We start from the raw sequence: 131814 nt of genomic DNA, 5'->3' as shown, positions 1-131814 counted from the left end.
GCTAGTTTTTATAATAATGTTTATTTTACTTCTCATTATAAATGATTGATTTATTTAAACAGTAATTCAGGGAGATTTGACAGAAAATTGGCAATGTTTTGAAAGAAAGGGGATTTTTTTTGAGTAATATCATTCAACTAGTGGAGTACTAGGGCAAAGGGAAACTTTTGAGTAATATGACCCAAACATATCTCCAGAGAAAATTCAATTGAGCATCTTCACCTGTTAGTGGAGGGCAAGAGCAATAAAATTGTTCTTATTATTCACTCTAAATAGTAATTGTCTTTGTGTAAATACACCCGTTTGGAAGAAGAAAAGGCAACGGCAAGTACTATTCACAAATATTGTTTTTATGCTTTGTGATTTGTAATTGTGTACTTGGTATTTAACTCTGATAATTTTACTTTAAATACAAATCAAAACATAGCATTACAAACAAGCATAATTAAGTCAAAATAAAGGCAAATGAAGAAGATGGTTAAACTTCTTAAGTGTTTAATTTTAAGTGTGTTGTTAAAAAACACTTGTACTTTTTTTTAGAATTATTTGATATTTTTTTGCTTTTTTTTTTTTTTTAGTGAAAATCTAACGATTCAAATGAAAAGAACATTAAAAATCCAACGATCTGCTGATTAAGAAGACCGTGGGTGGGGTGGGCTGGGCACACTGTATGGGTGGGGCCCTACCTCACCGTACTGCTGATTGAAAGGGCGCAACCCGTGCAGTTGTTTCAAGGGTTGCCAAATTTTGCCCAACTGCCTCCCATTTTTGGGTCCAAAGGTAATTGAACCTAATTGCCCTTGCAATTGAAGACCCGCTGGAGATGTTAAACAGCGTTTTGTCATATGATGGAGATTTTCTTTAAGAAATTAAATACTTTTTTGTATCTTTGAGCAATTAACTTTAGATATTCTTAAACCATAGAAGAAGAAAATCTTGGGTGTACACTCTCGTGTGTCTGCATCTCTCATCAAGTGACCTACACAAAGCAAATATTGAAATATAAGATAAATAAAACTCATATTTGGACAAAATTGAAGATGATAACAATATCAACATATATCTCATTTGACAAAAAAACAAAACAAAACAAAACAAAATAACAAATAGCTTCTTATACAAAACATCTATCTTTTTCTTAATTGAATTTATTTCACTAAATTCTCTAAGTTTGTGGATGAAGAACCATGTGAACCAGTGGCTTCTTCTGCCAATGTCTTCCACTCCATGGCCTTATTCTTCATTTTCTTCCCCTTCTCTCCCTCCATTAATTCTCTAACAAGCTTCTCCAATTCATCTCTCTTCACTTTATTAACAATCTCCATACCAATGCCCCATTCTTTGCAACTATAGTGGCAGTTTGTTTGCAAAGAATGGCCAACATAACATAGGCATGCCTGCTGACACACTCTTTGTCGTTGAATTCCAACCGCTCTGTGTTAAAAATCCTCCAACTGATGCGTGGTTAAGCACTTGCTCTTGCGGGCACCAACCTCCTATTAGACTTCTTCCGTTGGTTTCATCCACAAACTCAGGTGGTAAAATTGCCGATTCACCGATGACCAAGTCAGGCCTAATTACTCAAAAGAAAGTAAGCTTGCCATTTGCAAGACCCCAACCGAACTCCACAAGTTGTTCCGGTGTCATTACCGTTATGCTGCCGAAATTCACATAAACAACTGAGTTTGGCGCCTTAACATTAAGCCACCTGAGGCACTCAGTTTCTTCTCTCCATAGACTGTATCCCAAGGACTTCAAAGGGTGTTGTGGTATCTGATTGAGAAGTAATTGGAGAGGGCAATTGGCGTATACAGGTGGAGACATAGACGAGAGCATCCAAAACATCTGGCTCCAATGCATCATAAGTATGTACAGTGACTGCTGAGGCTTCATGAACTTGACCAATTACTTCAAGGACTCCAGTGAAAATTTCATCATTGGGATCTGTTGTTAAAAAGTTACTTGGGAGATCCCTTAAACGGATAATTTTCATTCCTGGAATCCAATCTATAACCTGGTCTAAAAATCCATTTACGAAACAACTCTCATCTGCACAATTAGCACCCACATGATACTTAAACATTAATTAAGGTTCATTAATATGCCTTATACTACTACTACTAAGTACCCTATATACGATATATGTTTTATGAAAGGTTTTATGGCATGTTAGGGTGGAAAAAATCTATTACTTATTATGCTATACGAGTTTTCTAAACCTAGGGGTTAGTACGTTAAAGATTAACTATTTTATTACAACTTATATATCAACTTGGTTCACTCATGTTTTGTTTTGCACCCCTTTTGGAATTAGTTTCGAGGCGTACAATCCCGGCGTCAAGGCACTCTCGCATCGTCATCATCAAGTCCTCTCGGTGTAGGACCCATCTCTTTGTTCATTCAATTTTATATTATTCCTTTTTAGTGTCTCATTTTAGTTGTATGATATGAACACGATCCACAATTGCATATTCATTATAATTAATTTACAAGTTTTATTTATGTCGGTTATTTGTTTCTAGTTCTCAAGCATCCTAATATGGTTTCGTCACCTTTGAGTGTCGGTCAGCACGTGTCTATCCTGGTGTTTGGAGAATATCAGGGTCAGGCGTGTCAGTACACAAAAATAAGTTTGAGGATACAAACTTGAATAGAGTAGACGTTTGAGGATACAAACTTGAATAGAGTAGTTTGATCAAATTCACTATTCATATAACTCTCACAAAAGGTGAAAATGTGTTTCGGAAGTTATACCTACGTAAACTCAAATGATATTCAAATACAATAAGACTTGTTTCTTTTAAAACTGTAACTGACCATCCACCTAATCAAATTGTCATACTCAAATTTTTAACCTTTGAGACAAGTAGACGAAGAACGTCCAAATTGATAAGAATCGGTACCCAAATTTTACGAAGACTAAACTGTCATTACATACATGTCCAATATAAATGGAGTAGCAAGTAAAAACATGAAGAAAGAACGGGCATAAGCAATCAAAATTATTTTTAGAAAAAGAAGAAAAGAAAGCCTTGTAAACTAGAGTTTCTTTGCTAAAATTACATGACAAGATGACAAGGCCGGCTGGTTCGAATCTTCAAACAGAATTCGTGATTATCAAAAAGCTTGTTGAGAATATTAATAAGATACTTGATAATGAAAGTTCAAATTTATCTCTTATCAAGAAAAGATTAAAGTTCAATTCTATCCCGGACCTTAAAGTAAATTTCAGGCCGTTTGGAAAATGTGTTTTCAAAACTAAAAACGGCTTTAGATTATTAGAAGTGCTTCTGACAATATTTGGTTTAAAAAAAAAAATTAGGAACATAGAAAAGCTTTTGGGTTACCTAAAAAACACTTGCAATTTTGTTAAAATTATTGATACGTTAATAGAGAAAATGGTCCCTGAGATTTGCATAACTCATCACTTTGGTCCCTGAGATTGAAAATCAATAGAAATGGTCCTTGAAATTGGCCACCATCCATCATTTTGATCATTTGGTTAAAAACTTTTTGGCGAATTTTCAAAGCTTCATAACTCAATCATGTTTTAACCAAATTTGACCCATAATATATCAAAATGAAGATAGAAAAGTGTAGAACAAGACTATACCATTTGGAAGCTCAATGGTTGCTGGAGATGGCCAAAAAATAGCCTCAAAGGTGACTGGTCCGCGAGAAAACTGGAAAACTCATTGGAAACTCGGCAAATTTTAAACGTTCATAACTTCTTCAATACTCAACGAAATTGAGTGATTCAAAACCAAAAATCATATTTCTCGACGAGATGAAGAGAATGGTACCTTTCTTGACTGATAATTCACCGTGGTTTGGCCAGAAAACGGCTTGAAAGTGGGTAACCATTTTCGAGTTAGCCACTTTCAACCAGTTTTTAGGCCAAACCACGACAAGTTATCCATGGAAAAAGATACCATTCTCTTTTTATCATCAAGAAGTATGATTTTTATTTTTGAATCACTCGATTTCTGATAGGAGCATATTCATGCGACTTAAATGGCTTGTTCTCGTGCATTTACGTTATGTTTCTTTAGTTATTTTAGTCCTTTATGCTTCTTTTGTGTGTTTTCAGGTTCTAAGGGCAAAGTATGCAAAATGGTGCATTTTGGAGTAGTTTGGGGCGTTAAATGGATTGCATATACTTGAAGCCAAGTAGATGGACGAAATTGAAGACCAAAGGATGCCCTTTGTACCAGAAATTCACACCAACACATCCCATTTCAGATTGCATTCCAATCATTCCAGCCAAGCCACATGCACTCCCTTTAATTTATTCAACCTAGCTGTCAAAGCACATGCACATTCACCCTAATCATTCACATACACAATCTGCCATCATTCACACATTCATTCCACATGCATTCCCTTCACAAATCAGCCACATGCACTTTGCCTTTCATCATTGCACCATAAATCAGCCACATGCACCCATAATCATTCAACCAACTTTGCACATGCATTCATCATCATAACCTAGCTGTCATTACCCTTTAATCACATGCATAAATCAGCCACATGCATCTCCCATCACCATTCCAGATTTCCACCAAGTTCCTAGCTGTCATATTCCCTCCTTTTCACCTATAAATAAGCATCCATTGCAGCCACAATTCATTCATTCCCATTCATTCTCATACATTCTTCCATTTCAGAAATTCATTCATTCAAACACACATCCACACCATCAAACTATCCTTAGACCTTGTGCTACAACGAAGAGGAGGAAAAGAGTGCCTAAACGTTCATACAATTCAAGTTTGAGTTGTTGGAATGTTTACGTGTTTCTTTTCCTCGATTACAATGTTTAATTTCAATTCTCTTTGTTTTGTACGTATGAGGAACTAAACCCCCCTTTGGCTAGGGGGGGATTCGAAATATATGTTTATGCTTGCATTTTGATTTGATTACTTCTAATTGCGTTTCATAAGTTGTGAATTCAATTTGTTTAACTATTTGATTGATAACCTATTTATGTATGCTTATTGAGAGTTCACGCTTAATTTTCATGCATGAATTTGACGCTAGAATATAAGTGAGTTTCACGTAATAGTTATGAACTTATATTCACAAGTAGTGGAGGTTGCTTATAAACAATCGCGTTAAACATATTCTTGGCATAAGTTTCATGCAATCATAGTAACGAATGCCTCGTCAACACTTACAGTTTTCATGTTGCTTAATGATTCTTGCTTGTATCTCTATTATGCAATTCATGTAGGGAACTTGTGAGGAATGCTTTGGGTTGTCGTATGCAATCATCCAATTCATTAACTTAAGGAAAACTTGACGGTTAATTTAAGCGGACCTAATTAACCCGGGGCGTTGAGAATTCATGGTTTATTGAAATGCAATTGGAAATCTTTTTATTATGCAAGTGTAACATGTGTGGAGATGAACCCCTTAGCTAGTCATCCCATCCATTCAAATCCATCACATTCATATTTACATTCTGTTTTTAATTAGAATCTGTGCAATTAGTTTAATTTAGTCCAAAACTCAATCCCCCTTTACTTTAATGTCCAAATTAGTTAGAAATCAATTTAGTTTGTGTTTTTAAGAGTCTTGAGTCAAGTTACAACTTAATTTCGTCCAAATTTGGGTTTAAGGTCAGAAACTGCCTAGTTAGTGTTTTTAGGCAGTTTTGAGTCTTTTGAACTTGTTTTGAGTCCTTTGAGTCTTTGTATTGTTCAAATTAGTTAGAAAGTGTTTTGATTCAATTTGTTACCCAAATTCGTCCAAAGTACTCAAAGTGCTCAAAACTGCCCAGAAAGTGTTTTTAAGGCAGTTTTGAGTGTTTTGGTGCTGTTTTGAGTCTTTTGGTTTGTTTTAGTGTTTTAAAGTTTAGTTTTGCATTCTTTGAGTCGAGTTTAGTGTTTTAAACTTTGTTTTTGAGTTTTTAAGTCAGTTTCCAAGTGTTTAGCAATCCCTCCTAATCCCCAGTCTAGAACGATCCCTACTTACATCTTTACTACAATTTGACAAAAAGAGGGTTTAATTTGTGTGCGTATAATTCTCGTATCAATTTCGTTGATTATTGAAGAAGTTATGAACATTTAAAGTTTACCCAGTTTCTGGAGAGTTTTCCAGTTTTTTCGGTAGACCAGTCAACTTTGAGGTTATTTTCCGGCCATCTCCGGCAACCATTGGGCTTCCAAATAGGTATAATCTTATTCTACATTTTCCTGTCTTCATTTTGAGATATTATGGGTTGAATTTGGTTAAGAAATGATTGAGTTACGAAACTTTGAAAATTGCCCAAAGAATTTTTAACAGAATGACCAAAATGATGGATAGTGGACAACCTTAGAGACCATTTCTATTGATTTTCAATATCAGGGACCAAAGTTATGAGTTAAGCAAATCTTAGGGCCATTTTGGCTATTTAGCCCTAATAGAAGTGATTTTACTCAAAATATATTTGAGCATAAGTACTCTAAAAGAAGTATTTTGAAGCGGACTTTTATTTCTCCATCTTTTTATTTTTCATTATGATCATAGTCATCTAAATATATCAAATAAATTAACGGTGTAGTTATCGCATAGTATATTCATGATAAACCGTCCATGTATTTGATATATTTATGATAAACCGTCTATATATTTGATATATTTAGATGACTAAGCAAACTCTAATTCGAATAATTTTTGCAGAGATGATCTTCAAATGAATCTCAAGAACATAAATTGTTTCGTTTATAAAAATTTTATATATTTTTTTCAAAGTAGAAGACTGATTCATTCTCCTAAAGATGAACACAACTAGTATCCAAAATTAAAAACAGGCCCTCGCCCTGCCAATCAAACCCAACAATACCTCCAAGTAGGCCTGGCAAACGGGTCGTGTCTATCGTGTTCGTGTCATTTTCGTGTAACACCTGTTATCTTAACGGGTCGTGTCGTGTCACACCCGTTATCTTAATGGGTCCTTAACAGGTCGTGTCACTTTACCCAACGGGTAAAGTGACCCGACCCGTTATGACTCGTTAAGAAAAAAAAATATTTTTTTAAAATTTGCACATACCACACATTGCCACATAAATATTACTTCAAAACATTAAAACATTTCTCGTTCAAGTACTATATCTACACTCGAAAATAAAAGCCTAATAAAAAAAAAATAATACATACACTACTAATATATTACAAATATTAAATGTGCAAGGATAAAGAGTTTTTGTTTTTAAGATTGTAAGTCTTTCTCAAAAGTTTACACCTCCATTTACAAAATCTTCAATTTACATCGATCATCATGAAATTGTATTCAATTTACACCTACATCTATATAATTATTATAGTTTTTACTTTTTAGGGATATAAAATTATTAAATTAATGTATATAATTATTAATATTATAGTTGATTAATACTTTTATTAAGTATATAAATTATAACCGTTAAATCTTGATTTTTCGTTTATAACCGTCGAAAAGCTTTGTCCCGTTACTTGATCTCTGAATGTTTTTTTCTTGTGATTTTTTGCTGATGTGATCTCCAAGCATATACAAACAATTTTGACGGTTTGGATCGTTGAAATTAGTTTTGGAGAATTCGTAAAACTATAGATTGACGAACACTTAGAGTTTATTTATGCTTTCATTAAGTATAACGTAAGATTTTGTGGTATCCACTTGTGTAAATATTTTAAATTGAAGATCAAATTCATTCATTGTATTCATATAGGGTCAAGGAGTGTAGTTATAAAAAATCATCAAAATCGGAGTTAAAATAACCGTTAAATCGTGATTTTTCGTTTATAACCGTTGAAAAGCTTTGTCCCGTTACTTGATCTCTAAATGTTTTTTTTTTGTGATTTTTTGCAGATATGATCTCCAAGCATATACAAACAATTTTGACGGTTTGAATCGTTGAAATTAGTTTTGGAGAATTCGTAAAACGATAGATTGACTAACACTTAGAGTTTATTTATACTTTCATTAAGTATAACATAAGATTTTGTGGTATCCACTTGTGTAAATATTTTAAATTGAAGATCGAATTCATTCATTGTATTCATATAGGGTCAAGGAGTGTAGTTATAAAAAATCATCAAAATCGGAGTTAAAATAACCGTTAAATCGTGATTTTTCGTTTACAACCTTTGAAAAGCTTTGTCCCGTTACTTGATCTCTGAATGTTTTTTTTTTTTTGTGATTTTTTGCTGATGTGATCTCCAAGCATATACAAACAATTTTGACGGTTTGAATCGTTGAAATTAGTTTTGGAGAATTCGTATGCCATCAATCAAGTTCCGTGTGTGTGTGTGTATATATATATTTATTAAGTAGATTTAAATCTATTTATTTTGTACGTATAAATTATAATTGACTGGTACACGGAATAGTACATGCATCACGTGTCACGTGTGTCATTACAAAAATAGTGAGATATGTCATGACAGTCATGTGTGTGATAAAAAGTTAATAACTTAAAAAAAAAAAAAAAAAATTCTCACCACTTCTATTAATTTTCATTTTTCCCTCTTTTTTTTTTTCCTTTTCAATTTTTTCTTATCATTTTCACTTTTCCCTCCAACATCTTTCCCTAATTCCCTCACTTTTTTGTTTCATTTTCAACTTTTTTTAACATTTTCATTTTCCCTCCATTTTTTTTTTCAAAAAGGGCGGCAAGTTGGCAACGGCAAGAAATTGATTATTGAAATTTGAATGGAAAGAAATCACATCAAATTTCAATGGATGCAAAATCATGCAATGCATCATGCATATTAAATTATTAATTAATAATTATTATAGTTTTTATAAAATTTAATATATATATATATATATATATAATTATTATAGATGGACTTAATATTTTGGGGGTATAATTATTATAGTATATATAATTATTATAAATATTATAAATTTTATAGTTAATTTAATATATATATATATATATTTATTATAATTTTTAGGGTTATAAAATTGTAAAATTAATGTATATAATTATTATAGTATTTTTTTAGGGTTATAAAATTATAAAAATAATATTCTGCTTATCGTGTATCGTGTTACCCACGTGTATACCTGAACCAACCCGTTATCTTAACAGGTGCTTATCGGGTTACCCAATAACGACCCGATTCGTTATGGTGTCGACCCAAACACCTGTTAATTTCGTGTCGTGTCGTGTCGGGTTATCGGGTCGTGTCAGAAATTGCCAGGCCTACCTCCAAGGCTTCAACCAACAAGCTTTTTTTGACGGCTTCAACCAACAAGCTTTTCAACACAAGTAAAAGAGTGTCAACCGCATAATAGTCTTAGGTCTGGTTTGGTACTAAGGTGATTCTAAAAAAAATTGGTATAAAAAAAAGCTGGGAGCTGTTGTTGTGTTTGGTGAACATTCAGCTTCAGCTTTTTTTTTCACAGTTTTGGGTGAAAAAAAAAACTGTGAAAAAAAAAACCAAAAACAAGAAGTTGCAAAACCCAGCTTTGAAAAACCGGTTTTTTTTTCACATCTGTTTTACATAAAGGTTTACCAAACACTATAATATTGTTTTTTGTTTTTTGCTCAAAAGCACTTTTACAAAAAAGTTTACCAAACACTCTGCTGCTTTATTTCACAGCTGCTTATTCTCACAGCACAGCAGAATCAGCTTTTTTTCAAAGCACAACAATACCAAACCAGCCCTTAAGTCAATGCTATTTCGGCCTAGCAGTCTGCTAAAACATAAAACAAAAATTTTGACCAAGTCCCACTAACCCTACCCTAAGAAATTTTGCACTTCCCTTCATTTGTAGAGGCGCTCACTAGCTATATATTTCTCAATTCTTAGTGTGATTAGTGACCATGGGAACACAACAATTCGTATGTTACTCATAATTTTAAAGGCTTGAAAGCCTTCGCTCATGCCGCCCCTATTTTCTACGCATTTTAGCACAACATTTGTAATGTTTAGGAGACCAAATTTGTCAATCAAATGGTGTGCAGCAATAAGAAATAAGCACGTTAATCAACAATTAAGTAATAATTCAATCATCATTGTTCACAGCATTTCATTTACAAAATTTAATTTACAAATTTTGTCTCTATAACATTACCCTTGTAGATAACTCTGTGGGGGTGTTTGTTTCCCCTCACTAAAGTTCACTGGACTGGACTGGACTAAAGATTAGTCCAGTCCCGTGTTTGTTTCCTGGCTGGACTAGTTTTAATGGGATTAGCCAGGACTCGCTTTCACTAACAACCTCACTAGCTGTTCTTAGCGTGACCCCTCGAAAACCATTGGACTAGCTAAGAACTTCTTCGTCCTGCTTGACTCACCTCCCCGACCTCGATTTCGATGGCATAAGCTTGAGGCTTGGCTTCATCTTTGATGACGAACTCGTCGACGTCTTCATCTCCGACGAAGACCTCGTCGACTGGGTCATCTCCACCATCTTTTTCTCCTTCGCTGCTTCGCTATTGCCATGGTCGTGGGTTTGAAGCTACTGATTTTGGCTTTGCCTTCGGCTTGCCTCCTCATCGACCAGGTCGTCTCCGCCATGACTGCTTCGCAATCTCAGTAATTTTTTTTGTTTTGGGTTTTTGGGTTTTTTTTTTTCTGGGATTTGCAGGTTTAATTGGTTATTGGAAGGCTTGCCTTTCTTTTTGGAATCTCTTAAGGCTTGGCAAATGGTTAACCAACAAATTCTCTTAATTAAACAAGAAAATTAAGAGATTAATGCATAATTTGATAGAGAGAAAATGATGGAGAAGAGAAATGAGGAAGGCTAAAGGAAGGAAGGGGAAAGAAAATTTGCTTAGGTCCATTCATTTCCAGACTTCACTGTCCTTTAATTATTAATTTTTGTTTAATTTTTAATCCAAAAGTGATGCGAGATTTATACGCACACAAATTAAACCCTCTTTTTGTCAACTGTAGTATAAGTATAAGTAGGGATCGTTCTGGACCGGGGATTAGGAGGGATTGCTAAAACCTTGGAAATTGACTCAAAAACGTAAAAACAAGATAAAACACTAAACTAGACTCAAAGAATGTGAAACTAAACGTTAAAACATTAAGACAAACCAAAAGACTCAAAACTAATTTTGGATGAATTTAAGATTATGGCTTGATTCAAAAAACCTTAAAACATAAACTAAACAGATTCTAAGCACTAAAGAACAAGAAAGTAAAGGGGGGGGAAAAAGTTTTGATTTGACGAAAATTGAAATAACAAAACAAGTTAATAAACTGAGCGGAATGTAAATATGAAATTGTGATGGAATGAATGGAATGAAGGCTAGCTAAGGGGTTCTTCTCCACACATGTTATACTTGCATACAAGATTGATTCTCAGTTGGTCTTTCGATAAATTATGAAACTCAACACTCCGGATTAATTAGGTCCGCTTAAATTAACCGTCAAGTTTTCCTTAAGTTAATGAATTGGATGGGTTTGCGCAACGCAATTCACAACATTCTCCAAAAGTCCTTTACGTGAACAGCACAATAAAGATACAATCAAAGATCATTAAGCATTATGAAAACTATAAGTGTTGATGAGGCATTCGTTACTATGATGAGCATGAAACTCGTGCCAAGAATTCATTTAACGCGATTGTTTAGAAGCAACCTCCACTACTTGTGAATATAAGTTCATAACAATTAGGTGAAATTCACTTATATTCTAGCGTCATATTTATGCATGAAAATTAAGCGCGCATTCTTAATAAACATTCATAAATAAGCTATCAATCAAACGGTTAAACAAATTGAATCCACAACTTATGAAATTCCAACGAAAGTTAATCAATTCATATTGCAAATATAAACATAGTTTCGAATCACCCCCTACCTAAAGGGGGTTTAGTTCCTCATAACTTTGAAATCAAAGAAACACCTAAACATTCCAACAACTCAAACTTGAATTGTATGAACGTTTAAGCACTCTTCTCTTCCATACATACAAAACAAAGAGAATTAAAATGAAACTTTGAAATCAAAGAAACACCTAAACATTCCAACAACTCAAACTTGAATTGTATGAACGTTTAGGCACTCTTCTCTTCCTCGTTGTTGTAGCACAAGGTTTAAGGATAGGTTGTGTGATGGTATGAAGTGTTTTGGAGGGATGGGAAGTGGTTGGATAGTGGCTGCAATGGAGGAGAAAAACTGCACAGAAATGGAAGGATATGCACGGCAAAGGTTTGGGAAATGGTGTGTTTGTGGTGTGTTTGTGTATGAAAAATGAGGAATGAATGAATGAATGAATGCAAGGGTATTTATAGGAGTAATGGAGGTGTAAATGGCTGTTTGTTTAAGGTGTTTGTGTGGAGGAAATGATGGAAAAACATGGTGGGAAAGTGGGTGGAAAGCTGGAATTGCACAAGGGGGCCAAAGGGAACCCACGGCAAAGGAGTTTTTGGTGCATGTGTTGGCTGTTTTGTGTGTTGGTTAAAGCTTGTGAAAGCATGTGCAATGTATGGTGGATGAATGAGATTGCATGTGGCTTTATGGTGGAATGTTTAAAGGGTGCATGTGAGTGGATAAGTGGCTGAAAATGCATGTGCAACAACAAATAAGAAAGCTGAAAATGCATAAGGTGTACACGGCAAGACTTGTTGTTTGTGTTGGAATTGCATGTGTTTGGGAAGCTTTCTTGCTCATTTTCTGGATGCAATGATGAAGAGTTTAATAATTAATGTATGTAGGTGGCTGAAATGATGAAGAATGAGTGGTGGAAATGAAAGGGAAAGCTAGAAAGACATGTGAAGATGTTGGAATGTCAATAAGTGCACTGCATTGATTTTCAGGATGGGTCTTTATGTTGTGTAGTGTGTTGTTGTGCATGTGTTTGCATGTGTTGATGAATGGGATTGTGGAAAGGCAAGGGTGAATGATTATGTGGCTGAATTAAAGAATGCAAAGTGAATGAATAATGAAATAGGAAAGCATGAACAAGGTGGAAATGCATGTGAAATGTAAAGGGAAAGCTGATATTGTGATGGAGAGCCACGGCATTGATTGGATTTGTGGTGGGTGGATGAAAGAATAATGTCAAGGTGTGGGATTGTTAAAGGGGTTAGTGCATGTGAGTGGCTGATTTGAGTGTTGGGAAATCATGTGAATTAAAGGGATGAAGGTGGCTACAATGATGAAGTGTGATGGTTGAAAATGTGTAAGGGAAGTAGCTAAGGGGATTCACGGCAAAGGAGATGTTAAAGGGGTTGAGTGTGTTGGAAATGCATGTGATGCATGGCAAGGTTGGAGAAAAGGTGTGATAAGTGATAAGTGATAAGTGATAAGTGAATGGTATGTGGTGAGTGATAAATGAATGATATGCTAAGTGATAAATGAATGATATGTTGAGTGATAAATGAATGATATGTGGTGAGTGATAAGTAAATGGTAGTGATAAGTGAGTGGTTTGATAAGTGAATGGTTATGATAAGTGAATGGTTATGATAAGTGAATGAGTGTATGGTTTAAAATAGGAAACAAGGCCCTTCCTTGCATGGCAAGGAAGGGAAAAACCAAGGGACACACGGCAAGGGTAACAATGTTGGAAGGGACATTGTTTTGTGACCTAGAATAGGTAGGATTCCTTGATATTGCTCAAACAAAAGGTCTTTAGGTCTTCAATTTCGTCCATTCCTTTTGCTCCGAGCATATGCTATCCATTCCAAGCCCAATTTTGCTCCAAAATGCTCCAAAATGCATCTTTTTGCTTCCTTAGCCATATGAACCTAAAAACACACGAAAATGGCTTAAACTACTAAAACAAATATGAATTAACAACATAGATGCACGAAAACAAGCTAAGTAAGTCGCCTAAATATGCTCCTATCAAATACCCCCACACTTATCTTTTGCTAGTCCTCGAGCAAAACAGAAAGAAAAACAAAACAAAACGAAACGAAACAAAACAAGTAAAACACAACCTAAACCTTCCAACAACTGTCTTAGGGATTTCCAATGCACATGACACGTTAAAAATCATCATTCCCACAGATTTTAGTCATCTTCACACTTAAGTACATTCTTAATCATAGTCACCATATACTAGTTCACAATTAAGCGTTTAAAACCATGTTTTGAATGTAGTAACATGCCTTAGAGAATTTTCTCAATTCCTTACAAGATATGCACTCGATTTTCACACAGATTTTCTGACTACACACCCTACACTAGTTATATGTGAGAGATTGATGTAAACATGAAAACGAACACTCACATATATGTATCACAAAGAACGCAATTTCTGGAGTTAATAAGCATGTTTAGATATGATCTCATGAATGGAATGCTACTACTTAGATGCGAGAACCAGTGACACCATATGCTCATACCAAGTTCAAACTCCACAAATTGAAACACATAACACTCAAGATTGAAGTCACGGGTTGTAATGGGGCTTGGGGCGTGTGGATAACAAAGAAGGGATATGGAAAACAAAGGTTCTTAAAGAAATAGTGAGCAAGGCAATTTAATCAACTTAGAATTCACTTTTGAATGAAAACTCAACTTTGGAACAAAAAAAGAGACAATTTAGGGCCAGAATTGGTGTTTTGAGCCCTTACTTCAATCACTCATTCTTTCATTTTTTTTTCAAGCTCTTTTTTCTTTCTTTCTTTTCTTTTCTGTTTTTCTTTTCTTTTGAAACTCAAAACATACTTAAGAACAAGCATTCCTTCTCCCACACTCATTTTCTTGCATAATGTAACTCAAAAGGAATTTATTTAAGTCATGCTCACTATCTTCTAAGAACAAAGGTGTGGATTGTCCTAAACTAGGCTAGGTGAAGATAATGTGGGTTGACAAAGAATAAAGGCTAAACAAAGCTCAACGGGGGTAAAACTTACAACATATACGAAATATGGGAAGTGAGGTTATTTGGCTATGGTGGCAACTACACAACTTCATCTTGATATATGTTATGCAAATCAATAACATGCTTTGAATGAAATGGGCATGAGTTCTAGCATTTGGAACTATATGATGAAACGCCTTCTAAGTAGTAACCAAGCAAAGAATAATGAGATCATGCAACAACTTTGGAAAACAAGAAATCACAGATTATACTCTCCAAAGAACGTTATAGGCTCAAGTTTCTCAGGGTTGTAGCGTTTGTTTGAGTTCCTTCCTTCAAGCATGTTACATAACTAATTTTTTCTTTTATGATTGCATGTGAAGTCATACATTATAACGATAACCAAGCATATACCAAGAGTAAATCAAACTTTTCTCCATGTTTCTAACTCTTTTTAACAGTCATGCAATTAGAAACCAAATCCTTATCATTGTGTTGGAAGGTGACCTACGACACAAAAACGACTCAAAACACTCTTTTTAGGCTTTTCAAAACATATTTTTCAAATTTTTATGTGATTTTCGAATTTTTAAGTCAAAACACACTAAACACACTTAAAAACAGCAAGAAACAACATTTGAAGTTATGGTGGATAAAACCCTACGAATTTGCATCAAAACACTTTAGTAACTCCCCCACACTTAAATCAAACATTGTCCTCAATGTTAAAAACCACACTAAACACAAACAAACAAATAAACAGCAATTAAACATACTAAACATGGCAAAATGTATCTAACAAAGTGAAGAGTTTAGAGATGCAAATCTGGTTATGGAGTGTTCGTTCCATCTTCTCCTTGGTGATTGCAGTGAGGCTTGGATCTTTGTGATTCCACAGGCTTACTCTTGAACTACGCTGCTCCCATCGTTGATTTTCCTTTGTGCTACTCTTGAACTGGGTAGCAGGCTTCCTTTGGTCTCCCCCGAAGGTCTGAGCTTCCTCCTTTTATCTGTTTCTTTGTTCAATCCCTCCAATTCGTATTGAAGAGGGTTAGAGGATAGCTCAGCAAAGCTAGGTAAGCAACCAGGGAATAGAGTCCAGATAGACTCCAAGTGCCGGCTGATTGCTTCTTTCACTTTGCCATGCAAGTAATATCAAGGACAAAGGAAAAGACAGGGAAAGAGCATGATATGAGATACCTTTGCTTTTGCCCTTGATGATATGAGATACCTTTGCTTTTGAAGAAGCGGTGAATGAATCAGCACATGTATTTGTTGTGCTGTTTCCTCCTGGATCATCTGTACTCCAGGCATCTGGTATCATCTTTGGGGAAGAAGAAAGAATGGAGTATCTCGAAAGGCTTTGCTGGGAGTGCACCCTCGAAGGTGAGAAAGAGTTGGGCATTTTCTTCAGTTCTGTCTTGCCAAAAAAAAAATGAAGGTCGACATATATAGAGAATTCAATAGCAAGTGGTGATACTGTGCTTTTACCGTTGTCGACAAACATTTTGATCCCGCAAATCCGGCTTTTTGGAATAGTGACGACTCTTCGATCTTTGAAGACGCCTCTTCGATAAAGCTGCACGCGTTTTCTGAAAAGTAGATAAAGCGTCGCCGAACTTTGCGCTTGTCGGCTAAAGACGTGTAGTTGCGATGATGGCCTCCACGTGTTGAACGCGTTTTCTGAAAAGCCAAGGCTTTTTGAATCGGTGGACGCGTTGCCTTGGCTTTTTATAGAGCTATCGATCACCGCCAACTCACACACTCTGAAGATTTTCCATTCTTGAAACTTGTCTCCGGCCCTTTGAAAATCTACTCCGTCCACCCCTTCTCTTTTAACTTCGTGAACAATGGCTAGCTCATCCAACCCATCGAACCTTTGCTTATATTTGAGTCTAAGCAGTGATCCGGTCACGTCTCATCAGGGTAAGGTATGGTGCCCGTCTTTCTTATCTTCTCATGGCCCTCTTACAGATGAGGACTCTGTGATGACGGATCCCACAACGGCTACGATAGTGGCTCGGAACCTCCTCACTCCCAAAGACAGTCAGCTGCTTTCAGGACGGTCCGATGAGTTGGCCGTTCAAGAATCCCTGGCTCTGAGTGTTCAGTGCGCTGGCTCTGTGTCCAACATGGGCCAACGCCTTCTTGCTCGCTCCCGACAGGTTGAATCCTTGATGGCGGAGGTGGAGAGTCTTAAGCAGGAGATCAAACAGCTTAAGTACGAAAACCGAAGTTTGCACGTGCTTGCCAACAATTATTCAACAGGCATGAAGAGGAAGCTTGATGAGCTTGATGACCGTCAACGGTTTGCAGCTTTCTTCCAGAGGCACCTCTTTCCTGGGTCATCCAGCGTTCCACCAAGGTTTGGGGCCTTGAATGATCTATCTTCGGTGCCTCCCGCTCCGATGCCTTCCGCTCCGATGCCTCTTGTTCCGATACCTCCTGTTCCGAGAGTGTTGCCACGTAGTGGGGCCTCAAGTACACAACCTTTGTGAAGACTCCATCTTTCTACCATGTTTTTTTTTTTTTTTTTTTTTTTTGTAATCACTCGGAAATCAATAAACAAGTTGTATTCACTGTATTGGGTTGCCTCCCAAGTAGCGCTTTCTTTTACGTCTTGCAGCCGGACGGTACCTCCGTTTAAGCTTGACTAGGTTCCACGGCATGGAGGGGTACCTCCTCCACGACATGCTCCTCAAACGTCTCGTAATAGGGCTTCAATCGATGCCCATTCACTTTGAATTCTTGCTGCGTCCTTGAACTTTTGATTTGTACTGCACCATGAGAGAAAACATTAGTGACAATAAAAGGGCCAACCCACTTTGAACGTAACTTACCGGGGAATAATCGAAGACGAGAATTGAATAACAACACTTTCTGCCCAATTGAGAAGGTTTTGCCTCTAATCATCTTGTCATGGACGGCCTTGGTCTTCTCCTTGTAAATCCGGGCATTCTCATACGCTTCATGCCTAATCTCTTCAAGCTCGCTCAATTGTAACTTCCTATGGTTTCCAGCCGCGTCCACATCGATATTGAAGGTCTTGACCGCCCAATGTGCCTTGTGCTCAAGCTCTACGGGTAGATGGCACGGCTTGCCATAGACTAGCCGAAATGGGGACATACCAATGGGCGTTTTGTACGCCGTTCGATAGGCCCATAGTGCATCCTCCAAGCGCAAGCTCCAATCTTTTCTATTCGGCCCAACGGTCTTTTCCAGGATTTGCTTGATTTCTCGATTTGAAACTTCGGCTTGGCCACTGGTTTGGGGGTGATAAGGTGTGGAAATCTTATGTATCACGTTGTACTTCTTGAGCAATGCTATAATGGTGCGGTTGCAAAAATGAGTCCCACCATCGCTTATGAACACTCGAGGCATCCCAAATCTAGAGAAAATGTTAGATTTTACAAAATCTGCAACAACTCTAGAATCGTTAGTTCGGGTGGCTTTAGCTTCCACCCACTTTGACACATAATCGACGGCAAGTAAAATGTATGTAAAACCAAAAGACATAGGGAATGGACCCATAAAATCAATACCCCAAACATCAAAGATTTCAACAACAAGGATTGGGGTTTGCGGCATTTGGTCTCTTTGGCCTATACTTCCGGTCTTTTGACATCTATCACATGTTAAGCAAAAAGCCCTAGCATCTCTAAACAATGTAGGCCAATAAAAACCACTCTCAAGAACCTTAAACGCGGTGCGTTGTGTGCCAAAGTGTCCACCACATGCATATGTATGGCAAAAACTCAAAATGGAATTAAATTCAGATTCATGAACACAACGACGCACAATCTGATCAGGGCATATTTTCCACAAATAAGGGTCATCCCAAACATAAAAACGTGCATCCTTTTTTAATTTATCACGTTGAGCCTTGCTTAAGGTGTTAGGAACTTGCTTAGACACCAAAAAATTAACCAAATCAGCATACCAAGGCTCACTTACCTGGATAGACATTAATTGCTCATCGGGAAAGGTTTCAGAAATTGGCGCTACTTCCTCATGTACCATTCGATTTAGGTGGTCAGCCACCACATTCTCCACGCCTTTCTTATCCCGAATCTCAATGTCAAACTCTTGTAGAAGCAACATCCATCGAATCAATCTAGGCTTGGCCTCCTTTTTCGTGAGAAAATATTTGAGAGCTGCATGATCAGTAAAAATAACAACTTTAGTACCAAGTAAGTAAGATCGGAACTTATCTAATGCAAAAACCACAGCAAGTAATTCTTTCTCAGTGGTTGAATAATTTAATTGAGCATCATTTAGTGTCCTAGAAGCATAATAGATAACGTGGGGTTGCTTGTTCTTTCGCTGTCCCAAAACAGCACCAATGGCATAGTCTGACGCATCACACATTAACTCGAATGGAAGGCTCCAATCTGGAGGTGTGATAATAGGAGCCGAAGTGAGAGCTTCCTTCAAGTGCTTGAATGCCGTGGAGCATGCTTCATCAAACTCGAAAACCACCTCTTTTTGAAGCAACCGGCATAGTGGCTGTGCAATCTTGGAGAAATCCTTAATGAAACGCCTATAAAAACCTGCGTGGCCAAGAAACGAACGAACCTCTCTAACCGAAGTTGGAGAGGGTAAGTGGCGAACAAGGTCTACCTTAGATTTATCTACTTCAATGCCTTTTTCAGAAATGATATGGCCTAGAACAATACCTTGCTTAACCATGAAGTGGCATTTTTCCCAATTAAGTACAAGATTCGTTTCAACACAACGTTTCAAGATTAAAGTCAGATTATTCAAGCAATGATCAAATGAATTGCCAAACACGCTAAAATCATCCATGAATATCTCAATAATCTTCTCCACATAATCAGAGAATATACTCACCATGCATCGTTGAAACGTCGCCGGAGCATTGCACAAGCCAAATGGCATGCGTCTATATGCAAAAGTGCCAAAGGGGCACGTAAATGTTGTCTTCTCTTGGTCCTCCGGAGCGATCACAATCTGGTTATATCCGGAATATCCATCAAGAAAGCAATAAAATTCATAATCGGCTAACCTTTCCAACATTTGGTCGAGGAATGGTAATGGAAAGTGATCCTTCCTTGTCATGGCATTTAACTTCCTGTAATCAATGCAAACACGCCAACCAGTCACAACACGAGTGGGGACAAGCTCTTGTTCTTCATTCTTCACCACTGTGACGCCAGACTTCTTTGGAACAACCTGCACAGGTGACACCCAACGACTATCAGAAATAGGATATATAACACCACAATCAAGTAATTTTATAACCTCCTTTTTCACTACTTCCATCATAGGTGGATTAAGGCGACATTGAGCTTCACGAGATGGCTTGGCTTCCTCCTCCAAAAGGATGCGATGCATGCACGTGGTGGGACTAATGCCTTTGATATCCGCCAAAGTCCATCCAATGGCAGATTTGTGTTCTTTTAACACCCTTATCAACTTGTCTTCTTCTTGAGCCGTGATTAAGTTTGAAATGATGACGGGTAGCGTTTGATCTTGGCCTAAGAACACATACTTCAAGTGACTAGGTAATGGCTTTAACTCAAGTGTAGGTGGCTGCACATTTGATGGAAGTAACTTGTTAGTCAAAACCGAATCTAAAAGTGAGATTGGAGACTTACCAGAGTGGAAGGGCAATGACTCGAGGGCAGCGACCATTTCAAGTACTTCATCACAAGGGGGCACGACAATATGGTCAGATTGCATGCCGTGGGTTGCCAAGACTCCCTCACACTTATTTCTTGTTCCTATGCCATGGACTAAGGCTACCTCAAGTGCATCTTCGTTCATTTGATCCAAATGCACCTGTGCCAAAAAATCAACAATATCAATAGCAAAACAAGAATGGTCCTCAATTGGATGTTTAATGGTTTCAGAAAGATTAAAATGAATAATGTCCCCATCAAACTCCATGGTCAATGTTCCCGTATACACATCAATCTTTGTTCTTGCTGTTTTCATGAAGGGACGACCTAGCAAGATTGGCAATGATGGAGCATGGCTTGAATCCTCCATGTCTAAAACATAGAAATCTGCGGGGAAAATAAGGTGATTGACCTGCACTAAAACATCCTCAAGGACTCCCTTGGGATAAGCGTTAGAACGATCGGCCAATTGAATTATAACGCCATCTTGTTTTAACTCACCAAGGTTCATTGATGCATAAATGGAATAAGGCATGACATTTATGGATGCACCTAAATCAAGCATGGCATGTTCAAAACGATTATGTCCAATCAAACAAGGAATCGTGAAACTACCGGGGTCTTTGCACTTGGTAGGTAGTTTACGTTGCAAAACAGCGGACACATTCTCGCTTACCTTCACTACCTCTTTGTTTGCCCTTCTTCTCTTTGTATTGCATAGGTCCTTGAGGAATTTAGCATACTTTGGAACCTGTTTGATTGCATCGAGAAGCGGTATGTTCACTTGCACCTTCCGGAACGTTTCAAGAATGTCCTTCTCGCTTTCTTCCTTTTTTTCTTGCATGAACCTGCGAGGAAAAGGTACATTGGGCAGATTAGGACGTGAAGTACATGAATTTGAACTTAAATTACCTGATTTGGCCGAGTTAGGGTGATTGGGGGCCTGCGGCATTGGGTTTTTCACTCTTTCCGTGGGTGAGCTAGACACTTCCTTAGGTTGTGTCGTCTCTTCATCTACTTCCTGGGCAGATTTGGGATTGTTTGGCTCGGTCCCAACTTCTTTTCCACCCCTTAGGGTGATGGCCTTGGCGGATTCGAATCCTCCCTTTGGATTGACTGTGGTTGAGCTAGGAAGCTTTCCTTTATCTCTAATTTGTCCAAGGACTTCAGAAATCTGCCCTATTTGTTTCTTCATATCCATCATCTCCTTCTCGTTATTTTCTATCCGGTTGTTTTGATTTTGCAACCCCTGCGAAATAGAGGTTAGTAATTGCATAGCTTGATTACTTTCCAAGGACGTACCTGAATGAGATGATGTCGAAGGTTGTTGGGATTGTTGGGGTGCATACGGCTTGGAATAAAAACCAGGGGGGTTTGGCCTAAATCCTCCTTGTTGGGCAGCTTGTTGTGGCTCCCTCCATTTGAAGTTTGGATGGTCCCTCCATCCGGCATTGTAAGTGTTCGAGTATGGGTTGTGTTGATTTTGTCCTTGGAAACCAATTGCATTGGCAGATTCCCACCCACCATTCTCGATTAGTTGAGGGCACTTGTCGGATGGATGCCCTTGAATTGAGCACACGCCACAAACTTGGTGTTCTTGTGCTTTTGGACCAATCACAACCTGAGAAACAAGAGAAGTAAGATTAGCAAGTTGTGATTGAATTTCAGAAATAGCACTCACCTCATTTACACTTTGTTGCCGTGGGGCTTCCCTTTGGCCCACTCCTTCATATTGTTGAGCGTTGAGCGCTCGGTTGGCTATGAGAATCTTTGCATCCCTTGGTGTTTTGTCCACCAATGCTCCTCCCGCTGATGCATCAAGCATTTGACGTTCGATAGGAAGGAGGCCCTCAGAGAAATATTGAAGGAGAAGTTCCTCCTTCATTTAATGTTGAGGACATGAAGCTACAAGGCCCTTGAAGCGCTCATGATAAGCCGGGAATGTCTCACCATGATTCTATTGAATACCACTAATTTTCTTCCGTAGGAGAATCATTCTCGAAGTAGGGAAGAATTTTTCCAAGAAAGCACGCTTCATACTCTCCCACGAAGTCACAGTTCCCGGGGCTAGTTCATAGAGCCAATCTTTGGCCTTGTCCATAAGTGAAAAGGGAAAGGCCTTCATCTTCAATATACTCCCATCCACAGTGATGGGGGTCATGCTCGAACAAACCACCTCGAACTCCTTCAAGTGTTTGTTGGGGTCTTCCATAGACAAGCCATGGAACTTTGGAATATGGTGTAACAAACTGGATTTGAGTTCAAACACCTTAGTCGTCCCCTCTGCAGCCGTGGGGTATTGGATACAAAGAGGCAATGCATTATCCAAACCCGAGGCCGAAAGCTCCTTGATGGTTCTATTATCTGCTGCCATGGCTTGTTCTTCTTCAAAAATCTGATCAGTGGGCTTTCCTTCTACACCTACTTCGTCTTCTTCAAGCCCAGGTTGTGGTGGAGGTTGTGGTGGCTCTTGTTGACTCCTCGTTCTCCTCAAAGTGCGTTCAAAATCACCGTCAAAGTCGGAGATGTTCTCTATAATAGGCCGAGAGCTACGAGTCATACACAGTACCTGAAAAACAAGAAAACAAACAAACTAAGAATCTGAAATAAGAATGCACGAAAAACAAAAAATAATAAAATAATAAAAAAAAATAAAAATAAAGACAAGGGACTAGCAAAGTTGCTAATCCCCGGCAACGGCGCCAAAATTTGATGCGAGATTTATACGCACACAAATTAAACCCTCTTTTTGTCAATTGTAGTATAAGTATAAGTAGGGATCGTTCTGGACCGGGGATTAGGAGGGATTGCTAAAACCTTGGAAATTGACTCAAAAACGTAAAAACAAGATAAAACACTAAACTAGACTCAAAGAATGTGAAACTAAACGTTAAAACATTAAGACAAACCAAAAGACTCAAAACTAATTTTGGATGAATTTAAGATTATGGCTTGATTCAAAAAACCTTAAAACATAAACTAAACAGATTCTAAGCACTAAAGAACAAGAAAGTAAAGGGGGGGGGGAAAAAGTTTTGATTTGACGAAAATTGAAATAACAAAACAAGTTAATAAACTGAGCGGAATGTAAATATGAAATTGTGATGGAATGAATGGAATGAAGGCTAGCTAAGGGGTTCTTCTCCACACATGTTATACTTGCATACAAAATTGATTCTCAGTTGGTCTTTCGATAAATTATGAAACTCAACACTCCGGATTAATTAGGTCCGCTTAAATTAACCGTCAAGTTTTCCTTAAGTTAATGAATTGGATGGGTTTGCGCAACGCAATTCACAACATTCTCCAAAAGTCCTTTACGTGAACAGCACAATAAAGATACAATCAAAGATCATTAAGCATTATGAAAACTATAAGTGTTGACGAGGCATTCGTTACTATGATGAGCATGAAACTCGTGCCAAGAATTCATTTAACGCGATTGTTTAGAAGCAACCTCCACTACTTGTGAATATAAGTTCATAACGATTAGGTGAAATTCACTTATATTCTAGCGTCATATTTATGCATGAAAATTAAGCGCGCATTCTTAATAAACATTCATAAATAAGCTATCAATCAAACGGTTAAACAAATTGAATCCACAACTTATGAAATTCCAACGAAAGTTAATCAATTCATATTGCAAATATAAACATAGTTTCGAATCACCCCCTACCTAAAGGGGGTTTAGTTCCTCATAACTTTGAAATCAAAGAAACACCTAAACATTCCAACAACTCAAACTTGAATTGTATGAACGTTCAAACTTGAATTGTATGAACGTGTAAATGGCTGTTTGTTTAAGGTGTTTGTGTGGAGGAAATGATGGAAAAACACGGTGGGAAAGTGGGTGGAAAGCTGGAATTGCACAAGGGGGCCAAAGGGAACCCACGGCAAAGGAGTTTTTGGTGCATGTGTTGGCTGTTTTGTGTGTTGGTTAAAGCTTGTGAAAGCATGTGCAATGTATGGTGGATGAATGAGATTGCATGTGGCTTTATGGTGGAATGTTTAAAGGGTGCATGTGAGTGGATAAGTGGCTGAAAATGCATGTGCAACAACAAATAAGAAAGCTGAAAATGCATAAGGTGTACACGGCAAGACTTGTTGTTTGTGTTGGAATTGCATGTGTTTGGGAAGCTTTCTTGCTCATTTTCTGGATGCAATGATGAAGAGTTTAATAATTAATGTATGTAGGTGGCTGAAATGATGAAGAATGAGTGGTGGAAATTAAAGGGAAAGCTAGAAAGACATGTGAAGATGTTGGAATGTCAATAAGTGCACTGCATTGATTTTCAGGATGGGTCTTTATGTTGTGTAGTGTGTTGTTGTGCATGTGTTTGCATGTGTTGATGAATGGGATTGTGGAAAGGCAAGGGTGAATGATTATGTGGCTGAATTAAAGAATGCAAAGTGAATGAATAATGAAATAGGAAAGCATGAACAAGGTGGAAATGCATGTGAAATGTAAAGGGAAAGCTGATATTGTGATGGAGAGCCACGGCATTGATTGGATTTGTGGTGGGTGGATGAAAGAATAATGTCAAGGTGTGGGATTGTTAAAGGGGTTAGTGCATGTGAGTGGCTGATTTGAGTGTTGGGAAATCATGTGAATTAAAGGGATGAAGGTGGCTGCAATGATGAAGTGTGATGGTTGAAAATGTGTAAGGGAAGTAGCTAAGGGGATTCACGGCAAAGGAGATGTTAAAGGGGTTGAGTGTGTTGGAAATGCATGTGATGCATGGCAAGGTTGGAGAAAAGGTGTGATAAGTGATAAGTGATAAGTGATAAGTGAATGGTATGTGGTGAGTGATAAATGAATGATATGCTAAGTGATAAATGAATGATATGTTGAGTGATAAATGAATGATATGTGGTGAGTGATAAGTAAATGGTAGTGATAAGTGAGTGGTTTGATAAGTGAATGGTTATGATAAGTGAATGAGTGTATGGTTTAAAATAGGAAACAAGGCCCTTCCTTGCATGGCAAGGAAGGGAAAAACCAAGGGACACACGGCAAGGGTAACAATGTTGGAAGGGACATTGTTTTGTGACCTAGAATAGGTAGGATTCCTTGATATTGCTCAAACAAAAGGTCTTTAGGTCTTCAATTTCGTCCATTCCTTTTGCTCCGAGCATATGCTATCCATTCCAAGCCCAATTTTGCTCCAAAATGCTCCAAAATGCATCTTTTTGCTTCCTTAGCCATATGAACCTAAAAACACACGAAAATGGCTTAAACTACTAAAACAAATATGAATTAACAACATAGATGCACGAAAACAAGCTAAGTAAGTCGCCTAAATATGCTCCTATCAAAAAGTGAATTAAAAATGGCAAAAAAAATATAGTATGTGACTTAGTCCGACACTGCACCAAACGCTTCACTAAGCTAGTCCAGCTTAGTCTAGTCTAAGTCAATCCTGAAGGAAAAATTTTGTCCTAGCTAAGAACATGTAAGAACATTTGAATACATATGCAAACTAATAACACTTTAAAGTAGGCATGCATTCAAAAACAATTCATAAAACCCATGACTTTCAAAGCCTAGTATATGGTGAACCATAAGACTCTTTAACAAAATTAAAGAGAATAAGAATTTAGAGATTCTTTACCCTTGAAGCTCATCCTTGATTGCACAAGGGATTCACCCAAGTGGAGGGCCTTCAAGTCACCTCCTTGCTCCTTGAATCTTCCTTGTGATTTCCTCCCTTTTAGTGCTCCTTTTCTTCTTTGAGGATTTGAGGATTTGTTCTCCAAAACACCAAAAGTTTGGTGTCTCTAAGTCTCCACACCAAAGATGTTGTGTGAAGATGAAATGGATGACTTAGGGAAGAAAGATTGCTAGATGTTCCTCCCCTAAGGTGAAATGAGAGAATAGGTTTCACCCAAATTCAATTAGAAAACCCCTAGGGTGAAATGGCTATAAAGATGTCTTTATACCACCTCACAATGGAGTGGCAAACTTGCAATTAAGCCAAGTTCACTACCCTTGAAGCTTATGGCCGGCCATATGTTGTATTTGGGCTTAATTGCCCATTTTGTTTTAGTTGTCATACAACTTAAACATAATGGGCCTTGTGGACCAAAACGTTTTTGTGCCCCGAAGCCCAAAACTAACTTAAACGCCCAATACGAACGTTTCGTATAATTAATTAACTATTTAATTAATCTTGACCATTCTTCAATTAAACCATTTAATTGCTTATCCATTTCATATAATTTCTTCACTTATATCTTTACTTGGTGTACGATCCATTAGGTTCCAATTAGCGAGGTAGTGGGCGATGTTACTCTTAACGATCGATTGTGAATTGAAACCACATTTCAATTCTCCCTTAAATTAGTGTTTGCTAATCTTTAGGGCTTCCACAAACCATGGGTGACGCCTAGCAGCATGTCATGGTTACCCAAGCTAAGTAGAAGTGGTTGGAGAACCTATCCAGTTACAACTACAATGCAATACGGTCGTTCTCTAATACAATACTCTTAATCACATTGTTTAAGTGATAGTTTGTTTCATGTCTACTATCCAATGTGATACTTCTCTATATGATTCAATTGAATAAGATTTGGAACATCTTCCTTAGTCATATTCATATGCTTTGGCCAAAGACTCTCGAATCATATCTTAGAGTATTCTCCTTCCATCATGGAAGGTTAGAGATCCCTTGTTGTACATTCATATGCCTACATGACTAGATAACTTGACCCCAACAATGCCGTGGACACTCCAATGGAATGCCGTTGACATAATCAAAGATCAAAGACCTAACCATTAGACATCAATGATGCCTCAGGTCAAAGGACTACTTTGCATATTGCAACTATTGAGTTCTCACATGACATGTATGTTCGAACTCTTGTTTGATCGTTGTTCAGTGTACTCGATTACTCTTTCGAGCACCTATGTGTTTGCCTTAGTGTCCAACACCAAATGACTTGAGACTAGTTCATACTCACGCTTGAGTCGACATAACACATACTAACCTTAGCGGATTGTCAATGCCCAATTGGCAATCCTATGGCTAGGAACGTTTTAGGAATGAACATAAGAGAAAGGTCTCGTTAATTTAACTAACTTAAATCACTTGTCTCTTAGATCAAATACATTCCTTGGATTCCTTTATTGGTTAAACACAAGATACTATAAATAGTGATTAACAATAAGCTTTGCCCTTCTATTAAACATATAAAAGTTTAACACAATAAGTATTCCAAAAAGCTATTACATCAAATGAGTGGCTTTGTGGGCTTGAGCTATCGCCCCATTATTATCACAGTACAAAGTTACTGGTGACGTAATGGTTGGAACCACTCCAAGTTCAGTGATGAACTTCTGCATCCAGAACGCTTCTTTGCCGGCTTCAGTTGCAGCGACATATTCAGCCTCTGTCGTGGAATCAGCAATTACACTTTGTTTCTTGCTTTTCCAGCTGACAGCCCTACCATTCAGAGTGAATACATATCCGGAGTTGGAACTTCTATCATCGACGTCAGATTGGAAATCTGCGTCTGTATAGCCTTCCACTCGCAACTCTGATGCTCCTCCATAAACGAGGAACACGTCCTTAGTTCTTCTTAAGTACTTAAGGACCGTCTTGACAGCTGCCCAGTGTTCTGATCCTGGGTTAGATTGATATCGACTAGTAATGCTCACAGCATATGTGATATCAGGCCTTGTGCATATCATGGCATACATGAGACTTCCTATGGCGGAAGCATAAGGAATAGTATTCATTTGCCGTATCTCTTCAGGAGTCTTAGGTCCCATGGACTTAGAAAGGTGAATTCCATGTCTCACAGGAAGAAAACCTTTCTTAGATTATTCCATCTGGAACCTACTTAGCACCTTATCAATGTACATAGATTGGGATAATCCAATTAATTTTCTGGATCTATCACGATAGAGCTTTATCCCAAGTACATAAGATGCATCTCCTAAATCTTTCATGTGGAAGGTTTTGGACAACCACACTTTTACAGAAGAAAGTACTGCAGTGTCATTCCCGAATAGTAATATGTCATCTACATATAACACTAGGAATACAACTGCTTCCCCAACGACTTTTTGATAAACACAATTGTCGTCTTCGTTTTGAGTAAAACCAAACGATTTGATTTCAGTATCAAAACGAATGTTCCAGCTCCTGGAGGCTTGCTTAAGTCCATAAATGGACCTCTGAAGTTTGCATACCTTAGTCTTTTCAGACTTGGACACGAAACCTTCGAGTTGAGCCATATAAAGCTCTTCCTCTAGGTAGCCGTTCAGAAAGGCTGTCTTCACGTCCATTTGCCAGATTTCATAATCATGGTACGCAGCTATAGCAAGCAAAATCCGAATGGACTTAATCATGGCTATAGGAGAGAAAGTTTCTTCATAGTCAATCCCTTCTCGTTGCCTGTAACCCTTGGCTACTAGTCTAGCCTTATAAGTCTCCACGTTCCCATCAACGCCTATCTTCCTCTTGAATGCCCATTTATTTCCCCAAATCTTAAGATGTTTAAGACTTGGCTTCTTTCCATACCATATCTCATATGGTGTTTGTGGAACAGATTTAGAAGGCACTGCATTTAGCAAATAAGCTGCTGTGTGTAGTGCATATCCCCAGAATGATATTGGTAGATCAGCGGAACTCATCATAAAACGAACCATGTTCATCAAGGTTCAGTTTCTCCTCTCAGAAACTCCGTTATGTTGAGGAATTCCTGGTGGAGTCCACTGTGATACAATTCCACTCTTTGAGATAATCTAGAAACTCGTCACTCAGATATTCACCCCCTCGATCCGATCTTAGGGTCTTTATCTGTTTCCCAGTTTGCTTCTCAACTTCATTCTTGAATTCTTTGAACCTTTCAAAGGACTCTGACTTGTACTTCATAAGATACAAATAGCCAAACCGAGAGTGATCGTCGGTGAATGTGATATAGTAGGAGAAGCCTCCTCTCGACGTAGTAGACATAGGTCCACATACGTCAGTGTGGATTAACCCTAGAATTTCAGTGGCACGCTCTCCTTTCCCAGTGAATGGAGATTTGGTCATCTTCCCCAGTAGACAAGGTTCACAAGTTCCCATGAGGTCATTACCTAATGGGCTAAGATATCCATCTTTCGACATCTTGCGAATCTTATCCTGGTTTACATGTCCAAGTTTAAGATGCCAAAGTCTAACTTGGTTAACTTCTTCTCTAGCCCTTTTGGGTTTTGAGGTATTCCCGCTTTCAATACAGTGCATCCCACTATTCGTCTCTAGGTGAAAAAGTCCCTCTATCATATTACCATGAGAGATAATACGACCGTTCAAGTATAAAGTGCAACTCATTTTGTCAAACAATACTGAGTGCCCATCTCGTAAAAGCTTAGAGATAGAAATCAAATTCTTTATACATGAAGGAAAATATAAACAATTTTTAAGTTCCAGGACTTCCCCAGAGGGTAGGTTAAGCATGTAGGTGCCTATTGCTTTTGCAGAGATTTTGGCGCCGTTCCCAACTCGCACAACCATCTCCCCATTGCGCAGTGTCTTGCTCCCTACTAGTCCCTGCATCGTATTACATATATGTTGACTAGCGCTTGAATCAAATATCCAAGAATTAGAGCTCACTGTAAAAGCACTTTCTATGACCGAAATAGTCTCTTCAAAAGTTCGTGTCATAAGGCTCGCAATGCGCACCCTGTATTTCTTCTTCCAACGTTCATCCCTTCCACAATGAAAGCATGTTCCTTTGGATTTCTTTGCCTTCTTCTTAAGAAACCTTTTCCTTGTTTTTGCATTCTCACTCCCACTGTCCCTTTTGAAACCTTTTTCAAATTTACAGCACATGTCAATCATCTCGTTAAAAGTATGATCGAATCTATTCACTTTATAGTTTACAATAAACTTAGTGAAATCATCCGAGAGATATGCAAGGAAAAAGTCTTGGGCCATTTTGTCAAGTATAATGGTGGGTAGTATTTTAGGCATGTCGTTAACTACATAACATAACAGAAATCGTATTAGATTGTTGATTAACTACTTGATTGGGTCTTGAATCAAATAGTACCACCCACTATTTTTGGCAAACTCCACATCCCTCAATGGAATTCGAGAGTTATATTGAACTCTTAGCGGGGTATGGGATACTCACCATTACCAAGCCCACCTCAAAATTATATCATGTTGGTTAGCAAAAATAATGATGAGAGAATAACACTTTAGTCATTTACAACGTTTGTAATTACCCATCTAGTTTGGCCTCTAGAGAATGAATGCCTCAGAATTATATCATGTTGGCACCATTGCACTTAGTTAAGTTATTCCCACCATGCTTAGTTTATGTAGAGGTTCAAGCACAACCTCAGAATTATATCATGTTGGTCATACTCGTTGTCTACACTCACCTCATCATATGTTTATGGACTCCTCCTGAATGTAAGCCCATACTTTGTACTTCCCCATTATAGGGTGAAGCCGGTGCATGAGTCACAAACGATTGGAGCCCACCACGGTGGAAGGCCTACGAAGAAATGTTCAAAACATCTCTCGTTTATCAACTTAATATTCGTTTGAGGGAGTAGTTTTGGGCTACATCAAAACATTTTAATCATATTAAAAGAACATGGCCCTATCATAACTATTGGTCCAAGTTAATATGATTTAGTAGCATATAATACTCCCACTGTTTCGTTGAAACAAGCGAGACTATATGGAACTACTAACGAACGCATTGCATCCTCATATGGACTATATAGTCATATTAGGTTTTAGGATGATTATGAACCGTTTGATTTGATCCAACATGAGCCTTGTGTTGGACCTTGGGTTTAAGGTAGATAGTTGTTGATTTTAGTTACGCGTTTAATCCAATTAAACCGTTATTTCCTATTGGGCGTTGGACCCAACTATTCCAATTTGCATACATATAAACAAAGAGGAATACATGAAATAATAAGAAGGGCTTATGCCCTTTTACAACACAAATAATGGGCTTATGCCCTTTACAACAACTTGAACTAATCAAATTACATTCAAATCTACATTACTTAAAACCCAAGCATTCATAATGTAAATCGGCCAATCACATAGCTCAATTATCGAGGCCTTTGGTTCATAATCACCCTTTTCTCAATTAACTAAATTAACTAAGAAAGCAACTTTAAACAATTGGTTTTTGGATCCATAGAATTGATTTAAATGGAACTAAATATAATGAAAATCCAATTCTCATTAAAGAGACAAAACAATTTTTGTTCTCATTTTATTTGGGCCATTTTGCAAAAAACACAAACTTTTGGGCCAAAATGCAAATACACAAAAGTATCAAAACTTTATTTAATTGCACAAAAGCACCCCACTAGAGGGGTGGCCGGCCATAGGATAGTAACATAGAGATTTTTGATAAAAAGAATTTTGTAAGTGGATTTTGGTGGGTGAGATTAAAGATGGTGGGGATGGTTTGAAAAGAAAATATACCTTTGATATAATTAAAACTATTTAATCATTTCTTACCAACAAACATCATCCATCAACTAATATTCAAAATTATATCTTTGACATAATCATCACCCATCAACTAATAATCAAAACTTTATGTAAAACATAAAACTTTTGAATCAAAACTTCAAAACTTTTTGTTCTTGATAAGAACTTCAAGAAATATGAAGAACATACATGAAAACTCATAATAGCTCCATGGATGTTTTCTTTCATCAAAAACTCAAATTTTCACAACTCAAAAGAGGGTTAATATCCTAGGGTACTTAGGGGTTCCAAAAAGCACTTTAAAACCATTTTAACAAGCCTAACATGAACCCAAAAAATCACCCTTTGGATTTGGCCAAAAATCCCAAAACACTTGGCACCAACTTTTAGTTCCATTATTCATGCTTTAATGAAACACATCTACAACATTTGAGATGCTAAATTTTCAAGTAAAATTTATATTCAAAGCAAGAACAAAGCTTGTAACATTTACAACACTTAAATCACAAAATATGAAAAATCACAAAACCCAAAAGGATCCACCATAAACTAGGCCTAGGCTCTTGATACCACTTGAAGGAAAAATTTTGTCCTAGCTAAGAACATGTAAGAACATTTGAATACATATGCAAACTAATAACACTTTAAAGTAGGCATGCATTCAAAAACAATTCATAAAACCCATGACTTTCAAAGCCTTGTATATGGTGAACCATAAGACTCTTTAACAAAATTAAAGAGAATAAGAATTTAGAGATTCTTTACCCTTGAAGCTCATCCTTGATTGCACAAGGGATTCACCCAAGTGGAGGGCCTTCAAGTCACCTCCTTGCTCCTTGAATCTTCCTTGTGATTTCCTCCCTTTTAGTGCTCCTTTTCTTCTTTGAGGATTTGAGGATTTGTTCTCCAAAACACCAAAAGTTTGGTGTCTCTAAGTCTTCACACCAAAGATGTTGTGTGAAGATGAAATGGATGACTTAGGGAAGAAAGATTGCTAGATGTTCCTCCCCTAAGGTGAAATGAGAGAATAGGTTTCACCCAAATTCAATTAGAAAACCCCTAGGGTGAAATGGCTATAAAGATGTCTTTATACTACCTCACAATGGAGTGGCAAACTTGCAATTAAGCCAAGTTCACTACCCTTGAAGCTTATGGCCGGCCATATGTTGTATTTGGGCTTAATTGCCCATTTTGTTTTAGTTGTCATACAACTTAAACATAATGGGCCTTGTGGACCAAAACGTTTTTGTGCCCCGAAGCCCAAAACTAACTTAAACGCCCAATACGAACGTTTCGTATAATTAATTAACTATTTAATTAATCTTGACCATTCTTCAATTAAACCATTTAATTGCTTATCCATTTCATATAATTTCTTCACTTATATCTTTACTCGGTGTACGATCCATTAGGTTCCAATTAGCGAGGTAGTGGGCAATGTTACTCTTAACGATCGATTGTGAATTGAAACCACATTTCAATTCTCCCTTAAATTAGTGTTTGCTAATCTTTAGGGCTTCCACAAACCATGGGTGACGCCTAGCAGCATGTCATGGTTACCCAAGCTAAGTAGAAGTGGTTGGATAACCTATCCAATTACAACTACAATGCAATACGGTCCTTCTCTAATACAATACTCTTAATCACATTGTTTAAGTGATAGTTTGTTTCATGTCTACTATCCAATGTGATACTTCTCTATATGATTCAATTGAATAAGATTTGGAACATCTTCCTTAGTCATATTCATATGCTTTGGCCAAAGACTCTCGAATCATATCTTAGAGTATTCTCCTTCCATCATGGAAGGTTAGAGATCCCTTGTTGTACATTCATATGCCTACATGACTAGATAGCTTGACCCCAACAATGCCGTGGACACTCCAATGGAATGCCGTTGACATAATCAAAGATCAAGGACCTAACCATTAGACATCAATGATGCCTCAGGTCAAAGGACTACTTTCCATATTGCAACTATTGAGTTCTCACATGACATGTATGTTCGAACTCTTGTTTGATCGTTGTTCAGTGTACTCGATTACTTTTTCGAGCACCTATGTGTTTGCCTTAGTGTCCAACACCAAATGACTTGAGACTAGTTCATACTCACACTTGAGTCGACATAACACATACTAACCTTAGCGGATTGTCAATGCCCAATTGGCAATCCTATGGCTAGGAACGTTTTAGGAATGAACATAAGAGAAAGGTCTCGTTAATTTAACTAACTTAAATCACTTGTCTCTTAGATCAAATACATTCCTTGGATTCCCTTATTGGTTAAACACAAGATACTATAAATAGTGATTAACAATAAGCTTTGCCCTTCTATTAAACATATAAAAGTTTAACACAATAAGTATTCCAAAAAGCTATTACATCAAATGAGTGGCTTTGTGGGCATACTTCCAACAAATCTAGCTTAGTCCTTGAAGCTAGTCCAGTCCAAAACAGTCCGGTGTAACAAACGCACCCTGTATGTTATCATTGCACAAGCCAAAAAAGCGAGGGTAGGTATTGAGTCATAATTAAGCTGTTGCTTGGGTTAGCTCAAATGGCGAAGTTGAGTGAGACTTGAACCTATGGCTAATTAATCACATTGGACTTCGACAATATTGTGCAAATAAAGTATTTTCCATCATTTCATTATTTTTGTCACAAAACCTGGTGATCGACATAAAGTCACATGTCTAATCACATAGCTAGGTTAGATGTCAGCATATGACTTAAACAACCTCAAGTTAGATCCTTAAGATCAGGGGTGGGCATTTGTGCGGGTCAACCGACCAACCCGACCAACCCATCCAACATTAATTGGGTTGGGTCGGTCAAAAGCCCAAAAAAATAATTTCTGGGTTTAAATTCGGCCACCCGATCCATAGCTAGCATGGGCTGCAATATTACAAACCCGTCGAAACTTGGGCACCTGAATATAGATATATGGTAGCTAATTTATGCGATTTCCTCTCAATTCTGAAATATCCTCCTTTCGTCAAACCCTCATACCCAATTTCACTCCTCCTTCCCTCAAACCCTCGGACTAACTCCAACCTTTGGCGTAATCTCAAAATTTGGCTTCTAAACCCACCACATTTCACTCTAACCTTTGGCCTAAAATTTGATTTTGGATTAAAACTCAAAATTGGGCCAAATACTAGGTTTTAACCCCACTGGTGCAACTAAACGCGCCTAGTAGAGGCCACCTACATGGGATTTGACGTGCCTATTTGAATCTCACACCTCCAACTTTTCCAAACCAGACATGCTGGGTCCCATGCACAACGGCATGTCTACAAAATAGAAAGGCTTGTGAACGAGAATTGAGAGCCTAACAACTCTTTGATTTAATCCAACAGTTTGGATCTTTGGACCGTTGACTAATCCAATTGCCCAAATTCAACTTTAATTTTTTTAGTTTTATATTTATAAATTTATTGAATCCAATGGTTGAGATTTAATATGATCAAATCCAATATTAGAAAAAGATTTAAAGACTCCAATTTAAATCCAACGGCTAAAATAATTTTAAAAAAAAAATATTTAACTCAAACTTTACTAAAAAAAACTCTACAAATACCTACGTATTTGCTCAAACATCCACACAAAATTCACTTTTCTCCTACAATTCTTCCAATTTTTCTCTCTACCATCTTTCAAAAACATTTGTATCATGCGTTTCATATTCTTTCATGCATTTCATGTTCTTTCATAGTGTTTAATGAGTTTCATAGTGTCGGTTTAATGGTTTTTCAATATTTATCGGAATTTAAATATTTTTAAGTTAAAATGTTCATAAAATTAATTTAGCATAGTCTACGTAATTTTTTTAAAGTTAATTAAAAATTAACCTAAATTCATTCCTTAATAATCTGAGGCTAAAATTTTAGGTTAGAAGGGTTGGAGCAGAAAAGTTGTTTATGGGTAAAAACCTAAATTTTCTAGGCTAAAAATTTTAGGTTTTCTTCCAAGGGTTGGAGGTGGTCTCAGACAATTTCAGAAATCAAGAAATTAGAAATCTGCAATAATCAATTTTACCCCTGATTATTCTCTATGGCCTCTTTGAGATCGATTTCTCCTCTTCTCTCAGTCTATAAAAACCTTATAATTTCATTGTTGTTATCTGCACCGCTGCATCCCAAATCCCTAATATCTCAGTTCTTGTCATTCTTGATCAAGTGGCTATTGCTTTTAGGTGATGATTTTAGTCTTTCACTCAAATTTTGTTCAAATTATTTTCATGTCCAACTATATTGAAATTCTAACACGATTCTCTTTTTGGTGCAGTTTTCTGGGGCTTTGTATTCCTGGGTGGTTAAGCTTTGGGAACTTGTGGTGAAAGCTGCTACTTAACTTTTGGTGAGTTTTAATTTGTATTAGACTATGCCTTTCTATGTTGCTATCTATTTAAGTAGTTAGGATTGTAAATTTTCTTAGTCAGCAAAAAGAAAAAGCAATTCAAGCTCTTTATGTCCTCCTAATTTGTGCTTTTGAAATCTTTTTCACATAGGAAGCAGTATTGGCTGCTTCTCTTTGTGTTCTTATTACGCTTGTTTTTCTCTTGCCCCCTTTTTGGGATCCTATGGATGCATATTTCAGAACGGAAAGAAGGCTTTGTTTTTTTTTCTTTCTTTTTTTTTTTGTTGATTTTATCTAATTATAATGACGCTTTGTTAAATTTAAATTAACAGTATATTGATTACTATTAAATGAAATTTCAAACGTGAAATTTGCAGAAAGTTTGTAAGTGTAAATTCATGTATAGTTGTGAATTCATGTATTACATATCGCTTTTGGTAATTTCCAAATTTTTTTGATATCTAATAGACTAATACTAATGTACTGAATCAATACTACACATTCAGATTATATGCATGTTAGAGTGTTTTTATTCTTTGTTTTTTTTCATTTGTTTTCTATTTATTTATTTGACATTCATATTGTATTTTCTTTTGTTGGATTGAGTGAGCTTTTTGGAATACAATGGCTGCGAGAGATATGTCTGTTGAAGCTACTGGAAAAGTAAGTTCTCAAACTTTGACCAACACTGATGCTTCGTCAGTGCCACCTCCTCCACTTGTGGATAATGGTAAGAAGAAAAAAGCAAGTAGGAAAATGTCCACTGTGTGAGATCACTTCACCAAAGTTGATGGTGGTGAATCTTTTGATTCCAATGATCCTAGAGCTGCTTGCAACAACTGTAAGAAGAATTATGCTTGTGATACGAAGAAGTGTGGGACCTCTAGTTTGTGGAACCATTTGTCTAATTAGTGTAAAAGGTATCCTCATGGGTTGAGGACAGAAAACAAAAAATCCTTAGCTTTGGGAGGAAAGATGGTAATAGGAGCCTTATAGCAATTGGCTTTAGTAAGGAAGCTTGTAGGGTTGGGTTAACCAAGATGATAGTTCTTGACGAGCTACCCTTTAGCTTTGTTGAGAAGGAAGGGTTTAAGCTTTTCTATGGTATTAGTTCCCCAAAATTTACTCCACTCTCACGCAGAATTATTGCAAGAGATGTGTTTCAATTGTATTTGGATGAGAGGAGGCTTTTGAAAAATGTGTTGACCACAAATGCACAAAGAGTTTGCCTTACCACTGATTGCTGGACATCTACACAAAACATTAGTTATATGGTTTTAACTGCTTTTTTTGTTGATTGTGATTGGAAATTAATTGGGAAACTAATTGAATGGGGAATAGAAAATGTGTTCACTGTCACTGTTGATAATGCTTTAGTAAATGATCAGGCTGTTAATTATGCGAAAAGGAAACTGAGAAATTGGAAAACTGATGTGCTTGTTCTTGATGGTGTGTACATGCATTTACGATGTAGTGCTCATATTGTGATTTTGATTGTGTCTGAGGGGTTAAAAGAATTGAATGAGTCTATATTAAGAATTCGATCTGCTGTCAGGTATGTGAGGTCCTCGCCCTCAAGGCTAAAAAAAATTAAGGAGCGTGTGGATCGTGTGAAAATAGAGTCTAAGGGTCTTGTGGTTTTAGATGTATCAACAAGGTGGAATTCCACCTATTTAATGTTGGTTGATACCCTTAAGTTCCAAAAAGCATTTGAAAGGTTGGAGGAAGATGATGGACATTTTATTACTTACTTTATAGATGGTGATTAAAAAAAAGGGTTGATTCCTCCTACAACTGATGATTGGGATAATGCATCAGTTTTTGTTAGGTTTCTAAAAAAATTTTATGATGTGACACTCAAGTTCAATGGATCTTTAACTATGACTTTTAATACTGCATTTCATGAGATGTGTTCAATACAACAAGAACTAACAGTTCTTGGTAGCAGTGGAGATCATTTGTTGCAAAAAATGGCTAATAGTATGAAACTCAAGTATGAAAAATATTGGGGTTTTATGGGAAAGGTTAATAACTGCTAATTATTTCAATGGTGTTTGATCCAAGATTTAAATTGGATTATGTTTCATTTTGCTTCAGTTTTATATATAGTGCAGATAAAGCGATTAAGTTGACCAAAGGTGTTAAAGATGTGTTACGCTTTATGACTTTTATTTGAAGTCTAATGAACAAGCTCCCCAAGCTCCGAATATTGGTTCATCTAGTAGTAGTGCACCAACGCAAATTGTTGATGGTAGTTCTATTGAAGATGCAAGATTGTCTCAGTTTTTGAAGATAAGAAAACAGAGAAATAGTGGTGAGTTAAGAAGTGAGGTGGATAGGTTCTTATTGGAACCTCCCAAGAATCCAATGCATAAGCAATTTAATTGCTTGAAATGGTGGAAGGTCCACTGGGAAAAATATCCAATTTTAGCTAAGATTGCAAGGGATGTGTTTGTAATACCAATTTCCATAGTGGCATATGAATCTACCTTTAGCACTGGAGGGCATGATTATAGGAGTTCCCTGACTCCTAAGATGGTAGAGGCGTTGATTTTCACACAAAACTAATTAAAGTCATCTCCTATCTCTTCAGAAGTTGAATCATCATCCATTGATGAGATGGAACTCCATGAGCAGATCATATCAGGTAATAAACTATTTGTACTTGTATTTGGTTTTCATTTTTCAAGTAAATACTTTCTGACCTGTTTTATTTTCATTTGTATATATTTTGTAGAGCTTTTAGTTGCTTCCACATCTAAAATGGATACCATTGATTAATACGTGGTTGAGTTAAAGTACTTTGCAATTTCTATGAACTAATCAAATCTAATCTTCTATTTAAATGCCAATGCTTTTGTGTTATCAATTTACTGATTTAATGAATGTTTTTAATCCATTGTAGGCTTGCAACTCCTCTTGAATGCTTTGGACCTTGACTTTGGGAATAAATTAGTAGATGTCATCTCATGGTGCTTAGGGTTATCAAAATTTGCTGCTCAAAGCTCATGGACACTGCCACTATCTAAAGTTTTGAATTTTATTATAATTTTGGGCTTGATAAGTTAATTCATGTTTAACTTTTGAATTTTATTAGTATGGAATTGTTAAGTTGATTTTCTTTTATGGTTGAAGTTTGGAACATGGATTTTAAGTATAATATTTAAGTATTTGAGATTTCAAGTTTCAAGTTCATTTTTTGTTAAGGAAATTCGGATTCAAGAGTTCTGATTACTCGGTTGAATCTTTTTAATGTTTGTTTAAGAAGAATAATAAAATTGTTATTAAAAAATAGCATGCAGCCTAAACCGAAAAACCTACCCAACCCAACCCACATAACAATGGGTTGGGTGGATTGGGTTACATGTATAAGCAACTGGAAATTATACATATACTAAAACCCAGTTTGCAGGCACTGTTTTGCACTGTTAATGAATAGTAAAATGTCGAAAATGCCATTATTTTCTTCTCTGTTCTCCGTTGTTTTTCCTCCTTGGCACAATAAATTTACTTATTTGTCCACGCTGCCCACACGTCGATCATCGTCGACTGCTTTGCTTCCACTACATCTCGAATTTTCCTCTTTTCCACTTCTCTCTCTCTCTCTCTTTCTCTTTCTCTCTTTCTCTCTCTCTCTCTCTCTCTCTCTCACAAAGCTAGGATTTTCATTTACTTCCAGTGGTCCTCCATTTGCTACACAAGTGTGTTCCATTTGCTTTTGGAATCTCTCTATTTCTCTCTCTCTCTTTCTCACAAACCAATAACCTAAACATCTCTTATCACAAAATGGACGAACCACAACACGATCTCACTCAAAACCTGCGAACCACAACAGGAATCCAACTACCTCTTCTTTCCCTTCCACTTCCACCCCAACATTTTTGGTAAGCTCTAAAACATTTTAATGAGTGTTAATTTCCGAATGCATGTCTAAACTTCATTTGGAATTTGGTTGTTTCCTCAATTTCATCATCAAACCCTTCTCATAAATTCATCTAAAATGTTCTACATGTATAATTTCATGTTCGTGTAGGTCATTTCAAATGGATTTCAAGTTGGCCTGCGGAGATTTAATTCAAATTTGTGGATTTGGGTAAGAAATTAAGAACCTGTGGGAGGATAAAATCTGGTTTCGACTCATGGGTCATTACCAATCATCCAAGGGGAAAGTGTTGTGCAAGGTAAAAAGCCCACAAGAAATATACGGACGCAAGGGACCGTGCTTAGATAACTACCCTACTATGGAGGAGAAGTGAGAGAGGGCGACAGGTTGTGGCACTTGTTCCTAAAGCATGCAGTCATATGACAGATGACCACTAAAGAAGTGGGAAATGAGGATTGGTTGTGGTGCTTGATCCTCAAGCATGCAATCCTATAAATAGGGAGAGCAGCCAAAGAACAAGGTACGTAATGAGAACCTGAGAAAATTCAGAGAATAGAAAATCAATCGACTGACTTGAGCGTCGAAGTATCTCTTGTGGGTACCACCCGGGCAAGTTATAGAAGAAGACTATTCAGGGGCATCTCTAGCGAAGGATTTGGCGAACGTGAGGATTGTGGTCAACGAATCTGTGGAGGCATTTCTTCTTGTGAGGGATCTCGCTCCAACAGTTGGCGCCGTCTATGGGAAAAAAAACAAAATCAAGCTACAAACATGACTGCATCCGCACAAGAGGTTCTGAATCCCTCTAGAGATGCAAAGACTCGATTGGTGCATGCGAGGTCTCATTCCTAAAATATTGAACCCAGTCTCGCCTTGGAACAATTTAGAAGGCTAACAAAGGAATTGTGAGAAACAAAAAAGACAGCCGATGAGGCATTGAAGAAGGCTGAGGCAAGAAACGCAGTGGAAAATGTAGCCGGCACCATGAGACAGCGTACAGAAGAGGAAGATAAGAAGGGGAGCTTTAGTAGTACGCCATTCAGCAACCGTGTTAAGGTGACAAAAAATCATGGCGAAGAGGATCACAAGGGAAAAGGATCGAAAAAAGTAAAAGATGTTGATTTGCGAGAACAAATTGAGAAGATTGTGAAGGGATACAAGCTACAAACCCCGGCGGAACTTACTTTAGAAGCGGCCAGAGGGATTCATAAATCACCATTCATGAAGGACATCCTGAAAGCTAAAAAACCCGCCAAGTTCACCCAAGCAAAGTTCAAGTTGTTTAAAGGCACAATTGATCTCGTTGAGCATATTTACCACTTCCAATAGCAGATCGCGCTCGAAGGAGACGACGAGGCCCTTATGTGCAAGTTGTTCCCCTCAAGTCTTTCGGGATCATCTTTAACTTGGTTCAGACAACTAAAACTGAGGTCTATCGGAAGTTTTACGGAGCTATGTGAGGCATTCATATCTCAATATGTTTGCAAACGAAGGCCAAGAAAAGATGTTATGATCTTGTTCAGCACCAAACAAAATGTTAGCAAAAGCCTTAAAAGCTATGTGACTAGGTTCAGGGAAGAGATGTCCACCCTAGAAGAATGTAATTCTCACACTGCGTCTTTGGCATTCCGAGAAAGGGTGTTGCCCGGAACAAAGATGCGTAGGTCATTAATCGAAATTTCACTATTAGACATGAGGGAGGTGATGGCTCGGGCTGATGGAATTATCAGACTAGAGGAAGAAGAACTTATCCAATCAAAGCAGGCCACAACCACTATTGCTGCATCTTCAGCGGGCACTACTGTGCCTACCTTGAAACCCACAACTTAGTCGAGGAACAAAGAGAAATTGCCGCACTATGACTTGCGAACTACCAGAACCAAGTTGCTGCTTACTTCAATAAACGGGTCAAGTTGAAAAGATTCAGGGTTGGAGAATGGTTATTGAGAAAGGTCATGGAAAACACAAAAGATTTGAATGCAGGGAAACTTGGACGCATATGGGAAGGACTATACGAGGTGACCGAAGCCTTCGGAAAATGAGCTTATAAACTCAGGCACGTTGAAACAGGTCAGTATGTGCCGCACCCATAGAACGCAATTCATTTGAGAAAGTACCACATTTAGCTTTTTGTGTTTATGTTTTCTGTATTTAAATTTCTGTTTCCAGCAATGTTGAAAGGTAAATCCCATTTTATCTTCCTTGCATGTCAAAGGTTGTATCCTTGGATGTTTGTTGACATCTCCCTATTGTTTGATAAATAAAGTTGCATTTCATTCAAATCTTAAACCAAGGGATGAGGATCGAATCAAGATCGAAAACACAAGATCGAGTGGGAAAAGAAAACCCAAGATCGGATGGGCAGAGACCCAATCAAGATTGAGAATCTAAGATCAAGTGGGAAAAGAAAACCCAAGATCAGATGGGCAGAGACCCAATCAAGATCGAGAATCTAAGATCGAGTGGGAAAAGAAAACCCAAGATCGGATGGGCAGAGACCCAACCAAGATTAGAAGTCTAAGATCAAGTGGGAAAAGAAAACCCAAGATCGAATGGGCAAAGACCCATCCAAGATCGAAAATCTGGGAAAAGAAAACCCAAGATCGGATGGGCAAAGACCCATCCAAGATCGAAAATCTGAGATCGAATAGGTAAAAAAAAAAAAAACGATGAAGACAAATATGGTCTCTCTAATGCACGGCTACTAGTGGTACCGACTAAACTCTCTTTTTATAAATATGTTTATAAAGAGAGAGAGAGAGAGAGAGAGAGAGAGAGAGAGAGAGTGAAAGAAGCAAGTGTGTCGGGGTGTGTGTGTGTGTGTGTGTGTGTGTGTGTAATATATGTATATATAGGTGTGCAGATTAGATATGCTGACTAGGTGTGCAGTCTAGCATTGTGGATTATATGTGTAAGCAGGAAATATACATGGTAAATAAGTATACGTGTGTGTGTGTGTGTGTGTACATCAGGTAAAAGTGTATGTAGGTGTGCAGACAAGATGGGACAGAGATCTATATAATAAATACGATATAGGTGTCAGTCCACTTTCGTAACGTGCCCATCCTGGTATTCAGGGAATATCGGGGTCGGGGCGTGTCAATATGATTCTCCCTGTGGCCTTATCCTGAATCCAAAAACAAAATGCATCAAATATGAACCAACAATTATTGTCCAAGAAAATTCTGTGAACTGACAGCAAGTTAAGAGTTATTCTAGGAATATAAAGAACAAAATTTAATTTGATAGACTACATAGGAATTTTGAAAGTGGAATGGCCAAAATGAGTGATTGATAAACCTTCACCATTTGCTGTTTGTAGTGTGTCATTATGAGGATATGGATAAGCCAATGAAAAATTGTGCAAATCATTAGTCAAATGATTGGTAGCACCAGAATTTGTCAACGATAGTTATGGTGATGCTGAATTTGATGAAGAAGATGGCATAGATAGCATATTATAAGAAGATGACGCATTTATATAAATTGGCAACTGAGAAGATTGCATATTCATCAAGAAGACATATTATTCATCACATGAGGCATAGTATTAAAAAAATGAGGATATTGCATTCATGGCAGTCATCTGTGATCCAGAAATCTTGGCTTTGTTTCTATAGAAACATGTCTTGGCAGCGTGATTGGTTGTATCACAAATCTAATAGGACTCAGAAGATTCAGCATCTCTATATAAGCACAATTGACAGACGAATAACCTTGTTGGGAACACAATTGACAAACAACATTAGTAGATAAGGCAACACAATTGAACTGAGAAGAATTTCCAAGAATACCAGGAGCATAATCATGAACAATAGGTTTGGAACTACAGTACCTCTAGCCTTGATTATTGTAATGTATGTTCCCCTGATTATTCGATTTCCCTTTGCTTTTGTATTTGGAACGATTGCCACGATTGAAAAAAGTTGGACTGCCCAGAATTCCCACTGTGATTTCCATTGTTAAAACCATTACTGCCATTTTGGAACCCAAAAGTACCATTAGAATTCCAATAGGAAAACCTAGAACCACCATTGTGACTTTGATTTTGAGCCAGCAAAGTAGTGGGAAAATAGACAGAAGAGTTACTCTCAATAATTGCTTCCTCAGCAAGCAACAGAGCAGGGCATGAAACTCCTCAAGTGAAATCACACTTTCATGAACACGAATAACACACTGGAACATGTTATATTTAGCTGGAATACCATTTAAAGCCAAGATAACAATGTCCTCATCAACAAAAGTAACCCCTGCTGCAGAGAGATAATCTCTAGCCTCCTTGATGCACTGAAGATATTGACTTACAGAATCAGCCCCTTTCTTGATAATTTGTAAGTCAGACTGAAAATGGAAGTCTTTGTAATTGTGGAAATTAGTCTTGAAGACCCACCCATAAATCTCTTACATTGGTGCTCCCAATTGCACAAGAAATTGCAATCGAAGACAAATTAGCAGTGATAAGTTGCATTAGTGCTCTATCATGCATCTTCAAAACCTTAAACTCATCAGATTCAACTCTGAAATTGGAACTAGTGGATACAACCTCTGAATCAGCAGAACTTGAAGAAGAAAACTGAGAGGGACAAGGATTTGATCCATCCACAAAATCCATAATGCCATACCCTTCGAGCATCAATTTCATCTAAAAATGCCATTGAAGATAGTAGGTATCATCCAACTTAGCAGCAACAGATGAAAAAAATATTATGAAAATTATGAATATTATGCTTTGGTTGATTTGCTATTTTACGCATGTCCTAGGGAGATCGTGAAAGAAAATAGGCAAGGTTTTGAAGAAATCGTTTTACGCATGACTTATTAGTTGATTTGCCTATTGCTTAGGCCACCCCCTTGATCATGAATTTCAAAAAGTAATTCATTGATTAGTAGATTTGCAAATGAAAAATCAGTTGAGCAAGGCAGAAAGACAGCACTTGATCACTAGTTCACGACTGTCCCCTTATTTAATAGAGAAAGAGAACTGCTTTACAATAATGTAAGAATTAAAACTGGGTAGGAAACATATATGCTTTACAATAATTCTGTTTGTCATTTACCTTCAAAACCAAAGCCGACTGATAATTACGAAATATGCTTGACAGAATCACTTTTGTTTTACGTTGCCGAAATATTACTTTACCATCTAAATTGTCATTGGTTACATGCACTTGTTCTTCTATTCCTGTTAATAGTGCTGGAGTATTTATCCAAATTTCGATAAGAAATCGATGTTATCTTGTATCTTTGGCAGGAGAAAATCTAATGTGCCACAATGTATGATCCCAGTGACAGGGTAGAATCGCATACATAGAAAATAATGTATAACATTAAAATGTTCAACCCGAAATTAATATCTAGACAAAATTGAAGATGGTGGCAGGCTAAACATGTTGCCAATTCATCGAACCAATAACATCTAGGAATGCAGTGCATGTTTCTTTGTTGTTCTTGTGCAGAACATCTAGACTTTTCTTACAATTGAAATTGATTCACTAATTTTTCCAAGTTTGCAGATGAAGAACCGTGTTGACCATTGGCTTCCTCTGCCAATTTCTTCCACTCCATGGCCTCATGCTTCATTCTCTTACCCTTCTCTCCTTGCATCAGCTCTCTAACAAGCTTCTCCACTTCATCTCTCTTCACATTTTTATCAATCTCCATACCAATGCCCTATTCTTTACAAGTACAGTGACAGTTTGTTTGCTGATCAGCAAAGAAAGGCCAACACAACATGGGCACTCCTGCAGACACACTTTCCATTGTCGAATTCCAACCGCTGTGTGTCAAAAATCCTCCAACTGATGGGTGGTTAAGGACTTGCTCTTGAGGGCACCAACTCGCTATTAGACTTCTTCCTTTAGTTTCATCCACAAACTGAGATGGAAAAATTGCTGATTTACCAATTACCAAGTCAGGCCTAATTACCCAGAAGAGAGTAAGCTTGCTCTTTGCAAGTCCCCAGCCAAACTCCACAAGTTGTTCCGGTGTCATGACCGTTATGCTGCCGAAATTCACATAAACAACCGAGTTTGGCTTCTTATCGTCCAGCCAGGGAAGACACTCAGCTTCTTCTCTCCACAGACTGTATCCCAAGGACTTCAAAGGATGTTGTGGCATCTAATTCAGAAGTAACGGGAGAGGGCCAATCGCGTAAATGGGTGGATACATACTTGAGAGGCCATCCAAAACATCTTGCTCCAGTGCATCAAAGGTATGTACAATAATTGCTGAAGCTTCATGAACTCTACTCATTACTTCAAGGATGTTGTTAAAAATTTTGTCATTGGGATTTGTTGTCACAAAGTCGTTGGGGAGATCCCTCAAACGGATATGTTTCATTCCTGGAATCCAATCTATTATCTGGTCTAAAAAGCCATTCGTGAAACTGCTCTCATCTACAAACACCCAAGCAATACTTAATTAATAAAATTAAAAATAAAATCACAGGCATGTTTACGAAATTAAAGAGCAACTCTCTTGAGAATTTTTTTATTTACCAATGCCACAACTATCATCCATGGACTTTAGATCAATTGGTCACTGGCGGTGGTATATTGATTAAAAAAGAAATATCAAATAATAACGAAATTATACACTGCTAATTCTTTACCTTTAAGCGGTGCAAGTCCTCTTTCCACCAAAGCAGGATATTTCATATAGCCCATAGAGCTGCTTGCTGAAAAAGTAAAGAAGAGTGTAATGGGAATGCCAAGTTGTTGAGCTGCAGTGGTTGTGAAAGCCATGAAACCATCTGAAACAATGAGAGTAACTGGAGGAGTAGTACGGTTGAGTTTCTTTATGAGATCAAGAAAAGGTGCCAAGAAATTGTTTTTGACGGAATCTGCAAGCAAATTGAAGTCTTGGGTGGAATCGTCATCTCTATCCGGAAGGCCATCTGGGATTGTTTCAAACTGAAAATCATCAGGCAAGCCGTCAAGGGAGTCGGGTCCTAGAGATTTAAGAAAGCGACTGTGATTGAACTCGGTGTTGACATAGGTTATACGAAAACCTTTATGGTGGAGAAGTTTAGATAATTGAAGCATTGCCTTTATGTGACCTTTTGCCGGAACCGGAATACAAACAGCATGAGGCTGATTAGCTTCTCCTACAGAAACCATCTTAGATTTTGTGTTTGCCTATTTGTTTGCTTTGCAGTGCTTGCACAAATTTCGACTATTTATAGTGCTTGTGATCTACTTTTCAAATGATCTTGTTTGAATTAAGAAACATAAGTAATCTAAGCTGAATAAGTTATCAATTGTGTTTTGATTTGTATAAGAATTTTATAGGTCAAAAAAGAGAAGCGTAGCTGAAGGAGATGAAGAAGCAAAGTTGAACTGGGGTCTTCGGAGAGTCCTTCTACCTGTTTTTCTTTCTTTCTTGTCTAACTCGGCTCGCTTGAATGTGTTTTTGAAAAAGCCAAAAACACTTCCAAAAATGGTCATTTGGCAAATATTTCAACAGTTCGGATCGTTGAAATACATTACAAAATGGATCTCACACTGTATGTAAAAAATGTGTTAAAAAAAGATCGGGTCATGGTTCCGTCCCTAAAAAATGTGAAACAAATAGATGATATTCAAAGAAAACACCTTATGGTCATTTTCAATTAGTTTAGTTCGGCCCACATAACAGAAAATTTCCGGGCCACACTCCTGCTAGCCATGAATAATAGTCGATCAATATGTGGATTACAGGGATGGTCAACTGGTACATCTTTATCTTTATCTGTATATATATATAAAGCCAGCAGTCCTATTTTGAGGTCACGGTTTATCAAAAATATTTGGATAAAAATGCCTTCAAACAAAAAAAATTCAAAAACAGCCTAAAATAATATAAGGGTATTTTCATCATATAAACAGTATTTTTTATAATTAATTATTGAGTGCTGATAAACCCATTCTGCTGTCTTATTTCTCCACCCATCTTTCATTAATTTTTTTAATGTCAATTTTAACCTCTTGTAAAATGACATATAAGGACAAAGCAAAAAAACTAGTTGCTTCCAATGATCTGCAAGCACACCCTAAATTCACACCCAAATTAACAATTCATGGACTCACAAAAAAGCTACATTCTTGTTCGGATTTTATCATTCTACATTGCTTTTGGGTGTCTCAATCACTCCCTCAAATTTTCAAAAATGTTGAAGACACAAGTACTATTGCAAGGAACCATATGATCAAGGGCCACGCTCGGAGCAAAACTTCATAGAAGTTGGTTGAATTGTATAAATGGCTGGTGGGTTTGGAGGCAGAGGCTAATGGGTTTTCCTATTTGTATGTTTTAGTGCTCGGGGTTGGTGATAAAAGGGGAATCTGACACACCCCGACCCCGATATTTCCCGAATTCCAGGATAAATACTTGCTGACCGACACCCGAAGGTGAGGAAAGCCGTTTATTGAGTGCAAATGTTGAAAACAAAAGGTAAATAAGGCTTATAAATATAAAAGAATAATTAATTTGCAAATAAGGACTGTGTTCAGAGCACACCTCTAATCTAGAACACTAAAAGAAAATAATATAAAATTGAATGAAACAAAGGAATGGGTCCTACACCACGAGGACTCGAAGATGCCGATGCGGAAGTGCATGGACGTCGGGATTGTATGCCTCCATTCTAAGTCCTGAAGGGGGTGCAAAACAAACATGAGTGGACCAAGTTGATATATATACACGTAGTAAAACAGTTATCAACGTACTAACCCCCAGGTTTTATGAAAACACTATTATAATGCTAAACATAGGTTTTTCTGAAATCTAACATGCCATGTAATGTCTCAAAACGTATTTTGCATAAATAATAAACACTAGTGAAGGTCCGATAACTCTTCAGGCCCTATGCCGGCTCCCCGTCTTTGAGCAGACAGTCAGAGGAAAATACACTTCAGGCTCCATGCCGGCTTCCCGTCCCTGTGCTAAATAGCCAGAGGAAACACACTCCAAGCCCTATGCCAACCCCAAACTGTCGCCCGGGACGGACCTGATGGTATCCCTGCTAGATTCTATCAAAAATTTTGGCATCTTTGTGGCAAGGATGTTTGTGATATGGTTAAGGTTTGTTTCAATACAACTCAACTCCCTGACAACATTAATAACACCTTCATCTCGTTAATTCCTAAGGTTGATAAGCCTACAAGCATGACACAGTTGAGGCCTATCAGTCTGTGTTCTACGCTCTACAAGGTCATCTCTAAAATTTTGGTGGGTAAATTGAGACCGCTTCTCCATAAACTTGTTAGCCCTACTCAAGTGAGCTTCGTCCCGGGTAGGCAAATTATTGATAATGTCATTGTTGCTCAAGAAATCCTCCATAAGTACAGAAGCACCAAAGGTAAAAAAGGGTACATTGCTTGGAAAATTGACCTTTCCAAAGCTTATGATCGTCTTCAGTGGAGTTTTATTAGAGAAGTTCTATGGGAGATTGGGCTAAGAGGGAAAATTTTGGAACTCACCATGCAATGCGTTACCACAGTCAATTACCAAGCCATTGTTAATGGTGAGCTCACTGATTCTTTCTCCCCTCAATGTGGAATCAGACAGGGAGATCCCCTTTCTCCCTATTTATTTGTGCTTTACATGGAAAAACTATTTCATATCATTAATGGTTGCATCACCACTAAGAAATGGAAGCCAGTTAAGCTATCTAGCAATGGGCCTCCTGTCTCTCATCTCTTTTTTGCAGATGATCTTATTTTGTTTGCGGAAGCCTCCTCAACTCAAGCCAGATTACTGAAGGATTGTCTTGATATTTTTTGTGCCGTGTCTGGTCAGCAGGTGAATTTTGATAAATCATGTATCTACTGCTCTCCTAATATCTCTCGAAGTAAGGCTATTGAAATTGCCAACATCTGTGGTTCTCCTCTCACTTCTGATCTAGGACACTACTTGGGTGTTCCGTTACTGCATTCTAGAGTCAATAAAGAGACGTATGAAAACATTGTGGAAAAAGTTCAACGACGACTCTCTGCGTGGAAGAACAATACTCTCTCTATGGCAGGTAGGCTTGTCTACCTAGAATCAGTTGCCTCAGCTATTCCAATCTACTCAATGCAATCTACTCGCCTCCCAGTTTCCATATGTGATAAAATTGATAAGTTGAACAGGAATTTCTTATGGGGTCACACTGAGGATAATTCCAAGGTTCACCTTGTTAAGTGGGAGACAGTACCCACGCCTAAATTTATGGGTGGTTTAGGCTTGAAAGATACTCATTTTATGAACCAAGGCCTCCTTGCTAAAACTGGTTGGAAACTTATGCAAAGAGACCCGGGCCTCTGGGCACAAGTTTTGAAGGGAAAATATCTCAAACACTACGACATGGTGGGTGCTTGCTCTGCTAAGTTCACTAATTGTTCTCATACTTGGCGTGGAATCCTCTTTGGTGCCCAAATCCTCCCTAATGGTATGAGATGGAGAGTCGGAACTGGAAGCCAAATTCATTTTTGGAAAGACAACTGGCTTGAGAGTGGCGTTCTCGAAAATTTTGCTACCATCCCTCTTTCAGCTGACATGCTTGAATGGACTGTTGAGGACTTCCTTACTGATGATGGTTGGAATGTAGACTTGTTATATTCCTGCCTTCCTCCTGATATTGTGGAACATATTTTCAGTTTACATGTTGGAATTGCGAATCATAGGGATGATAAGGTAATTTGGAGCCTCACCAATTCTGGAACCTTCTCCGTGAAAACTGCTTATCTCTCTCTCTTTGGCGATGATGATATCATTCCTTGGAAATGGAATTTCATTTGGAAACTCAAGCTCCCACCCAAATTAGTGACTTTTCGTTGGACTATTGGTCATGGGAAAATTCTCACCAATGTGCAGAGAGCTAGAAGAGGTTTAACTAATAACCCGTGTTGTTCAATCTGCCCTAATATTGAGGAATCAATGGATCATATTTTCAGGTCTTGTAGGCATTCCCCTTCCTTTTGGAATGGTGTTGGAATCCCTTCTGAAGTTGCCCATTCCTTTGCTCTTGATTTCCAGAGTTGGATGGCCATAAACCTTAGGACACACTGTTCTACCATTCATGGTTTACCCTGGAATCTAATCTTTGCTTCAACTCTCTGGTATTGCTGGAAAGGGAGGAACAATCTTGTCTTCAATGATGGTCAACAACCGCCTGTCTCACCCCAGAAGTTCATTTTTCAATTTGCAAGGGATTGGTATAATGCCAACAAGTGTTCTTCTAGTAAGCCTCATAGACAAATCATCTCAATCCATTGGATCCACCCGCGAATTGGTAGATATAAAATCAATACAGATGGGAGTTGTAAGGACCCATTTAGGCACATAAGTGCTGGAGGTTTGATTCGCAATTCTGAAGGGGATTGGATTAAGGGATTTGCTGCTAATTTGAGCAGAGGAACCATCATGGAAGCTGAGCTTTGGGGTGTTTTCATGGGCCTTTCTATAGCTTGGGATGAGGGATGCAGGGATGTAATCCTTGAATGTGATTCCTGGGATGCTGTTATTTTGATCCAAAAACCTATTCTAGATTCGCACCCGCTCTACAACCTCATTATTGTCTGCAAAAAAGCCATCGGAAAAAATTGGAGATGTGAAGTCACTCATATCTATAGAGAAATGAATGCCTCAGCTGATCACATGGCTGACTTGGGTCATGGGCTATCTCTTGGCCTTCATGTTTTTGTTTCTCCTCCTACCACTGCTAGTAATTGTCTAGTTTCTGACTCTATTGGCAGGGCCCTCCCTAGGGCTGTTCTTGCCTGATTTTTTTCTGTTTTGCTTGCCGGGCTTTGCCCTCCCTTGTACCAAAAAAAAAAAATCAACTTCATAGTATAAATTCATCCATCATCTATACTATAAAGAGGTGTTCTAAACATGTTCTAAATATCATATCGTCATCCATCAGATATTCTATAAGAACATGGGTTATAAGAAAAATAGTAATAATTCAAACTAGCCTCAGTAAGCATCTTATCTCGTAAAACGTTCGTAAAACATAATCATCAAATCATGCTTTTCATGTATGCATTTATACTATCAAAACATGCATTTTTAGAAGGGGTCCACTAACAGTACTTCGCCGTCGAAAAGTCACGCTATCTAGCGAAGAAGGAAACGCCACAGATAAACGCCCTTAAGCACATAAATGGTACATTTATTCAAACTCTACTCAAACGACAGACTTTGGAAAAACGAACATCGGAAACGGGTTCAGAACGTCGAAATTAGCCTAGGAGAGGTCCCGCACGAAAACCCAAAAAGTCAACGGTCAAAGTCAACGTTGATCGTTGACCAGTCAAAGTCAACGCTGACCGTTGACTGAGTCCGGGTCAGCAGGTCAAACGGGTCTGGGCTTGGATCCGAATTGGGTTAAAGGGTTTGGACTTGGGTTGGATCCGAGTTTGGGCCTAAAGGGTTTGGGTCTAATGGGTTTAGGGTTAACAGGCCGAAGGCCCTAAAGGAAATGGCCCAAAGGCCTTTAAATTAACAAAACCAAAATAAAAATAATAAAAAGGTTGGGTTGGGCTGCCCAAGGTTTTGGGCTTGGCAGGAAAGGCCCAAAGGCCTTGGGTTTGGCGGTTCGCCGGATTCCAAGGTTTTGGGCTTGGCAGGAAAGGCCCAAAGGCCTTACTTTACAAAGGACGTATTGTAAAGTAAAAACAAACTCAAGTTTAGTTTGTTTTTGTTAATTGCTCTGGAGTTATTCGTTTATTTATTTTTATTTTGTCACATCTTAATTATGAAATTTCATATTCTATTTTTGAGATGTGATTCGCACCTTAATTTGAGACTTGTCTATATTTTTTTAATTAGAGCATGACAATCCATGGGCACCATTGACTATCCCTAGTGGACTATAGTACAGGGCATTATTTTTTCCTCTCTTTTGGTTTTTTTAACAAACAATAGAATAATCTACATTAAACGACGGAAAGGGGGATTCATACATAAAATTTCAAATGCAAAGACGAATGTTTTTAACAAACTGAGTTACAGCCACTTACTAGTACATGATATTATTTGACAGAATTTAAGATGGTGGTCGCAGGCTAAACATATTACTAGTTATTGAACCAAAAAACATTTAGGAATGCAGTACATGCTTCCTCACATCTTGCTAGCCAGATAATTATCATTTGAGGCTATGGCCAACAATGAAAAAACATCAAAAGCTTAACAATATTGTTAAAGCTGACCTCTAGCTTTTCCTTAATAGCACACGATTTACTAAATTGTCGAAGTTCTTGGATGAAGAACCGTGAGGACTAGTAGATTCTTCTGCAAGTTTCTTCAACTCCATGACCTTATTTTTCATCTTCTTAGCCTTCTTCCCCTCCATTAACTCTCTAACAAGCTTCTCTACTTCATCCCTCTTCACGTCATTATTGATTTCCATGCCAATGCCCCATTCATTGCAAGTATAGCGGCAGTCCATTTGCTGGTCGCCAAAGAATGGCCAACAGAGCATAGGCACTCCTGCAGTCAGGCTCTCAATGGTTGAATTCCAACCGCTGTGTGTTAAAAATCCTCCAACTGATGGATGGTTCAGCACATGCTCTTGTGGGCACCAACTTGCAAATAAACTTCTTTCTTTTGTTTCAGCCACAATCTCTGATGGCAAAATCGCTGATCCGCCAATTACCAAATCGGGTCTAATTACCCAGAAGAAAGGCAGCTTGCTGTTTGCTAGTCCCCATCCAAACTCAGCTAGATGTTCGGGTGTCATAACAGCTATACTGCCAAAATTCACGTACACAACTGAATTTGGCGCCTTACTATTTAGCCACTCGAGGCATTGAGTCTCTTCTTTCCATAGACTGTATCCAATATTCAAGGGATGTTCTGGTATCTGGTTGAGAAGTAATTGAAGAGGGCCAATGGAATAAACAAGCGGAAGCATAGATGCCAGAGCATCCAAAACATCTCGCTCCAAGGCATCAAAAGTATGAAGAATAATTGCTGAAGCTTCATGAGCTCTATCTGTTGATTCCATCACGAAGTTTAAAAATAAGTCATTAGGATTTGTGGTTCGAAGGAAGGTTGGGAGATCCTTCAAACGGATACCCTTCATTCCTGGAATCCAATCTATAACCTTGTCCAAATAGCCATTTGTCAAACAACTCTCATCTACAACACACAAAAATTTACACACAAAGTTACGATTAAGCAATTAAAAGAGTTAATCATAAATATCAGTTTGTCCAATAGTTGTAAATATTTAACCTTTAAGTGGTGCAAGTCCTTTTTCGACCAAAGCACGAAGTTGTATAAAGCCCATGAAGCTGCATGCAGCAATAGTGTAGAACAGTACTATAGGGACTCCAATTTCTTCAGCAGCTGTGATTGTGAATGTGGACATGAAACCGTCTGAAATTATGCAAGTCACCCTTGGATTGTTGGAAGTGGATAAGGCGTCGTTGTTGAGTTTATTGAGGAGGGCACGAAAGGGAGCCAAGAAATTCTGTTTTCTGACAGAGTCAGCAAGCAAAGCGAGATCTTGGGTGGCATTTTCATCTGAATCAGGAAGGCCATCTGGGATGGCTTCGAACCGAAAATCAGGCAAGCCGTCAAGGGAGTTGGGGCCGAGAGATCTAAGAAAGCGCTTGTGGTTGAACACTGTGTTGACAAAGGTGATATGAAAACCTCTATGGTGGAGAAGCTTTGCAAATTGAAGCATGGCCTTGATGTGGCTCTGAGCTGCAGCTGGAATACAAACAGCATGAGGCTTATTAGGTACCTCTCTGGTATCCATCCTTTATTTTCTGTATGCCTTTTTTTTTTTTATTGTAGGCTCAGCGTTTGCAGAATGCACACTACTAATATTTATAGTGAGCACTTTTCAATATGTTTGCGTGAGGAATCTAGGAGCCTGTTTCATATGCAATTTAAATCCAATTTTTTTTTTTTTATCTTAAATACAGTTTGTGAGTTTCAAGTCAATAATTCTTATTTGATAGGACTACTTTTTTAAAAAGTAAACTCAAAATCAACTTAAAAAATTAGTTATTTGTGAAAAATACAAAAAAACAAAAATAGTTTTTAAAGTTTTTAATCTGATCTTCTTCTTTCCTCTCTCCTCTTCTTCTCTCTCCTCTCTCATCCAGTCATTTCCTTTTCTCTCCTCTTTTCCAATCTGTTATAATTTTCTCTCCCCTCTCTCATCTTCCTTTCTCTCCTCTCTCTCTTCAGATCATTTCCTTTAGTTTTCTCTGTCTCTCACTACAAATTCTCTCTCTCCGTTCCCTCTCCTCTCTCTTCCTTTCTTTCGAATTTCTCTCTCCCTTTCTTATTTATTTAATTGTTAAGATTTAAAAATAATTCGTACCAAAAGAAATGGTTTTAAGAAATAGTTTTGAAAATGATAAAAAAAAATTAATAGTATACCAAAAGGGCCTAAGTTTTTGCAATTAAATTAATTTGCAAGATATAGAGTAACCAAAATTCTTTATGAGTACATGCATGGTTCGGTAAATTTCTAATGTGGGATATTTCTTGGTTTTCTCACACGTTTCCTTATGTGTGGAGAATTTTCAAGTTCAATACGTGAATAACCGAGTGACACGAAATACGTATAATGGTTAGGCTTCACATGTAAGCCAATTTTCTCTGATTCCTTGTATCACATACAAAATTTGTTGAAATTCCGATAAGGAACACTTCTTCACATCCTTTCATTCCTATTCTTATCTTCACACTAGCTCAGGCTGTTAAATAATTTTATTTGCAGAATCTTGAATGGTGTAAATAAGGAACACTTCTTCACATCCTCATAATGGGTTAGGCTTAGCCCACTCCCCGCTCTATTAGTGTAAATAATATCGTTTGTTTATAAATAAATAAATAATAAAAAATAAATGTTAAAATGAGCGGGAGATCTAGTTCGATTCTTGCCAAGACGAATCTAAATCACATTGCTACTAGCCTATTATGAGACATAGTTCACTCTCCTACACTCTTACTGTAGATAATATCGTTTGCTAAAAAAATTGAGTGACATAAATGAAACAAATCCAACACAAGCTCCACTAATCCAAAGCAATCTTTATAATTAGTCCAGATGAAGTCAACCTGATGGATCAACTTTGACAAAGGTAATATGAAAACCTCTAGTGTGCAGGAGTTTTGCAAATTTAAGCGTTGCCTTGATATGGCTTCACGTCGGAACTGGAATGCAAACAGCGTGAGGCTTAGTAGCTACTGTTGTGGTTGTTGAGAATGAATCTTACATTGATGAGAAGAGGGATCTTACATGTACTTATAAGTAGTTAGGCCACTCTTTATATTGTCAATTGGTTTTGTGGTGAACCTCAAATTTTCATGGTATCAGAGCATGTTGGCCCACGTGTGAAGCCTAATAGTAACACGTACTCCACGTCATCCAATTCATGTTGTCCACGTGCTTGGCTTGAAAATTCGTCATACATGAGGGGCCTTGTGAAAAATGTGAAAGTAAAAGAGTCTCACATTGGTGAAAGGAGAAATCTTGCAAGGACTTATAAGAGGTTCGGCTACTCTCTACATTTACAATTGGTTTTATAGTGGAACCTCAACTTTCTTTAGAGTGTCAGAGCGGGTTGTCTCATGTGTGAAGCTCAACGGCCACACATGTTCCACGTCACCGAGTTGTGTTGTCCACGTGTTAGGCTTGAAAATTTGCCACACATGAGCGGTCAGGTTGAGAATGAATCTCATATTGATGAGAAGAGAGACCTTGCATGTGCCTATAAGTAGTTAGACTACTCATATTACCAATTGATTTTATGATGAAACCTCAATTTTCTTCAGTGCTTTCACGTCTTATGTGCTTGCATTGCAGTGCTGATTGTTTATAGTGCTAGTAGTGAGCTACTTTTCAACATATATGTGGTTTAAGTTGAATGGTAATCCATTTTCTTGTATTTGAATTTAGAGAGATCAAGTAAATTCAGGGAGATGTGAAAGAAAGTAGGCATTCTTTGAAAATAGAAGCCAGCAAAAGAAATATGTACTATAATGTAAGGGTTAAAAATCTGTACTTGATCACGAGTTCTCGACTTTTCCCCTAGAAAAAGAGAAATATGTACTATAATGTAAGGGTTAAAAATTTGTAGGCAAGATGCTTTAAGATAATCTGGTTAGTGATTTACCTCTAAAATCAAAGCCGACTGGCAATTAGTGGAACTGGACTTAGTGGACCTTCAGTTCTTGCGTCATTTCTCATTACAGAATCACGTTTTAATTTTTTTTTATATCACTAAGGGAAATGATAAACGCACACTATCTTTCTTCTTCAACACATATTTTTGTTTAATTTTATCTGTTATTTCTATTTTGATTACACAATCTGATGACCAAAAATATGAAGGGGTGGGTGAGAAGTTGAAAATTGGGTGTGAAAAATCAGCTCCCATTGCTAAAATATTCTGTAATCATCTCAATTTTCATAAGTAATATGTGGATTAGTTCTTCAAGTACTGCTCTCCTGAGGAACAAAGGTGCGCTAAATCCCAGCTATAGTGCAGGTTATTTTATTTTATTTTTTTTCGAAGATGGTGCAGGTTATTTATTCTTAGACAACAGTTGTTGCTATGTAGAGAGCTTGTCAACATTCTATTCCACTGCCCGCGGTAAACCTATTTCTTCTTCTCCTAGCCAAAAACCCCTTTCTAAGTATGGCCTGTTTTCATGGTTTCTTGGCTTTTTATTATTTTTCGTTCTTCTAAGTTTAAGCGTTGCCTTGATATGGCTTTGAGTCGGAACTGGAATGCAAACAGCGTGAGGCTTAGTAGCTACCGTTGTGGCATCCATTTTGGATTATGTTTGCATCGCGGTGCAGCTTGTTTATAGTGCTTGTAGTGAGCTACTGTTCAACATATATGTGGTTTAAGTTGAATGGTAGTCCAGTTTCTCGTATTTGAATTTAGAGCGATCAAGTAAATTCAGGGAGAGATGTGAAAGAAAGTAGGCATTCGTTAAAAAATAGAAGACAGCAAGACAGCTACTTGATCGCGACTTCACGACTTTTCTACTAGAAACAGAGAAATGTGTACAATAATGTTAGCGTCAAGAATCTGTAGGGAAAAGTCTTTAAGATAATCTTGTCAGAGATTTGCTTTTAAAATCAAAGTCGCCATGCAACTAGCGGACCTTCTATTCTTGTGTCATTTTGCGTTATAGAATATCACTTTTAGCTTTTTTGTACATTGCTAAAGGGAAATGATAAGTGCACACTTTTTTTTTTCTTCTAAACATGGATAACTATTTGATCTTGTCCGTTGTTTCTATTTTTGATTATTCAATCTGATGTCCAGACATATAAAAGGGTGAGTGAAAGGCTAAAAATAATGTGTGAAAATTAGCTCCCATGGCTAAAATATTCCGTAATCATTTCAATTTTCATAGGTTATACTAGTAAATATGTCCGCGCGTTGCTGCGGAACTTGAATGCACCAACTTTAACTACATGAATAAGGCACATTTAACTTGAAAAAAATTCAACGTAATCATGAACGAATAAAAGGGATAGATGAGTGAACAGTGTCGGTAAGATAAGCAGCTTGGCTTTTATATACATTCAACCGAGCTGATTACAAAAGATGTGGTTATAAAAAAAAAAGCTCTGTTTCCTTGAGAAAAAGAAGCAACAGCCCCGTATGCTTGACCAATGGTTCCATACTCGTTTTCAATCTGGTATAATTGAAACAACAATTAACCCATAGAAAGGTTGTGTTAAGTGCTTCTGGAAAAAGGGTTTGCTGGACAAAATGTTAAGCCTGCTCTCTTTCATCCAAATAAATGATCCTTTAAAATTAGTTAAAACCACTACTAATGCTCCCGACCATAAATTAGAACATACTCTTAGTCTTAAAAAAGTGTATCACATGTCTACTGGCAAGGCAAGATGTAACCCACTGAGTTTTCTGGTGACAAAATCACCAGCAACTAACTATATGTATAGGAGCCGGAATATGTATCACATCATTCTTTAGTGCTTATCAAGAGTATTTTCTATTAGCATGTTTACGAATTCTCTAGTATGTTGATCAAAAAGTAAACAAATTCTCTTATGTTTTCAGTAATCGTACTTGGCGGTGAAAAAAACAATGTTTACTGATGCATTCTAATTAAGGACAAATAATAATCCGCCAATGGAATTAGATCTACACAGTCAATTGAACATGTCAAGTAAAATCATATGGCAAGGTGGACTTCCTCTTCTGCATTTAATGGTGAATTGAAGACCAATGCCAGAGGTAAAACAAGAGTAAGTACAACCCGACTGCAGCAACAAAAACACAACTGACTTTCACACTATAAAAATAAACACATACTTGCACCCAATGCATTTTTTTTTTTTTGTGTTGTATAAGAATAAAGAAGGATAACATTCCCGTGAAACCAAATTCATCCCCCAATTTCTTGCAATAAAGAGGGAGACCAACCTTGTGTTCTCGGAGAACAGTAGAACAATTAGACACAACCAGACTGATCCAACTTCCCACTATGATAATGAAAAACTAAAATTAATAAAATAGCTCAAATCATATCACAGTATGTCACAAAGTACACCATTTGATAATCAATAAATTTAACAAAAATGGATTCAACTCACTCCAAGGTAAGCAAGCTTATTAATCATCTTGTCATAGTAGTAAGTGAACTTGAAATTCCCCTCTAACGTGATCAACCCTTTTTTATCCATAGTTAAAGACCCTAAAAATGTAAACGCCTTATCCATACTCTAAATTTACACCCTTACACCCCCATTTTCCTAGACTTTCTCAGGAACAAAACAAAACATATAACACTCAAAATCCAAATCAAACAAACTAAAATAACCGAGGGGGAGACCCCCATCATGCTCTCTAAGGACATTGCAATGATTTGAGACAACCAGAGTGATCCAAGTCCTTACTGTGATCATGAAAAATTATAATTAATAAAATCACTCAAATCATATACAGCATATCACAAACTATGCCATCTGATAATCAATGAATTTAACAAAATTTAAAATGAATTGGAGTCGCTCCAAACAGTGATATTATACATATACATTTACAACAACAAAAAATTCAGTTTTTAGCAACTGGGATCAAAATAAAAATTCAAAACACTAATTTAAGTACCCCACACACAAAAACATCGCACAAAGATCATTAAAAAAACCACCCAAAACAACAACAGAGATAACCAATATGAAAAAAAAAAACTCTAAAAATTTAAATTAACAGTTTAAAATTTTAATTCAGAAGAAACGATATTAGTTAAATAACCTAGAATGTAAAATTAATACAGAATAACAGAGAAAAACACATTCTCAATTCTCTTTTGCATGCAAAAAGACAGAAACTGTTTAAAACAAAAATAGTTGAAGAGTTTAAAAATTTAACTCAGAAGAAACCATATTAGTTGAGTCAACCTAGAATGTAAAACTAATACAAAATAACAGAGAAAAACACATTCTCAGTTCTCTTTTATGGGCAAGAAGACAGACACCGTTAAAAAAAAAAAGTCAAAACTTCACTCTGTATCAATTAATCAATAGTCTAAAGTATGAAAAAAATTTGATTTCAAAGCCTTCCTTAGGAACTATAAAACGTATCAATGCATACATTATGATAGCGATGATGGTATCCATGAAACCTCAAGCTGCAAGGAAATACTGCTTTTGGAAATTTTCAATATAAATGGTTTTGCAAACCAGCCACTAACGAAACATCTAATTTCAAACAAATAATAAAAGCTTTCTTTAACTGACACATTATCCTTCTTCTTTCCTCCCATTAACTTCCCACCCTCCCTATTAATCCTTCCATTTTGAAACTCCTCCTTAATTCTTGCTATTCTGCACAAAACCTGCCAAATCTTCCCCTCACTTCTCAAAACCCAAATAATCACTTCAAATGCACAAAATTACAATTAAATCAATATTACATTACACAAAATGACATTCAAAACCATAATACACTAAAACCAAGGGTGAATTCAACACCCTAAATAAGTGGAAGTATTCGTACCTCAAATGAATTTGCAGCTTAATTTTCTTGCTGACAAACCATGACCTACAAAACCAAATTACATATATCAACATAAAGGAATCAATGTAAGAAACCAAAGTACCATTTGAAATACCAGTGGCATAGCCTCTTGAGCTTCGAAGCATGAAAATTCCAAAAAATACGCAATCTTTGAAATACTCATTTCAATTAAACATCAGAAGAATTTTCCCTTCCAATTCAAAGCTTTCAAAAAAATTGAAAACTTCAAATTCTCAGTGACCAAGCAGGACATTAACCAATCAAGATCCTAAACCCACAAAATCAATCCTAAAACGAAACCTGATTAAGTACTATGTACATATATAACATGTTAGCTTTCTACTTTAAGAAAATTTATTAAATTGGGGAAGTGATCAAATGGGATGGGTCTTCCCTATTAAGCAGCAGGATTAATTCCAACAAAAGAAAACAATGATCAAGATCAAGAACAATGCATGCAACAAAGAGACAGAGAGAGGGTGTGTGGAAATCAGCAGGGTGGTAGAATTCCATACAGAGAGATCCTGAGTGATGTTGGAGATCTCTTCCTTAGCTTTCTTAGAAAGATTTCAGCATACGAACTCCTACCCAGTCAACCTCACACAAAATTAGTTCAAAATTAAACATCTAGTCCCTAAATTAACAAACAAGAAAAAAAAAAAAAAAAAAAAAAAAAAAAGACAAAATCTAGCGAGAGATCCAGCCATCCGTACAATAATCGGATAAACAAACACCCAAAAAAAGAGGAAAGGAAGAGATTCTGACAACATTCAGAGTTTGTAAGTTATTATTTCAATTATTAAAATTGCACGAGAATTTAAATGATTAAAATAGGAAAATGTATCTTAAAATGTACCTATTATGATGTTTAATTGTCAGAAAATGAAAATTATTTTTTTTGTAATTTTCAAGTTGTTAAAGAAAAACATGTATACCGGTTAAAAAAGGGGTAAATGGGTAAAAAAAAGATAAACGGGTAAATGATTATGGTTAAATGGGTAAACGGTTATGGTTAAATGGGTGCACGATTATGAGTATGGTTAACCGTTTATAAACTTTTATGGGTATGGGTATAACCGTTTATGCAATTACCCAACGGTTAAATGGTTATGCGGATATAAACATAAACGGTTATGGATAAATAATTGTGGTTACCCGCCCGTCATAACCATTGCTCATTCCTACTCACATCCCCGAAACCCTCACCGAATGAAGAACGAAGAGGCGGTGGTTATTTTGTAAATCAAACAACAATAAGTTCTAAATAATGAATTTAAAACAGTGCATTACCTGCTAAATGAGACGAAAAAACTAAAAACCCATACCTCTCTCTGTCATTCTCTCCTCACCGATCATGTGCGGTAACACATTAACCCCAAAAAATGCACACAACCATGCTTTCTCCCCCCCCCCCTCTCTCTCTCTCTAAAATCGGAGAAAATCCCATAGGTCCTGACCTAGCTAAATCTCTCTCACTCAGTCGAAACTCGTAGCTCCCATCTCCCTCTAATCTGTCAGTCCCTCTGTCCCCCTCCTCACCTCCCCCTCCCCCAACAACCCTTTGACCGATGCATCAGCCACAGGACACCCACCCGCACGTCCCTATTGAAAATCCTCTCCCCCGATGAAAATCTCCCTCTAATCCATCAACCCTTCTATCCCCCTTCCCTCTCTCTCCTCGAGTCAAAAGCCCAAATCCAGCCGAAAGACACAAAACCCGCTCTTAAGCCCGTGGCAATGTTGTAAATAAAGCGAAATTTGAGCTGATCAAATCAGCCCAGCGGCAAACTCGTAAATGGAGTGAAATGTGTCCAAAATTGGACAGTGCCACTTCTCCCCTTACTTTAGAAATCAGTCCAGTTGCAAGCTCGTAAAATTGTGCCACTTCTCCCCCCTTGACTAAAGTAATGTGGATTAGTTCTTCAAGTACTGCTCTACTGAGGAACAAAGGTGAGCTAAATCGGGCTATAGTCCAGGTGATTTATTCTTAGAGAACAGTTGCTACGTAGAGAGCCAGCCAACATTCTATTAATCTATTTCGCTGCCAGCAGTAAACCTATTTCTTCTTCACCTAGCCAAACCCTTATCTAAGGCAAGTGGTTCTTTACAACAATGATAGAAAAGTATTGAGATCTTACATGACAATGTGGTTTTAAACTTCGTCGGTGACTAATCTAACATTTCATTTAACAAAATCTATTGATTGACCCAAAAAAAAAAAAAAAAAAAAAAAAAAAAAAAAAAAGTAAACAACAACCCTTCTCTAAGCACTAGTGACTAGGCCATTTGGTCAAATTTCCTCAAATAGTTGGCCTGTTTTCATGGTTTCTTGGCTTTTTATTTTTTACATTCTTCAAAATTTTATTGTTTTTTAGTTTATTCTACTACTAGTTTGCTTCATCTTCTAATTTCTTCTTACACTTTTCTTCAAGCTCCAAAACCACGAAGTGGCATATAATAGCGTTGCTTCTTCATTTTCATATTCAAGAACTTCATTCAAATTCTTTTGCTAGACGTTGTGTTGTTATATTAAACTATTTGAAATGTTTTGATAGGTTATAAATGAGAACGTCATTACAATAATGACAAGGTATCGAAGTTTGCAGAAATCATTTTATTATGGATGGAAAAGGTAAATTAATTAGCCTAAAGCTTCAGCTTACCCGACTAAAAGTTCATGGCTCCGTCCCTGACAAGCACCTACTCAATTCAGTAAGGAGCAACAATGCCCTTGGTCTTCTATTCGTGTTGATATTGTTGGACTTTCAATCAAAAAAATTTCGAAGACAAATAGGTTCAATTTATTAAAAACAATGACTAAACAAAACTTAAGATGTAGTAGCAGGATAAACATGTTGCTAATTCTTTGCACCGATAACATTTAGGAATGCAATACATGATTCTTCTTAGTCGTTAAATATGAAGAGCATCTAGATCTTTCTAAACTGAATTTGATTCACTAATTTTTCTAAGTTTGCAGATGAAGAACCGTGTGGACCAGTGGCTTCCTCTGCCAGTTTTTTCCACCTTCTCTCCCTCCATTAACTCTTCAGCAAGCTTCTCAAGTCTCAGCATAGGCACTCCTGTAGGCACACTTTCCACCGTCGAATTCCAACCACTGTGTGTCAGAAATCCTCCAACTGATGGATGGTTAAGGACTTGCTCTTGAGGGCACCAACTTGCTATTAGACTTCTTCCCTTAGTTTCATCCACAAACTCGGGTGGCAAAATGCTGATTTACCAACCACCAAGTCAGGCCTAATTACTCAGAAGAAAGAAACCTTGCTATTTGCAAGTCCCCAACCAATTCTTTATCTTTGAGTGGAGCAAGTCCTCTTTCCACCAAAGCAGGATATTTCATAGAGTCCATAGAGCTGCTTGCTGAGAAAGTAAGAAGAGTGATGGGAATGCCAAGTTGTTGAGCTGCAGTGGTTTGTGAATGCCAAACCATCTGAAACAATAAAAGTCACTGGTGGAGTACTATTGTTGACGAGGTCAAGCAAGTGTTTTTTATGGAACCAGCAAGCAATTGAAGTCTAGGGTGCAAAGTGCAAACTTACAAAAAGTAACGGCCGGATGTACAATAACTTTGGTAGTGCCAATTAAATTAAAGGAACTTTAACGAGCTTCTGGTACATATTTATGTTAACGAAAAATCGTATTTTTAAACTAAAAAGTAAACTCTTGTATTTTTCATTTTACCATTTATTTTGTCCTTATCATTAAAACTCAAAGTTTTCAAGCTTTTTTCATTAGTTTTGCTTTAAATTAATAGGGTGAAGACAAAGCCAAATTAAAAGAACAAATAAAAAAGGGTTAAACTCTGTTTACTACCCTCATGTTTCATGGTTTTCAACATTTAGTACATCAAGCTTTTTTCATCCCAAAGTCAATACCTAAAGTGTTAATTTTGGAACAGTCTCATACATCCGTTAGTCAAACTGTTAGTTCTCCCGTTAAGTGATGACGTGGCGCCTATGTGGACATTGACTAAGAGCCATGTGTCATTAAAAATATTAAAATAATTAATTAAAAAAAAAAAAAAAAGCCATCCCTTCTCCCCCCCCCCCCCCCGCCGCCCTAACACAGAAGAAGAAGAAGAAAAAAAACCGAATCTGCAATCCAGAAGAAGAAGAAGAAAAGAAAAGAAGAAAAAGCAGCCCAAACCCAATTTGTCCCCCACCCCCTCGCCCCACATTCCGAATATGCAACCCAGAAGAAGAAGAAGAAGAAGAAGAAGAAGAAGAAGAAGAAAAAATAAGCGAATCTGCAATCTGGAAGAAAAAGGGAAAAAAAAAAAACCGAATCTGCAACCCAGAAGAAGAAGAAGAAAAAAACCAAATCTGCCAAGAAGAAGAAGAAGAAGAAGAAGAAGAAGAAAGAAAAGAAAAAAAAAACAGCAACCCAAACCCAATTCGTCCCCCCTCCCCGACGCCCCGCGACTGCGAACGCGAACCCAGACCATGAACTGGGTTTTTTTTTTTTTTTTTTTTTTTTTTTGCCTTCTTCTTCTTCTTCTGGGTTGGAGGCGCAGGGGAAGAAGGGATGGGATTTTTTTTTAATTTAATTAATTATTTTAATATTTTTTAATGACATGTGGCGTTCGGTCATTGTCTACATTAACACCACGTCATCATTTAACGGGAGAACTAACAGTTTGACTAATGGATGTATGAGACTGTCCCAAAATTAACACTTTAAGTATGATTCTGGAATGAAAAAAGTTTGATGTACTAAATGTTGAAAACCATAAAACATAAAAGTAGTAAATAGAGTTTAATCCAATACAAAATGTGAAGAATAACTAAAGCTAGCTCCCCGCGGGTCTTTTTCTCTGATCTTTTTAAGATAACATTTAAGTGGCTAAGATTATCACGAAACGAGTACTCTATGGTATCGTTTGGTATGCAGACGGGACGGAACGGAATGAGACGGGACGGGACGGGACGGGACGGAACGGAATGAAGCGGGAGCAAAGATGCCCTCAGATGGAAACAAGAAGGAAGAAGAAGGAGATGGAGAGGTTATAATTTTGTGTTCCACGGATGTGGAACGAGTCGTTCCAGGAGGGTGAGGTGGAACGAAAATTCACCCAAAACTCGTCCTGTGGAATAGCTCGTTCCACCCGTTTTAGGCGCACCAAACGTGGGATGGAACGACTTATTCCACTCTGTTCCGTCCCGTCCCACGTACCAAACGGTACCCATAGGTACAAAAAGACACATTCCCAATGATAAAAAAAACATATTTCAAGTCACATTCTGAGCTCGGTTTTTTATGTATGAGTCGTATGGAGGTACCAAGTAAAAACAAAAACAAAGATAGAGGCTAGTTTTTATAATAATGTTTATTTTACTGCTCATTATAAATGATTTATTTATTTAAACAGTAATTCAGGGAGATTTGACAGAAAATAGGTAATGTTTTGAAAGAAAGGGGATTATTTTTAGTAATATCATTCAACTAGTGGACTAGTGCAAGGGGAAACTTTTGAGTAATATGACCCAAATATCTCTCCAAAGAAAATTCAATTGAGCAAGAGAGACATGCTTCACAATAAGAGCATTTTTACCTGTTAGTGGAGGGCAAGGGCAATAAAATTGTTCTTATTATTCACTCTACAAAGTAATTGTCTTTGTATATAAGTGGACCAAGTTTATATATAAGGAATACTAAAACAGTTATTCTTCAACGTACTAACCCCCAAAGTTTATGAAAACTCATCTAGCATAATATGAATAGGTTTTCCAAACACCCTAGCATGCCATAAAAACTTCATAAAACATATATTATATATAGTTTGCTTAGTAGCATCATAAAGGCATATACATATATATATATATATATATATATATATATATAAATCTTCATTCACCCGAAGACACTTCATCACCTGCCCGTAGGCATATGTATATCTTCATTCTTCAATCACCCGAAGGCATTCATTCGCCTACAGACCCTACATCACCCAACCGAAGCCATATATAAATCTTCATTCGCCCATAGGCCCCTACATCACTTGACTGAAGCCATATATAGGTATCATTTGCCTATAGGCTCCTACATCACCCAACCGAAGCCATTTAATGATATCATTCGCCCGTAGGCATATATATAAGCACATAAATCATAAACATAATATTTCTAAAATATGTCTCATCAGAGCTCAATAGCTCAAACATCATATCATAAATCATGTTCATGGTATATAATCATAAATCTTTCAAAGAACATAAATCTGATAAAGCATGATATTTCATAAAGCGTAAATCCATTTTACTCATAAACGTTTTGTAAAATGTAGTCATAAAATCATGCTTTTCATGTACGGATTTCTTGTAATTAAATGATGCATTTTGGAAGGGGTCCACTCATAGATACTCCGTTGCTGAAGAGCCGTTCGAACTAGGAAGGACGAAAACACCACTAACAAACACACCTAAGCACATAAAAGGACCAATTAATAAAACTTTACTCAAACGATTGAATTTGGGAAGATGGAGTGCGGATTTGGAATCAGAACATCGAAATTAGTTTAGCAGGGGTCCCGGCTGAAACCCCAAAAAAGTCAACCCAAAATCAACGTTGACTGGTCAATGGTCAACGCTGACCAGAAGTCAACGGCTGACTCAGCCGAGCCAAGTCGGTCGAAGTGCCGAGCTAGCCGGAGCTCACCGGAATCTAGGATTTTTGGTCGGATGTTTGGACAATTTTCAAAGCTTCGTAACTTACTCGTTTCTTAACCAAAATCGACCCATAATATATCAAACGAAGCTAGGAAAGTGAAGAATAAGATTATACCTATTTGGAAGCCCAATGGTTGCCAGAGATGGCCGGAAAATTGCTTGAAAGGTGACTGGTACGCAGGCAAATTGGAAAACTCACCGGAAACTAGGTAAACTTTAAACGTTCATAACGTCTTCCATACTCAACGAAATCTAGTGATTCAAGAAAAAAAAATTATACTTCTTGACGAGATGAAGAGAATGGTACCTCGTAAGACAGCTAACTTGACATGGTTTGATCGAAAAACGACTTGAAAGTGGTAATGCTCGCTGATATCTCTTGCTTTCCCTCTTATCTTTGTTAGGGGTGAGTCAACTCGGAGCAAAGAACAAATTACGATTTTCTATAATGGACAAGTTTTTGTTTGCGACGTGACGGAACTTCAGATACTTCGTGTATTGTCAGAAATAGGTTTGTATTTTTAGGGGAAAAAAACTGTAGGTTCTCTGCAATGTGTATGAATATGATCCGTTTCTTTATATCTCATTCGTTTATTTCATGTTGCATTCAATGTAATGTGGTACTGTAGATTTTCCAGTAAATATATGAGAGTCAATGCTATACGACAACATTGTATCAAACAAAAAACAAAAGAGGAAACTAAGAAATGAAAGGAACAGAACAATTAGAGTTGTGCCATAAAGTATGGTTTCAAAACTCAAAAAGTTCTAGGTAGAAAAGAGGATGTGCAACAGAAGTATTAGTCAACAAGTAGCTTGAGCCCAACCCTGTGAACCCAACATAAATGTTATTAATCAGTAGTCAATTATTATTGGTTTTAATTTTTTTCATGTTTTGGGTACATCTGGAGAGAATGATTTCGATCTTGATTTTGTTTTGGAAGGATAATTAGGATATCAATCTAAAATATGCTTTTGACCTTTATTTTTCAAATTAATGAAAACTTTATCTTTTACAACAGTAACATTGGATTTACCAAGCATAAGAGATACTATAGGGTTAGAAGGATGACCTACATGACTGTGCCACAATGTAGTCTTGACAGTGTGTCCAAGGCATGAAATTCCTGGACAAGGTTGTTTCTGAGATGCAGGGGAAGAACAGGAAGGAATGATATAAGGTATAGTCCATTGTTGCATAGTCCTTTATATATGATTCTCCCCGTGGCCTTGTCCTGAATCCAAAAACAAAATGCATCAAATATGAACCAACAATTATTGTCCAAGAAAATTCTCTGAACTGACAACAAGTTAAGAGTTATTCTAGGAACATAAATAACATAATTTAATTTGATAGACTGCATAGGAATTTTGAAAGTGGAATGGCCAAAATGAGTGATTGATAAACCTTCACCATTTGCTGTTTGTAGTGTGTCATTATGAGGATATGGATAAGCCAAGGACAAATTGTGAAAATCATTAGTCTTATGATTGGTAGCACCAGAATTTGTCAACCATACTTATGGTGAAGCTGAATTTGATGAAGAAGATGGCACAGATGGCATATTATAAGAAGATGATGCATTTATATAAATTGGCAACTGAGAAGATTGCATATTCATCAAGAAGACATATTATTCATCACATGAGGCATAATATTTAAAAACTGAGGATATTGCATTCATGGCAGTCATCTGTGATCCAGAAATCTTGGCTTTGTTTCTATAGAAACATGTCTTGGCAGTGTGATTGGTTGTATCACAAATCTAATGGGACTCAAAAGATTCAGCATCTCTATATAAGCACAATTGACATACGAATAACCTTGTTGAGAACACAATTGACAAACAACATTGGTAGATGAGGCAACACAATTGAACTGAGAAGGATTTCCAAGAATACCAGGAGCATAATCATGAACAATAGGTTTGGAACTATAGTACCTCTAGCCTTGATTATTGTAATGTATATTCCCCTGATTATTCGATTTCCCTTTGCTTTTGTATTTGGAATGATTGCCACGATTGAAAAAAGTTGGACTGCCCAGAATTCCCATTGTGATTTCCATTGTTAAAACCATTACTGCCACTTTGGATCCCAAAACTACCATTAGAATTCCCATAGGAAAACCTAGAACTACCATTGTGACTTTGATTTTGAGCCAGCAAAGTAGTGGGAAAATTGACAGAAGAGTTACTCTCAATAATTGCTTCCTCAGCAAGCAACTGAGCAGGGCATGAAACTCCTCGAGTGAAATCACACTTTCATGAACACGAATAACACACTGGAACATGTTATATTTAGCTGGAATACCATTTAAAGCCAAGATAACAATGTCCTCATCAACAAAAGTAACCCCTGCTGCAGAGAGATAATCTCTAACCTCCTTGATGCACTGAAGATATTGACTTACAGAATCAGCCCCTTTCTTGATAATTTGAAAGTCAGACTGAAAATGGAAGTCTTTGTAATTGTGGAAAATTAGTCTTGAAGACCCACCCATAAATCTCTTACATTGGTGCTCCTAATTGCACAAGAAATTGCAATCGAAGACAAATTAGCAGTGATAAGTTGCATTAGTGCTCTATCATGCATCTTCAAAACCTTAAACTCATCAGATTCAACTTTGAAATTGGAACAAGTGGATACAACCTCTGAATTAGCAGAACTTGAAGAAGAAAACTGAGAGGGACAACGATTTGATCCATCCACAAAATCCATAATGCCATACCCTTCGAGCATCAATTTCATCTGAAAATGCCATTGAAGATAGTTGGTATCATCCAACTTAGCAGCAACAGATGAAAAAAATATTATGAAAATTATGAATATTATGCTTTGGTTGATTTGCTATTTTACGCATGTCCTAGGGAGATTGTGAAAGAAAATAGGCAAGGTTTTGAAGAAATCGTTTTACGCATGACTTATTAGTTGATTTGCCTACTGCCTAGGCCACCCCCTTGATCATGAATTTCAAAAAGTAATTCATTGATTAGTAGATTTGCAAATGAAAAATCAGTTGAGCAAGGCAGAAAGACAGCAACTTGATCACTAGTTCACGACTGTCCCCTTATTTAATAGAGAAAGAGAACTGCTTTACAATAATGTAAGAATTAAAACTGGGTAGGAAACATATATGCTTTACAATAATTCGGTTTGTCATTTACCTTCAAAACCAAAACCGATTGATAATTACGAAAGATGCTTTACAGAATCACTTTTGTTTTACGTTGCCGAAATATTACTTTACCATCTAAATTGTCATTGGTTACATGCACTTGTTCTTCTATTCCTGTTAATAGTGCTGGAGTATTTATCCAAATTTCAATAAAAAATCGATGTTATCTTGTATCTTTGGCAGGAGAAAATCTAATGTGCCACAATGTATGATCCCAGTGACAAGGTAGAATCGCATACATAGCAAATAATGTATAACATTAAAATGTTCAACTTGAAATTAATATCTAGACAAAATTGAAGATGGTGGCAGGCTAAACATGTTGCCAATTCATCGAACCAATAACATCTAGGAATGCAGTGCATGTTTCTTGGTTGTTCTTGTGCAGAACATCTGGACTTTTCTTACAATTGAAATTGATTCACTAATTTTTCCAAGTTTGAGAAATGAAAGGAACAGAACAATTAGAGTTGTGCCATAAAGTATGGTTTCAAAACTCAAAGAGTTCTGGGTAGAAAAGAGGATGTGCAACAGAAGTATTTGTCAACAAGTAGCTGAGCCCAACCCTGTGAACCCAACATAAATGTTATTAATCAGTAGTCAATTATTATTGGTTTTAATTTTTTCATGTTTTGGAGAGAATGATTTCGATCTTGATTATGTTTTGGAAGGATAATTAGGATTTCAATCTAAAATACGCTTTGACCTTTATTTTTCAAATTAATGAAAACTTTATCTTTTACAACAGTAACATTGGATTTACTAAGCATAAGAGATACTATAGGGTTGGAAGGACGACCTACACGACTGTGCTACAATGTAGTCTTAACAGTGTGTCCAAGGCATGAAATTGCTGGATAAGGTTGTTTCTAAGATGCAGGGGAAGAACAGGAAGGAATGGTATGAGGTATACTCCATTGTTGCATAGTCCTTTATATATGATTCTCCATGTGGCCTTGTTCTGAATCCAAAAACAAAATGCATCAAATATGCACCAACAATTATTGTCCAAGAAAATTCTGTGAACTGATAGCAAGTTATGAGTTATTCTAGGAACATAAAGAACAAAATTTAATTTGATAGACTGCATAGGAATTTTGAAAGTGGAATGGCCAAAATGAGTGATTGATAAACCTTCACCATTTGCTGTTTGTAGTGTGTCATTATGAGGATATGGATAAGCCAAGGATAAATTGTGCAAATCATTAGTCAAATGATTGGTAGCACCATAATTTGTCAACCATACTTATGGTGAAGCTGAATTTGATGAAGAAGATGGCATAGATGGCATATTATAAGAAGACGATGCATTTATATAAATTGGCAACTGAGAAGATTGCATATTCATCTAGAAGACATATTATTCATCACATGAGGCATAGTATTAAAAAAACTAAGAATATTGCATTCATGGCAGTCATCTGTTATCCAGAAGTCTTGGCTTTATTTCTATAGAAACATGTCTTGGCAGTGTGATTGGTTGTATCGCAAATCTAATCGGACTCAGAAGATTCAACATCTCTATATAAGCACAATTGACAGACGAATAACCTTGTTGAGAACATAATTGACAAACAACATTGGTAGATGAGGCAACACAATTAAACTGAGAAGGATTTCCAAGAATACCAAGAGCATAATCATGAACAATATGTTTGGAACTATAGTACCTCTAGCCTTGATTATTGTAATGTATGTTCCCCTGATTATTCGATTTCCCTTTGCTTTTGTATTTGGAACGATTGCCACGATTGAAAAAAGTTGGACTGCCTAGAATTCCCACTGTGACTTCCATTGTTAAAACCATTACTGCCATTTTGGAACCCAAAAGTACCATTAGAATTCCCATAGGAAAACCTAGAACTACCATTGTGACTTTGATTTTGAGCCAGCAAAGTAGTGGGAAAATTGACATAAGGTTACTTTCAATAATTGCTTCCTCAGCAAGCAACAGAGCAGAGCATGAAACTCCTCGAGTGAAATCACACTTTCATGACCACGAATAACACACTAGAACATGTTATATTTAGCTGGAATACCATTTAAAGCCAAGATAACAATGTCTTCATCAACAAAAGTAACCCCTGCTGCAAAGAGATAATCTCTAGCCTCCTTGATGCGCTGAAGATATTGACTTATAGAATCAGCCCCTTTCTTGATAATTTGTAAGTCAGACCGAAAATGGAAGTCTTTGTAACTATGGAAAATTAGTCTTGAAGACCCACCTATAAATCTCTTACATTGGTGCTCCCAATTGCACAAGAAATTGCAATCGAAGACAAATTAGCAGTGATAAGTTGCATTAGTGCTCTATCATGCATCTTCAAAACCTTAAACTCATCAGATTCAACTCTAAAATTGGAACTAGCGGATACAACCTCTAAATCAGCAGAACTTGAAGAAGAAAACTGAGAGGGACAACGATTTGATCCATCCACAAAATCCATAATGCCATACCCTTCGAGCATCAATTTCATCTGAAAATGCCATTGAAGACAGTTGGTATCATCCAACTTAGAAGCAACAGATGAAAAAAATATTATGAAAATTATGAATACTATGCTTTGGTTGATTTGCTATTTTACGCATGTCCTAGGGAGATCGTGAAAGAAAATAGGCAAGGTTTTGAAGAAATTGTTTTACGCATGACTTATTAGTTGATTTGCCTACTGCCTAGGCCACCCCCTTGATCATGAATTTCAAAAAGTAATTCATTGATTAGTAGATTTGCAAATGAAAAATCAGTTCAGCAAGGCAGAAAGACAGCACTTGATCACTAGTTCACGACTGTCCCCTTATTTAATAGAGAAAGAGAACTACTTTACAATAATGTAAGAATTAAAACTGGGTAGGAAACATATAAGCTTTACAATAATTCGGTTTGTCATTTACCTTCAAAACCAAAGCCGACTGATAATTACGAAAGATGCTTTACAGAATCACTTTTGTTTTACGTTGCCGAAATATTACTTTACCATCTAAATTGTCATTGGTTACACACACTTGTTCTTCTATTCCTGTTAATAGTGCTAGAGTATTTATCCAAATTTCGATAAGAAATCGATGTTATCTTGTATCTTTGGCAGGAGAAAATCTTATGTGCCACAATGTATGATCCCAGTGACAGGGTATAAGGAATCACCTTAGCTTGCCCTACTTATAAGTTCTAAGGATAAGGGAAGGGTTTTTCTATTCTATCTAGACAAAATTGAAGATGGTGGCAGGCTAAACATGTTGCCAAATTCATCGAACCAATAACATCTAGGAATGCAGTGCATGTTTCTTGGTTGTTCTTGTGCAGAACATCTAGACTTTTCTTACAATTGAAATTGATTCACTAATTTTTCCAAGTTTGCAGATGAAGAACCGTGTGGACCATTGGCTTCCTCTGCCAATTTCTTCCACTTCATGGCCTCATGCTTCATTCTCTTACCCTTCTCTCCTTGCATCAGCTCTCCAACAAGCTTCTCCACTTCATCTCTCTTCACATTTTTATCAATCTCTATACCAATGCCCCATTCTTTGCAAGTACAGTGACAGTTTGTTTGCTGATCAGAAAAGAAAGGCCAACACAACATGGGCACTCCTGCAGACACACTTTCCATTGTCGAATTCCAACCGCTGTGTGTCAAAAATCCTCCGACTGATGGGTGGTTAAGGACTTGCTCTTGAGGGCACCAACTCGCTATTAGACTTCTTCCTTTAGTTTCATCCACAAACACAGATGGAAAAATTGCTGATTTACCAATTACCAAGTCAGGCCTAATTACCCAGAAGAAAGTAAGCTTGCTCTTTGCAAGTCCCCAGCCAAACTCTGATGCGAGATTTATACGCACACAAATTAAACCCTCTTTTTGACAATTGTAGTGAAGAATGTAAGTAGGAATCGTTCTGGACCGGGGATTAGGAGGGATTGTTAATCACTTGGATTTGACTCAAAAACGTAAAAACAAGTTTAAAACACTAAACTAAACTTGAAGAATGCAAAACTAAACTTTAAAACACCAAAACAAACCAAAAGACTCAAAATACATAAAAACACAAAATAAGATAGATTAAGACTAAGACTAAACAAAGTATGGGGGGGAGGATTGAGGTTTGGACGAATTTAAACTAAAATGGATAGAATGTAAAGAAAACAAATTGTAAATATGAATTTGACGGAAATGAATGGATAAGAAGCTAGCTAAGGGGTTCATCTCCACACATGTTATACTTGCATACAAAATGATTTCCAATTGCGTTTCAATAAACCATTAATTCTCAACACCCCAAGTTAACCGTGATGCACTAATTAACCTTCAAATCTTCCTAACGTTATTGAATTGGATGATTGCATACGACAACCCAAAACATTCCCCACAAGTCCCCTACATGATTGCATAATAGAGATACAAGCAAGAATCATTACGCTCTATGAAAATTATAAGTGTTGACGAGGCATTCGTTACTATGATTGCATGAAACTTATGCCAAGAATTCGTTTAACGCGATTGTTTATAAGCAACCTCCACTACTTGTGAATATAAGTTCGTAACTATTAGGTGAAACTCACTTATATTCTAGCGTCATATTCATGCATGAAAATTAAGTGTGCACTCTCAATAAACATACATAAATAAGTTATCAATCAAATAGTTAAACAAATTGAATCCGCAACTTATGAAACGCAATTAGAAGTAATCAAATGAAAATGCAAGCATAAACATATATTTCGAATCACCCCCTAGCTAAGGGGGGTTTAGTTCCTCATACGTGCAAAACAAAGAGAATTGAAATTAAACATTGAAATCAAAGAAACACCTAAACATTCCAACAACTCAAACTTGAATTGTATGAACGTTTAGGCCCTCTTCTCTTCCTCTTCGTTGTAGCATAAGGTCTAAGGATGGTTTGATGGTGTGGATGGTTTGGGGAGTGGTGGAAATGGAAGCAATGGAGGAGAAGTGGAAGGGAACCCACGGCAAGCTTGGAAGCATGCTGTTTTTGTGTTGTGTTGTGGTGTTGTGTATGAAATGAGATGTACAGCTCACGGCAACAAGGAGGGAATTGGTGTTTGTGTTATGGTATGTACAATGGAATGGAGTGGGGAGTGAATTGAATCCAAATGAATGAAGTGTGTGTGGTTTATATAGGGAGAGAATGGGTGAGAATGTGGCTGCAATGCATGTGAAAAACAGCTAGGAAAGTGGGTGGAAAGCTGGAATTGCACAAGAGGAATGCTGGAAAGGCAAGGGAAGTGCACGGCATTGAGTGTGTTTGTGTGTTGTGGCTGATTTGTTTGTTGGTTAAAGCTTATGAAAGCATGTGAATGTTGTTTGTGTGAAGTGTGTGTGAATGCATGTGGATTAAAGAGTGAATGGTGGTTGAAATAATGATGGAAAACAGCTAGGAGAAGTATGGAATGCATGTGAAATGTAAAGGGAAAAGCTGGAAATGCTAGTGTGTGCTGGAAATGGGAATGAAAGCCATGGCAAAGGCTTGTGGATGAGTTGGAAAAGCATGTGAATGATGGAAATGAGAGTGAATGGATGGGAGAGCATGTGAATAATAGCTAGGAGAATGATTAAAGGGGTGTTGCTAGGTTGGAAATGCATGTGGAATTGCAAGGAGGAAAGCTGGAAATGTGAGTGAAGGCCACGGCAAGGGGAAGTGTTGGGTGATGGGTGCATGTGTTGGCTCAATTATATTGTTGGGAAAGCATGTGGATTAGGTGGAATGTAGGGGGAATAATGATGAAGAAAAGCTGGAAATGTTAGGGGGGGAAAGCTGGAAATGAATATAATGCACGACAATGGGATTTTTGGTGGTGTAAATGCATGTGTTTGCATGTGAATTGAAGTTAGGGTGAATGATGATGAATGCATGTGGATTAAAGAATGAATGGTGGTGTAATGATGAAGTGGGAAGTGGAAGAATGTGGCTGGAAAGTGGAAGGGAAGGCACGGCACAAAGGGGAAGTGTTGGAAATGCATGTGATGCATGGCAAGACTTGTGTGATGGTGTTGGTATGGGAATTTCTGGTTCTAAGGCTTTGTTTGATTGGGCTAGGCCCTTTGTTTTATGTTCTAAAGTGCATACAAGGCTTCAATTTTTGTCCAACACTTTGGCTCCAAGCATAAGCTATCCATTCTTGGCCCAAAAGTGCTCCAAAAGGCTCCAAAATGCACTTCTTTGCTCTTTTAGCCCTTAGAACCTGAAAACATACGAAAATGACTTAAAACACTTAAAGAACTAAGAAATAACAACGTAAATGCACAAGAACAAGCCAACTAAGTTGCCTAAATATGCTCCTATCAAACTCCATAAGTTGTTCCGGTGTCATGACCGTTATGCTGCCGAAATTCACATAAACAACCGAGTTTGGCTTCTTATCGTCCAGCCAGAGGAGACACTCAGCTTCTTCTCTCCACAGACTGTATCCCAAGGACTTCAAAGGATGTTGTGGCATCTGATTGAGAAGTAACGAGAGAGGGCCAATGGCGTAAATGGGTGGATACATACTTGAGAGGCCATCCAAAACATCTTGCTCTAGTGCATCAAAGGTATGTACAATAATTGCTGAAGCTTCATGAACTCTACTCATTACTTCAAGGATGTTGTTAAAAATTTTGTCATTGGGATTTGTTGTCACAAAGTCGTTGGGGAGATCCCTCAAACGGATATGCTTCATTCCTGGAATCCAATCTATTATCTGGTCTAAAAAGCATTCGTGAAACTGCTCTCATCTACAAACACCCAAGCAATACTTAATTAATAAAATTAAAAATAAAATCATAGGCATGTTTACGAAATTAAAGAGCAACTCTCTTGAGATTTTTTTTATTTACCAATGCCACAACTATCGTCCATGAACTTTAGATCAATTGGTAACTGGCGGTGGTATATTGATTAAAAAAGAAATATCAAATAATAACGAAATTATACACTGCTAATTCTTTACCTTTAAGCGGTGCAAGTCCTCTTTCCACCAAAGCAGGATATTTCATATAGCCCATAGAGCTGCTTGCTGAAAAAGTAAAGAAGAGTGTAATGGGAATGCCAAGTTGTTGAGCTGCAGGGGTTGTGAAAGCCATGAAACCATCTGAAACAATGAGAGTAACTGGAGGAGTAGTACGGTTGAGTTTCTTTATGAGGTCAAGAAAAGGTGCCAAGAAATTGGTTTTGACGGAATCTGCAAGCAAATTGAAGTCTTGGGTGGAATCGTCATCTCTATCCGGAAGGCCATCTGGGATTGTTTCAAACTGAAAATCATCAGGCAAGCCGTCAAGGGAGTCGGGTCATAGAGATTTAAGAAAGCGCCTGTGATTGAACTCGGTGTTGACATAGATTATACGAAAACCTTTATGGTGGAGAAGTTTTGATAATTGAAGCATTGCCTTTATGTGACCTTGTGCCGGAACCGGGATACAAACAGCATGAGGCTGATTAGCTTCTCCTACAGAAACCATCTTGGATTTTGTGTTTGCCTCTTTGTTTGCTTTGCAGTGCTTGCACAAATTTCGACTATTTATAGTGCTTGTGATCTACTTTTCAAATGATCTTGTTTGAATAAAGAAAAATAAGTAATCTAAGCTGAATAAGTTGTCAATTGTGTTTTGATTTGTATAAGAATTTTATAGGTCAAAAAAGAGAAGCGTAGCTGAAGGAGATGAAGAAGCAAAGTTGAACTGGGGTCTTCGGATGGTCCTTCTACCTGTTTTTCTTTCTTTCTTGTCTAACTCAGGCTCGTTTGGATGTGCTTTTGAAAAAGCCAAAAACACTTCCAGCGTGAGGCATCCATCTTGGATTATGTTTGCATCGCGGTGTAGCTTGTTTATAGTGCTTGTAGTGAGCTACCGTTCAACATATATGTGGTTTAAGTTGAATGGTAGTCTAGTTTCTTGTATTTGAATTTAGAGAGATCAAGTAAATTCAGGGAGAGATGTGAAAGAAAGTATGCATTCGTTAAAAAATAGAAGACAGCAAGACAGCCACTTGATCACGACTTCACGACTTTTCTACTAGAAACAGAGAAATGTCTACAATAATGTTAGTGTCAAGAATCTGTAGGGAAAAGTCTTTAAGATAATCTTGTTAGAGACTTACTTTTAAAATCAAAGTCGCCATGCAACTAGCGGACCTTCTACTCTTGTGTCATTTTGCGTTCTAGAATATCACTTTTAGCTTTTTTGTACATTGCTAAAGGGAAATGATCTTGTCCGTTGTTTCTATTTTTGATTATTCAATCTGATGTCCAGAAATATAAAAGGGTGAGTGAAAGGCTAAAAATAATGTGTGAAAATCAGCTCCCATGGCTAAAATATTCCGTAATCATTTCAACTTTCATAGGTTATACTAGTAAATATGTTCGCGCGTTGCTGCGGAACTTGAATGCACCAACTTTAACTACATGAATAAGACACATTTAACTTGAAAAAAATTCAACGTAATCATGAACGAATAAAAGGGATAGATGAGTGAACAGTGTCGGTAAGATAAGCAGCTTGGCTTTTATATACATTCAACCGAGCTGATTACAAAAGATGTGGTTATAAAAAAAAAAGCTCTGTTTCCTTGAGAAAAAGAAGCAACAGCCCCGTATGCTTGACCAATGGTTCCATACTCGTTTTCAATCTGGTATAATTGAAACAACAATTAACCCATAGAAAGGTTGTGTTAAGTGCTCCTGGAAAAAGGGTTTGCTGGACAAAATGTTAAGCCTGCTCTCTTTCATCCAAACAAATGATCCTTTAAAATTAGATAAAACCACTACTAATGCTCCCGACCATAAATTAGAACATACTCTTAGTCTTAAAAAAGTGTATCACATGTCTACTGGCAAGGCAAGATGTAACCCACTGAGTTTTCTGGTGACAAAATCACCAGCAACTAACTATATGTATAGGAGCCGGAATATGTATCACATCATTCTTTAGTGCTTATCAAGAGTATTTTCTATTAGCATGTTTACGAATTCTCTAGTATGTTGATCAAAAAGTAAACAAATTCTCTTATGTTTTCAGTAATCGTACTTGGCGGTGAAACAAACAATGTTTACTGATGCATTCTAACTAAGGACAAATAATAATCCGCCAATGGAATTAGATCTACACAGTCAATTGAACATGTCAAGTAAAATCATATGGCAAGGTGGACTTCCTCTTGTGCATTTAATGGTGAATTGAAGACCAATGCCAGAGGTAAAACAAGAGTAAGTACAACCCGACTGCAGCAACCCAATGCATTTTTTTTTTTCTGTGTTGTATAAGAATAAAGAAGGATAACATTCCCCTGAAACCAAATTCATCCCCCAATTTCTTGCAATAAAGAGGGAGACCGACCTTGTGTTCTCGAAGAACAGTAGAACAATTAGACACAACCAGACTGATCCAACTTCCCACTATGATAATGAAAAACTAAAATATTAATTAGCCTAAAGCTTCAGCTTACCCGACTAAAAGTTCATGGCTCCGTCCCTGACAAGCACCTACTCAATTCAGTAATGAGCGACAATGCCCTAGGTCTTCTATTCGTGTTGATATTGTTGGACTTTCAATCAAAAAAATTTCTAAGACAAATAGGATCAATTTAATTAAAAACAATGACTAAACAAAACTTAAGATGTAGTAGCAGGATCAACAAATTGCTAATTCTTTGCACCGATAACATTTAGGAATGCAATACATGATTCTTCTTAGTCCTTAAATATGAAGAGCATCTAGATCTTTCTAAACTGAATTTGATTCACTAATTTTTCTAAGTTTGCAGATGAAGAACCGTGTGGACCAGTGGCTTCCTCTGCCAGTTTTTTCCACCTTCTCTTCCTCCATTAACTCTTTAACAAGCTTCTCAAGTCTCAGCATAGGCACTCCTGTAGACACACTTTCCATCGTCGAATTCCAACCACTGTGTGTCAGAAATCCTCCAACTGATGGATGGTTAAGGACTTGCTCTTGAGGGCACCAACTTGCTATTAGACTTCTTCCCTTAGTTTCATCCACAAACTCGGGTGGCAAAATGCTGATTTACCAACCACCAAGTCAGGCCTAATTACCCAGAAGAAAGAAACCTTGCTATTTGCAAGTCCCCGACCAATTCTTTATCTTTGAGTGGTGCAAGTCCTCTTTCCACCAAAGCAGGATATTTCATAGAGTCCATAGAGCTGCTTGCTGAAAAAGTAAGAAGAGTGATGGGAATGCCAAGTTGTTGAGCTGCAGTGGTTTGTGAATGCCAAACCATCTGAAACAATAAAAGTCACTGGTGGAGTACTATTGTTGACGAGGTCAAGCAAGTGTTTTTTATGGAACCGGCAAGCAACTGAAGTCTAGGGTGCAAACTTACAAAAAGTAACGGCCGGATGTACAATAACTTTGGTAGTGCCAATTAAATTAAGGGAACTTTAACGAGCTTCCGATACATGTTTAGGTTAACGAAAAATCATATTTTTAAACCAAAAAGTCAATTCTTGTACTATTCATTTTAACCTTTATTTTGTCTTTATCATTAAAACTCAAAGTTTTCAAACTCTTTTCATTAGTTTTCCTTTAAATTAACAAGATTAAGACAAAGCCAAATTAAAAGAACAAATAAAAAAGGGTTAAACTCTGTTTACTACCCTCATGTTTCATGGTTTTCAATATTTAGTACATCAAGTTTTTTTCATCCTAGAGTCATACCTAAATTGTTAATTTTGGGACAGTCTCATACAACCGTTAGTCAAACTGTTAGTTCTCCCGTTAAGTGATGGCGTGGCGCCCACGTGGACAATGACTGGAAGCCATGTGTCATTAAAAAATATTAAAATAATTAATTTAAAAATAAAAAAAAATAACCATCAGAAGAAGAACAAAAAAAAAAAAAAAAAAAACCAAATCTACCATGGGTTCAATTTCTTTTAACTTTGGAAATCTAATTGTTCAAATGAAAAGATCATTGAAAATCCAACGATCTGCTGATTAAGAGGACCATGGGTGGGCTGGGCTGACTATCACATGGGTGGGGCCCTCCCTCACCCTACTGCTGATTGAAAGGGCGCAACCCGTGCAATTGTTGCGAGGGCTGCTAATTTTTGCCCAACTGCCTCCCATTTTTGGATCCAAAGGTAATTGAACCTAATTGCCCTTGCAATTGAAGGCCCGCTAGAGATGTTATAAGTGGTTTGTCATATGATCGAGATTTTCTTTGATAAATAAAATACTTCCTTGTATCTTTTAGTAGTTAACCTTAGACATTCTTCAACCATAGAAGAAACAAATTTTGGGTGTACATTTTCGTGTATCTACATCTCTTGTCAAGTGACCCACACAAAACAAATATTGGTACATAAGATAAATAAAACTTGTATCTGGACAAAATTGAAGATGGTAGCAAGATAAACATATATCTCCTTTGACAAAAAAAAAAAAAAAAAAAACAAACAAACAAATAGCTTCTTACAAAACGTCTAGCTTTTTCTTAATTGAATTTGATTCACTAAATTCTCTAAGTTTGTGGATGAAGAACCATGTGAACCAGTGGCTTCTTCTGCCAATCTCTTCCACTGCATGGCCTTATTCTTCATTTTCTTCCCCCTTCTCTCCCTCCATTAGTTATCTAACAAGCTTCTCCAGTTCATCTCTCTTCACTTTATTATCAATCTCCATACCAATGCCCCATTCTTTGCAACTATAGTGGTAGTTTGTTTGCTAATCAGCACAGAATGGCCAACATAACATAGGCATGCCTGTTTGACACACTCTCTATCATTGAATTCCAACAGCTATGCGTTAAAAATCCTCCAACTGATGGGTGGTTAAGCACTTGCTCTTGTGGGCACCAACCTGCTATTAGACTTCTTCCCTTGGTTTCATCCACAAACTCAAGTGGTAAAATTGCCGATTCACCGATGACCAAGTCAGGCCTAATTACCCAAAAGAAAGTAAGCTTGCTATTTGCAAGACCCCAACCGAACTCCACAAGTTGTTCTGGTGTCATTACCGTTATGCTGCTGAAATTCACATAAACAACTGAGTTTGGCGCCTTATCATTAAGCCACCTGAGGCACTCAGTTTCTTCTCTCCATAGACTGTATCCCAAGGACTTCAAGTGGGTGTTGTGGTATCTGATTGAGAAGTAATTGGAGAGGGCAAATGGCGTATACAGACGGAGACATAGACGAGAGCATCCAAAACATCTGGCTCCAATGCATCAAAAGTATGCATGTGCAATGACTGCTGAGGCTTCATGAACTTGACCAATTACTTCAAGGACGCCAGTCAAAATTTCATCATTGGGATCTGTTGTTAAAAAGTTATTTGGGAGATCCCTTAAACGGATCATTCCTGGAATCCAATCTATAACCTGGTCTAAAAATTCATTTATGAAACAACTCTCATCTGCACAATTAGCACCCACATGGTACTTAATTAGCACCCACATGATACTTAAACATTAATGAAGGTTCATTAATATGCCTTATACTACTACTACTAAGTACCCTATATACGATATATGTTTTATGAAAGGTTTTATGACATGTTAGGGTGGAAAAAATCTATTACTTATTATGTTATATGAGTTTTCTAAACCTAGGGGTTAGTACGTTAAAGATTAACTGTTTTATTACTACTTATTTATCAACTTGGTCCACTCATGTTTTGTTTTGTGCCCCCTCAAGAATAGATTCGAGACGTACAATCCCGGCGTCAAGACACTCTCGCATCGGCATCTTCAAGTCCTCTTGGTGTAGGACCCATCTCTTTGTTCATTAATTTTATATTATTCCTTTTTAGTGTCTCATTTTAGTTGTATAATCTGAACACGATCCACAATTGCATATTCATTATAATTAACTTACGAGTTTTATTTATGTCGGTTATTTGTTTCTAGTTCTCAAGCATCCTAATATGGCTTCGTCACCTTCGGGTGTCGGTCAGCACGTGCCTATTCTGGTGTTTGGAGAATATCAGGGTCAGGCATGTCTGAACAGAAAAATAAGTTATCAACCAACAATTTGAAAGAGTCGACGTTTGAGGATACAAACTTGAATAGAGTAGTTTGATCAAATTCACTATTCATACAACTCTCACAAAAGATGAAAATGTGTTTCGGAAGTTATACTTACGTAGACACAAATGATATTCAAATACAATAAGACTTGTTTCTTTTAAAACTGCAACTGACCATCCACCTAATCGAACTGTCATACTCAAATTTTTAACCTTTGAGACAAGTAGACGAAGAACGTCCAAATTGATGAGAATCGGTACCCAAATTTTATGAAGACTAAACTGTCATTACATACATGTCCAATATAAATGGAGTAGCAAGTAAAAACATGAAGAAAGAACGGGCATAAGCAATCAAATTATTTTTAGAAAAAGAAGAAAAAAAAGCCTTGTAAACTAGAGTTTCTTTGCTAAAATTACATGACAAGATGACAAGGCCAGCTGGTTCGAATCTTCAAACAGAATTCGTGATTATCAAAAAGCTTGTTGAGAATATTAATAAGATACTTGATAATGAAAGTTCAAATTTATCTCTTATCAAGAAAAGATTAAAGTTCAATTCTATCCCGGACCTTACAGTAAATTTCAGGCCGTTTGGAAAATGTGTTTTCAAAACTAAAAATGGCTTTAGATTATTAGAAGTGATTCTGACAATATTTGGTAAAAAAAAAAAAATTAGGAACATAGAAAAGTTTTGGGTTACCTAAAAAACACTTACAATTTTGTTAAAATTATTGATACATTAATAGCGAAAATGGTCCCTGACATTTGCATAACTCATTACTTTGGTCTCTGAGATTGAAAATCAATAGAAATGGTCCATGAGATTGGCCACCATCTATCATTTTGGTCATTTGGTTAAAAACTTTTTGGACAATTTTCAAAGCTTCATAACTCAATCATTTCTTAACCAAATTCGACCCATAATATATCAAAATGAAGATAGAAAAGTGTAGAACAAGATTATACCATTTGGAAGTTCAATGGTTGCTGAAGATGGCTGGAAAAAAGTCTCAAAGGTGACTAATCCGCGAAAAAAACTGGAAAACTTGTTGGAAACTGGGTAAACTTTAAACGTTCATAACTTCTTCAATACTCAACGAAATTGAGTGATTCAAAAATAAAAATCATATTTCTCGACGAGATGAAGAGAATGATACCTTTCTTGACTGATAATTCCCCGTGGTTTGGCCAAAAAAGGGCTCAAAGTGGCTAACCATTTTCGAGTTAGCCACTTTTAAGCCATTTTCAGGCCCACGAAAAGTTAGCCATCGAAAAAAATACCATTCTCTTTGTATCATTGAGAAGTATGATTTTCGTTTTTGAATCACTTGATTTCGTTAATTATTGAAGAAGTTATGAACATTTAAAGTTTACCTAATTTCCCGCGAGTTTTCCAGTTTTTTCGGCGGACCAGTCACCTTTGAGGCTATTTTCCGGCCATCTCTGGCAACCATTGGGCTTCCAAATAGGTATAATCTTGTTCTACACTTTTCTGTCTTCATTTTGAGATATTATGGGTTGAATTTGGTTAAGAAACGATTGAGTTACGAAGCTTTGAAAATTGCCCAAAGAGTTTTTAACAGAATGACCAAAATGATGGATGGTGGACAACCTCAGGTACCATTTCTATTGATTTTCAATCTCAAGGACCAAAGTGATGAGTTATGCAAATCTCAAGGATCATTTTGGCTATTTAGCCCTAATAGAAGTGATTTTACTCAATAGAAGTGATTTTACTCAAAATACATTTGAGCATAAGTACTCTAAAAGAAGTATTTTGAAGCGGACTTTTATTTCTCCATCTTTTTATTTTTCATTATAATCATAGTCATCTAAATGTATCAAATAAATTAACGGTGTAGATATCAAGTAGTATATTCATGATAAACCGTCCATGTATTTGATATATTTAGAGGACTAAACAAACTCTAATTCGAATAATTTTTGCAAAGATGATCTTTAAATGAATCTCAAGAACATAAATTGTTTCGTTTATAAAAAATTATACATTTTTTTCAAAGTAGAAGACTGGTTCATTCTCCTGAAGATGCACACAACTATCCAAAATGAAAAGCAGGCCCTTGGCCTGCCAATCCAACCCAACAATACCTTCAAGGCTTCAACCAACAAGCTTTTTTTTACGGCTTCAACCAACAAGCTTTTCAACACAAGTAAAAGAGTGTGAACCGCAGAACATTCTTAAGTCAATGCTATTTCCGCCTAGCAGTCCGCTAAAACATAAAACAAACCTTTTGACCAAGTCCCACTAACCCTACCCTAAGAAATTTTGCACTTCCCTTGTTTGTAGAGGCGCTCACTAGCTATATATGTCTCAATTCTTAGTGTGATTAGTGACCATGGGAACACAACAATTCGTATGTTACTCATAATTTTAAAGGCTTGAAAGCTTTCGCTCATGCCGCCCCTATTTTCTACGCATTTTAGCACAACATTTGTAGATAGAGTAATGTTTAAGAGACAAAATTTTTGAACCAAAATTTTCAACTAAATGATGCACACCAATAAGAAATAAGCATGTTAATCAACAATTAAGTAATAATTCAATCATCACTATTCACAACATTTGATTTACAAAATTTAATTTACAAATTTTATCTCTATAACATTACCCTTATAGATAACTCTGTATATTATCATTGCACAAGCCAAAAGAGCGAGGGTAGGCATTGAGTCATAATTAAGTTGTCGCTTGGGTTAGCTCAAATGGCGAAGTTGAGTGAGACTTGAACCTTTGGCTAATTAATCACATTGGACTTCGACAATATTGTGCAAATTAAGTATTTTTCATCATTTCATTATTTTTGTCACAAAACCTAGTGATCGACATAAAGTCACATGTCTAATCACATAGCTAGGTTAGATGTCATCATATGACTAAAACATCCACAAGTTAGATCCTTAAGATTAGGGGTGGGCGTTTGTGCGGGTCAACCGATCAACCCGACCAACCCAACAAACATTAATTGGGTTGGGTCGGTTAAAAGCCCAAAAAAAATAATTTCTGGGTTTAAACTCGGCCACCCGATCCATAGCCACTATTACATGGGTTGCAATATTACAAACCCGCCGAAACTTGGGCACCTGAATATAGATATATGGTAGCTAATTTATGCGATTTCCTCTCAATTCTGGAATATCCTCCTTTCGTCAAACCCTCATACCCAATTTCACTCCTCCTTCCGTCAAACCCTCAGACTAACTCCAACCCTTTGAGTAATCTCAAAATTTGGCTTCTAAACCCACCACATTTCACTCTAACCTTTGGCCTAAATTTTGATTTTGGATTAAAACTCAAAATTGGGCCAAATACTAGGTTTTAACCCCACTGGTGCAACTAAACGCGCCAAGTAAAGGCCACCTGCATGGGATTTGACGTGCCTGTTTGAATCTCACACCCCAACTTTTCCAAACCAGACATGCTGGGTCCCATGCACATCGGCATGTCTACAAAATAGAAAGGCTTGTCAGCAAGAATTGAGAGCCTAACTACTCTTTGATTTAATCCAACAATTTGGATCTTTGGACCGTTGACTAATCCAACGGCCCAAATTCAACTTTAATTTTTTTTAGTTTTATATTTATAAATTTATTGAATCCAACGGTTGATATTTAATATAATCAAATCCAATATTAGAAAAAGATTTAAAGACTCCAATTTAAATTCAACGGCTAAAATTATTTAAAAAAAATTATTTAACTCAAACTTTACTAAAAAAACTCTACAAATCCCTACGTATTTGTTCAAACATCCATACAAAATTCACTTTTTTCCTACAATTCTTCCAATTTTTCTCTGTACCATCTTACAAAAACATTTGTATCATGCGTTTCATATTCTTTCATGCATTTCATATTCTTTCATAGTGTTTAATGAGTTTCATAGTGTCAGTTTAGTGGTTTTTCAATATTTATCGGAATTTAAATATTTTTAAGTTAAAATGTTCATAAAATTAATTTAGGATAGTCTACATAATTTTTTTAAAGTTAATTAAAAATTAACCTAAATTCATTCTTTAATAATTTGAAGCTAAAATTTTAGGCTATAATGGTTGGAGCAGAAAAGTTGTTTCTTGGTAAAAACCTAAATTTTCTAGGCTAAAAATTTAGATTTTATTCCAAGGGTTAGAGATGGTCTCAGACAATTCAGAAATCAAGAAATTAGAAATCATGCAATAATCAATTTTACCCCTGATTATTCTCTATGGCCTCTTTGAGATCGATTTCTCCTCTTCTCTCAGTCTATAAAAACCTTATAATTTCATTGTTGTTATCTGCACCGCTGCATCCCAAATCCCTAATATCTCAGTTCTTGTCATTCTTGATCAAGTGGCTATTGCTTTTAGGTGATGATTTTAGTCTTTCACTCAAATTTTGTTCAAATTATTTTCATGTCCAACTATATTGAAATTCTAACACGATTGTCTCTTTTTGGTGCAGTTTTCTGGGGCTTTGTATTCCTGGGTGGTTAAGCTTGGGGAACTTGCGGTGAAAGCTGCTACTTAACTTTTGGTGAGTTTTAATTTGAGTATTGATAATAAATTAATTGGAATATTAGACTATGCCTTTCTCTCTATTTAAGTAGTTAGGTTTCTTAGTCAGCAAAAAGAAAAAGCAATTCAAGCTCTTTATTTCCTCCCAATTTGTGCTTTTGAAATCTTTTTCACATAGGAAGCAGTATTGGCTGCTTCTCTTTGTGTTCTTATTACGCTTGTTTTTCTCTTGTCGCCTTTTTGGGATCCTATGGATGAATATTTCAGAACGGAAAGAAGGCTTTGTTTTTTTTCTTTTTTCTTTTTTCTTTTTTTTGTTGATTTTATCTAATTATAATGATGCTTTGTTAAATTTAAATTAACAGTATATTGATTACTATTAAATGAAATTTCAAATGTGAAATTTGCAGAATGTGTATAAGTGTAAATTCATGTATAGTTGTGAATTGATGTATTACATATCGCTTTTGGTAATTTCCAATTTTTTTTTATATCTAATAGACTAATACTAATGTATTGAATCAATACTACACATTCGGATTATATGCATGTTAGAGTGTTTTTTTTTTCTTTGTTTTTTTCATTTGTTTTCTATTTATTTATTTGACATTCATATTGTATTTTCTTTTGTCAAATTGAGTGAAGCTACTGGAAAAGTAAGTTCTCAAACTTTGACCAACGCTGATGCTTCGTCAATGCCACCTCCTCCACTTGTGGATAATGGTAAGAAGAAAAAAGCAAGTAAGAAAATGTCCACTGTGTGAGATCACTTCACCAAAGTTGATGGTGGTGAATCTTTTGATCCCAATGACCCTAGAGCTGCTTGCAACTAGTGTAAGAAGAATTATGCTTGTGATACGAAGAAGTGTGGGACCTCTTGTTTGTGGAACCATTTGTCTAGTTAGTGTAAAAGGTATCCTCATGGGTTGAGGACAAAAAACAAAAAATCCTCAACTTTGGGGAGAAAGATGGTAATAGGAGCCTTATAGCAATTGGCTTTAGTAAGGAAGCTTGTAGGGTTGGGTTAACCAAGATGATAGTTCTTGACGAGCTACCCTTTAGCTTTGTTGAGAAGGAAGGGTTTAAGCTTTTCTGTGGTATTAGTTCCCCAAAATTTACTCCACTCTCATGCATAACTATTGCGAGAGATGTGTTTCAATTGTATTTGGATGAGATGAGGCTTTTGAAAAATGTGTTGACCACAAATGCATAAAGAGTTTGCCTTACCATTGATTGCTAGACATCTACACAAAACGTTAGTTATATGGTTTTAACTGCTCTTTTTGTTGATTGTGATTGGAAATTGCATAAGCGCATATTGAATTTTTATCTTGTACCTAATCACAAAGGGGAAACAATTGGGAAACTAATTGAATGGGGAATATAAAATGTGTTCACTGTCACTGTTGATAATGCTTGAGCAAATAATCAGGCTGTTAATTATGTGAAAAAGGAAACTGAGAAATTGGAAAACTAATGTACTTGTTCTTGATGGTGTGTACATGCATTTACGATGTAGTGCTCATATTGTGAATCTGATAGTGTCTGAGGGGTTAAAAGAATTGTATTTTCTTTTGTGAGGTCCTTGCCCTCAAGGCTAAAAAAAATAAAGGAATGTGTGGATCGTGTGAAAATAAAGTCTAAGGGTATTGTGCTTTTAGATGTACCAATAAGGTGGAATTCCACCTATTTAAAGTTGGTTGATGCCTTTAAGTTCCAAAAAGCATTTGAAAGGTTGGAGGAAGATGATGGACGTTTTGTTATTTACTTTATAGATGGTGATTAATAAAAAAGGGTTGATTCCTCCTACAACTGATGATTCGGATAATGCATCAATTTTTGTTAGGTTTCTGAAAACATTTTATGATGTGACACTCAAGTTCAGTGGATCTTTAACTATGACTTTTAATACTGCATTTCATGAGATGTGTTCAATACAACGAGAACTAACAGTTCTTGGTAGCAGTGGAGATCATTTGTTGCAAAAAAAAATGGCTATTAGTATGAAACTCAAGTATGAAAAATATTGGGGTTATGTGAAAAATGTTAATAAACTGCTAATTATTTCAATGGTGCTTGATCCAAGATTTAAATTGGATTATGTTTCATTTTGCTTCAGTTTTGTATATAGTGCAGATAAAGTGATTAAGTTGAACAAAGGTGTTAAAGATGTGTTACTGCATCTTTATGACTTTTATTTGAAGTCTAATGAACAAGCTCCCCAAGCTCCGAATATTGGTTCATCTAGTAGTAGTGCAGCAACGATTGTTGATGGTAGTTCTATTGAAGATGCAAGGTTGTCGTTTTTGAAGATAAGAAAACAGAGAAATAGTGGTGAGTTAAGAAGTGAGGTGGATAGGTTCTTATTGGAACCTCCTAAGAATCCAATGCATAAGCAATTTAATTGCTTGAAATGGTGGAAGGTCCACTGGGAAAAATATCCAATTTTAGCTAAGATTGCAAGGGATGTGTTTGTAATACCAGTTTCCACAGTGGCATTTGAATCTATCTTTAGCATTGGAGGGCGTATTCTTGATGATTATAGGAGTTCCCTGGCTCCTAAGATGATAGAGGCACTGATTTGCACACAAAACTAATTAAAGTCATCTCCTATCTCTTCAGAAGTTGAATCATCATCCATTAATGAGATGGAACTCCATGAGGAGATCATATCAGGTAATAAACTATTTGCACTTGTATTTGGTTTTCATTTTTCAAGTAAATACTTTTTGACTTGTTTTACTTTCATTTGTATATGTTTTGTAGAGTTTTTAGTTGCTTCCACATCTAAAATGGATACCATTGAGTAATACATGGTTGAGTTAAGGTACTTTGCAATTTCTATAAACTAATCAAATCTAATCTTCTATTTAAATTCCAATGCTTTTGTATTATCAGTTTACTGATTTAATGAATGTTTTTAATCCATTGTAGGCTTGCAACTCCTCTTGAGAGCAACTCCACCCCTAAAGACTTTGCGCCAGCACCTAGCCCATTTATCCACTTCAGTGAACAATAATAAACCCTAATGAACAGTAATAGGCCAAAGCATCTCCACCCCAAAAAAAATGTGCTGGCACCCAGTCCATTTAAAATATTAAATAATTTTTTTATAAAATAATAAATAAAAAAATAGTTTTAATTTCAGATAGGATTTTTAACCAATCTCGTCACGCCACGTGTCATTATCCGAACGTACTATTTTGTGAATAGATTTCCGCTAAGATTTTCAACCAATCCTGAGAACCCACGTGTCACTTCCTGTTTACAATAATTTAGGCAAGATTTCGATAAGATTTTTAACCAATCTTGTCACGCTACATGTCATTATCCGAACGTACTATTTTGTAGATAGATTTCTGATAAGATTTTCGACCAATCCCGACAGTCTATTCAAAAAAATTAATTTTTTTAAAATTTTTCTGTATTTTTTAAAAAAATTTCACAATTTTTAATTAATTTTTAATAAATTTTAATGTTGTAATTAATCTGGACCGTTGGATTTGAAAAATAATCAAATCCAACAGCCAATTAGCTGCCACGTGGCCAACGGTCAAAATTTTGACCGTTGGGCCTTTTTTTTTTGTTTAATTTTTGGTGAAAAAAACGTGGACCGTTGATCTGTGATCGGACGGTTCATTTTAAAAGTCAAATTTAAATTTTTTTTACCTTTGGAAATCCAACGGCCTACAAAAACTAGCCGTTGGAAATCCAACGACTCTGAGGAGGGCCACGTAGCCCTCAGCTGTTCGAAGCCCACTTGCGCTGAAACGCGGAGCCCGCCACCTGCAGCGCTGTCCCTACTCGCGCCCAGTCGCGAGTGTTGTGCATGCGCCAGAGTTTTGGACCGGCTTCTGGATCTGTTCGAAATGGACTGGCCTGCTGCCTGGCATGAGCTGGGTGCCAGGCTGTTTCACGGGCTGGAGCTTTTGGACAGCAGGCCGGGCTGTTAATTGGACAGGTGCTGGGCAAAAAAAGCTCCGGTGGAGCTTCTCTGAATGCTTTGGACCTTGACTGTGGGAATAAATTAGTGATGTCATCTCATGTTGCTTAGGGTCATCAAAATTTGCTTCTCAAAGCTCATGCACACTGCCACATCATAGCAATGATCCATCCAAAATCGCATTTTATATGATTCGTTTTGCTGATTTTATTTTCTAGGATTTGAGTTTTTATCTCCTGATTATTTTTTGTAGAGGTATTAATTTTCCTTTTTGACTGGAAATTTGAGGGTTTTAAGTATAATGCTATCAAATTAATTCTATTTTTCTAATTTTCTGATTTTGGTGCAAAGCACGGAGTGCTAATATACTGATCCTGGGATTTTTTGTCTTTGCAGGATTTTGGTCTTTGAAATGGGTATGTGTTGTTTTTAACATTTCGGTTCTCACGTATTCCGGTTTTTTATTTCTGTTGTCTGCCTCTTTGTAAAAATAGTTGTAGTTTTCTGAGAAGGTTGGGACTTTAGTTATATTTTCTGTGTAATCTCAATTGAGTTTAAGACTCTCAAAACAAAGGAAAACAGATAAGAGTGATTAAAATTTTGCATCCGAATCGAGGAATTGCTTGCTGCACTAAATCATCATATTGTTCTTCATATTTTGGAAACAGATTTTTATTTTTTGGTTTTTTATTATTATTATTATTTTGCTGTTATTAGTATGAATTTTGTTTGATGGGAGGCTGGTTGAGTGTGGAAAAGATTGTATGGGTCCTCTGTATTTGAAGGAAGATTTTCATAAAATTCCAGTATTTTTTTGCAAGTAATTACTTTTGTGTGTTTGAACATTGTACTATTGTTTCTTGCCATTTTCATTTTTATTTTTGTGTTATTTGAAGCTAAGCTATACATATTTCTCGATAACGTACCAGCAATTATGTTTCCATAATCTGAATGACTTGCAAAGATTTGTTGCAATTACTCTGTGAACTTTAGTATTGTATAATATTTCAATCAGTTGAATATATTTTTAACAAATTTTTGTATCAGATTCTTTTGGGGATGTGAGCAATCTCTATAAATCATTTGTTTCCCTTTTAGATTGTGAAAGAAAAGGGGATACTGGAACTTTCGTGACCTTTGATAATCAATACATTTTGGAAAGCAGTTTTTCCGTTTCTTATTACTTGATGTGGACGCGGTACTCATATCAAGATTTTTTACCATAATGTTTAGCTTCATAGTTGTGCATATTTCAGTTGATCCTCTCTTTTGCTCATCTCCTGCAGAAATGGATGAGTTTGGGAAATGGGTTGTCTGATTCCAAAGCTAAAGACTTGAAGGAGATTTGAGTAGTTGGAGCGTTTCCCCTAAGTTTGATTCACGAAATTCAGTATCTTACAAGCTTATTCATGTAAACATTTTTATGAAATATTATTACTGCTTCTGAGTAAGCCTTTGTTTGGAGCACGTTGGAAAGGCTCGAGATGTTGGTGTCAATAGAATTGTGCTTTTCCTCAAAGTTTCAGATGCTTTGAAAGGTTTTCCTCTTACTCTCCGGCTTTTGTTCAACTGTTTTGCAGTGTGATTTGATTTTTTGGATGGCTTTTCTGGATTGTTCTTAATTTTATGTTTTCTGTTTGCATTTGATTTGGTTCAATGGAGCTAATATGTAAATTATCAAATAAACTTATGTAGAGACATGGGTTCAGCCTGAATAGAAATCCTAATATTGATATTGGTTAGATTTTTTTTTTTTCCTTGTTCTTTTTATTTTTTATTAATTTTTGAACAATTTAATTTATTAGTTTTAAGTCCTATTTCACACAATCAACCAACATGCTTGCAATTTTGTCTAATAGTCTAAAATTCATATAATCATTTTATAAACTGGGATGTGTGAGGAAGTGTATCTCAATCTGAAATTATACATTTGTGTTTAAATTAAGCATGTGTTTGGTATTTGTGAATTTACAACTGCTTAATGTTAAGGTTAATACTGATTGCCAAATTTTTGTGCGGTTTTCAATCCCGCAGCATCGTGTGGGCTATTCTTTGCTAGTGGGTTTTAAAAATCACTACCCGAGCTTGTTGGGTCAACCAACAGGTTTAGGCCTAACCCGGACCGACCCCGTCCATTGCCCACCCCTTAAGATAGCTATATATAATAATATACGTACTTTCAAGTTTTGCTTCAACGTGTGAGATTCTTTCCACTTATTAACTAGTTTAGCTTAGTCATATATATTCAACTTTGACCTAATCTTGTCACAATCAAACCTAATTATGGTCTAATCATACAATCCCAAGTAGTTTCTGGTAACATGATGGCACCAAGATATTGGAGTTAGATATAATCCAAATGTAGCAAGGAACAAAATAGTTAGGAACAGTTGAGATCCAGTAATAGCAATAAAACATGGCATGTGCATAAATGGTGTGACATAATATACCAAAGTGCACCACCTCCTTTAAATATACTCCAAAGTTTTACAACATATAGAGGAAATATCACATTTTTCACACAACCTAAACACACAAATTACAAATATATGTTGTTCCCTACAAGGTCCTTTGGGTGTTGTTATGAATAAGGTTCTAAAAGATGTTAGGTGTTAGTCAGGGTAGTGGGCTGGGGTTTAGAGCCTAGACAGCTAGACGGACTTAAGTAAATTTATTATATATTATATAAATAAGTGTCTATTGGTACTTAAAAGATACATAATTATACTAAGATACACAAATTTCAAAATAAACATATTGAGCACATGGGGAACAAGCAAGCATATAATGAGTGTTCATTTAAGTATTCAACAAGTCTTTTACATTTTATTTAAAAAATAAAATGCAAAGCGGATGCTTATGCGGGTCTAGGTAGGCTAGACCGGCGCCTAGGCAGATGCCGAAGCAGTTCTAGGCCCCTTTGCTTAATCTTCAAATGCCTAAAAATTAATCGGAACGATGACCAGCCGCCTAACGTCTAAACGAAACCCAAACGACGCTAAGTAGAACTTAAATAGCGGTAGGTGAAGATTTTTAGAACAGTAGTTATAAAAGCATCATATGTCATTTGCTTTACAAAACCAGTAAAAAAACCAAGCAAAGCGGCACCATCTCATAAGACTTGCAACTCCCATTTGCACATGATTGGCTTTCGGCTCTCATGCATTTGTAATGAAAGGAAAACAAATTTAAGCACGTGCCATTTGAGGGACAATTTCCACGTGCCTTAAGTTAGTTATGAAAACAACCTTTCCTTTTGAGAAAGGAGGACTTGACTAGCTAGATGAATGACAATATGTAATGTGAGTGAAAGTACGTGATAATTGCAATGCAAGTGGGCTGCAATACATGCCTAGTTGTATGACAACGGCGTTTGTGGAACAAGTCTTATCCATGCCTGTGTTGTTTATTTCTCCTCTTGCTTTAACGATGTCCATTTTCTTATTGTATGTGAGAATTTGAGGACTGGCCTACAACATTCACAAGTATTTAGTATTATCACTATTCATTAATTGGATATGTTCTGTAAATGTCATTACAACATATTTGATGTTCAAATAATGATAGCAGTGAGTACTTATAAGTATTGTAACAAAATTCGACATTTTAAGTGAGTCTAGATACTAGCAATTACTCATATAATAATCAATATATTATACTTGTGTACAGAAATGGTTCTCACTACGCCCTTCAAAGTGTTTCTAGCTAAAGCATTAATCTCGAAATTAGACCTGGCAAATTCATGCACAACCTATTAACTCAACACGAAACAAAATCCCTTGGAACCCACTAAATTCCCCATCCAAACAAACCCTGTTTTTGGATTTGAGAGAAACATATCAAAAGATATTTTTGTTGATTGCAATAATTAAACTTGTTTCTAACAAAGACATGTTCAATATGATTAATCCGCGTCAAATGTAAAAATAAAATTTTCATTTAAGAGTAAGGCGTCAAATTCGTAATAATATGAGACCACATTCAATTAAAAGAGATGATGATTATCCATTAACAAAATATCTCAATTTTGAGCTTTTGTCTCCACCTAACGTGCAAGTAAATAGGATTACGAGTCAATTGCATCAACAAAGCAAAACAAACCCTGCAAATTCCACCACTCATGAATTGCAATACAGTACTTTTCATTTTTGGAATGCAATCTGAAAAGACAAAAGGCCGCTACCTACACGCAATGTCATAATATAGCAAGTGTGAGAGAGAGGTAGAGAAAATTAGAGGGAGAAAGGGAGTGAAGGATAGAGATATAAAGAGAGTGAAAGAATTTCTCACGTGGCCAAATGCCAAGCCAATATTTGGGGCACGTTTTTTATGCTTTTTATTTTTATCAAATACTCTCCTATAACAAACCATCTCTTTATTTTTATGATTTGATTTAATTCTTGGATGGAATAGTAGTCTCTCCTCCTGGCGGCTATCGGAAGCGGAGTGCAGCTCGTACGTTCAACTTTCTCCGATGGCCACTTCTGAACCACAGTCGGATTCTCACAAAACTCCAACGTAAGTTCATCAATGTTTTCATGCCCGAAATGCTATGATATTTTTCCGAATTCACACGCACATAAGTGATTCCTAGCCGTGGACGTATAAGATTGACGATGAAATCACACTTACATTAATGGATGATAAGTTATGATCATTTTGTGCTTGTGTATGGACGATTTCGAAAACATAGCCCTTTTCTTTTGGTTTTACAAGAGATTGCTTTTGATATATCATGCCAAAAATTTGAAATGACCAAACAAATGGTTAATTCTATCTGTTTGCTTGTTGATGTCTCTTTTGGAAACCGTAAAGAGACTTCCCTGATATCTCTTTGCTTTCCCTCTAATCTTTGTTAGGGGTGACTCAATTCGGAGCGAAGAACAAATTACGATTTTCCATAATGGACAAGTTTTTGTTAGCGACGTGACGGAACTTCAGGTACTTCGTGTATTGTATGAAATAGGTTTGCATTTTTAGGGAAAAAAACTGTAGGTTCTCTCCAATGTGTATGAATATGATCCGTTTCTTTATATCTCACTCGTTTATTTCATGTTGCATTCAATGTAACGTGGTATTGTAGATTTTCCGGTATATCTATGAGAGTCAATGCTATATGACAACATTGTAACAAACAAAAAACAGAAGAGGAAACTGAGAAATGAAAGGAACAGAACAATCAGAGTCGTGCCATGAAGAATGGTTTCAAAACTAAAAAAGTTCTGGGTAGAAAAGAGGATGTGCAACAGAAGTGTTAGTCAACAAGTAGCTCGAGTCCAACCCTGTGAACCCAACATAAGTGTTATTAATCAGTAGTCAATCATTATTGTTTTTAATTTTTTTCATGTTTTTGGTACATCTGAATAGAATGATTTCGATCTTGACCATGTTTTCGAAGGACAATTAGGATTTCAATTTAAGATAAGCTTTGAACTTTTTTTTTTTTTCAAACGAAAACTTTAACGACAAAGAGTTACCAGACAATCTGATATGTTAAGTTTATCTGGTGTAGGCTAGGGCCATAATTTTGTTGGCAGCTAGAGAAATGGAAGGAAGAGACAGATCGATGTGGTCCAGCGCAGCATTGCTTGCCTTTCACTCTCGAATTTATGGGCCTCCAGGTGTCTCCCTGAAGAGGTCTCTTCAAAGCTTTCTCCAAAAGAGAAAGCAAAGAAGTCAAGCAGCTTCTCCATACAACTCCACCACCAACCTATGAGTATAGGCTGGTTTGGTATTGATATGCTTTGAAAAAAAAATTGATTCTGCTATGTTGTGAGAATAAACTCATTTTTGTTGCTTCACGTTTTTAGCTTTTTTTCCGTCCAAAACTGTGAAAATAAGTTGTTTTTAAGTGTTTACCAAACATCTTTTTTAGCTTAGCTTTTTTTTTATACCCACTTTTTATAAAAGTACCTTAGTACCAAACTAGTACTATATCTCATCAAATATTATTTTATTATTTTAGGTGCTGTTTAATTAATATTAGAGATCAATTCATGTATCTTTTTCATAAGAACTCATAGTGATGCACTGCGTTTTAACCACTTTTAATAATGTTTATTTTTCATAGTTTTCTAGCCATTGAACTTGGCCATTGTATGTAAGTATTCCTTTTTTGAGCCGTTGTACCTAGCCATTGTATGTATTTCATTGTATGAACAAACATTGTATAGTTATATATTGTACTCTTTACGCAAATGTAATCAAGAAAAATCGAATCAAGACAATGTTGTGTGTAGGGCACTATAACCCAGAAAGACACGATTTTAACCGACTTTTTAATTTGTGTTTGGTGTAATACTTGAGGTAGGGGAAAACATTGACAACCAAAGACTATAAGATGTGAGTAAGATGGGACACAGTTTAACACAATGAAGTAAGAAGTGATATAATTAAGGACAGAAGTGAGAAGCAGATTATGAAATGAACAGAAGTGAGGGCCGCTCGACCCATAAATTATGAGGAACTAATGAGTTGGTCAACCTCAAATTCCGTCAAATCTTAAATACGAAAAGCCCAAACATCCAATATCCAACTCTTTATGAGACCCCCCAATTAACAGGTACTGGGTTGGTCAACTTAAGATTGTGTTTCATGCTGGGCTCGGCCCTTTATATGTATTCAATGATGCGTAACTCATCCTGTTTGACTGACTACGTGAGGAGTCGAAGTACTCTCATCAGTTGTTGGAACAAACACCAGAGTGTCCCTGTCAGTATTCTGTCGGTCAGAGCCGACGACAGCAGAGATATGCATCCATTAGCAGGAGGAGGAGTTGAGGACGAAGACGACGAACGACGTCGCCAGAGGAAGCTCGAAGAAGCTCTCGAAATCAAGTCCCTCAGGCGCATCATCAGCGCCTATCTCAAGTACCCTTCTCCCTCTTTCTCTCTCTCTCTCTCTCTCTCTCTCTCTCTCTCTCTCAAGTTTGAATTCGATGATTTGGGATTTATTTAATTTGCATCTATGATTGTAAAAGCCTAATACTTTCGCTAATTTTGTTCGTTTAATATCAAAAGATTTAATTTTTCTTGTAAACAGTCGAAATATTTGAATTTTTGGAAGAAAAAAAAAGCTGCTGTGATTGTCATATTGTCAGCTGGAATATCTGTTCTTTACATTGTGCTCTATTAGATTGTGTATAAATTCTTAAACTTTATGGCTCGAATTTCGGAAATTATGAACCTTTTGATTATTCTGTTGGTGCGACAGCTTATTTTGTTTAATTTTCACAGAGATATCAAATATGTTCCTATAGTTTGAATAATGTCCCCTCATCTGAATGCAGCTACCCGGAGGCGTCAGAAGAGGACGTGAGACGGTATGAAAGATCTTTTAGATTGCTTCCACCTGCCCATAAGGTATACTACTATAAGAGCCTTCATATGTTTAGGAACTTGGATATAGTAACCAATTGGTATTTCACCATCTTTTTTGTTTCTAACGATCTCTCTTGATACTGCAGGCTCTATTATCCCACTACCCATTGAAGTTTCAAAGACTAAGACGGTAAAGTTTTCTTGACTATTTTCTCATTGCATTAATTTCAAGTTTCTAAAATTTGGATATTACACCAATTACTGGCATATGTTTGGTTTTAATTTAAACTGTAAAATGTGTAGGCAAAGTACCTATGATCTAGAGTTAACAGTGAACCTAGTAAAACTTAACATATTAACTCAAAATCTAATCTCAAGGTTAATGTGGTGAAATTTTCTGACAATTTACTGAATATTCTAGAGTATTGTGACGACCAAGATAATATCGTATTTTAAAAAAAAAAATCTGTAAAACATCCTAGGGCTTTCTCTTTGAATACATGATTGATAAAATAGATTTTCGAGATTTGTAATGGGTCAGACTTGTTAATTCTGCAGGTGCATCTCTGCAAATTCATATTTCATTTTTAACATGCTTCAGGTTAGTTCCGACTTCCTACTTATCTATTTTTCTTTCAATAGAAATTTTTTTGATGATATTCCGATAAGGACTGACATTATGTGAGCGATTCCTCATACTGGTCTAATTGGTATTAAGGTATCTTGACTTTGTTTGTCTCCCCACTTTTATATTACATTGCAGGCATTTGAACCCCCACTTGATTTGAGCCAGGACATAGATGTCTGTGATGGACCACATCTTGAAAACATCCCGAATAATCACGATGTTTCTGGAGTAAATAATGTTTTCTCTTCGCAGTCTACCTGCGCTAGCAAAAGATTGCATACCTCCAATTCAGATCAGGCCTGTTGTGGGGAAGGGAGCAATACAGTGTGCAGTTCACCAATAGAGACTACCAATAAGGTTTCTGCAACACTTACAAGACCATGTTAGCTTTTCATTAATGAGAATTAAATGTATATTTCTCTTCATATGTCTTTTTTCATTAGAAATTTGACCTCAATAGATAACCACAGGAGGTAGACAAAAATGGTCATCATGAGTCCATGACCGATAGACATGCTCTAGGCGTGGAATATGACAAAGAGACACAGAACTGTTGTGAGAATGATGCCATTGATTCCAATGGAGATGTAAGATTTTTTGTTTCTTTATAGCTTTAATTTACAACTTATTTGAGTAGGTGTCTGTCTCTTTTTGTAGTTTAATTTTTCAGAAAGTGGCCAAATTTTCCTATTAAAATTGTGGCTTTCTTTGTGATACATGTTCAGGTATCCTCACCAACTCGGACATGGTTGGATCCATCATTACAATTACATGTTCCATTAGTTGATGTTGATAAGGTATGTTGCTTCTTGTGTGTTGGATATCTGGTTCTATGAGACTACTTGTCTTCCCTTTAAGCAATAAGAAATACAAGTAATAAAAATTTTGGTTTAATTTATCAAAATTTCTTTTACCCTTGCTACAGGTTCGTTGTGTAGTACGGAACATAGTTAGAGACTGGGCGGCAGAGGTATCTCATGATTTATCATTGATTTCTGTGCTCGAGGATATCTTATCTGTGATTCCCAGTTTTACTTAAGCTTGTAATTATATAAAATACAGGGACAGAAAGAACGTGATCAGTGCTACAAGCCTATATTAGAAGAACTTGATGCACTTTTTGCTAATCGCTCTAACGAAAGGTAATGTTATTCTGTTGGCTTGTGCTTGTATCGTTTCTTAACCATTGCAATTATCAGATTACTGTTTCTTATCGAGCGAGTGGTTTTTTTTTTTTTTTTTCCAAGTACTTTACTAGTTTACTGTGTACGATAATCATAATTATTTTTTAACAGTCCTCCTGCCTGTTTGGTTCCTGGTGCTGGACTTGGGCGGCTGGCTTTGGAAATCTCGTGTCTAGGTGTGCATACGTTTTTTGTTTGCTAAGAATTCGATTATAACATATTTATACTCATGTTTATTATTTCTCATATTTTATACAGGTTTTATAAGTCAGGGAAATGAATTTTCATACTACATGATGATATGTTCGAATTTTATTCTTAATCAGTAAGCATGTCATTACATCTCACCTTAAACTGGTCTTTAATCATCTTGCTATCACGAAAAAGGAATCCTTTTTCTGACCATGGAAGAGAGTTTTCAATGGTTGGCAATAGATTCTTTTTCCGATATATTTCATTTTAATTTTGTATTCTATGTTTTCTTTTCTTAGATGTTTTTGTTTGGTTAATCAGTTGCCAAACTGCTGGGGAGTGGACAATATATCCTTGGATCCACAGCAATTGCAATTCACTTTCAGATAGTGACCAACTTCGTCCCGTTCCAGTACCAGATATTCATCCAGCTAGGTACTGATGCTGCTAATTCATTTGTTACAAAAGCGTTTCTGACATACTTTCAGTTCTCTAAATACTTTTAAGGCGTTTATCCATGAATCATTGAAATAGATTGTAGTTGAATATACTCTATACGCTTCAATATCCTTTTTTTATTTTTTATCGCTGTCCTAGAAAGAAATAACATGCTTTTCTTCTAATTTTTTAATATATGAATCCTATTTTCTTTTCATAAAAGCTTCTATTAGGATTTGTTTTCCAATAATTGTAGGTTTTCTTTCAAACAGTGCAGGGATTACTGAAGGATTTTCTATGTGCGGTGGTGACTTTGTTGAGGTTTACAACGATCCAAGCCAAGTAGGTAAGAAAATATGGGTTTCTTATATTCAAACATTTGATTGATGCTAATGAACACTTGATATTTTGAGCACCTAGTAGTAGCAAATATTGTAAGAAATTTTCCATTGCATTTAGCCTGTGGTAATCCATTTGTTATAAGGTGTATAATGTGGCAAGTTGCTTCTGCATAGTGACGGGTGGTCTTAAATTGTTAAGGTCTTGTGTTGATAACCTGAGACAGCAAGTCAGGACGACTTTCAACCCGCTGGTGGGGAATTAATAAACAGAAAATGACATACAGAATGCTAAATGTAGGCTAATATAGGTTTCAACAGGTAGTTGCCTTGTCTGGTATAAACACATCTGGGTGAGATAAAATAAATTTCTTGCTTCCCATTCATAGCGTCTAAATATTGATATAATCTTTGTGAGGAGACCTAAATGAATCTCGTGTCACAAAGATTGACAAAGTTAATTTCCAAAGTAAATTTAGGGGCAATGTATAATAAGAAAAACCTGGTCAAACAGATTGACGAAGCAAACTTAGACAGTTCATGGCGAAGCAAATTTAATTTGTTAACGTTGCTTTACTGCTGAGGAAATTACCTTTGAAAGATTGAGACTGGGATGCACTCTAGGAAATTGCATAAATAACCTCTGTAGTATTTCTCATGGAGATAGTTGTGGAACGTACAGGTGTCTGGGATGCGGTTGTGACCTGTTTCTTTATTGATACCGCGCACAACATTATTGAATACATTGAAATCATATCAAGAATCTTGAAAGACGGCGGTAGTAAGTTCCTCAATCAGTCAGTCGTGGCTTCAATTTGTGTTCCGCTGTCTGATCACTTTCATTAATCCTTATTGATTCAATGACAGGTTTGGATAAATCTGGGTCCCCTACTTTATCACTTTGCGGATGTCTATGGGCAAGATGTAAGCTTCCTTTCAATTAAGCAGTTTCGTTTGCTCGCTTGCTCTCTGAGGGAGCCCTATATTCTCTTTAAAATTGTTTTTATTATTTTGTTTTAGGAAATATCTATTGAACTGAGTTTGGAGGATGTGAAGAGGGTTGCTTTGCACTACGGATTTCATTTCGAGGTAAGTTCATTCCAATTCTATTGTGTTGCTCAAGCATCATTGGATGATCATAACCGTATAAATTGCCTTGTTCATGAACTGCAGAAAGAAAGTACCGTTGAGACAACCTACACTACAAATCCTAGGTCAATGATGCAAGTAAGTAGTACCATGTGATGTGGCTTTTCTTGTTCTTCCTTACAATTCTTTATTCCACTTTCATGTTGTAAATTTGAAACTGGATCTCTGCGTATGTTTTGAAACCTGTTTAAAACTGAGTTGGTTCTGTTAAAATCTTTGTTGCTTTTGATAATCTTAAGGTCCGTTTTTTCCTTGCAGAACCGATACTACGCCGCATTTTGGACGATGAGGAAGAGATCGGCAGCAATGGAGCACCAACCTCTTTAACCGAGAGACTTTCACATTCTTGACGCTTGAAATAGTTTTTTTTTTTTTTTTTTTTTTTTTTTTTTAATCGAGTTGATTGTTATATTACTCGAGGATTACAAATTCTTATTAGTTTAAAATATTTAATTTAAACGTGAAATAATTTTATATTTTATTTTTTAAATTGAAAAGTAGAAAATACTTCCCAGGAACCTCTCCCATGCAAATCTCTGGCGGCCCTTCACCGCAATTAGGATCACGATGATTCCCATGCAAATCTCCACTTCCTAGTAAGCCAACAAGTAACCGCAAAATTAGGGCTCGAATTAAGCCCAAATCATAGCTTCTCCATATAGCATTGTATCAATGATTTACGATACTGTCACCTTGGCAGCTGATTTCATGCAAGTTAAGTTGTGAACGACATTGGTTTTTATAAAGTTTGACCTATATCCCTGGATGGTAATCAGTGTCGAAAGCAATATACATAATTAACGTAGTGAGTGTCTTTTTCATATCAGGTTTGATTAATTATGCGCACAGTTGGCTCGATAGGTCTTTCCTGGACTGAAGCTGTTGGGAGGGCGACCTCTGCAACATTCCCCATGCACTTCAAATCTTCGACTTGCCTCAAGTGATGGTGCAGTGATGTATACCGCTGAGGCATTCTAATGGACCTGTAAACTTGAACATTGTTCCTACATGACCGGATCAATTTGATCAGGCACTTGCTCATTGACAACATTAAAAATCATTGTTCAACTCTTTAACAACATGACAAACCAAAAGCTTTGCTCTCCCCTCTATTTATCTAAAGGATGGAAGGGCAGAAAGGTGTCCCCTCCAATCAAGAATTTGGGCCTCACAGTTCTATCATGCCTTTCTTCCGTCATGGTTCGATATTCTGGTATCCTAAGCGTGGAGGAACCACACCATTCCATCCTCAATTTGGTTGTTAAACTCCATTGCGGTGACGGTATCCTAAATCTCAAACCGAAGCTGAACCAAAATAACTTGGTTTGAATTAATAGAAAAATACTTCTGTCAATTTCAATCTGGTTCAGTCTAGTTCGGGTTTTCAAAAATATTCTAGACACTAATGCTCTAATTTTCTGTTTATATACATATAGTCAAATTATTGTTTAATTTACACCCAGTATGCTAAAAAATCACTACATTTATATTTTAAATTGAAAATTATCTACATAGACACACGAATGATCACATAGTACAATTATGACCTTCAACACCTTCAGCTTTCTATCCTTACCAACCTGGTGACGCCCGATTCGGTCGCTCCCTTTCGAAAAGAAGAACGAAAACACACAAATTAATGTGGATGCTAATAAGTTGCTAACAGAGAGAGAGAGACAGATAACTCAATTTGAAATATGGGAGAAAATGAGAGAGAGATGGAACAAAAGGAGTTTTGAAGGTTCTGTAAGACTACACCCTGTACATTATCTCTATCCCTATGCTTCCAGTTCAACACAGAGCCACCAAAATAAAAGCTCCCCAGAAGAACCATACTTCCACACTCCAAACTCCCCGTACCATACAGACGGAACCCCATCACATTACACATTTTTCTTATGCATGACTATCAATTCATCATCAAACCGAGCATCGCATGTTTTCTTGACCTTCGAAACAGTAAAAAGTTAAGCAACAAATAAAAGCAAAGCCTTTAAAATTACTTCGTTGGGGATGCACGCATGCAGGCACTATCCCTGGCACACCCCGGCCAGCCACGTTCCAAGCAGATTCACTTTGTTAAAGAATCTGACCTCCGCTCAAAGAATCGCCGGCCAAAGATGGATTATGTTTTTTTTCAGAAAACTTGTAGGTCCTCCATTATCCCCTCACTGATTCAGAGTTCATTTGACCTCCGCTCCCGCCATGGGCATTAAGACCAGAAATGGGCATTGATCGATGAGCAAAATCTGACAAAAGCTTCCGCTGATGCTCATCTGTGTGAGGAAGACTAGCACGCAGAAGCTCCACAGGCATTTCACGATGTATCGCCCTGGTGGCCTCTGAACCAATAACTTCTGCACTCTGCTGACTCTGTGTAAATATTGATTGTACTATAGTTTCATACTTACTCAGGCAATACTTGGTGAGCAGACCAAAAAATTCATCAAAGGATGCCTGCCAAAGGGTGCGGTTAGAAATGCTACAGCTTCCAGCAGCATGAGGGTCACTTAAGAGTACAGTTGCCCTTTCAAGAACAGATTTTAGAATAATAGTGGCCCCATCTCCAGCAGGGCTTCCAAGGGGTCGAAGTGGTGGCTGCTCTGATGAACAAACTACTGCAACAAGACAAGCACTTAATGCACGAAGATCCACACCATTTATACATGTAGAAACTGTCTTTGCAAGATTAGTAGTTGTCTCAGCAGCTCCAGGATCAGAGGGTAGACCACCATACAAAAACCTTAAATGACGGAAAACTGTCATACAGACAATACGGGCAAGCTCGCTACCAGGGAAGAGAAGCTGAATAAACCTAGAAAGGAGCTTGCGCCCCTTAGGAAGAGAAACTATACGTAGGAACACAAGGTCATCCTTTGGAACCAGCCCCGCTGAGTGGCTGCCTTTACCAAGTGGGTCGACAAGCTGAAGCGATGCCGCCAGCCCTTCTAGCAGTATTTGCCGCCTTCGCCTGAGTTGAACCCCACCATCTTGGGGCTGACCATGTTGTAGCAGTCGATCAATGTCATCAATATCAAGAAGGAGACAAAGGCCATCCTCAATAGCAATTCTAGCAGCAAGCATGGGTTCCTGCTCCAGAGGCTTCTCAGAGACCTGTTTGCCGTCGCCAGAACCAGGGGGAGGATCAACTTCAAGGAGGGGGCGAGGCCTACGTATGGAAGCGAGGGGAATTCTCCCAAGAGCGTCAACAGAACTATGAGTATGCTGATCAGTACTATTACGACCTCGGGAGGGGGACTCTCTAAGATGAGATGGGCAAAAAGGATGTTTCAACCGCAAGCCAGCTGCTTTTTTGGAAAGGCTTGCCTGGTGGTAGTAATCATCAATATAGGGGTCATTGCTATGTGTTGCTGCATGCTGCATTTTAAGAATACTCTCTATCTCTTCAGATGTCATGTGCTTAGACCTGAACTGGATCCACCCACTCTCACTTTTCTGACTACCAGCATCAGAGCCTTGAGAAAAACGTTGTTTTCCTCTTTTCGGTCTATGATCTCGTACGTCGGACAACCCATGCATTGACTTATGTGATGAAGAAGGATGAGTACCATAAAACTGAGACTGCATTGCAGCAAAATGGGCCATAGATGGCTGAACCGAGTGGTGCAATCTCTGCTGTTGTAGCTGCTGCTGCTGAGCTGACAGTAATTGTGGGGAAATAAGTCCATTTTGATGAGGGAGCTGTTGCTGCAATATATTGTTTATGAGGCTGGAATGATCACCGTGCAATACTCCAGCATGGGTAACCCAATGATTTTGCGACCTGCTATTGAAAGGAAGGCCAGGGTTGGCAAACTGAGGCATGTTTCCTCCATAATGCAACCCAAGAGGTAAACCGGCCATATGAAGATTAGAGTTAGATAAAGGAGAAAGGTTTGGTGCAGAAAAAGGCAACTGGGAACCACCGGCAAGAGCAGAAAGATTCAGCTGATGTGGTGAACCCTGTGGGAACTTGTTTCCAGGAGGAGGGAATGATGTGAATGCTGACTTGGGCGGTACAATTGGTTCACTAGAGAAGTGATGCTGGACTGGCTGCTGGTCTGGGTATGAAGATGTTCTGTACAAAGGCTTTTGCTGTTTTGATTCTGAAAATCGAGCAGAAGAAGGTTGGGGCTGTGAAGACCACCTCTTTCCTTCCTGTGAAATTTCTGTATCAAACATATGCTGATCTAACCAGTTATTGAAATCTCCGTCTTGGGCCCAATCAGTGGCTGATGAACCTGAAGAAAACACCACGTTAGATAAAGCCAAAATATAATCGAGACAATTGGAAATTGTACAGAGAAAGATATATCTACATTACATACTTCACAAATGGAAGAAATCAAGCACATCAAAAGATACCAAAGAGGTGATAAAAATTAACTAGCGATAAAAGGAGAGGGTGGTATAATGACCATAGACAAAAGTTGAACTCTTGGAATCTTAATTATCTTATAGCTAACTGCTGCTGTTTTTCAGCCTGCTTACTTCTATTCTGCAAGAGGTATTCGTCAATTTGTCCCCCAAACTGGTAAGGATTGGCCAATTTTCCCCCTCAACTCTCATAATTAGTCAATTTCCACCCCGCTGTTGGATTTTTGAATTTTCCATCCATTCATCCGTTAAGTATGTCACGTGCTATCCACATGATCAACTCTAAAGGGCAGAAACGCCATTTTCTCCAAACCTTCTATCTTCTTCCTTTTCTTCCACCCATGTTTTCTACTCACCATATTTCTTCTCTGTTTGACTTCTCAAACCAAACATTTCTCTCTGTTTCTCCTCCGACCTCGAAACCCAACATTCAATTCCAGGTCGTTCTGCCAAGGCGTGGATTGGGTCGATGGTCTGAAGCTCCAGCTGCCACCACAGGGAGCATGGAAAGAAGAAGAAGCTTGCCGCCAAAGAAGAGAGTGCCTTAAAAGTTTGGGGGGCAAATCGGCAAATGCCTCATTTTGCAATGCAAAGCAACAATACCACCCAATCTTTTGCAATTAAATCTCAAGTATCTAGATCTTAAAAAATCAATCAATGATAAAGCATAATGTGCAAACAATTGTATGAGTGTTCTAGTTTTAATACTGTTACAACGAGTGCACTCATGTTTCAATTTGACAAATTGTTTATGGAATGCTAAAACACATCATATATGTTAAACAGAGGTAACAAAAACTGTGTAATGCATATCCGACAATTTCTTGTCTTATTTATTAGACTTCAATAGAGGCTCATTTCCAGCGGATACTGGCTCAAATAAGATGACCTAAGATTATAAGCATTATCGCATATGGGACAAAGGAACAATTTCAGAGCAAGCATGCGTGCAACAAAAATAAGAACCACTATAATGTGATGACAAAAGTTAAGAGTTACTCACTTTCCCGTGAAAAAGATCCTGAACCTCTGTCGCCAATAACTCCTGGATGTCTTGGTCCTGTTACAACTTTGTTTAACTATGCAAAAGAAAAAATATGTCACTACTAAGAGTTCTTTTTTTGTTTTTGGTGGGGGGGGGGGGGGGGGGGGGCCAAACTAGGCTATTAGATGAAAACATCAGGAAAATGAACTCAATGGACCAGAAAAATCAAGCATTCTACAAAAGAATCTAAAAACTTTCGAGCTTTAAAGACAAACATATTGATTAATCACAAGTATAACAATAAAGCATAGAGTTAAAACTGAGGGAAATAATATAATATGCTACATTTAAACCATCACATTTACAGGGTAGAACCATCCCTAGTAATTTGTAAGTACTGGCAAGTGGCAGATAAGACTCTGATGACAAATATAGCTCAATCATTCCAGTCTTACTTTGTTGCAATGAAATATCATCAGCAAAGAACAAATAAAAGGATACATATATTCCAGTACTGACCAAAAAGTTCATAATTTCGCGCAAATTTAAGTGTATAATATGCAAGAACATACAGCTTGAAGTATCTCTCAATGGATGTCATGCTTACAATGATAAGATTTAAAAGAATTCAGGACCAAAAGGCATGCAATACCAGAGATATAAATTAATAGTACTTCTAAAAGAAAAAAACAGGTAACAGTCACTAAGATCTTTAAACGATAAGTACAGCCACACAACTTTCATTCAAAAAACCATGTCAAACAAAAGATGTGGACCAACAGTTATTGATTGCAGACAAACTCAGAAAGTCATCAAAGTTAAGAAAGCTGACCTTTGCAAAAGTACTTGCCAGATCATCGACGTCAGATAAAGATCCCAAACCAAGACCCTAATGCAAAAGGAAAGATTGACGTCAATAAACTAAATAGACAACGAATATGCAGCTTATCACAAGGAATAAAAAGGATAGGGAAATGGGTGCACATAGCATCAGGTCAGGTGTTAAGAGTACTCAGCATGAATAAAGAAAAATATACGCACACCAGCTCAAGTGTAAGTGAATAACTTAGCATGTGAAACAATGCTTCAAAAAATACACAAGTGCAAATTAAACACAATAAACTATTTCATTGTTGGCCTTACGGACCATTGTAAGCTGTTTTTTTTGTGGGGGGTGGGTGGGTGTGTGTGGAGAAGAAGATAATCTAACCTCTTCTTTGTCAAATAAATGGTACTCATTATCAACAGGCCCAAATAAAGGTTTCCTGTCTTCCACATCGTCCAAACCCCCCAACTCAACTTCGTCCACCAGATTTTGACCAAAAAATTCATATTGTGACGCATCAAAGAGTTTATTCTCTGTATGACAATACAAAAAAAGGTTAGACATCCGTAAAAAGAGAGCTAATTTCACTAATTTCAAGAGTTCATAAATATGTTACGCTGCGAAAATGAATCATCAAGACATCTGAAAAAAGTGAGCTAATTTCAACAGTTCATAAACAAGTAAAGCTGCGAAAATGAATCATCGAAGTCATGGTACTAAGTGCTAATAGCGCAGTGCATACTAAAACAGAACAATTATCAAGCCATTGTGCAAATTCCGAAGAGCGAGTACCCCAACTATTCATTTCGCATACGATTCAAACCACAAAGACAGACAAATTTTCAGTCTTTCTCATAACTAGGCCTCGTAATTCAGTCAAGATGAGAACTTGACCGGTATCATACAGCCTCGAAACAGCCTTAAATCAAAATTAAGTTAAACTTGATTGTGAGAGTAAATTCTCTGCAGAAATTGTTGGGCAACAAAAATTTACATCCATAAACAGTATCATAAACTCCGAATTTCGACTTCTATACAAATCTCCCAAACAAGCTACAGAAGCAGGTCGAAGAACAAAAACCCTCATCATTTTCTGGTGAGAAAAGATTGGAAAGGGGAAACAAGAATCGCATGCCAATTTTCGCCTCAGATTCTTCGAACCAAAAGGACATTCAAACATTTACGATCGTCGTTTCCTTTCCTTCTACTCTCTCAGCATCCAAACAACCTCTTAAGCAAAGAAGAGAAAAAAATACAGATCTTGAAGGCAAAAGACGAAAGCAGACCTGACGAGGAACGCTCAAGCAAGTCCCTGAAATCCGTGCCATTAGATCTCTCCATATTTACAGAACGACCAACACCGCCGTCCCCGACCCTAGAAACTGGAAGCTCCGCCGCGGAACCAAAAACTACGCCGTATTGGTCCAGATCAGCACCAACACCGCGAAGCGCCGAACCTCCAAGGCTTCATTAGGAGATTTACGCGGTGGGGGATGGCAAAGGAGTGTAAATAGAGGGGAATCCGCGGGTCAAATTCGAGAAAGATGGTTAACCCCTCTCTCTTCTGAGAGGGATATTGGAGAGAGAGAGAGAGGGAGGAGAGAGAGAGGGAGAGGGTTAGGTCATTTTCTTTGCAGCGCGAAAGAGAAGACGACTTTCGCATTCGCGCACGTGCCTTCCTCCAGCGAATGGCGGTGAGCAAACGCAGAGAGAGAAGGCGCGGCGAGGTGGTGCGCTCTCATTGGTTGGCTTCCAACTGTTTCTTTCTCTATTAAACTCGGATATTCGGACTCGGTTGCGGGATATGGACCATCATGTCCGGGTCGACTGTGGAGATGTTTATTTTAGTACGGCTGTCTAGCTGTCACATAATGTAATTAATTAGGGATGTAAATTGAGTTAGGTTAACCCGAATTTGCTTATGTTTAACTCGATTTTAAATTCGATCAGGTGGTTAGGATGAAGAAAAAACCTGCCCAATTCGATATCAATCCTGTCATTTATTGAGTTAGGTTGGGTTGATGTCGTGTCGCACATGTCAACTCACGCTCAACTTGATTTTGAGTTCAAGTTCGCTCATGCACATATTACTCATTTCACTTCATATTATGTAAGTTATGTATAAATTTTTGAATGACTATACTTCTTTATTGTCCATTTTCATATGAATAATGAATGATAGTGTTACCTTTACATTTCTTTTGGTTGAAGCTTTAGTGTACGTCTTGTAATTTAATTTCAACTTTGCATGGTTGAAACATTAGACATAATCTCCAAGTTGTTTCTTTTGTCTTATGTGTGGATGATGATGTGTAAATGAAATATTAACTAATATTAATGTTATTTGGTTCAAATTTTGAAAAATCATACAAAACAAAATGTTATAAGATTGGACTCGATGAATTCGGCTAGTCCGAACCCAACCAAAATTCGAACCCAAATACAACCTGAACCCGACTAAACCTACATGAATCTGAACACAAACCAAACTCAAATTATAAACAATGGATTAGGGTTGAGTTGACCATCCAACATGCCCAACACGCCCAAGTTGCACCCCTATCATTAATTGTTTTAAGTTATAATTTGTGTATTTATGAAGCATCAGTCACTTTCAATATGTAATATGTAATTATATGATTCTCGTTCTTTTCCTCACTTATTAGTTTTCGTGGTCACATAAGCTTGAATTTTACATCGAAAATAAGATTATAACATCAAAATCAATTTCATTTATATTGATAACGATGCGTGAAAATGTAATTACCACACTGAAAAAATATTTGCCTCGTAGCCGATGACGGAGTTACGCGTATCATCGCGTGACAATGGCAACTTATACCGTGATTTGATGAGGGATAAGGGAATGCATGTGGGGCTCCACGGTGAGATTGCTCGGCACGCAATCGTTTCATAAGAGGATACGCGGCTAGGATTTGGAGAAAATTACGAGACGGCGCGTTTTGGTTGTATTGCTATTATTTTTGCCAAGAGTTTCTTCAAGGAAAGTGTTGTTTTCTTTCCTTTTTTTGTAGAAATTTTCTCATTTATGAAACGTGCAAGATGAGAATTCAGAGATGATTTAGGTAGTAGGGTGTAAGCAACGAGAAAATTGGGTAGCAAAGAAAGATAGGGTGTTAGAAATTTGGTAACAAACAAAACCCTATGTGAAAGACAATTATTCAATCTAAAAATTCCGCCAAAAAAAAATAAAACAAACCAATTCAATCGGAAACAGTTTTAATCACAATAATGTTGGATAATTACATTTGTTGGGCACAATATATGTCGATATCAATAATTGATCATAATAATTGATACAATAAGAATACAGTCTACTAATGCATCGATATACAAGTATTTCATGTAACAATGTTCTTTTGACCCTCTTTTGTGGAAAAATAACATTGTTGATAGTTTGTTTAAAGAGTTGTTATTGACCTCCTAGTAAAAAAAAACAAAAACAAAAACAAGAAGTGAATGATGATTTTTTAGACGTGCTAATAACAATTTTATTCTTTTAACCTATAAAACCTACGGAAAACTTGGAAGTGCTTTCAAGTAGTGCTTGAGAGTATAGGGGACTGAGGAGAGAACCTAATTAGAATATGGTTGTATATATAGTAAACTAGGCTAAGTCCACAAACTGTGAGTAAATGCAAAAATTTTGAAAAGAAAAAAAATATATATGGAAAAGAGAACAGTTGGAAAGAAATGTGAGAGAAAGGAAAGAAATGTGAGAGAAAGAAAATGTCAGGTTTTTTTTTTTTTTTTCAAATTAGAGTTGTTATGATGACATCGAGGTGTGGTTTAAAAAAATGCAAAATTTAGTTTGTGTAAAATTACATTATTGTTCATGATTTTATTTTGTGCAAAAAATTAAATTATCTTTTCACTCTTTTTTAATTGAAATATAAGATTTTATCAATGAGTAGTTTAAATTAGAATACGAGGGAGGACTAGGGATTAGGTGTTTAGTCTTTTTCTCTCTTGAGGATTTTTTTTTTTTTTAGTACAACGATATTTTTATATTAAGAGGAGGAGGAGTTTGGCAAAGTCATACGTTAAGCAACCTATTTAGTATCGAATTCACCATCCACGAGATTCGAACCTAGTACCTCTCACTTCCAAGTGAAGAGGAATATCACTAGACCATAGTACTAAGTGGCATCTCTTGAGGAATTAATTACGTACAAATCATGCATACATGTCTTTCATATATAATTTCTCCATCCCAGATTAATAACGATTAGTTAGGAGAAAATATAATTGTTAAGAACTACAATTAGTGGAACTCCAACAAGAAAGAAAAAAAAAAAACCAGTAGAGCATCTCCCAATAACATATCAATATGTAAATGATAGGAGCATATTTATGCGACTTAATTGGCTTGTTCTCATGCATTTACGTTGTGTTTCTTTAGTTATTTTAGTCCTTTATGCCATTTTCGTGTGTTTCTAGGTTCATATGGCTAAGGAAGCAAAAATGTGCATTTTGGAGCATTTTGGAGCAAAATTGGCCTTGGAATGGATAGCATATGCTTGGAGCAAAAGGAATGGACGAAATTGAAGACCTAAAGATCTTATGTTTGAGCAATATCAAGGACTCCTACCTATTCTAAGTCACAAAACAATGGCCCTAGCCCAATTACACTACCTTGTCGTGGGCTTAACCCTATTTCCCTTCCCTTGCCGTGCAAGGGGGAGCATTTTGGGTCCATTTTATGCACTTAAACCCTAGCCCTTTAACCTTTGCAACCCTATTATGATTTATTCACTTTCATTCATATTCTATTTCACCCTAATTCACCCTAGCAGCCACCATAACATTATTACAGCCCTAAGCCGTGCCTAACCATTCATTTCCAACTTTCCCCCCTAACATTTCCAGCTTTTCTTCATCATTGCAGCCACCATTCACTCTTTAATCCAAATGCATTCATCATCATTCACACTAATACACAACCTGCCATCATTCACACCATCTTCCCCTTTGAAGCCGTGCATCACACACCCATTCAACATTTCCAGCTTTTCTTCATGATGGCAGCCACACTCTCTCCCTAGCTGTCATTCCACATGCATTCATCATCATTCCTCCTAGCTGTTTTTCACATGCGTTCCCTTCATTAATTCAGTCACATTCTCTCCCATTCTCTCCCTATAAAACCATGCAATTCATACACCTCCATTCACACAGAAACACCTCCATTACCACAACACAACAAGCAAAGCCGTGCATTTCCTTCCAATTCCAACATCTATCCTTCCATTTCAACCACCCCCCATCCCTCCAAAACACTACCCTACTATCACACAACCATTCCTCCATACAAATACGACCCCAAAACCTATCCTTAGACCTTGTGCCACAACAAAGAGGAGAAGAAGGGCCTAAACGTTCATACAATTCAAGTTTGAGTTGTTGGAATTTTTAGGTGTTTTCTTTTCCTTGATTTCAATGATTAATTTTACTTATCTTTGTTTTGTACGTATGAGGAACTAAACCCCCCCTTGGCTAGGGGGGGATTCGAAATACATGTTTATGCTTGCAATATGATTTGATTACTTCTAATTACGTTTCATAAGTTGTGAATTCAATTTACTTATCTATGTGAATTACTTTGATTTGTGTGTGTTGGTTGAGAGTGCACGCTTAATTATCATGCATAAATTGGATGCTAGGATATAAGGAAATTTCACCTAATCGTTATGGAATTATATTCACAAGTAGTAAAGTTTGATGATCTCAATCGCGTTAAGTAAATTCTTGGCATAAGTTTCATGCAATCATAGTAACAAGTGATTCGTCAATGCTTATGGTTTTCATAGAACATAATGATTCTTGCTTGTATCTCTATTATACAATCATGTAGGGGACTTGTGGGGAATGTTTTGGGTTGTCGTATGCAATCATCCAATTCAATAACGTCAGGAAAATCTGAGGGTTAATTAGTGCAATTCACGGTTAATCTGGGGCGTTGAGAATTCATGGTTTATTGAAAAGCAATTAGAAATCGTTTTGTGTGCAAGTATAACATGTGTGAAGATGAAACCCTTAGCTAGCTTCCCATCCATTCAATTCCATCAAATTCGTATTTACAATTCGTTTTTACAATCTGTCCATTTTAGTTTAATTTCGTCAAAACCTCAATCCTCCCATATTTTGTTTAGTCTTAGTCATTACAATCTATCTTATTTTGAGTTTTGCATTATTTGAGTCTAGTATAGTGTTTTAAACTTGTTTTTACGTTTTTGAGTCAAATCCAAGTGATTAACAATCCCTCCTAATCCCCGGTCCAGAACGATCCCTACTTACATGCTTACTACAATTGATAAAAAGAGGGTTTAATTTGTGTGCGTATAATTCTCGCATCAAATTTTGGCACCGTTGCCGGGGATTAGCAAAGTTGCTAATCCCTTAGATTGTTATTTTCTGTTTAGTTTTATTTTGTTAAAGTTTTTTTTATTTGTGTTTTGTTTTGTTTTGTTGATTTTAGGTACTAGAGAAGCAAGACATGGCACTTGATAGTGCTTCTCTTTTGTCACAACTCATGGAAAGGTCCCAAATGCAAAGAGTTGGTACATTTGATCATAATCAATCAAGGAATGACGTGTTTTCCAATACTTACAATTCAGATTGGAGTGATCATTCAAACTCTATGTGGTGGGAACCTCAACATATTCAACAAGAAGGATATTGGCAGCCATATGAGGAGTTCTATTCAACGTCTATGCATCCACCACAACCTCATATACAATATGCCCAACCAAACTCAGGTTTGTCAATAGATTATAATCAAGTTCTTAATGAATTAATTTCTGTGGTGCAGGGCTCACAAAACCAAGTCAATGAGGCTCAACAAGGAGAATATTGGCAACCATATGAGGAGTTCTATACAACACCTATGCAACCACCACAACCTGCCCAAACAAATTCAAGCAAGTCTTTGTATAATGATACGGTTAGTAAGTTACTCACCAATTTGTCTCAGGGGCAAGAAGATTGAAACAAAGCAATGCAAAATCAAGACAAAAGGTTAGACCACTTGGAAAAGCAAATTGGGCAGATAGCGGAGTTTGTAGGACAATTTCAAGACCAAGGCAAACTCCCTATTTCAACCATTGCAAATCCGAAGGAAGGATTTGAAACTGCCAAGGAAATCATCTTGAGAAATAGCAAGGAGGTTGGAACAGACCCTAAACCATCAAAATCAAATTACAAGGAAGATGAAAGATTGCAATTTGAGGAAGAGGAACACACGCAACCTATGGCAAGGGTGGAAACACCTTTGTTGCAGGCACCTATTGCTCCTACGCCATCCAATTCAGGTAAGGTTGTTCCAAATTTAATTATTTCTAACCCCGTTCCACCGAATGTCCTTATTTCTTGCAGGATCATGCAATCCAAGGAAGAAGAGGGTGAGAAAGGCATCTTTGAATCCTTTCCAAAGAATCAAGAGCAAGATGTGACTGGGGAATGTCTAGAATTCATTAAAGAGGATATACTTGAGACAACAATTCGCAAAGAAATTGGATTTTATGACACAGGACAAGTCATAACTCTCAAAACACCAAATCTAGCTGAATTTTCTAGTCCTACAACTTTCGAAGGGGTGTTTATTCTTGAGTTTATGTCGGAGCACACAGGTAAGCCACCTCCCCGAATTTCAATTTTGTTTTATACTAATATGTTGTTAATGATTCAGGCACCCACTCTAGAATTTAAACCATTACCGGATCATCTCAAGTATCACCCCCCATTCAAAGATCAATTCCATGTCGTGGGTCCTAAGTGAGAAAAGAAGTTCTTCGTCCGGCTGCAAGATGTAAAAGAAAGCGCTACTTGGGAGGCAACCCAATACACTGAATAAAACAAAGTTTGTTCATTGATCTCCGAGAAATTACAAGTGCGAAAAAAAAAATGTATCTAACAAAGAAAGAGAAAGATGGAGCCTTCACAAAGGTTGTTTACGTGAAGCCCCACTACGTGGCAAAACTCTAGGAGCAGGAGGCATCGGAGTAGGAGGCAGAGGAGCGGGAGGCATCGGAGCAGAAGACATCAAAGATAGATCATTCGAGGCCCCAATACTTGGTGGAACGCTAGATGACGCAGGAAAGAGGTGCCTCTGGAAGAAAGCCGCAAGCCTTTGACGGTCACTTTGAATTCGAACTTCAGATTCTTGCAGCTCATCAAGCTTCATCTTCATGCCTGTCGAATAATTATTGGCAAGCACGTGCAAACTTCTATTCTCGTACTTAAGCTGTTTGATCTCTTACTTAAGATTTTCCACCTCCGCCATCAATGATTCAACTTGACGGGATCGAGCAAGTAGGCGTTGGCCCATGTTGGAAACAAAGCCCGCACACTGAACACTGAGAGCTAGGGACTCTTGAACGGCCAACTCATCGGACCGTCCTGAAAGCAGCCTACTGTCTTTAGGAGTGAGGAGGTTCCTAGCTACTATCGTAGCTGTTGTTGCATCCGTCATCACAGAGTCTTCACCTGTAAGAGGGCCATTAGGAGATAAGAAAGACGGGCACCATACATTACCTTGACGCGGCACAACCGGATCACTGCTGAGACTCAAATCTAAGCAAAGGTTAGATGGGTTAGCCATTTTCAAAAATGTTAAAAGAGAAGGGTTGGATGGAGTAAAATCTCAAAGGGCCGGAGACGATTTTCACGGATGGGCAATCTTCAAAGTGTGCATGTTAAAGGTGATCGATCACCTCTATAAAGGGAGAGACGACACAACCACCGATTCAAATTGAAGAGACACCACTCTTCAAAGCCGGATTTTCCTGCGTAAATTTCGCCAACTCTTCAGACGAAATCTCGGCTTTTCAGATAAAGCGTGCAACTTTGTCAAAAGATCTCTGACAAAGTTGAAGACGCGTGGAGGTCATCATCCCAGCTACACACTTTTGCCGACAAGCGTGGGTGACAAAGCCGCAATCTCGGCTTTTCAGAAAACGCGTGTAACTTTGTCAAAAGATCTCTGACAAAGCCGCATCCGCACTACTACTTGCCATTACAATTCCTATATACATCAACATTCATGGCAAGGCATACATCCAAAAACGCATGACTTGTCTTCTCGGCCGAGAATGTAGCTGCAACCAAACCTCTCAACATGATCAGTTTTCTTCTTCTCTTGAGAACACCTATTCAACCATTGATGTACCCCCAAATAAGATACCAGATGCCTGGGGTACAGATGAGGCAAGAGGAAACGATGAATCGAAGCATGTGGAGACAAGCGCAACAAATATGTGTGCTGATTCATTCGCTGCTTCTTCAAAAGCAAAAGTATCTCATATCATCAAGGGCGAAAGCAAAGGTATCTCATATCATGATTTTTCCCTGTCTTTTCCTTTGTCCTTGTTATTACTCGCATGGCAAAGTGAAGTGAGCAATCAGCCGGCACTTGGAGTCAGTCTTCCGATCTAGAACCAACTACCTGGAATCTATTCCCTGGTTGCTTACCTAGCGTTGCTCTCGAGTAGTCATCTTCAAAGGTTGATACACTTCCAGAGAAGGGACCACATTTGCTTGGAGAACAACTAAGACGAGTGATGAGGAAACATCAATCTTGTGGATAGTCAGCAAACGCAACAACTACATATACTGAGTTATCCTCTAACCCTCTTCAATACAAATTGGAAAGATTGAACAAAGAAACAGGTCATCACCTCCACCTCGTGCTTGCCTGCCATTTGTCAGAATCCTCCAGCTCAGTTCAAGATTAGCCTGTGGAAAAACTCAAGATCAAGCCTCAATGCAATCACCAAGGAGAAGATGGAATTTACACTCCATAACCAGATTTGCGTCCCTAAACTCTTCTCTTTGTTAGATACATTTTGCCATGTTTAATGAGTTTAGTTGCTGTTTATGTGGTTGCTTGTGTTTAGTGTGTTTTTAAGCTTAAAACATTGAGGACAATGTTTGATTGAAGTGTGGGGGGGGGTAACTAAGTATGTTGAGGCAAATTCGTGGGATTTTATCACCCATAACTTCAAGTATTGTTCCTTGCTGTTTTAAAATGTTTTTAAGCTGATTTGGAGTGTTTTAGTGTTTTGTTTTATAACTCCGAAAATCACATAAAATTTTGAAAAAACATGTTTTGAAAAGCCTAAGAAGAGTGTTTTGAGTCGTTTTTGTGTTTTTGTGTCTTAGGGTACCTTCCAACACAATAATGAGGATTTGGTTTTTAATTGCATGACTGTTAAGAAAGAGTTATAAACATGGAGAAAAGTTTGATATACTCTTGGTATATGCTTGGTTATGGTTATAATGTATGACTTCACATGCAATCCTAAAAGAAAAAATTAGTTTTTGTAACATGCTTGAAGGAAGGAACTCAAACAAACATTACAACCCTAAGAGACTTGAGCTTTAAACATTCTTTGGAGAGTATTAATCTGTGATTCTTGTTTTCAAACTCGTTGCATGATCTCATTATTCTTGCTTGGTTGCTAATTAGAAGGCGTTTCATCATTTAGTTCCAAATGCTAGAACTTGCATCCATTCCAGTCAAAGCATGATTGCATAATAAATATCAAGATGAAGTGTGTAGTGAAGCCGTCAACCAAACAGCCAACCCATGCACTATATATATATATATATATATATATATATATATATATATATTGTAGGTCATAACCCCCATTGATGCCATTGTTAGCCTTTGTTCTTTGTTACCCATATCATCCCCACCTAGCCTAGATTAGGACCACCCATACCCTTATTCTTGAAGCATAGTAAGCATGACTTAAAGGGAATCCTTTCGAATATACAAAACAACAAGTGTGGGGGAATTTGTGTGTGTGTGTGTGTGTTGATATGCCACGATAAGAAATAAGGCATGAAAAAAAAAATATTCGTGGAAAAAGAAAAAGAAAAGAAAAAGTTGTGAAAAGAAAGAAAAAAAGAATGAAATAAGTGAAAATAAGCTCACATGTCTGTGGTAGTTGAAGAAAGGGTCCAAAACGTTGAATATGGCCCTAAGAGTTGTGTGAATTTTCCCCTCTGTGTCTAAGTGAGTTTCTGCTATCATAAGTGGTTCTAAGTGTCAAATTTCATTACTTTGCTTGCTATTGCTTAAAGAACGTTTGTTATCCTTACCTTTCATTGTTAGCCAATCACCCTTACCCCGTTACAATCCTTATGCTTCAATCTTGATCATTATGTTGTCAATAATGTGGAATTTGGAATTGATGTAAGCATATAGTGTCCCTGGTTCTCGCATCTAATTAGTAGCATTTCATTCATGAGATCATATCTAAACATGCTTATTAACTCCAGAAATTGCTTTCTTTGTGATACATATACGTGAGCGTTCGTTTTCATGTTTACATCAATCTTCTCACATATGACTAGATTAGGGTGTGTAGTTAGAAAATCTGAGTGAAAATTGAGTGCATATCTTATAAGGAATTGAGCAAATTCTCTAAAGCATGTTACTACATTCAAAATATGGTTTTAAATGCTTATTTGTGAACTAGTATGTGGTGACTATGATTAAGAATGTACTTAAGTGTGAAGATGACTAAAATTTGTGGAGATAATGAATTTTTAACATGTCATATGCATTGAAAATCCCTAAGACCATTGTTGGAAGGTTTAGGTTTTGTTTTGTTTTTCTATTTTGCTCGAGGACTAGCAAAAGCTAAGTGTGGGGGAATTTGATAGGAGCATATTTATGCGACTTAATTAGCTTGTTCTCATGCATTTACGTTGTGTTTCTTTAGTTATTTTAGTCCTTTATGCCATTTTCGTGTGTTTCTAGGTTCATATGGCTAAGGAAGCAAAAAGGTGCATTTTGGAGCATTTTGGAGCAAAATTGGGCTTGGAATGGATAGCATATGCTTGGAGCAAAAGGAATGGACGAAATTGAAGACCTAAAGATCTTATGTTTGAGCAATATCAAGGACTCCTACCTATTCTAAGTCACAAAACAATGGCCCTAGCCCAATTACACTACCTTGTCGTGGGCTTAACCCTATTTCCCTTCCCTTGCCGTGCAAGGGGGAGCATTTTGGGTCCATGTTATGCACTTAAACCCTAGCCCTTTAACCTTTGCAGCCCTATTATGATTTATTCACTTTCATTCATATTCTATTTCACCCTAATTCACCCTAGCAGCCACCATAACATTATTACAGCCCTAAGCCGTGCCTAACCATTCATTTCCAGCTTTCCCCCCTAACATTTCCAGCTTTTCTTCATCATTGCAGCCACCATTCACTCTTTAATCCACATGCATTCATCATCATTCACACTAATACACAACCTGCCATCATTCACATCATCTTCCCCTTTGAAGCTGTGCATCACACACCCATTCAACATTTCCAGCTTTTCTTCATGATGACAGCCACACTCTCTCCCTAGCTGTCATTCCATATGCATTCATCATCATTCCTCCTAGCTGTTTTTCACATGCATTCCCTTCATTAATTCAGTCACATTCTCTCCCATTCTCTCCCTATAAAACCATGCAATTCATACACCTCCATTCACACAGAAACACCTCCATTACCACAACACAACAAGCAAAGCCGTGCATTTCCTTCCAATTCCAGCATCTATCCTTCCATTTCAACCACCCCCCATCCCTCCAAAACACTACCCTACTATCACACAACCATTCCTCCATACAAATACGACCCCAAAACCTATCCTTAGACCTTGTGCCACAACAAAGAGGAGAAGAAGGGCCTAAACGTTCATACAATTCAAGTTTGAGTTGTTGGAATTTTTAGGTGTTTTCTTTTCCTTGATTTCAATGATTAATTTTACTTATCTTTGTTTTGTACGTATGAGGAACTAAACCCCCCCTTGGCTAGGGGGGATTCGAAATACATGTTTATGCTTGCAATATGATTTGATTACTTCTAATTACGTTTCATAAGTTGTGAATTCAATTTACTTATCTATGTGAATTACTTTGATTTGTGTGTGTTGGTTGAGAGTGCACGCTTAATTATCATGCATAAATTGGATGCTAGGATATAAGGAAATTTCACCTAATCGTTATGGAATTATATTCACAAGTAGTAAAGGTTGATGATCTCAATCGCGTTAAGTAAATTCTTGGCATAAGTTTCATGCAATCATAGTAACAAGTGCTTCGTCAATGCTTATGGTTTTCATAGAACTTAATGATTCTTGCTTGTATCTCTATTATGCAATCATGTAGGGGACTTGTGGGGAATGTTTTGGGTTGTCGTATGCAATCATCCAATTCAATAACGTTAGGAAAATCTAAGGGTTAATTAGTGCAATTCACGGTTAATCTGGGGCGTTGAGAATTCATGGTTTATTGAAAAGCAATTACAAATCGTTTTGTGTGCAAGTATAACATGTGTGGAGATGAAACCCTTAGCTAGCTTCCCATCCATTCAATTCCATCAAATTCGTATTTACAATTCGTTTTTACAATTTGTCCATTTTAGTTTAATTTCGTCAAAATCTCAATCCCCCCATATTTTGTTTAGTCTTAGTCATTACAATCTATCTTATTTTGAGTTTTGCATTATTTGAGTCTAGTATAGTGTTTTAAACTTGTTTTTACGTTTTTGAGTCAAATCCAAGTGATTAACAATCTCTCCTAATCCCCGGTCCAGAACGATCCCTACTTACATACTTACTACAATTGATAAAAAGAGAGTTTAATTTGTGTGCGTATAATTCTCGCATCAGTAAACATATAATTTAAATTTAAAAACCTGTGACACTAAAACATCTTTTAAAATTTTGTTCTCCATCCAAGATGTCAAATTAAACTATTATTTTATTACTTTAAACTATTATAATAAATCTTTTAAACAAAATAATCTATACTATATATATAGTAAACCCTCCTTATCAACCTTTTTTACAATTTTGCCCTCACTTTTGAGACACTCTTGACAAAAATGAGGACAAAATAGTAATTTTGTACCTTTTGATAAAATGACAAACATATTTTTATTTTTCCTATTTTACCCTTACTTTTGATACACAATATTTCCATAAAGATGGCAAAATGGTAGTTATGTAATATTAAGAAAAATATGCCCTTATTAAGAGATTTCATAATCATTGTCTCATACTCTTTTTAAAAATTTGATGTTTTTTGGATAATTTGAATAAACTGAAGCAGTTGCGCTTGATGAGAACGTGGGAGGAAGTGGGCGGTTGTTTATACACACAAAGTATGTGCTATTTGCTAGTAATAATAATAATAATAATAATACATTTAATAATCAATTAAATTTTTTTTTGAAGATGCTATCAATTTTGGTAGTAATGGTGAGGGCTGACAATCCACATCATGATACATCAAATTTGGGTTTTCCATTGAAAAACATTGTTGCTACATTTTTTTATTGTTAGTGCTGAGACATTTTGACGTCTCATTTAGAGATGCACTTAGCATGCTTAATGTGCAGTGTGCAATCATCAATATTCTTAATAAACATATTACACATATAAATCTAAGCAACCCAATTTTATCTCTTTAAGCAATGGCTTCAAAAGCGATTGAAAACATGTATTTGTATTGGATTCTCCCCTTCATCCATAAACATATACCACATACATATAAATACACACCAAAAATTTACCTCTTTGTTAAGCTAAGGTTTGTATCTCAAGCAGTTGAGCATCCATCTCCGCACCTGAGGTCATGTACGTATTCATGTCAAGTGTGTGTATAAACTAATAAGTGTAGACATTAAATAGAGTGTGAGTGTGTGCCATGTTAGCTAAATATAGTTGAGAATTGTTAGTAGTTAGCTGAGTTGTTAAAAGTTAGTTAGAGGTGAGCTGTATAAGTGTAAAATGCTATATATAGCATATCTTGTAAACATTTACATTTTACGAAACGCAATCTGAAAAGTCACAGCCACTTTTTTCATTCCTCTCTCTCTCTCTCTCTCTCTCTCTCTCTCTCTCTCTCTCTCTCTCTCTCTCTCTCTCTCTCTCTCTCTTTCTGCAATTCTTCATACACAGTTCTTCATTTTCTTCATCTAATTTGTAACGTCCCACCCCGAATTATTTGCTTTATTTCGGGAAATAATAATATTAGTGATTAGACCCAAACTAAACTCCTGTTTAGTTTGCTACTATTTCTTTTATCTTACTTCTAAATCTCCAACCGATTTAATTCCTATAAAATTAACCATGTTTTAATTACCATAACAATCAATTAAGTTATCAACTTAATTCCCCAAATTCTTCAATCAAGCAACCTTTAATTCAAAGATTAATTCTCGAATATTTAATCTTACTGGTATTATGGTTGCATCTAACGTCTCGTTAGACTGCCTACGTACCCTAAATAGGTATCAAGCCATTCGTAGTTCACAAATTCCAATTCAATTAAACTTTGATATTTCTACACGTAACTAACAATCACCATCTAACTTCAAACAAGTGTATTACATTAAATGCTTAATAAGTTTAATTCTAGAACAACAAAATTAGCCTAAAAATACGACGTCGGCTCCTTGGCCACGCGCCACATCCGGTGGTAGTCGGCCGCCCCGATTTGCCAGAAAATATCACCTATCTCCAAAAATTGCCAAATTTTATAGGAAAGTAGATCTCAATGAGAGGAACAACTTTCATACATGCGGCCAAGCCCAATTTGGCCGGAAAACATGTCATATTGGCCACGAACCGCCGGAAACCCTTAAATTTGGGTGTGTTCAATTCGACCTCAAAGTAACTCCAATGCCCCTAAACTTGTTTGGGCTTTGTTCTGCACCTCAAAAGGAGTCTAATGGTGGTGGAATTGGACTTGAGTAGTTTCAAATTTTGGGTAATTCAAACTCAAAGCCGCCGCACCCCACCGTGCGGTTTCTACCCATTTCAAACTCAAATCCCATGATTTTTGAGGTGTAGTAGGAAGAGGGAAGGTTGGAGGGTTTTACAATGGTTAAGTTGATGTAATTCCCTGGAAAAAGGGGCGAAATCTCACAGGAAAAACACAAGAGGGCCGATCAAGTCAGGTCCGATACCCGGGTCACGGGATCCCCCTTTCCCCCCTTCTCACCTTTTTCATCCCTTCTTCTCGCCCCATTGGTCCTCCTCCCCTATTCTTTTTCCTCATTTTTCTCCTTTCTATTCTTTTCTTTTAATCACAACCATCCACTTTGTTTCTTCCTTTCATACTAGCCACATACGTGGCTTTTTTACATGGCTCCAGATTTTCTGGAGCCTTCTAAAGTTATTTAAAATTACCAGTTTATCCCCAAATTTAAACGTTAATAACTTCTTTGTTAAAACACTGTTTCACAAACGGTTTGTGCCTACGCTTTCGTGAGATCGAGCTCTATTCAAGCATATAAATTGTGACATCAAAGGGTCTAGGAATTTTAAATAATTAATTTCCAAACTTTAAACCTCGTAACTAGTTTAATTTAAAACTTAACTCACATCAATTACTATAAATTCTTGAAAAATCAAATAAAAGCTCAATACTACAATTACGTTAATTGTAATAATTTCCTAATTCTATTTCCATAACCATAAATCGATTTATTTTCGATTTTCTCTATGTATTCATAATTATGAATATTTAATTCATATACTTAAATTTTTAGGGTATTACATGATTCATAATAGTTAATATGGTATCGAGCCAGCAATTCTGATGTGGAGTTATCGGGTCGTGTTTCTGATGAAGTTTCGAGGTCGAAATTGGGTTCTTGGGTGGTGCTAATCGGAAGTGCTTTCTGGGTTTCTGGCGATGGTATTTTCTAAAGGTGTTGCAGTGTGTTTTGGAAATCTCTATCTCAGGTGAAAAGTTCTGAATTTTTCCCTTTCTGCATCTGTTGTGATCAATTCTTGAACACTTAAGCCAAATGGAAACTTTGTTTATAGGTTCTTTCTTGAAATTTTTCTCTTTGGTAGTCTATTGCTTGATTTAGCTAGACAAATAGTTGTTAGACACGAAGCCATTAGTAACTAAATATTGTGGGCACGAAGACATTTATGTGAATTTCTTTGAAAAGTTGTTGAAATTTGAGGGCACGAAGCCATTCTCTATACAGATTAGTTGATAGAAATTTGTGGGCAAGAAGCCATATCTATGAACTTCTTTGAAGATTTGTTGAAATTTGAGGGCACAAAGCCATTTTTGTGAATTTTTGTGAAGATTAGTTCAATTTCTGTGGACGTTGTTAGTTGAAATTTGAATCATTTCTTGATAATCTGTGATTCTTGAAGTATTGAGAAGATATTAGTTTCTTGATAAAACTATAAATCCTGCAAATAGCAATGGCATCTTCTTCTGTCAAAATTGAAGGGCTTTTGTGAATGTTGACAATTAAGTTGAATGACAAGAATTTTTCGAAATGGGTCTTCCAATTCAAATGTGTTCTTAGTCAGCAAAATTTGTGATTAGCACTGATCATGGTGTTACAAATGAAATTTCTGATGAGTATAAAGAATGGAAGCTGTTGATCTTGCTCTCTTGAGTTTGTTGATTGCTATGTTATCTGATGAGTCTATTGAGCATGTTTTGGGATCTAGGACTGCTCATGAGGCTTGGACTAACATTCAAGATAGGTATGCTTCCATTTTTAAAGCAAGGGTGAATATGCTAAAGACTAAGTCTCAAACTATGCAGAATGATGGTGACTCTATTGATCAATATTTGTCTAAGCTTAGAAGTATTAAAGAACAGTGAAATGTTGTGGTAGAATATGTGACTAATAATGATTTCATTGTTGCTGCTCTGTCTGGTTTACCAAGGGAATATTCTGTGATTAGAACAGTGATCTTTACAAGAGACACTATTATGTCCTTAAGGGAATTTAGAGAGCATCTATTATGTGCAGAAAGGGAGGCTGCGTCTATGGTGAATGGCTTGTCTTAGAATTTTTCTGGAATGTATATGCAAGGGAATGTAGCCTCTACTTCACAATTTACAAAGGCTCAAGGGTCTTCAAGTAATTCTGATGAGGTTGCATATAGTACTGGAAGGATTCTTACACGGATTCCAAATGGAGTACCAATCTTTAGAGTGCCAAGTCAGGGAGAATCATCATCTAATCATGTTATGCATCCACCACCACCAATGCATGCTATGCATCCACTAGCATCAATGTCATTTTCTTCAAATCCTCAAGCAGTGTATCCATCACCATTTCCTGGTAATCAGTTCCCTATTGTGCAGCCTCAACCTCAATTGTACCCTGATTTCTCTAATGCATATGGTTTTGTTGGTAATGGTAACTTTAGATCATCAAACTATGGTGGCAATCGGGGGAATTCATCTGGTGTGGAAGACAAAATGGTGGAAATTGGCAATCATGGTCTGGAAACACTGAAACTAAGCCAAATATAGTTCCTAAATGTCAGATATGTTCTAAGATGGGGCATACTGCTCCAAATTGCTGGAAGAGGTCTACCAATCTGAGTTCAAGTGGATCAATTCTTGAATGTCAAATATGTGGCAAGCAAGGACATAGTGCATTAGATTGTCACCACAGAAACAATTTTGTCTATCAAGGCACCTACATTGACTGCTATGCAAGCTCAAGCTCAAGCCAACTTTCTTCCCAATGATTCTTGGATCATTGACACTGGAGCATCACACCACATGATAGCAGACCTGAATTCTTTGCAGCAAGTTTCTACATATGAAGACAATGACAAAATCACAATAGGCAATGGTGAAGGACAAGGTAACCAAGGCTGTACTATACAACAGAAGGAGCAGTGATGGGAGAAGGTTCAAAGAAAAGACTTACAAGTGCAATATGTCTCCACAGAACATCAGATTGCAGATATTCTAACTAAAGGTTTGCATGGTCTAGCCATCTTCAGACATTGCTGCAATCTCAGGCTTGGTAAACCCAACTGAGATTGAGGGGGGATGACAATTGTAGCAATCAAATAAAGTGTGAGTGTATACTATATCAGCTGCCATGCCAGCTAAATATAATTGAGAATTGTTAGTAGTTAGCTGAGTTGTTAAAGATTAGTTAGAGGTGAACTGTCTAAGTGTAAAATGCTATATATAGCATATAAACATTTACATTTTACGAAACGCAATCTAAAAAGTCATAGCCACTTCTTTCATTCCTCTCTCTCTCTCTCTGTGCAATTCTTCATACACAGTTCTTCATTTTCTTCATCTGATTCATAATAGTTAATATAAACAAGTACAGTCGTGGACTCGCGGACTTTAGGCATAGCAAGTCTATTTCAACAATAATCTCAAAATTTTGACTGAAGCAAAGCTGGCCTGAGGGCTGCAAAGACCCTAAAGCTGGGGGCTCAGGCCGGTCAATTCACATGCAGAAGGCCGGGAGAGAGACTGAAGCCGCTGACCTTAACCGCGCGCATGCACATGAAACGTTTTTGTATACATTCTCCTTCCCTTTAAAGAAACACAAAGACCTGCAGGAGGACCTCGTCCAAAGTCTCTCTCACTATACGAATATTCATGGCGCGCAGTTATTCTTTCCTTTTCACTCATATAACTTTGGCGACACTTTATTTTCTCAAACTTGCCCTATATATACGTTCCACCAAATCCTCCGCCTTCATATGTATATATATATGTGTGTGTGTGTGTGTGTGTGTGTATGTTTCCATTGCACGCATAGAGAAACGACTAGAGACGTTTTATATGGTCAAACGCCAAGTCCAAGTCCTCGTTTCGACTGTCTGGTTTCTGTGTTTCTGAGGTGACCAGTTTAACGTTTATGTGAGGCAGTCGAGACTTCTCAGGCTCTTGTCATGAATTTCAACCCTGGCTTAATTAATTCTCAATTTCTGTCATTAGGGTTCCATAAGTTCATTGAAAAGCTGTGTTTTTCATGTTTTTGTTGTGTCTAAATCACTTTGTTTTCCATGTTTCTGTAACGTTCCTTTCTTTTCCTATTACTCCTTTATCTTGTAATTTGTTAATTGATTTTTTTTAAAACTTTCGTAACCTCTTTGTGGGGTTGGAACTGGGAGTCTTATATGGATGTTCACATTTACCTTACCTTCATACATCTTTCTGATTTGGGTTTTTGGTTAGAAAACATTCTTGCTATATTTTTTTACGGTTAGTGCTGATTTGGACGTTTTGACATCTCCTTTAGAGATGCACTTAGCATGCTTAATGTGCAATCATCAATATTCTTAAAATAAACATATAACACATATATCTAAGCAACCCAAGTTCATCTCTTTAAGCAATGGCTTATAGCCGAAACGATTAAAAGCATGTATTTGTATTTGATTCACCCATTTGATTCACCCCTCCATCCATAAACATAAATCACGTATATATAAATACACAACCAAAATTTTACCTCTTTGCTAAGCAAGGGTTTGTATCTCAAACACTCGAGCAACCATCTCCGACCTGAGATCATGTACGTACTCATGCCGTGTGTGTATATAAAGTTTATAAACAAGTACAGTCGTGGACTTTAGGTATAGCGAGAGTATTTCAACAATAATCTCAAAATTTTGATTGAAGCAAAGCTGGCCTGAGGCCTGAGGCCCTAAAGCTGCGGACCTTAACCGCGCGCATGCACGTGGAACGTACGTTTGTATACATTCTCCTTCAATTTAACGAAACAAAAAGACCTGCAGGAGGCCCTCGTCCAAAGTCTCTCTCTCTCTGTCTCTCTGTGAATATTCATGGCAGTTGTTCTTTCCTTTTCACTCATATAATTTTGGTGACACTTTATTTTCTCAAACATGCCCTATATATACATTCCACCTAACCCTCCGCCTTCATATATATACGAAAGTGTATATATACTACCAATGTACGCATATAGAAACGACTAGAGATGTTTTATATTCTCAAACACCTAGTCCAAGTCCTCGTTTCGACCATCCGGTTTCTGCGTTTGTGAGGTAACTAGTTAACGTTTCTGTGTGGCAGTCGAGACTCCTCAGGTTCTTGTCATGAATTTCAGCCCTTGCTTAATTATTAGTTTCTGTCATTAGGGTTCCTTAAGTTCATTGAAAAGCTGTGTTTTGCATGTTTTTGTTGTGTCTAAATCACTTTGTTTTCCATGTTTCTGTAACGCTCCTTTCTTTGCCTATAATTCCCATCTCTCGTAATTCATTAACTGATTTTTTTTTTTTAAGACTTTGGTGACGTTCTTTGTTGGGTTGGAATTGGGTCTAATATGGATGTTCAATTTTACCATATTTTCATAGATCTTTCAAATTTAGAGGTGCGGTCCTTTTCATGTTCAATTTGTCATCATTTATGATCTTTTTCGCTTTCTATGAGGAGAGACGGAACTAGAAATTTTAAATGCCGTTCATTTCTTTTAGGCAGTAAAAAATTCTCCCCAAATTTCAATAGTGCATCATTTGTTTTTATGACATTTTTCAAGTCACGAGTCTAAGTATTGGTTTGGTACTGAGGTGTTTTTATAAAAAGTGGGTATAAAAAAAAGTTGAGCTCAAAAAAGTGTTTGGTAAACACTTAAAAACAACTTATTTTCACACTTTTGGGTGAAAAAAAAAAACTAAAAACGTGAAGCAACAAAAATGAGTTTATTCTCACAGCACAGCACAAACAGTTTTTTTTCAAAGCACAGCAATACCAAACCAGCTCTAACTACGATAAGTCGGCAAAGTGCTTTTAGATTTTATACTTAGAAAGCAAGATTAATTAAAGTCGGCAAAGTTAGGCATTGAATTGGATGATAAGCATTGGGAACATCGAGCATAGACTTTGGACTCATCAAATAGACAATTTTCACTCCTGTACAAGCACTTTGTAATAAAGTGCTTCAGTACCAAATTTGTTTTTTGAACCAATTCTGTGGTTGCAGTTGCGGGCATGGATATTCCAGTCTCGAAACGGAGGAGGAAGTTTTACAGCAAATTTATCGCAGCTGCCGGCCTAATCACCCTCTGCATTGTCATGTTCAAGCAGTCACATGATTCTAGCAGTCTCAACAAGGTATGTTCCGATTTAATTTTCACTTTGTTTTGATTTTTTTGATGCATTTTCTTTACATTCGACTTGTT

At 37.0% G+C, this 131814-nt stretch overlaps 5 protein-coding genes, 3 long non-coding RNA genes and 4 pseudogenes across 11 annotated transcripts in view; 5 read left to right on the top strand and 7 right to left on the bottom strand.

Annotated features, from left to right (window-relative positions):
* Nucleotides 1-572: 572 nt before the first annotated feature.
* On the bottom strand, nucleotides 573-2083 carry LOC108868639 (annotated as a pseudogene).
* Nucleotides 2084-35864: 33781 nt separating this feature from the next.
* LOC125473722 lies at nucleotides 35865-39359 on the top strand. Its single transcript, XR_007255521.1, has 4 exons — nucleotides 35865-36047; nucleotides 36140-36211; nucleotides 36818-38858; nucleotides 39117-39359. It is a non-coding gene; the product is annotated as an uncharacterized LOC125473722 (long non-coding RNA).
* A 5997-nt stretch (nucleotides 39360-45356) lies between these two features.
* Nucleotides 45357-47325, bottom strand: LOC103966503 (annotated as a pseudogene).
* Nucleotides 47326-53012: 5687 nt separating this feature from the next.
* On the bottom strand, nucleotides 53013-55003 carry LOC103966502 (7-deoxyloganetin glucosyltransferase-like). Its single transcript, XM_009379670.3, has 2 exons — nucleotides 54297-55003; nucleotides 53013-54200 (listed from the first exon to the last, which is right to left on the bottom strand). Exons 1-2 carry the CDS (start codon nucleotides 54823-54825, stop codon nucleotides 53272-53274), a joined length of 1458 nt encoding a protein of 485 aa, XP_009377945.2. The 5' UTR covers nucleotides 54826-55003; the 3' UTR covers nucleotides 53013-53271.
* Nucleotides 55004-58545: 3542 nt separating this feature from the next.
* Nucleotides 58546-61901, bottom strand: LOC125473721. Its single transcript, XR_007255520.1, has 2 exons — nucleotides 61073-61901; nucleotides 58546-59569 (listed from the first exon to the last, which is right to left on the bottom strand). It is a non-coding gene; the product is annotated as an uncharacterized LOC125473721 (long non-coding RNA).
* A 12316-nt stretch (nucleotides 61902-74217) lies between these two features.
* On the bottom strand, nucleotides 74218-78728 carry LOC125473714 (annotated as a pseudogene).
* A 2869-nt stretch (nucleotides 78729-81597) lies between these two features.
* LOC125473706 lies at nucleotides 81598-83356 on the bottom strand (annotated as a pseudogene).
* Nucleotides 83357-92446: 9090 nt separating this feature from the next.
* On the top strand, nucleotides 92447-94117 carry LOC125473724. The gene is made up of 2 exons (XR_007255523.1): nucleotides 92447-92798; nucleotides 93669-94117. It is a non-coding gene; the product is annotated as an uncharacterized LOC125473724 (long non-coding RNA).
* Nucleotides 94118-96653: 2536 nt separating this feature from the next.
* Nucleotides 96654-98543, top strand: LOC103966501 (protein TIFY 5A-like). Its single transcript, XM_048576865.1, has 3 exons — nucleotides 96654-96900; nucleotides 97242-97323; nucleotides 97895-98543. The coding sequence occupies exons 1-3, from the start codon at nucleotides 96857-96859 to the stop codon at nucleotides 98096-98098; spliced, it is 330 nt and encodes a 109-aa protein (XP_048432822.1). The 5' UTR covers nucleotides 96654-96856; the 3' UTR covers nucleotides 98099-98543.
* A 451-nt stretch (nucleotides 98544-98994) lies between these two features.
* Nucleotides 98995-104120, top strand: LOC103966510. Of its 2 annotated transcripts, XM_048576914.1 has the most exons (18): nucleotides 98995-99251; nucleotides 99671-99743; nucleotides 99848-99891; nucleotides 100260-100302; nucleotides 100465-100686; nucleotides 100800-100916; nucleotides 101055-101126; nucleotides 101255-101299; nucleotides 101392-101471; nucleotides 101625-101689; nucleotides 101772-101838; nucleotides 102027-102140; nucleotides 102416-102489; nucleotides 103164-103261; nucleotides 103349-103405; nucleotides 103502-103570; nucleotides 103655-103708; nucleotides 103889-104120. In XM_048576914.1, the coding sequence occupies exons 1-18, from the start codon at nucleotides 98998-99000 to the stop codon at nucleotides 103955-103957; spliced, it is 1617 nt and encodes a 538-aa protein (XP_048432871.1). In that variant the 5' UTR covers nucleotides 98995-98997; the 3' UTR covers nucleotides 103958-104120. The 2 variants fall into 2 exon arrangements, with proteins under 2 accessions (XP_048432871.1, XP_048432872.1); XM_048576915.1 differs by lacking the exons at nucleotides 103655-103708; nucleotides 103889-104120 and having other exon boundaries at nucleotides 103164-103262.
* A 1179-nt stretch (nucleotides 104121-105299) lies between these two features.
* Nucleotides 105300-111531, bottom strand: LOC103966511 (protein PAT1 homolog 1-like). 2 transcript variants are annotated; one of them, XM_009379678.3, is made up of 5 exons: nucleotides 111105-111528; nucleotides 110203-110351; nucleotides 109825-109881; nucleotides 109011-109086; nucleotides 105300-107871 (listed from the first exon to the last, which is right to left on the bottom strand). In XM_009379678.3, exons 1-5 carry the CDS (start codon nucleotides 111157-111159, stop codon nucleotides 105791-105793), a joined length of 2418 nt encoding a protein of 805 aa, XP_009377953.2. In that variant the 5' UTR covers nucleotides 111160-111528; the 3' UTR covers nucleotides 105300-105790. The 2 variants fall into 2 exon arrangements, with proteins under 2 accessions (XP_009377953.2, XP_048432870.1); XM_048576913.1 differs by lacking the exon at nucleotides 110203-110351 and having other exon boundaries at nucleotides 111105-111531.
* A 19050-nt stretch (nucleotides 111532-130581) lies between these two features.
* Nucleotides 130582-131814, top strand: part of LOC125473689 — a 1731-nt gene continuing 498 nt past the window's right edge. The window contains exons 1-2 of one of the 2 annotated variants that reach the window (XM_048576885.1): nucleotides 130582-130680; nucleotides 131616-131746. In XM_048576885.1, coding sequence (XP_048432842.1) covers nucleotides 131624-131746 — 123 coding nt within the window. In that variant the 5' untranslated portion in view covers nucleotides 130582-130680; nucleotides 131616-131623. Of the gene's footprint in view, nucleotides 130723-131615; nucleotides 131747-131814 lie in introns of both variants that reach the window. The other variant, XM_048576884.1, reaches the window with a different exon arrangement.

This window comes from the organism of the source record quoted next, unplaced genomic scaffold (assembly GCF_019419815.1).
Source record: "Pyrus x bretschneideri cultivar Hongxiangsu unplaced genomic scaffold, Pyrus_bretschneideri_v1 Contig93, whole genome shotgun sequence".
Lineage (NCBI taxonomy): Eukaryota > Viridiplantae > Streptophyta > Magnoliopsida > Rosales > Rosaceae > Pyrus > Pyrus x bretschneideri.
This window is presented reverse-complemented; position numbering and strand designations above follow the sequence as displayed.

Excerpts from the sequence above, each read along its gene's own strand:
- LOC103966502 (XM_009379670.3), bottom strand. The coding sequence starts at position 54,825 with ATGGATACCAGAGAGGTACCTAATAAGCCTCATGCTGTTTGTATTCCA. Across the intron at positions 54,201-54,296 it reads AGGACTTGCACCACTTAAAG|ATGAGAGTTGTTTGACAAAT; the intron begins GTTAAATATTTA and ends TGTGTGTTGTAG.
- LOC103966501 (XM_048576865.1), top strand. The coding sequence starts at position 96,857 with ATGGCCACTTCTGAACCACAGTCGGATTCTCACAAAACTCCAAC. Across the intron at positions 96,901-97,241 it reads GATTCTCACAAAACTCCAAC|GGGTGACTCAATTCGGAGCG; the intron begins GTAAGTTCATCA and ends AATCTTTGTTAG. Across the intron at positions 97,324-97,894 it reads GCGACGTGACGGAACTTCAG|GCTAGGGCCATAATTTTGTT; the intron begins GTACTTCGTGTA and ends TATCTGGTGTAG.
- LOC103966510 (XM_048576914.1), top strand. The coding sequence starts at position 98,998 with ATGTATTCAATGATGCGTAACTCATCCTGTTTGACTGACTACGTGAGG. Across the intron at positions 99,892-100,259 it reads AAGTTTCAAAGACTAAGACG|GTGCATCTCTGCAAATTCAT; the intron begins GTAAAGTTTTCT and ends TTAATTCTGCAG. Across the intron at positions 101,839-102,026 it reads TCGAATTTTATTCTTAATCA|TTGCCAAACTGCTGGGGAGT; the intron begins GTAAGCATGTCA and ends TTGGTTAATCAG.
- LOC103966511 (XM_009379678.3), bottom strand. The coding sequence starts at position 111,159 with ATGGAGAGATCTAATGGCACGGATTTCAGGGACTTGCTTGAGCGTTCC. Across the intron at positions 110,352-111,104 it reads GCTTGAGCGTTCCTCGTCAG|AGAATAAACTCTTTGATGCG; the intron begins GTCTGCTTTCGT and ends ATTGTCATACAG. Across the intron at positions 109,087-109,824 it reads TGGCAAGTACTTTTGCAAAG|TTAAACAAAGTTGTAACAGG; the intron begins GTCAGCTTTCTT and ends TCTTTTGCATAG.